Source organism: Neomonachus schauinslandi, chromosome X (genome assembly GCF_002201575.2).
Source record: "Neomonachus schauinslandi chromosome X, ASM220157v2, whole genome shotgun sequence".
Lineage (NCBI taxonomy): Eukaryota > Metazoa > Chordata > Mammalia > Carnivora > Phocidae > Neomonachus > Neomonachus schauinslandi.
This window is the reverse complement of record NC_058419.1, coordinates 110,181,029-110,325,207: the sequence shown is the minus strand read 5'-3', so window position 1 is coordinate 110,325,207 and position 144,179 is coordinate 110,181,029.

Here is a 144,179-nt window from a genome sequence, read left to right as displayed (position 1 = left end):
TCTGCTTGAGATTCTCTCTCTTGCCCTGCCCCTCCTGCCCCTCCAAATAAATAAATAAATAAAGTCTTCAAAATGTAAAGTATTTGTTTGGCACATGATATCACAAAAATGTTAAAAGCCATATGATGAACAATGGTAGGCATTCAAAACAGAATAGAAAGCCCAGAAATAAACCCATGATTATATGGTCAATTAATCTTCAACAAAGCAGGGAAGAATATACAATGGGGAAAAGATAGCCTCTTCAACAAATGGCACTGGGAAAACTGGACAGCTACATGCAAAAGAAGGAAACTGGACCACTTTCTTACACCACACTCAAAAATAAATTAAAAATGGATTAAGGACCTAAATGGGAGACCCGAAACCATAAAAATCCTGGAAGAGAGCACAGGCAGAAATTTTTCTGACATGGGCCGTAGCAACATCTTTCTAGATTTGTCTCCTGAAGCAAGGGAAACAAGAGCAAAAATAAACTACCGGGACTCCATCAAAATAAAAAGCTTCTGCACGGCAAAGGGAACAATCAACAAAACTAAAAGACAAACTACTGAATGGGAGAAGATATTTGCAAATGACATATCTGATAAAGGGTTAGTATCCAAAATATATAAATAACTTATACAACTCAACACCGAAAACCCCCAAATAATCCAATTAAAAATGGGCAAAAGACACGAACAGACATTTCTCCAAAGAAGACATCCAGATGGCCAACAGACACATGAAAGGATGCTCAACATCACTCATCATCAGGGAAATGCAAATCAAAACCATAATGAGATATTACCTCACACCTGTCAGAATGGCTAAAATAAAAAACACAAGAAATGACAAGTGTTGACAAGGATGTGGAGAAAGAGGAACCCTCGCACACTGTTGGTGGGAATGCAAACTGGTGCAGCCAGTTTGGAAACAGTATGGAGGTTCCACAAAAAATTAAAAATAGAACTACCATATGATCTAGTTGGGTATTTACCCAAAGAATATGAAAACACTAATTTGAAGGGAGATATATATATATATCACTTCTTCTTTACCTATTCATCTGTCAATGTATAACATATATATTATACCCATTCATCTGTCAATGTATTATATATATATATATATATATACATATTCCATATATAATGGAATATTACTCAGTCATAAAAAAGAATGAAATGGTGCCATTTGCAACAACATGGATGGATCTAGAGAGTATAATGCTAAGCGGAATAAGCCAGTCAGAGAAAGACAGATACCATATGACTTCACTCATATGTGGAATTTAAGAAACAAAGCAAATGAACAAAGGAAAAAAAAAAGGAGATGAGCCAAAAAAAGACTCTTGATTATAGAGAACAAACAGATGTTTACCAGAAGGAAGGTGGGTGGGGAAATGGGTGAAACAGGTGAAGGGGATTACGAGTGCACTTATCTTGGTGAGCACTGAGTAATATATGGAATCATTGAATCACTCTATTGTACACCCGAAATTAATAGAACTCTGCATGTGAACGACACTGGAATTAAAATTTAAAAAAGCAAAAGTGACAAAGGTTAGTACCCAGAATATACAAAGAGCTCTTATGAGTCAATAAGAAAAAGACAAATAATGCAATAATAATGAATAACAAATATGGCTAGGCAATTTACAGAGGAGAAAACACTGAGGACTACCACCCCCAGGGATGAAAAAGAACAAAAGGAAGAGGTTGGAGTATTAAAACTGAATGTTTTGGAGAAGAGACCCCGTGCAGCTTGGACTTATACTTCTGAGTCGGTGGGAGCTTATTATAGGCTGATACTGGTGTTTTTGAGCTCAAAGGGAGCCTGATACTCTCACTCTGGGAGTGTTGGAAAAATCGCAAGCTGGAATCCACTACCACTGGCATGTATCACCACCCTGGGGTGAAGAAGCACTGCATTAATGCTGACAGGCACAGGATGTAAATAGGAAGAAGCATTGACTTTTCCTTCTTCCTCAGACTTCTAGTTTTCTTCTAGAGTCCTCTACCGGCAGGGTCAATACAGGGAGCAGCTGGCCAAGGAGAAACTTGGTTTACAGTCTCAGCCTCCACATCATAAAGTGGTTCACAGGAGACAGGGCTTGAAGCAGAGAACAAAACAGCTTAATAACTGACACTCTCCAGCTTTGTGAGTTTTTTTGGAAGACGGGGTCTTGTGTCTGCAAGGGGGTCAGCTATATCCTCTCTCCTCAACCCTGACAGCTGGAGTGTGACCCAGGCCATTTGAACGGACTATGAATCTTGAGGGAGTGATATCAAGACTGAGGAAGAGTTGAATAATTACTCAGGGTTGAATCTGCCATAGGGGGAGTCCAGAGCTGGGGGTGCCTGATGGGCCGAAGTGGTAGGACGAGCGGCAGCACCGAGTAAGACTGTTTTTGTGCCATAACTTGGCTGTGTTCCCTACTGTCTGGTCGCCCTTGCTCTTGCCTATCTTATGAGACTGTCTCCAGACATTCTTTCTATACTTTAATGACCCAATTACCAAGATATTCTTTTTTTGCTTACTTGCATTCAAGTACTCAAACTTATAAAAACATCATGCACGTGAATTTTTTAACAAATGACTGGAAGCAAACGTAAAATATCAAGAGTCGTTCCTTCTGGGTGATGGGGCTATAGGAGTTTGTTATAGTTTTATTTGTATTTTTGTAACTTCTAAGTTTCTCAAAAATATACAAAATTAAAATTTGAAAATCATGTGAAAATTACTTTAAAAATTCATAGAGGGCAGAATCTGGCTAGTCACCCATATATTTTCCTATATTTTAAAAAAGATACATTTAACTCTCAAATGTATCTGAATATTAACTGGTAGATACAGGAATGAAGCCTATATCTGAAAATTTTTTTTCCAAATTGTCAGTTTTCCTAGTTCCTACTTTCCGAGGCCCATTTGCCAAGTAATATTAATTTGAGTTAGTTTTTTAAAATCTTAATACATTTTAGGGGTTATTTTCTGGTGTTCTAGAATTCTTTTAGTAATAAATTTGGACAAGCTGTATTAGTACCAGCCAGAGCTAATCACCATTTTAAACTCTGAATTCCAACTATTCATTTTTGTTCCCCATACTTTCCTGTTGTAGCTTGGGTTGTCCGGGAAGCAGGCTCTGAGACAGAGTTTAGTGGGCAGGATGTTTATTAAGTGTGTCCTTGGAGTGAACACCTGTGGAAGGGAAGGGAAGGAAGCAAGAGTGGACAGAGGGAGAAGCTGACCTGCGAAGCAGGCCCAGTGACAGTTTAGGGCAACCCAGCAGGTTGCTGTCTGACTAAAATGGCCCATCAAATTTGTCCTGTGTTGGGCTCAAATGGCCAGGCCTTTATACCCCCAGGCTTTCCAGGGTGTGGGCCTCTGCAGCCGAGGTACTCCCTGGGAGGGGGGTGCAACAGCACTCCCTGCAGTGGGGGCAACCGGCCCTTCACTGAAGGGGGCTCTGGGCAGTGCAGCTCCATGTCCACCACAGGCTTTGACATTCGAGAAGCACTTTCTACGCGTCGGGCCTGGGCTGGGGTGTATTTGCGTTTGTTATATCACACAATTCTTACAGCACTCTGAAGTACAGGTTGTGTTTTACATTTTACACATGAGGAAACTTGGCCTGTGTTTGTTTTTCCTGATGAAAACCCAGCATGGGGCAATGTTTTACAGGTGGCCAGCCACTCGGAGCAGCCTGCCTGCTTACAGAGAGAAAGCAAGCCAGCTCTTTACCGGGGAGTGTCCAAAGTTTGGACTTGACGTTCTGCTCTTAACTTCCTTTTATACTCTCAGGTAACCACTCTTCTCTCCTTGCTCTCATTCCCTCTTTCGTTTTAGTTTATAATTTTGTAAAGATGTGTAAGTTGAAACAAGACTGGTGAGAGCTAGACGCAATTCTCATTTCTCTTTTCCTGTTAAGGTGTTTGCAGCGGGGTGGGTTGTGTTGACCTGATTCTTCGGTACAAGCATGATTGTACCGAAGACTCGATGTCTGCTCCTCTGACTCGTTGCCCCGAATTGCTTCCCTGCCCTTCATTGAATTTCTCATTAGTCAGCAACTGGATGTCCCAGCCACATGGAACACAGAGGTGACTCAATTTGTTATCTGATGATCTGGAAAGTTAACACCAGCAGGGCGCAGGGCGGTGCTTTAGTATCATTAAGAGAAGCAAATCTGTACCTATGAGAACTTTGGAAGGCATTTCTGCTTGGGAAATGGTGAACACAGATTTCTATGTGAGCATGTGGACAGGGAGACAGAAGAAAGCCAGATTATCAGGAGAAAACCAGTGGGGATGGAGCAGGGGAGAGGACTGGTGCAAACTTCAGGACTGGCTCTCACATCGACTGGTGAGACCAAGGACAGCTCTTAGGGCTTTGGCAGCTTTCTCTGTCAAGGTTCCTCAAAGCTCTTTGTTTCTACAGAGAGTCACGTGGAAAGGGAAGCATGGTAATGATCAAGACACGAAATTTTATTTTTTTTTATTTTTTTAATTTATTTTTTAAAGATTTTATTTATTTATTTGAGAGAGAATGAGAGAGAGAGAAAGAGAGAGCACATGAGAGGGGGGAGGGTCAGAAGAAGAAGCAGACTCCCTGCTGAGCAGGGAGCCCGACGCGGGACTCGATCCCGGGACTCCAGGATCATGACCCGAGCCGAAGGCAGTCGCTTAACCAACTGAGCCACCCAGGCACCCCAAGACACGAAATTTTAAACATTGTCACGGGAATAAAGGGCCCAGCATCAGGAATACAGTCAGTGACAATGGCACGGTGTGGTGACAGGCGGTAGCTATCCTGGAACAACATAGAAACTTGTCGCAAAACTATGTCATATGCCTGAAACTAATGTCACACTGTGTGTCACCATACTCAAAAAATTAAAAAAAAATTTTAAAATTGTATAAAAGCATAAGAGATGAAGCAAAGGGATTGTATTAGATGTTCCTATCACTTTGATTCTTTTAATCAGATGAAACTGTTAAAACAGTCAGCTTCTTTCACAGTAAGATTTGATGATCACGTGAACTGACGGGGAGGCAGGATTGCTCAGTGCTTCAGAAAATGAAGACTCAGTCAATTTTCTTTTGGTGAGTTAAAAGTTCAGTCTCGGGATGACCATCTTGATACTTGGAAAGGGTAAAACCGATGCTTTTACAATGAGAGAAAGATTCTGAAGAACTTGGCATATCACAGAAAAAATTATAAATTCTTGGATCTAGCAAATTGTGGCTCATGTTTACTAAAAATACTTTGTTGGCCCAAATAAAATGATGAGGGAATAATAATTCAGATGAACAAAGGCACAAGAGGTGGAATTGATTTTAAAAGTATACAGAGGTAAAGCCTTAGTAGAGGCTCTGCTGCAACAATGTAAAGGAAATGCAGGCCTCTACCTTTTCTTTAGTAAAAGGAATGTCACTGAGCTCAAGGACACCCTTGCTTCAGGTTCCAGCTCCCAATTTATTAGCTTCATGTCTTTGGGAAATCGACTGAAACGTCTTTGAGCCTTAGTTTGTTCAGCTGTAAAATGGAGATGATATCAGTGCCTATCCTTGTTGAGGATTAAAGTTCCTGCACTACGTGACACAAAATAGAAGCTCAAAAATATTAGAAGAGTAGAAATCTGAAATGAATGTCTTCATTTTTACAAAGCTCTTCTGAAAATAGCACCATGGAACGGATAGAGATGCAAACTGAGGACTTCTGTCTAATGTAACTAAAGTCATCGACAAACTCAATCGTGGAGATTTTAGCACAGGGAGAAGCCAAGACTTGAAATTTTATATTCTAGTCATTATGCTGTTTTTGTGCCAGAACTCCAAGGCTTCATTACTATTTCCTGTCGCTTTAAATATTGCACTAATTACTATGTCCTCTGAGAATGAATTAACAAAATTACGTCTAGACTCATGAGTGTAGAAATCATCTTATTTTTTAGAAAGATTTTAAATGGTTACATTGTGAGTAGGTACATATGCAGCAGGATATTCATGTAATTGATTCTCTTAGCTTAGAAAAAAAGGTTAATCAAATGCTCTGTTTGAGAAAGAGATAGAAAACAGCCGGCTTGCGCTTCTTCAACATGCTTTCCTGGCGTTACCGGTTGGTTGCCTCAAAATGTGACCTTATGCTGTGGGCAATGAACCAATTCCTTTCTAGCTAACTTGAGAGCTAACTGTGTGTGTGTGTGTGTGTGTGTGTATGTAAGTTATACATATTAAAAATTCACATATGTATATAAAATATACACAATTTTCCCCTTAGGGACATTTTGGCTAGTTAACTCTGTACTGTTCTATGCTGTACCTGTTCTGAATTGTCCAGAATGGAATGTTGCTTTTGGCTCCCTCCTTTCTCCTTGTAGCTTGAGTAGTTTGTTGTGTGTAAATATGTATGTATGAGTATGTGTATGAACAAAATACTATGATAACACTTTACCTCAAATGAATGCAGTACTGTAGCAATGCGACCTTTCAGGAACTCGGTCGAGAATGAGTAAGTAAGTAAAACAGGACTCTGAGTGGCTCAACTAGGTATATCACTCAGTCCGTGCACAAAGGCTCATGCCTTTTAGTATAGCAAAGCTTCCCAGGTCCTTCTTCAGGGCATTTTTATTTGTACTTAACACACAGTTCTTATCCACATGATTATCTGCCCTCTCTCCTACCCCCCAAGAGTTCATAACAGATTCGAAGCAGCGAATCAGAAGTGTTGTTTTGGGAGAGCACGTTCACGGGGTGGGGGTGGGGGTGGGGTGGGAAAGGAATGAGGGTGGCAAGGTGTGTCACTGCTGATAACTCAGAGGAAGGGGAGGACAAGGAAAACCTATAAAAGCAGTCACAGGATTAAAAAGGCCCAGCAATCTGGGACCACTTAGAGTCAGGCTAATGGACTTTGAGGGCATCAATTTTCTACAGAAGAGAACAATTTTAAGAATTCACAATTCTTTTCAAGTCCCAAATCAATAAAGAAAGGTCAGCTTATGTTTAGAGGAAGAAAACGCAAGACAGTAGGTGGGAAGATTTCGAAGTATTTTAACCTGAATTGATGTAACAGAGTTTAGGCATAATTTCCCTATGGTTGAACTTACCTTTTTTAGGAGCGCAGGTCTAAGACTTCCGAGGAGTGTATACAGCTGTGTCACGCAGTACGTAGCCCTTCGAGTCTGGCTCCTTCTGCTTGTCAGAATGCTTGAGATGCATCTGTGCGGACCGATCAAAATTTAAAAAATGGTTTGTGCTTAAAACTGGAAGAACTTGCTCATCACCTAAGGTTTTCTGGTAACTGAGATTTGCTCTGCAGATAATTTAAAAATAGTGGGTTCTCAAAGAAAATCCAAGCTGTGGGAAAACAGGCAGTCGGCATTCACCGTTGGTGGGGAGAGTAAATTGATACAAACTTTCTTATTCTTTCCTAAGTTTTTCCTTCTCTCCTCTTCTTGTCAAACGAACACACCAGAAGATCTGTGGTAAGTGCCCAGCATACCATCTGGCACAGAACAGCTATTCAACAATTAGTCATCTCCTTCCCCTTACCTTTTCTATTTTTCTCTGTTTACATCCCACTTTCTCTTTCTTTCCCCCACAGCCGTCAATACTCTTGTCAAGTTGCTTTACAGGTCAGCCAGGGTGAGTAATTATGTTAAGAGTTGCTCATTATTTCCCCAATTTCCTTGACTTCGAAGAGGTGCTGTACGAATGTTAGTCTTTTTTTCCAAGTCTCTGGGACTTAGTCACCTGTTGAAAAGTTACCCAAAGAAATAGGGCTTACAGTTTTGGCCTTTCACTCTGTATTTATTTATGTGTAGGTGTCAGGCCCATTTTAGGATGCTAACTGAACTCACCCTTCTTTGCAATTGCCCTTGTGGAAGCGGAGGGTCCACACAGCCATGTTAGTACTGTGCAACCTTTGGCCTCAGCTGACTAGGCTGGGAGTAGACAACTGATTGGGGACAGCGAATCATAAGCTGGGCTGGCTTAATCAGACCATCTGTCTTGAGAATTGAAATAGAAGAATCCAGAGGGACACTCTGTGGTGGACTTTTGGATTGAAAAGCTATGTAGAGCTGGCTCTCAAATGTGGTGGCTGAGAGAAACTGCAGACATGCTGAGAGAACTTAGGGGCCCATGAGAGGCCCCAGAATTAGTCTCTGTCACTGACCTGCCAGTCGTTGCCTCCTCGTGGCCTGACAAAATTATACTTCCTTCTTCTTTTTTCCTTTTTAAAAATCTTTTTTTGTGTGTTTATTTACATATGGCTGAATAAAACATGGAATAATATAAACTTAGAGATCAATTTAAACAATAGAGCTGCAAATCACTTAGTAAGCATTTATATTCATGAAGCTCCGTCAGGTAAAATGCTTACTAAGTGAACACTGCCTTCTCCACACTTTTCCAGGAAAGCCTCACAAATGATTGGAAAAAACGTCTGATTTGTTTACAGATAAACGCTCAATGTATGTGGATTTTCAGAATTGTTTATTTGGAGAAGAAAGAGGAAGAATAAGATAGTTTAGAGATATTCACAATTAGAATGTTCTCACGTATGGGCATTTATTGGCTCTGGAACACATGACATTTAAATATGTTCATTATCCAAATGGGCGATATATTCTGAAAAAACCAAATATGATGGTAAACAAAATTACATTCCTGAATATGGAGCACTTTTTAGTTTGAAAAACTTCTGATGTCTAGGGATATATTAATTTTGGATAAAATGTTTAAGGGAATAATATATGCAAATAATTGCACATTTAGAACATTGCACTTTACCTCACATAAGAACTATCTTTATGAAAGCTGACAAAAAAGTAAAACTTGGTAAGTACAAATGCCAAATATGGGTTTTAGAGTTCACTTGTGGAAGGTGGCTGAAAATGAACTATTAAGTTACCAAAATCATGAGATGCTAATTAAGCAATAACAACACAGGCTTACAGTCCATATTGAAATTTGGAAAAGCCAAGGATTGCAGTATATAGTACCTGATAAATTATGTAGGCCTCTGTCATTTTTTGTCTCTCTCCTATATTAAAAATGAAAAAGTAATGTTGGTATTATTGCTAGTGCTATAAAATTTGGTTGTTGTAGGCAATCAAGGTAGATAAATGAATGAGGTCATTAGAATATCATAAAAACAGAAATATTAAATAATAAAAATTTGTAAAATGTTGAATTTATTTTCCTGAGGACACTGGTGTACTATATCTAATCCAGAATTGTTGAGTCATGTGGGTTCAAAACAGCATTAATAATCTTGTATATACTTCCTCCTTGAATGTCCCTAACAGTTGACACTTCTCTTATTCCTGCAAATGTGAATAGCTTCCAGTTCCCAGCAACCAAACAATGTCTATTAGAACAATCGCCTTGCAGTTAATATTTGGTTTTGGGTCTTCTGATAGAAATGTGCTTATACATGATAGAAGCTTCATGGAGTATTTCAAAATTGCAATGTAATGAGTATATTAGTTTCTGGTTGCTGTTGTAACAAATTACCACAAATTTAGTAGCTTAAGGCAACATAAGGTAATTTTCTTACAACTCTGGAGGTCAGATCCCTAATCAGTTTCACTGGGCTAAAGTCAAGGTGTTGGTAGGATTGCATTCCTTCTGGAGACTTCAGGAGAGAATCTTTGTCCTTGCCTTTTTCTGCCTTCTAGAGGTCGCCTGCATTTCTTGGCTGTGGCCTACTTCCTCACATCACTCTAACCTCTTGCTTCTGTCATGATATCTCCTCCCATCTCCTTTAACCTTCTTCCCTGTCTCTTATAAGGAGCCCTGTAATTATATTTAGGGCCCACTCAGATAATCCAGTATAATCTTCTCATCTCAAAATCCTTAGTTTAGGGGCGCCTGGGTGGCTCAGATGGTTAAGCGTCTGCCTTCAGCTCAGGTCATGATCCCAGGGTCCTGGGATCGAGCCCCACATCAGGCTTCTGGCTCAGCGGGGAGCCTGCTTCTCCCTCTCTGTCTGCCTCTGCTCATGCTCTCTCTTTCTTTCTGTATCTCTGTGTCTCAAATGAATAAATAAAATTAAAAAAAAATCCTTAGTTTAATCACGTCTGCAAAGTTCCTCATCATGTAAGGTAATATTCATACGTCCTAGGGATTACAGTGTGGATATCTGTGGGGACCATTATTCAGCCTACCACAGTCAGGATTTTTTAAGTCTCACAAAGTCAGAGTATATCAGGAGGAAGGGTGTATTACTGAGTGAAGAATGGAGTGTGTGAAGCTGAGTGAAGAATGGAGGAGGAATTAATGGACAAGCAGACACAGAGTCTTATAGATTCAGAGTCCCAAAGGCCACGTGGGGGGCAAAAGAAGTATATTCTTGTGAGGTTCTTATGTTATATGTGAAGTGGCGTATTACTTGAAGGCAGACTGTGGTAAGTTAAAGAGAAGTATATAAACCCTAAAGCAAATGCTGAAATAACACAGTGAAGAGTTTTAGCTAATGAGCAAGCACAAAAGATAGAAGGGAGTCATAAGAAAACTCAATCCAAAAGAAGGGAGAAAAGAGTGAGAAAGGAACGAAGAACAGATGGGACAAATAGAAAACAAAGAGCAAGATGATAGATTTAAAAACAATTGTAGCAATAATAAGATTAAATGCAAATGGTCTAAACAACCCATCGAAAGGCAGAAATGATCAGATTAGATAAAAAAAAGCAAGACCCAACCGTATCAGAAATATGAAGAGGCTGGTTAGTTATATTTATTTGATTTTTTGATTATTTATTTGGTTATTTTCATTCAAATATGGTTAAGCATACTAGATATAACTTGAAATGAACATCTTATGTGTGTTTCGTATTGAAATTTTACTCACCAGTGAAGTTTAGAAATCTATTTCTTATTACAAGACTATAAGATTTATTAGTTTTAAGTAAATGGTTAAGAACTCTAAGATAGCTAAAAAAGAAATAAATGTACAGATAATAAGAATATTAGAAGAGTGTCTTAGCTTAATAACTTTAGGAACTTCATCATCTCCTTTCTGAGTCAACAAATGTTTACAAAAATGTAAATAATAATATAAGGAGAAACTCCCAAGTCACATACAACAATATCAATTAGATTTCATCCTAATCCCTACATAATGAAGAATATAAAGAGCATGAAGATAAGAGGAAATTGCATTAGAAAAAAAATGAGTTACCTGAAAATATCTCACTTTTCCACTAGCCTCAGCTGAAAGAGAGCATTTATTGATTACCCCAAATTACCATGCCATGCCATAATGACAACTTTAAATTTTTGACTACTAAAATTTTTATAATAAAATTGTTATTACAATTAAATTTTGGATTAAAGTCCTGATTTATTCTTGTATTTCAGAAGTTCATTCTGTGATGGTGAGGTTCATTTTCAGCCAAATATCAGTTTTAATACTCAGCCATTTGACACTCAGCCAAAACTTGCATTCTGTGTGACTCTTCCGTGTGCATATGTCCATATCCTGTTTTATAAACTAAACATTATAATAGGAATACGAGAAGCCCTCCATCTCCAATGTTCTTTTATAAATGACTTAAAATAACTATAAAATGAAATCATTAGACTATATCAGAATTTAATTATTTATTCCCTTTTGTTGACCATTCAGTTTTTCCAAATTTATGAGTAATTAAAAATGTTCTCAATGTCTGGTACAATATATCTTTAACATCATCTCTGAATTTTTTCTCAGAAATCCTGTGCTGACTTCCACTCCTACATCTAATGTATAAGAGTGCCATTTTCCACGGGAAGAATGAAGCGGGGGAAATCGGAGGGGTAGACGAACCATGAGAGACGATGGACTCTGAAAAACAAACAGGGTTCTAGAGGGGAGGGGGGTGGGAGGATGGGTTAGCCTGGTGGTGGGTATTGAGGAGGGCACGTTCTGCATGGAGCACTGGGTGTTATGCACAAGCAATGAATCATGGAACACTTCATCTAAAACTAATGATGTAATGTATGGGGATTAACATGAGAATAAAAAAAAAATTCCAATGTGTGTGGTAGACCTAATACTACCATATTAGCCATGCCAATAAAATTATAAAATTTACTTTAAAATTTTCTGGCCACTTCTGGTGGCTTTTCTCCCTTCCCTATAGAATAAAAAATGTATGATTCCTTCAAAAAAAAAAAAAAAGAGTGCCATTTTCCTACAGCCTTGCCAATGTTGCCTATTACTTGTTTTATAAGTTCTGACAATGTGATGGGCAAAACTGGCATCTTATTAATTCAGCTTGTGGTCTCTTTGGTTGCTTGATGCACTTTCTTCTTTTGTGACATTCTTATTTATGTCCTTTCCCTTTTTTTCAATTGATGTTAGTATTTTTCATGTTTATTTACAAGAACTCCCTGTTTATATAGTAAGGATATTAACATTATTTTGTTGAAAATGAAAAATGTTGACTTAGGAATGCCTTCCATATTCTCATGTGTTCGCTACTTTGATAGGCTCGGATGGAGTGTGTGCGGAGGGAAGGCGAGGGTGTTTACCGGGCATATGATTGGTGGGGAGCATGTAAGCATGGGTGGAAATTCAGTTCATTCTCTATATGCCTCCAGACTGATTCTCCTAGAATAATACTGTCAACATGCCTTCTGCAGTTCAGAATCTCCCCAGTTATCTTCATCAGCCCCCTAGCAAAGCATAATTTCATCAGCCAGCCATGAACATTTCTCCATATTTTGGCTCTAAATATTTATTTTCAAATTGTGTCCAACCCAGCCCAACTCCATCAAGACTAGTGTAACGTGTAAGTGCTAGAGATAAAGAGATGACAAGGTGTCTATCTTCAAGGTGCTCACAGATGAGATGGAAGGGACAAATAAACAGAACGATTGCAAGTGGTGAGGCAGACCTCATGTGCAAAGTGCGGTATGGGGGAGTAGGGGATGGACGGCCTGATTGGCCGAGGTCAGGGAATCTTAGCTAAATAGGGGATGGCTAAAATGCATCTTGATAGATGGATAATTGTCAGTCCGCCAAAGAAACGTCATGGGGGAGGGAAGCATATTCTAAGACGAGGGGAAATCAGGTGAGACTCAATTCAGGTCCAGTAGAGGGAGGTAGGCAGAAGTGGTCAAAGCTGAAGTGGGCAAACTCCGGATAGTCCGTTTCGTCAAGGGGGTCGGATTTGAACCTTAGGGAAATGGAGAGCAATGGAAGAACTGTAGACAGAGGTCTTACCTGATCAGGGTTAGGCTTTAGAAAGACCACCCTGGCTGCATCCTAGAGAATCAATCAGAGGGGGAATACTTAGAACCACTCTAAGTGCCAGTTGGCTTGAGACAGCCTCGATTTACACCTGTTGTCCCGGAATTCTGCCCAGTTTAGCATTAGTCCTAGGTTTTTCATTTTTAAATTAACTATGACAATTACAAAGCATTAAAATAAGTCTGGGCGAGTTGAGTAGACCTCCCTCTTGTACTTCCAGATCTTTCATGGTCTTGTCTAGAGGTGAGATGCATACTCACCGAGCAGAGGTCTCCCTTTACCGTGCAGTTACATCTGGAATAAAACCAGTGAAAGCCTATCTCTCTTTCCTCACCCCTTTCCAGATGTAAGCTGGCTAACACCTGTCTTTCAATGAAGGGGAGCATGCAGGTGGCTCCCTGACAAAACCAAGTGGGTTCAGACATTAGCAGCTGGGGGGATCCAAGCCCTTCAGGTCTTAGGCGGTGGTGGAGGAAATAAGTGAAGCTTCTATCCCTGCCAAGCTCTCTGTGTGCCAGCCAGTTGCTGTGACTCACGCTGAGAAGCCACTTCTTGGCAGTGTCAGTGGGAAATGCGGGGCAGCACAGGTTAGATAGGTGTAGAGTATGTACAGGAAATAGGAAGCTGAGCCGGGCTGCTGCAGAATATGGAAAGAGTAGTCTCGGGGCTTTTGCTACAGGGGTTCTGTGGTTTATAGTACAGTGCGAACCTATGCCTATTCCCTTGGTCATTGGATTATTTGCTAATGCTTAATTTTTTTGTTTTGTTTTGTTTTTTTTTTTTTTGCAATAAACCCTTTTGATATCAGTGAGCTTAAGGAAATGTTAAACGAAATAGTAAGTACCGAATTTCCACCACTCCAGTCTATTGCTGTTGAGTGTATAACCTGCACGGGGTTTGTGCGCACGTTATCACGTGCCATGGAGGCCACAGAGATGTTACTGACCACGCGGGAAACAGAAGACCCAAAGACGCTGACGAAGCGTTACCATCGGCTTGGGAAGAGAATTGTCACCGTGAGGAGACGGCCTGGAGCTGGTGATTTCCCGCATGCAGCTGTAGTGTGTTCTGGCTGCTCCTGACATCTGTGGGCAAGAGGACAAGCGAAGGCCCACATTCCATTAGGTTTAAATATTTACAAGGTCTAAAGCAAGCTAGCAAAGTGTTAAATAAAATATGTCCTATGCTCTTACCTTGACAAAATACCTTCCTTATGATAAAAAATGTGTAAAGCTATGGTTTTTATATGGAGTTGGCAAAAACTCAAAGATGATGGAACTTAAATATTGAGCATGTCTGAATGTTGTCTTGATGGCCTAGTGAAGTTTAGATGAGTAATAAAAGTCAAGTAATCTGTAATTCATGAATTATTATATATTTATTCCACAAAGTTTTTCCTCCATTTCGGCGAAATCACTGTTTTTATATTTGAGATCTTCACATAATTTGTTTTCTATTTCTAAAGATCTAAAGGATTAAAAAAGAAAATCTAATTATACTAAAGATGTATAAAACTTGAATATATGTTCATCCAAATATGTAAATAAAAGTGAATTTAAAATATAAAAAATTGGGGTGCCTGGGTGGCTCAGTCAGTTAAACATCTGACTCTTGATTTTGGCTCAGGTCAAGATGTCAGGGTCGTGAGACCAAGCCCCTGTGTCAGGCTCTGTGCTAGGTGTGCTTAAGATTCTTTCTCTCCCTCTCCCTCTACCCTTTCCCCTTCTGCATATGCACGCACGTGTGTGCGCCCTCACTCTAAAATAAATAAATAAAAATTTAAAAGTAAAAAAAAAATCAAGTTACTTTTCATGTTTTCAAAAATGGTACCTCCTGAAATATTCAAAAGTATCAATTAAAATTAAAGGAAAAATATAATTAATGAATATCATCAACTTTTACAATCAAAATTAAATGAGGGTAAACGTTTCAATTTAAGTCTGAAATTGAAAGTGAAATCCAACTGTATTAAGGAATTTTATAAAAACAGAACTATTCACAATTCTAGGGTTCATTGTCCATCTAGCTGTAATTTAAAGACTCTGCAGCATGTTTCACTCATGTTATAGCTCGACTTATATTTACTTACACATAAATAGAGAAAACGAAAATAGATATGTGTATGTGAATGGATATGTGTACATACACACACCAATTTAAGAATAGTATGAATTGTTTAGGATTAGAAAACATTACAGATACATAGTAAATCACTAGTACTTTTGAAACCAAGAAGTGAGTGAAACAAAAAGAAAAGCAAGGCAATGGATGCTCAGCACTAATTGGAAATAATACTTGATTATGCATTAATACACTATATTCTTGTTATCTGCAGGGAGATAGTTGACAAGTCAATTGATCTTCCTTTTCTCTTATATAAATCTCTCTACCACTCAGCTCCTCCTTGCATTCTATAACTGCTTCTGTCTCTGATTTCAGCAACAGCATTTGGATACAGTTGCTTTCTGTTTCTGGAACACTGGGAAAGAGTTGTGGAGAAGAGATTCCTGAGCTGTGAAAGGTGTTAGTCTTGAGTGTGGATGGGCAGAGTTTTGCTCCCCAGTCTACCAGCACTGGGTTTTGGATCTTGAGTGAGAGAGCTGGCCACGAGTTTTTAAATGTACTTATTTTTTTGTGTTTGTGATGTGCAGGGCCCCTAAAATTCAGGGCCCAGGGCAGAGATCCTTCCTGTCTACATCTAAGGGTATTTATATCTCGCTTTGTGTTGAGCTTAATTCAGCTGAACTTAATTCCAAGTTTTCTTGTGCATATATAAAAATGAAGCCATTCTTGTCAATGTGTTGCTCCAGCAGATGCAGAAGTTCACCAAGAGTTAAATGATACATTTTATATTGGTGTCATCACCTGCCTCAAGTGAAAAATTAGTTCATTCCAATTACAGTTTGATATCTGCATTCAATTAACGGAATCAAATAAAGCTTTTGAAGATTCATTAAAAAGTAAAAGGTGAAATGTCTGCCATTATTGTTAGTAAAGTCATAGTAAATTAATTTAAAAAGTTCAGCATTTGCAGATAAAATTACTTGTTTTGAGGGTAATGGATAAAATACAAATTTGGGGCCAGCACATCATGGTGAAAACAATGTCTTTGCTAAAATTAAGAAATTCATGGAACTGAAATATACTTGGAACTAGTCCAGGCGCATGCGTAAGTTATAATCTGTGTATGAACAAGCTGCAATATTTTACCAATGAAAACAGAAGATGCGGTTGTCAAAATTTACAAATGTTTCTATTTATATGATGTTTCAGTAACTGAAATACACAATTTTTATGACAAAACTGATGTTGAATTAAAAACACTTAACATGACAGTATGTGTTTTCTCTTTTTCCTGGTGGTCGACGAGCAGATTTTCGAAATGTTTGAGGCTTTGAAGAACTACTTTGTAAATCAGTCTAAGTGCCCTACATTGTCATTGAACATTTTTGCGAGTGAGTCCTCTAAATTTTATTTCACTGTTTTCTCAAAACCATTTGGAAATCTTTAATCAAAGCATTCAAAGAATGTTCACATTTGAAGATTTTAGAAAAATAAAGTCATTGCAAACAAAGCTTGCAAAGAGAAAAACAGTGAGATTAAGCTATTCAAAACAAAAGAGGAACTAAACAAACGTGTGGAATTTAAGATGCCTGCTTACAACTCTTCCATGATTTCCCAACGGGCTTACCATTATCCTTAGAATTAAGACTGAAATCCTTCAAATCCCAAATAACTGACTTATAAACAGACTTGGAAGAAACCCATTCTCAAGTTAGGGCAAAGAGTTGGGTATTTACTTTTTAGGAGATGTTGATACGAGGCTGCGATGTAGTCACCAAGGAGGCATAAGCTAGGAATGTGGGTGCTGGGATTGGCTAGGAATGCCCGGCCGGCAGCAAAGTTCATTCAAGGTCGGCCAGCAAGTGACCCGGTGTTCTATTCGGGTGGTTCGGAGGGCCACCCTGGGAGTGAAGTGGGATGGGGGAATCAGGCAGATCAGGGGCTCCTGTCTACACTTGCACTTTTTCTGAATGCTGAAAACCAGGGCTGGGATCATGCAAGAGAGCTGTGAAGAGCACAAAATTCAAGGCGGCGTTCGCTTTCAGATGTGTGCAAGTACACCCGAGACCCCAGGAGTGAGAGTCTCTGGAAAAGTTACACTTTAGGTGCTTTTCTCTCCTCACTCTAGTCCAGGCCCTGCAGAAAACACTTTCTCTCTACACCCTATCAAGGGCTTTGAAATCTAATTCAATATCATAGTGCCCTAGGAAATTCTTCTTCTTTCTTTCTTCTTCTTCTTCTTCTTCTTCTTCTTCTTCTTCTTCTTCTTCTTCTTCTTTTAAATATTTATGTGTTTATTGGGGAGAGAGAGAAAGAGCGCGGCTGGGTAGGAGGGGCAGAGGGAGAGAGAATCTTAAGCAGACACTGCGTTGAGCCCAGAGCTGGATGCAAGGCTCAATCTCACCACCCTGAGATCACGACCTGGGCCGAAACCAAGAGTCCCACGCTTAGCCGATTACAACACCCAGGCATCCCCCCAGGGAGTTATTCTTGAGTAATTTTTGAATGTAGATTGTAAAATGCAGACTCCTTTATCTCCACTTCAAATATGCTGAATTGGAATCTCTGAGGGTAGAATTCAGGGACCTGTATTTTAAAAAAGTACTTAGGTGGTTCGGTTGCATGAGGTGTATAGGATCCACTGTGGCCATTAGCGCTTAGATGCTTTTCTTCATGTCTGACCTCACAGTTTGATCCTGGTAGGTAACTGGGTGGAGGATCTTAATTAAACATGCCCCTTTGTCATACCCATTCTGAATCAACTGAGAAATAGAGGCAAGATACATGTGCGAATTAAAGAATAGCATCACTGGTCAAAGAAGAAACCACAAAGCAAATGAGATGCTACTTAGAGTTGACTGTATCCAAAATTGTGGGATGCACATAACACAGTGCCTAGATGAAAATGTATAGCATTAAATGCTTATATTTGAAATAGATTCTCAAATCAATGGGACATGCTTCTACCTTATGAAACTAGTAAAAGAAGAGTAAATGAAACCCAAAGCAAATGGAAAGACATAATAAAAGAGCTGAAATCAATGAAATAGAAAATGGAAAAAATTAAAGAAAACCAAGCTAGAAGTTGGTTTTTTGAAACCATCAGTAAAATTCATAAACTTTAGTCAGACTGATGAGGAAAGAGAGATAAAATGCAAATTAATGCAATACCAAGAATGAAAGAGGAGATATCATTAAAGATCATACAGACATTAAGACTATAATAAGGGACTATTGTGGACAGTTTTATGCCAATAAGTTTGATAAACTAGAGTGAAAGTTTTGAAAGACACAAATTACCAAGAGCTCACTGAAGAAGTTACAGATAATCAAGATAACTTTATACTGGGGCGCCTGGGTGGCTCAGTTGGTTAAGCGACTGCCTTCGGCTCAGGTCATGATCCTGGAGTCCCGGGATCGAGTCCCGCATCGGGCTCCCTGCTCGGCAGGGAGTCTGCTTCTCCCTCTGACCCTCCTCCCTCTCATGCTCTCTGTCTCTCATTCTCTCTGTCTCAAATAAATAAATAAAATCTTAAAAAAAAAATAACTTTATACTATGAAGTACACCGCTTTCATAGTGAACACTCTCCCAAAAAACTACAGATGAATTCTACTAAGCATTCAAGGAAGCAATAATACCATTGCTACACAAACTTCTCAAATAAAAGAGGAGCAAAATTTTCTCAACACATTTTATGAAGCCAACTAAAACCTGACACTAAAACCACACAAAGATATAATAAGAAAACTATAGACTAATATCTTTCATAAACATAGATGCAAAATTCTTTAACAAAAAGTAGCACATCAAATCCAGTAACATGAAAATGATATTACATAATGAAGAAGTAAGATTTATCCCAGGAATGCAAGGCTGTTTTAATATTTGACAACCAATCAATGTAATTTACCTTATTAACAGATTTAAAAAGAAAAACTGATCATTTCAATAGTTGCAAACAATTTTTGACAAAATTCAACACCAATTGTTAATAAAATCTGTCAGAAAACTAGGAATAGAAGGGAATTTCCTTTACAGCTAAACTTAATGGAGAAAGACTGAATGGTTTCCCCCTCAGACCAAGAACAACACAAGTATATTTTCTCTGATTATTTCTAGTCAACATTGTGCTGGAGGTCCCAGCTTACAGCAGGAAGGCAAGAAAAATTAATAAAAGGCATACTGATTGGATAGGAAGAAACAAAACTGTCTTTATGAGGAGATGGAATGTTCATCTACGTAGAAAATCCAAAGAATCTACCAAAAAGCTACTAAAACTAAGTGAGTTTAGCAAGGTTGCGTGCTTGAAAAATGCAATACACTAGCAACGCAGAACTGGAAATTGAAGTAAATGATATTATTTACAGTATCACAAAATATGAAATACTTAGGTATAAATGTGACAATATGTGCCAAAGTTTAACACTGAAAATTACAAAACATTGCTAAGAAAAATTAAATAAGACCTACTAAATGGAGACATCTATCATATGTGTGGATTGGAAAACTCGATATTAAGGTGCCAGTTCTCTCTGACTTGATCTATAGATTCAGTGCAATCCCAATCAAAATCCCTGCAGGATTTTTGATAGAAGTTTGCATGTTGATTCTAACACTTGTATTTATGTGCAAAATATTACATCAGCTTTTTATTGCTAGAGAAAATGCTGGAAAACATTGATTGAATGTTCACCATATTCCAGGTATTGTTTCACATACTTTGAACGTATTAAGAAATCAAATTGTTCCAAAAACTCTCTAAGGGAGGTAGAATAACGTTATCCCCATTTTATGGATATGCAGACACAAAGCAGGAAAATAACTTGTCTGGGTTTATCAGCTTTTGGGTTGGAGAGTCTGCCATTGACTCCAGGCTACTGGAATCCAGAGTCTGGCTGTTTAATTACTTGGAATCACCAGTTTCTATACAAATTAGCTATTGCTACAAACAACCACAAAATCTCAGTGGCAAATAATAATAAGCATTTCGTTTCCACGTGTCTGCAGGTTGGCTGGCATTGGCTTTGCTGATTTGGGCTGGGCTCAGATGGGCAGCTCCAACTATAAGCAGGGTTCATGTCTGCTCCCCAGGTTTCCCATCCTCCCTGAATTATTGGTTTAGCCATGGCCTGTTCTTCACACGGCAATAACAGAAAGCAAGAAAGAGAGCCCCCCCCCGCTGGTTCCATTAGAACCAAGGCCCAGATCACTCTTCTACTCTTCTACTGTTTCTACCTTTTAATTGCCTAAGCAAAGGCGGAGCAAGGGGACAACTGCAGGTCTCTCCTAGAGGGCAAGGAAGCCCCACCCTGGTGCACTTACAATGGGGAAGAGACAGTAAGCCCTAGGGATTCCTCCCATAGGCAGGATGTCTCCAGAAAGTCAAATGCAAAAGGAGGGACCATTTGTGCCAGTGACGTTTATGCCACCTGATGCAAGATGAACGGAGGTCAGAGTTTTGTCTATTTTTGTAAGTGTCTCACGAAGAGAGGAGCAAAGGGTGAAAGCTTCTGTCCGCCATGTCTGTAAGGACACAGAGTGTGAGGAGAACTTTCTATTTAAGGGACGAGGAGGAAAGGAGAGAAGAGCTTTTCCTCTCACAGAAGGTTAGGACTGGGTTTCTACACTTCACAGCGTTCCTCTTCTAGCACCGAACACAGAACTATTAACAAAGAAGGGTCTCAAGAAATATTTGCAGTTGAACAGTAAAAGAAACTGTTGCATTTTCCCTCTTGAAGAAACTCCAAAATTTCCCTCTCTCGAACCTTACTCTTGGGGGTTCGTCTTGGCTTGGCAACACAAACAGTTGTTTGCCTTCCGAGGAGTATTTTGGCCAATTGTTTCAGTTGCCCTGAGTTCCCCCAATATGGCACAAAAGACGCTTGTCCTGCTGGAGTTTAGAACTGATTGCAAAACTAACCCTGGTTAGCAAAACTGGCAAATTCCACTTAGTGTGTGTGCATTGAATTTGCCTGTTGTATTTACATTTGTGATTTGTGTGTGTGTGTGTGTGTGTGTGTGTGTGCGTGCGTGCGTGCGCACCCACTCTGAACAGAGTTTCCATAGGAAAAAGAAAAGCAAGATGTTGCCCAGCTGCATTGTTCTGGCAAGACTTTTTCACATACTTCTCCATGGACGTTTCTGCAGTGCTCCCCTCTCTTCCTGGCTTCCTGTTTCTATAGAATAGCAAAGATCTGCAGAATCTCTCCAGCTGTAGCTTGAAGCCATCACTGAAACAACTTTGGACTGACCATTCTGAGGTGGCGGGGGGAGGATGGGAGGTAAGGAGCTTGTGCCCTTATTATATAAACCAGTCATTAGAGGAAGGAATTTGGGGTAGGCAACTAGTAGTGTCTGCTCCAGATGTTTTATTTCCAGCAATAGCTTCCAGCATGAGTTTTCTAAGAAATCATAGCAGAAATGCTAATGTTTTAAGGATGGAATGTAGCTCCCACCCGCCTCTGGGTTTTATTCAATGGGCTACAGAAGCTCATTGTGCCTCAGACCCGACTTCTCCTCTTCAGACTCTTTCAACCTCACTTGTCTCCTGGACCTTCTGAGCATTCCCCTCTGTCCCAGCATCCGCTGTTCTCTAGCCCCAAGACCACTGCCTTACATAAAGCCCTCACCATCTTTTGTCTGGATTCCTCTGCCTGACTCCAGTCTTGCTTCCTTCCAGTCATTTCTCTACTGGTAAGGATTATCTTTTGAAAACTGGAATCCTTTGTTTAGGTTCCTTTGAAGCTTCCCCATAGCCATTAGGATGTAATCCAAGCTCCTTACTTTGAAAACAAGGCCCCTTGTGTGGGACTGGAAGTAGGGTGAGGCAAGCAAGACACCTTGGGTGCAAAATTTAAGGAGACACTTATTCTCAAGGATCAGGCAAATGTACGGCTGGCACTTGAGAATGAATGCCACCTTAATTTTTTTTCTTTTTTTAAAAAATTTTTATTGTTATGTTAACCACCATGCATTACATCATTAGTTTTTGATGTAGTGTTCCATGATTCATTGTGTATAACACCCAGTGCTCCATACAGAACGTGCCCTCTTTAATAGCCATCACCAAAAGAAACAGTCAACAAAACCAAAAGACAACCGACAGAATGGGAGAAGATATTTGCAAATGACATATCAGATAAAGGGCTAGTATCCAAAATCTATAAAGAACTTCTTAAACTCAACACCAAAAGAACAAATGATCCAATCAAGAAATGGGCAGAAGACATGAACAGACATTTTTCCAAAGAAGACATCCAAATTTGCCACCTTAATTTTTACTCCCTTGGTGGCTCCCTGGCCCCGGCCTTGTTGCTGTGCCTTCGCACTGGCCCTGTTACTCTCTGGTCTCATCTTTCATCACACGCCCACTCAAGTCCTCATTTCTAACCCAGTGGGCTGCTTGCGGTCCCCTGAACTCACCTCATTCTTACCATTGCTACCGTAAAAGCTGTCTGAGCAGTGGATTCTTCCTGAGGCTTCAGGTAATGATAAAGGGACAGAAACTCAGAAAATATTGGTGTCATGATGAATCCCAAATAGCAAAAGGGCAGCAAATGTGATTATTTTTCAAAATTTTTTGTGATAAAATACACATGAGATAGAACTTACGATAAAGTGTATCCTTGAATACATTCATGTTGTATAATCATCACGACCATCCATTTCCAGAACTCTTTTCATCTTGCAAAGTCATATAAGTAGAGTCATAAGATTGTTGTCTTTTTGTGATTGACTTATTAAACTTAGCATAATGTCTTCAAGATTCAACCATATTATATTTTAGAATTTCCTTCTTTTGTTAAGGCTGAATAATATTCCATTGTATGTACATATCACATCTTTAAATCCATTCATCTGTCTATGGACACTTGGGTTGCTTCCATGTTTTAGCATTGTAAATAATACTGCTATGAACAAATATCTCTTTGAGACCTTTCTTTCAAGTCTTTTGAGTATATACCCTGAAGGAGAACTGCTGGATCATATGGCAATTCTAGCAAATATGTTTTAAGCCTAGCTCTAAGGCATTCATTTTGTCTAAAGCTTTTACATGTAAAACAAACAAAATATTGAAATCCATCTTTTATTACAGTCATTGCCATAACAACGTCGTATCTCATAGCATATGGTCACTGCAGTGCAATTTACTTTAAAATACTTCAGCAAAGATAGTATGATACATACTTCTGCATGTTAGTTTTAATCTCTACCCCAGGGCAGTGGTGAACATTCAAAGTTTTCTAATTGAGGATATTCATTCCGGGGATTATTCTTCCTTGAAAGACCCTAATCAGATACCAACATGCCCAAAGCAACTACTATAAGCCTGCAAATATCTTTATCTCAGATCAATATCATAGGATTTGTTAATTAGCCTAATGGATGTTAGAAATAATTTCTCATCGGTGAAATGTATGGTATTCAAACAGTGTGCATTAGCTAGAAATACTGTTTAAGAAGTCCCGTCCCTTGCATGATAGGGGTCTAAGAATCTGGTGAAGCCAATAGCCCACGGTTCTTTAGAATGGCACTCCAGGCTTAGGATTCCAGACTGGTCCCTTGTCTGGCCACTTATGGGGGGACTCAGTTGTCTGAATATTGCGTGAACCTTTCATGCAAGAGGTGGTAGGAGCAGCTCAAGGGTCACCAAACTGGGACTTCACTCAACTTCCAGGACAGATTGTACGGCCATCTGGGGGTCTCCATGCTATGAATGTTTGTATTAGAGTCAGAATTTGGTCTGACATTTGCTTTTATTATAACATACTACCTGACAGTGAGGTTGTTGGAAAGGAGACCTATTGCCCTCACTTACTTGTGACTAGTGAAGACTACTCCTACCCATCCAAAAAACATCCTAAAATCTGAGACTCACCAATCTGCTCAGGTCAATTTGTGGTAGGTGATTTACTGGAAGCAAATGGGAGGGTAAACCTGCCTATGCAATCTTCGTCCCAATTTGGATACACTTGCCTGCTTGTCAAGGAGATCTCACCTAGTAAACCTATCAGCCTTTGGCCCTTAGTATCTTGTAAATATAGCCCTTGCCCCAAAGAACTGGGAAGAAATTGTCTCCATGAACTAGGTATTCCAACACTTTGATAGCTTGTTCCCATATATTGCCTCCCCAACGTCCAGCAATAAAGCATGTGTAAATTTAAAAATTACATATAGATGAAAGGTAAAGGTAGAATGTTCAACTCCATTTTCCTTTTATGGCTCTGGCCCCAGGAAACACAAGATGTTAGATGTACTTGGCACAACTAAAGAGAAACACTGCATATTAAAAGTGTGTCTGAAAGAAAAAACAAAACCATTTCATGGTGCCACAGTCAAGGATCATTGAATTATTTAAATGTGAAATCATAGAATTTGTATAAACAATTAAATGGAGAAAAAGCAATATATGATTTGAGTAATAGTTAACATTTTCTTTAATTGTTTAAGCTGTGACCATATTTTATGAGCAGCAAATTACAAAGACTGAAAATTCATGATATAATTATAAAGTGTGAAGACTGATTTTCATATATTGCTTACGGAGTGAGTCTCATGGATTACTGTCATAATCAAATATAACTTGAAACCGTATCAACAGGACACATTTTAATGATATGCACATAATTGCTAGTGTGCTGAGTAGTGATTTAGCCTAAACGGTAAATAGATCACTTAAAGGATATAATTAGTATTATATTTACAGAGTTGAATTAATTTTTGTGCTTTTCTCTTCTTACTCTGATGCAGATTATAGATCTTGGAGAATTAAGGCTGACAGTTTGCTCTCATCTTTAAATGGTCTCATGCACACACAGAAAATGGCACACACTTAAAGCTGAGGCTGGCCTCAGACATATCAACACGTGGGGTTCTATTTGTTTGTCATTCATCAACCCTCTGGGCCCCAAGGTAGAGGCCCCTATGCTGCCACTCCCCCCCTTGGGGTCCTTGTATCAGCTGTCAGCCTGGGTTGTAGCATCACCCCAGTGAGTGTGGTGGTGTGGTGAGGAGGGTGTACCCCTGGGGTAGAGAAGGGAGAACCTGAAATGTGAGGAACAGTGGGCCCAAGAGTGACTCAAGTAGGCCCTCACTTCTCCCTCTCATTCTTTGTTCAGTCTCTCCCCAAACCACCTTGGAGCCCAGTGCAGGGAAAACACAAAATGAAACTGAACATTCCAGTGCACTTGTTCAGCATCAGACTGCTAGGAAAAGCTTTCAAAGTGAAATTTTTATGTCAGTCTGCTTTAACAGTTATCTGCGGGTAGCTTAAGTCTCTGATTAAGTTTTGGGGGATGTCGATTAATGAAAAAAAAAAAACAACCCAAAGCTTCCCTGGTGGCTCTCTTGGGACTTCTACTAGTGGCATCCTGACATGCCCTCCTTCTCCTTCTGGGATTCCCCATCTAGGCTTATCACCTTCAGCTCAGTGGCCCAGAATCCACAGCCTCAAGAACTCCTTGATGCTACTGCTTTGTCTGAAAGCTGATACAACTACCCCAAGATGAGGAACGGCAGCACAGTATTACCCTTGAGGAATATGGATGGCCTGAATCTTGGGCTATGAAGGGTTGGGGAATCAGGGACAAGGTAAGCCCAAGTATGCATGTGTTTGAGCCCAGCCTGAGCTGTTAAATGTGTGCTCTTGTGGGTGTAGCAGTGAGTGCCATTAAGTTTGTGCCTGGAGAACACCAGATGGGAATTACCTCTGGAATCTGAATTGTTGGAAGTCCTAGAGTAGATGATGATAATATTGGTGTAGAGGCTAAAGAGGAGAGAAGGGGAGATGAAAGCACGTCCTGTTTTGCAGCTCTACCAGGGACCACCCAGTGAATATGTTTCCAGGAACAGAACGTAACTGCATATTCCAAAGGTAGTATGATATCCTATTGTTAGTGGATCGAGCACTGCCTTCGGATTCAAACCTATCTGGGTAACTTTGAAATAGTTTCTTAACCTCTATAAGCCTCAGTTTCATTATCTACCAAAATGAGGATGCATCTGGAATTTTTTTAGCAAAAGAACATGCTAAAGTACCCAGGACTGTACTACAGGGGAGCTGTGGTCGTCCATTACAACCATAGCCCCCATGTCTCCCCATAGTCCTGCCCTTGTGTAGTTCCCGTCCCTTGAATTGGGCTGGCTTTGTGTCCTCTTTTTTTTTTTTTTTTTTTTTTGGCGTGACTCACTTTAAGTAATCGAGTGTGTCCAGTGCCTCAGCCTTAGGAAGACCCCATAGCGTCTGCATTTGTGCTCTTGGAAGTTCTGAGTCACTATGTAACAATCTGGCTATCTGAAATGTAGAGAGCATGTGGAGAGGCTATGTGGAGAGAGAGAGAGAGAGGGAGCTCCAAGCATCCTGGGGTCCCGGCTGAGCCCAGCCCTCAACCAACCTGCCCGCTGAATGCAGACACAGGAGTGATGGCCGGTAAGACCAGCAGAAGAATTGCCTAGGGGAGTCCAGCTCAGATTGTGGAACTGTGAGCCATGAAAATATCTGTTGCTTTCAGACATTAAGCTTTGGGGTAGTTTGTTATGTAAGAATAGATAACTGAAACAGGGATCATGAATATTATACAGATTTTTAAGATGCAGTAAGCCCACGTCATTGATAAGGTGTGTGCCTTAGGCTCTTCTTGAATACATTATGGCATTTAAACTCATTACATGCAGTCAACTAAGACTAAAATATTTGAGTAGCCCTTTCAGACTTAAGATGATTTTCGAACATGGTGTGTTTGCAATCTATTTAGAAAAGATCTCGTCACTTCTTCACTTCAGCACCGATATCCATAGTTGCCATTATCTGAGGGAAGCTTTCACTGAGGACAAAGTTTGCCTCTTATTAAAGCTTCCTGTGTAGATGCAGGAGAGAAGAACAAAGCCACTTGGAGATGAGGTTGTCAGGTGGTCAGCCGGACTTATTCGCTAGCTAAGCACCTTTTCACTGCTCTCTGGCTTGTAGCATGGGCGATGCAATTTTGTGCCTTAGTGACAAATTATTATTAAATTATTTATGTCATAGATATTCAGGGTGATTCAGGAATAGCTGGAATTATGAGTGTTAAATCCACAAATGGAAACTGTAATAAACTGGGGGTAGGTGTAGTTATTGTCTACCTAATATTCTGTCCTTCCCTCCCCAACTTTCTTCTTGTAGCAGAGTTTATTTTGCTTCTGGAAAATCCATTCTGTATGGACCGGGTCGAGATGACCCTTGCTCCTTGCCACAGGGTTGGGCACATGATCCAACCGGGCCATTCAGCATATGTTGGGTTCCCTTCGTAAATGTTGGGAGCCTCTGGTGGTTAGCTGTTGGTGGAAGTCAGGTATCTTCTCCCTTATAACCCAACTCCCAGATAGTATCCTACAGGGAAAACAAGTCTTAGACTAAACCTCACAAGAACTACAAGTATTTATTAGCAAGCAGCTCCAAACACGCTATTCGGTCTGTTCTATAGTTCAGGGAAGTTCTGTTCTTACCTGGACAAATAGCACCTAGCGTGACAGTCTTTTGTGGATGCCTCAATATTCCAACAGTAGGACAGGTCAACCCTGTAAGTGGGCCTGGAGACAGAGTTCTCCTTGAAATGGAGTGATGCAGGGTAGTGGGGTTCCATCCTTCCAGGGCTGCCCGTGATATGAGAATGCTGCTTTTGCCAGATTCTCATGCAAGAGTTGTGGGGCTTCTACAGTCTTCCTAACCATTTACTACTTTGGACATTATTCGTTTTCCCCATATCATTTTCCTAACCTTCTTTATGTTAATTAGGAAACATTCCATGTGTAGGTCTTGATAATATATGCTAAGTGCTATATCACCTAATCTTGTGCTGAATATTTTCCGTTTACCTGGCCGGATTGCTCTCTCCATGCTTTCTGTCCCCGCTTTCTGGCCTGGGAAACCGACCTGTATGGACTATATCAATGGGCTTCCTTAATGCTCTGACTTCCAGTTGGTTTTGACTAATTGTGAGCCAGCCCAGCAGGTGATTGGAAAGAGGGAGGAAAATGAGGCTAGGGTATTTATTCTCCCATTTCCATCCCTGCAGGGCTGCCCCAAGCTGGCTGTGACCCATCTTGAAGGTCATAGCTCCTGTCAAGGCAGCAGTCTATATGACTTTCTCCTTCCAGGTTCTGGTAACTGATTTTTTCTTGCATCCCTTTGGGTGGAGGGATGGAAGAGCCCTGTTGTTACTAGCTCCTTAATACTATACTACATCCTTTCCAGACCTTTGTAAATCATAGTTTTATTAAGCCCTCCTTGATTTATCCTAATTTGAGTGAGCTTTTTCCTGCTGGGAACTTGGGAAGGTACTGATTTGTGATTAGAGTACTTCTATGCTAGTCAGTCTCTCCTGGAGTGTTGATTCCTGATTAGAGGATTTCAAATGCTAACTACTCTTAGGATGGAGATCAGACTTGATTTATACACATATTTCATATTGTTCATACTGGAACATTTGAAAAATAAATTGTCACACAGACCATTTAGCACAAAACTTCTTGGCAACAGTGATTGATTCAAAAATGGATCTATAACCCTAGATGGACCAAATGGAGCTTTCCCAGGAATTTTTGCTAGGACATATAGTAAAGAGACGACTTTTTGTTGTTGTTATTGTTGCTGTGATTGCTAGATATAAGGGTAAGTTAGTCTTGAACTTCTAATGGCTGTATCTTCCACCCAGAGAAGAAAGCTTACCAGATACCAAAAGGCAACAAGAAGAAGACAGAACTGGGAGATGGATAGAAAGGGACAAATTTCTGGTTATATCATAGTGCTCCTTGATCCAGCTATGCCTGAGTCTGAAGCCTGCTCTTGGAACATCCCATTTATGAGAGGAAATAAATTTCTTTTTGGTTTGTGTATCTAAGCTAATTTGAGTTGGAGTTTATTTCACTTGCAACTGAGTAAGTCTCGACAAATGTATCAAGGGCCTATTTTCATAATGCTCTTCTATCTTTGTAAGAAAAGGCTGTACCTTGGGGCGCCTGGGTGGCTCAGTTGGTTAAGCGTCTGCCTTTGGCTCAGGTCATGATCCCAGGGTCCAGGGATCGAGCCCGCATCGGGCTCCCCTCCTCAGTGAGGATGGGAAAACTTTCCCTCTGCCTGCTGCTCGCCCTACTTGTGCGTGCTCTCTCTCAAATAAATAAGTAGAATCTTAAAAAAGAAAGAAAGAAAGAAAGAAAAGGCTGTACCTATACTGGTACCTGAAACGAGTTCAACCAATGCAGGCAACTGTCCTATTTTGACAGAGGAGATGGAGATGTTACCAAGGAAAGATGTCCGGCTGCCCAGGCTGGGGGTCAGTAGGCTGGTGACATCATCATAAACTTGCACACTGAGACTTCAACAGTGCGGGTCTAGAAAATTGATTCTGTTAGTGTGATGGAGCCTACCAAGTTTGGGGCAGTTGGCTTCCGCTAGCCAGTCTCACAGAGACTGAGGCAAAAATCTAAAGTAAATTCACAATAGAAAATCTAACTGCTGAGCAGACCAAAAAGTTTGTCTTTGGTTGGTGTGGTCTGTCTCTTCTGGCAAATCTAAGAAAAAAACACCAAATTATTATCCAGAAGGTAATTGGAGAACAAGGGATTAGAGCCAGACAGCAGACAGCGCAGGCCTGGGGGTAAGGGAAGAGAGGGTCCCTTGCGTGAGTGTAATAGTGAGTGTCTCCGAGCTGCTCATCTGAGGTAGGGGTTGTATTAGCTCCCTGTGGTCGCTGTAACAAATCACCACAAACTGGGTGGCTTAAAACAAGAGAACTCTCTCACAGTTATGGAAGCCAGAAGTCCACAGTCAGTTTCACTGGGCCAAAATCAAGATGTTGGCAGAGCCACACTCCCTCTGGAGGCTCTAGGGGAGAATCTATTCCTTGCCTTTCTCAGCCTCTAGTGGCTCCCATGTTCCTCGGCTGCTGGTCACATCACCCTAATCTCTATCTCCCCCTTCACACCACTTTCTCCTCTGTGTCAAATCCCCCTCTGCTTCCTTCTTATAAAAATACATGCGGTGGTGTTTAGGGCCCATCTCAGTAATCCAAGATAATCTCCCCATTTCAAGAGCCATAACTTAATCACATCTACAAAGTCAATTTGTCATATAAGGTAACATTCACAGGTTCCAGGGATTAGGACTTGGATATCTTTGGGGGGACGTTTTCCAGCCTACCACAGGGGTAGATCTGCTGAGTAAGCTGGAATGCCCATTTTGGCTATTCAGGGCTCCTTTACCCCTCGATGGTCAAATAGACCCCCACTGATTCTTTTCTGCTTTTTCATTTTCTAGCCCCAGTATGAGCATCCCTCTTCTGCCATTAAAATCTTAAAAAAAAAAAAAAGAGTCTAATCCAATCAGCTTTTTAAAGTTCCAGTCATATTCCTTGAGATCATTCCCAAAATCTTTTTGATGGTATGTGAACGTCCTCAAATATTTTCAGTCACAAGTTTACAGGGCGCATATAGATTGTTTTGATGAATGCTACTCATATCTGTTACTTAACCTCGTCCCTTTCTGGATGTACCTAAATGTCATCCCTCCTTAGATACGTGCGCGTGCGCGCACACACACACACACACACATGCACACACACACCCAGAGTTTCTTACATTTCTGGAACCTGCTGGATACTTCTCCCAATTCTGTAACTCTTTTGGCTTGTTTAGATTTAGACAGAAATGAATCTTTGCCTTTTATCAAATGTCAGTACAAGTAAGATTTAGCTTGCTTTACACTCCCAGTCAGCTCTGAATTAGGTAGGACTACAAGTATATGCAACAGGCACACTTGTTATGTTCTGACTTTTTCTTACTTAGCAGAGAACATTTAAAACACCTATGACGCTGGGCAGCTTTCAGAAAAATATAAACTCTTCCTTCAACTGTGGCTGGCATGATAGCCATGAGTAAACTGTGAGCATATGCTTGAAAATTTAAAGTTTAGAAGATGGAACCCATAATTTTGACAAGCTCTTTTTGCTCCATGTATAAAGGTTGATGATAAACAAATCTTGATTAAATGCTTATCTGTACTATTATTGGCTTTCAGAAGAAGAAAATATTTAATTCCGTTCTGATTGTGGGCTATGCTTCTTGGGACTCGTGCCTCCGTTTATCGACACAGGGTAGATTTGATTCAATATTTAATGTGCAAACACATGGCTCAGTCTCATGGGTGACCACTTTGGCCTCACCTGAGTGCAGCATGTCCATTCAACAGAGGTCTTTGTGTTAGTTTACAAAGGTTGAGGGACTTGTGCAAATTTTTTCCTCTCTTTTGCTACATACTATCTTCTCTATTAAGTAGATGACTCGAATCATTCAGGTCACCTTGTAATATATAGTATAATCGTGTTTTGCCTGTTGACAAAAAACAATTTCCAGAGAAAGCTTAGCTGATGCTACCTTCTTGCTTAAAATACTAATCTGTGATGCCTTGTGACTTACAGAATAGAGTGAACTCATTTTCATATGTTCCCATCTCTGTCTCCCCTGCCCCCATGTAAACCTCTCCCGTCTCATCACTAATCATTTGTTATTATGAAATGATCCCTGAATATTAATTTTTACCTCCCTCTTTCCTTTCTTTTCCCCCTCTCTCTTTCCTCTCCTTCAACCCCTCTTTCCTCTCTCCTTTCCCTTTTTCTCTCCCTCCCTCCTTCTCCCCCTTGCATCTTTCCAGAGCATACTCACAGGGCACCTCTATAGTATGATGGACTCTGTGCTCGGCTTGGTAGGAAAGACGTAATCATCAGTGCAGCTCCTAGCACCGTGGGACAGATGGACAGAAACAGCAGTACTTGGAATATTGACCCTGGTGGATGAATCCCCCAACTTTGCTTGAGGACATCAGCAAAATCCTGAGGGAAATGGTGACTTGTACTCTGAGTGTGAAGGGCTCACCAGGCAGACAAAGCCAAGGCATTTATTGTGGGTGGAGGCAAGAGCACAAATGGAAGACCAGGGGTAAGAAACATCTTCCCTCCCTCCTTCCTTCTTTCCACATATATTTACCAAGTGCCCGGGACGGGCCCACCCTGCTCGAGGCTCCAGAGATACAGCACAGAGTAAGAGAGAGAATCTCCCCGCCGTAGGGCAACTGATCAGCTAATGGTGGATGGCCTGTGATGTGCTGAGACCAGCATGTCTCAGATGTGTCCAGGGGCACCCTTGTCCCATGAGACACCCCAGGCAATGTTCGGGAGATGTTGCATCCTGAATACTCCCTCCTGCTGGAGATTCACAATGTACAATTTCACAGTCAAGGCCCTGGGAAGCCCGACATCAAGAAACCTGTTATCCTCATTTACTTAGCATTTCCCAAATGTGTTTAACCAGCAGAGCCTTCTTTTAAGTAGTACTTATTAATATCACACAAAGCTAGTTTTCTAAATGAGTCTCTGCAGGAAATGCTCAAGTGTTCCATTCTTCCAACCTCTTTACCTATTATATCAGTCACCTATTTTCATAATAATGCTGCATAAGGACAGCCACAAGACCACAGCGGTATCCAATAATAAGCACTTCATGCCAGTGTAGCTGGGGTGGTTGGCCAGGGGGCTCTGGTGATCCTGGCTGACCTGGCTCAGATGTCTGGGGTCTGGCTGGCTCTCGGCTGGGACAACTGGGGCAAATTGGCTTTGCCCTGCTTGCCTCTCAGTCTCCAGCAGGCTAGCCTGGGCGTGCACCCCGGGGGGTGACCGAAGAGTATAAAGCAAGTAGAACTATGTGGGTACATTTTCAGACCCCTGCTTTGTCAAGTCTTCTGATACCCCAGTGTCCAAAGCCAGCCTCACGGCTGAGGTCAGAATCAAAATGGCCAGGGGAGTGGGGGGGGGCCTACAAAGTTACACGCCAAAGGGTGAGGCTACAAAGAGGGGGAAGAATTGGGACCGCTTGGCAATAGACCACACATTCCTCGGGCCCCAGGTCAGGTATCAGCTCTTCCATGAATCCTTTCCTGACTTCCTCAGACCCATACCCGTTTCTACTTTCTGAGATTCTCCACTGCACATCTGGTCCTTACTTCACAGTTGAGTGTTCTCTGGAACTCTCATGAATTCTCAGCTGCTTCATTCTGGCTCCCCCGATGAAATGACAAATCCCTTGAGGGTAAACACCATATTTTAGACTTCGTTTGTATTTCCCAGACCACCTAGCATAGTGCTAGGCCCATAGGGGACATTTACTAAAGACTAATTAATTGAGGTCAAAAGTCTCATTAGATGCATGGGAACCAGGGCCCCAGGTCAGGCTGTCCCCGGGGGGCCACCCAGGTGCTACCATCTCGGTTTGTGCCCAACTATGGGGCCCAGAGCAGCTCCAGGAGGGTTGGCTCTTGTGTCAGAGAAATGCCAGAAAAGCTCCTGTGGGCGCGCTTCTTTTGCTCTTGTTGTGTTCTCAACCCTTGTGAGGACTCTAACCACTTCCCCTGAACTTCGGGCCGTACGCGAACCTCACCTCTCTTGTGGTAGTGATCCTCCTAAATTCAGGCCACTCAGCTCATTCCTTCCTGTCTCACTGTGGGCTTCCTGTCTTTTGTGACTGTGGGGGTCCGAGAGCCTGGTGTCGGTTTCCCTCCCTGGCCATGCTGTATTTCTGACCCCACAGTTGCACGGCCAGAGAGGAGAGTGGTGGTGTGAGCAAAGTACTCTGGATCCGTGCACCTCAAAGTGACAGTGGACCTGCAGCTGGGGGGCTACCCAATGACAGCCCGACCTGGGGGGCCCGCGTTCCCTAAGTGGTGGTTAACAATGCAGAGTCTCCCGAACCAGACTCTGCATTTTAACCAGAGCCCGGGAGGCAGAGCCAAGGCTGAGAAGCCAGCTGGAGCAGAGCCAGCATCTGGTCACAGTCCCCCAGCCCCCAGCTCTGTGGCTGGGGCAGATCACTTCACTTCCTTGCTTTCTCACCTACAAAGCGGGGGCATTGGACAAACTGGTCTCTCTGATGTCTCATCAGACGCATTTCATTATGCTTGCAGTAATTCAGGTTGCTTTGTTTCTTTGTCAGATAAGTACAAAGGTGTGGGGAGTGGCAGAAAATTATATTCTGCACAAAATCAAGAACTTTTAGAGCTAGAAGGAAACTTACTGAACATCTCCTCCAGCGCCCTCTTGTTTTACAGAAAAGGAAACAGGTTGCCCAGCCATGGAGGGTCAAGCCTTGCTCAGGAGAACGTCCATCTGCCGTCTGGACCCTCGCTGTCTCAAGTGTGGGCCCTGGACCAGCAGCATCGTTGTCATCTGGGCACGTGAGAGAAATGCAGATTCTTGGGCTCCAGCCCAAAACTTCTGAGGCAGAATCTGCATTTACCAAGCTCCCCCAGGTGATCTGTATGCACAGCCAAGTTTGGGAGCGCCGGGCTCATGGCCACGGCCACTGGGAATGCTTGAAGACAAATGAGGCCCAGAGCAGAAGGGTCATTTCACAAGCAGTTAAGAATGCTGGCCCCAGAAGCGAAGAAAACCGGGATTTGCGTATCAACATGCCGCTCCCAACCTTGGGGCTTTCAGGAAGTCACTTAAGCCTCCCTGAGCTTCAGCTTCCTCTGCTGTAAAATGTGTAAAGTGCCCAGCAGGCCGCCCAGTGCTCAGGAAGTGCTCCGTAAATGTTAGCGCAGCAGAGCTTAGGGATTAAAAGCCCAGATTCTGCATCCAGAGTGCCTGGCTTTATAATTCTTCCTAGCCCTGTGACCTTCAGCAAGTCACTTAACTTCACTGCCAGCTTCCTTAGCCGCAAAGTGGGAATAACAAGAGGGTTGTGGTGACAATTTCATGGGTCCCTATTTGTAAAGCGTTTAGACAGTGGCTGGCATACGGTAACAGCTAAGTGTCTGTTAAGAAGTTATCATGTTGCTATTTTATCAACTTGGTGCAAGGAAGAGATCCAGGCACACATAACATTTGAAGCGTCAGCAAGAGAGAAGTCCGTTTCTCTCTCACATAAGGGAGGTCGGGAAATATGCAGCCCCATGTTGGCCTTCGGGTACCATTAGGCCCCAGACACCCATTGTTTGGCTTTGCCCTCCTCATCGTGCAGATCCTGCCCTCACCGGGGAGGACGGCTCCTGCGGCTTTAGCTCACATCCCCCAGCGCCAGGGCAATGGAATGAAAAAGGGGCTCTGTATTAGCTACCCATCGCTGCATAACGAGCTGCCCCAAAGCTTGGGAGCTGGAGCCAATGAACATTTATTATCTCAGAATCTCTGTGGGCCATACTGGGGAGATGCTCAGCTGTGTGGTTGTGGCTCAGGGGCTCTCAGGCTGCAATGAAGGCCTCAGCTGGGGTGGCAGTCATCTCTAGGCTCAACTCAGGAGAACTTCCTTCCGAGCCCACTCACAGGGTTGTGGGCAGGGTTGAGAAGGTCCCCTGCCAAGCTCACTTACATGCGCTTCTCCACAGGGCTGCCTCATGCTCAGAAGCTGGCTTCTCCCGTTAGAAGCCTGGCTCACACTCAAGCAGGGGGACCTGCACGAGGGCCTACGTATCGGGAAGTAGGTCATCGCTGGGCCCTCTGAGAAGCTGCCTACTCCAGGCTCTTCCCAGGGACCCAGCTTCCTTCAAGCCACTTTCCTGGAGCTCCCACACACCACTTTTTCTTATTGCTCATAAGCTAAGGACTTGGTCATGGAGCCACATCAAGGTGCAAGAGAGACTAAGAAATACAATCTTTCAGCTAGATGCATTTCCACCCTGAATTAAAATCAGAGTTTCATTACTAAAGAAGAAAGAGGGAATGATTAGTTCATTTTCTACAGCCCTTCTACAGAGGGGCAGGTCTCAAAGTCTGGCCTCCTGACCATCAGCATCAGCATCAGCATCACCTGGGGAACTGGTTACAAAGGCAAACACTTGGGTCCCCCTCCAGACCTGTTGGTTCAGAGACTCTGGGGGTAGAGCTTGGTGATGTGTTTGAGCAAGCTCTCCAGGGGATTCTAATGCAGGTTCAAGTGTGAGAACCACTGCTACAGAGGACAGGTTACCTGACATTTATACGGATGTTTTAATAAAACCTAGTTTGTTTACAAGAACCAACAACTTGTTGTCTTTAGCATCAATCATGAAATAGGAGGCTTTTAAAAACAAGGTGGGTACTATCTAACTAACTACAGTTCACTTTGTTGTTTTCATCTTGAGATTGCTTGGAATTTTATCAGGTGATAAGCTCCATTGTACAAATAAAGCAAAGCAATCTGCTCCATTGTACAAATAAAGCAAAGCAGATCATGAATGAAGTTTCCTTTATGATGAGAAAAGAACTATAGAGTCTCGGTGGCTAGAAATTCTGTATCTAAATGCTAGAACCGTAGCAGAGATATGTAATGGACAACTTAAATAACCGAATCCAGCAAAGCTGAATGTTTTCATCAAAACTCAAGAAACAATGAGGGCAGGCAATAAAAAATGGGTGCTATGATCTGCATGTTTGTGCCTTTCCACCAAATTCATATGTTGAAACCTAACCCCCAAGGCGGTGGGGCCTTTGGGAGGTGATGAGGTTATGAAGGCAGAGCCGAATCCCATGAATGGGATTAATGCCCTTCTAGAACAAGCCTGAGAGAGCTTCCTTGCTCTTTACACCACGTGAGGCTACAGCTCGAAGGTGCCATCTACGAACCCGGAAGCTGGTTCTCACCAGACACCAAATCTGCTGGTGTCTTGATCTTGGACTTCCCAGAGGAATTGTGAAAAATAAATTTGTGTTGTTTATAAGCCACCAGGTCTCTGGTGTTTTGTTATAGTGGCCCAAACGTACCAAGACAAGGAGAGAGTTCAATAGTCCACAAGTGGGTTCTTGAGAGGGACCCACATGGTAGGGAAGACAGAACATGGAGCCTGTGGCCCAATTCCATTTGTCCACGCACCCAGATTTCAGTAAGATTCGGGACCGCTGAGCTCCATTTTTCTCCTAAAATGGGGACAGTCATATAGCTACAGGTTTATTTGACAGCAGAGAGAAAATTCTCTGATGTGCTCCATACAAAGCACTGAGCTCAATCCCTGGCATGCAGTGAGGGTCACACAATATGACGTGGTCTCTTCTTTCCCTTTATCTAAATAATGCGTAGCGAGATGATTCATAGTCATGATACTTTCAAGTAGTTTCAGAACTTATGAGGAAATATTCTAGTATTCTAGAGGAAGTATTCTAAACTTTGGTTCTGATCTCCTTATAAGTCTGTATTTTCTTTTGTTTTATTCCATTTCTCCTCTTTATGCCAGTTTACGGCAAGTTGCAGGATTCTTGCTCCATTTGGTGTTTATTGTTAATTGTTATTTTTTCTTTATTGTTGTTACACTCTGTTTTTGCAAATGGATTTTGCCATTTAAAAACTCTGGTTCTTCTTTGTTTTGTGTTGGTTTGGTGTTTTGGCTCTCCTTTTAACGAAATATTCCTGACAATGTCTTGCTTTTGAAGAGCTGAGGGGAGCAAGCCAAGTGTATCATTTCAGGGGTGGCTCTACCATAGGAGGGAACCGTGACCTCATGCTGAGGTGACACACTGCCCGAAACAACCCCGTGCCTTCTTGTCCCTGCGTGCGTGTGCGTGCGTGCGTGCGTGTGTGTGTGTCGGGGGGAGCACTCTCCGCCTTGCCCACCTCTGCTCCGGCATCATGTGCAGCCTCCCCCTTCAGCTCCTTGTGTGAAGTGTCTGCCATTGATGGGGGAGGCCCCCCAACTCCATCCCAAGAAGGGAGCTTTCCTTTTTGCTGAAGGCAGGGCCTCTTCTCTCAGAGTGGGACCCCACCTGGCACAGAGCTGCTGAGGAAGAAGCTCAACAGTGAAAACTAGTGGGCCCCGGTGGGGTGACAGCCCACAAGCCCCTGTCTTTGGCCCTCTTCTCTGCCCTGGTTTCTTGTTCGGCTTTCGCTTTGACACTTAGGCAGAGCAGGCACATCCTCTGGGGGAAGAAAGGGCCTTTCCTTGGGGGCCGTGGGGTGTGGTGTTCTTTTCAGGTTCTCCCTGTGGTGAGGAGGGTGGACTAGGAAGTTGTCTGGCTGCCCCTCTGGGAGCAGCCTGTCCCTGGACCGGTTCTGTGTGTCACCCTAGGCTCTGGTTTTAGGCAGGGCCCAGTCAGGGAGCAGAAGCCACACCAGTTACTTGAACCGTGAGGATTTCTTCCGAAGACACTGTTCACCAGGTATCAGGTTGTAATCTAGGTAACCGAAAGGGTAAAAGGGAGCGCTGAGGTGTCACGGGGGTAGCAACTGCAGGAAGCCGCTTCCACCCCGAGGCTGAAGGAACCCACGAAGACACTGGAAACAGGAAAGCCAGAGGAGGGCCCCCTGCGGCTGAAAGGCAGACCTCCGAGGAGGAGCACTGCTCGGCTGGGGCTGCCATCTCTAAGCTCGGGAGGGGCTGGAGGGGTTGGACACAGACCCCTGCGGGGGCAGCGGGGGAGCGGGGGCAGGGAGGAGGGCTGGCAGAGCCGCACAGCCAGCGACCGGCGAAGCAGAAATGCAGCTGGTGGCGGCCGGGCCCTGGCAGCGCCGAGCAGAGCACGGAAGGGCGGGTTTGGGACTGCGAGACAAGAAACGAATAACGGCACAGTGACTTCAGAACGGCCACCAGTCCTTTCCTACAGCTGCGCATGTCCTCACACAGCTTCTCTCCACTTCGATGTGCGCGCCGGTCACCCGGGGAGCTTTCAAGGGCGGTGGGTCTGGGGCGGGGCCTAAGACTCTGCATGTCCAACAAGCTCCCGGGGACTTGCGCGTCGGAGCAGCGTGCTCCCGGGAGGCCTCCTGTCAGGTGCGGGGAGCAGCCCCGAGCGGGGCTCCTTGGCGCCGGGTGGGCCTGGCCTGCGGCGTGCCCTCCTTCCTCGCCTTCCTTGCTCTGGGGCTTTTTCATGCCTCTCCGCCACATCAGGCATGTGTTCTCCAAACTTCTGTTTAGGAGGTAAGGAAGAAGCCCCAACACACACACGATCTCTACACAGCTTCTCAGTTCCATATCCGTGCTTTTCTAAGGAGATCGTGTTGCCAAATTAGTTTGAGGAGAAAGCAGATTGTCCTGGAACAGCTTGAATTACCACGCCATGCTTCATAAATCGAAGGTATGACAAACAGGGTGGTGGCCTCAGGCAAAACAAATGGGAATCTGGGAACATCCTGAGCAAACAGGAGCCAAACGATGAACTCAAAGCAGCCGGCCAACCCAGGGTCCTGGCAGCTTGCTATGGGATCCAGGGTTGGTGTTGAGTTAGTGGCTCCACAGGAGCACCTGGCTCCCGAATTCCCTCTGTGGCGCATATTTGAAGCTGGCCTTTGGCTTCCTTACCGCCAATGAGCTTCCACAGGAGAGTGGATACAAAGGTGAGCAAGCAGGGGAAGACAAACGCTGCGGTTCAGGTACCTCAAGCTGCAAAAGAGAAGCGATTTCTCACCGAGGTCATTTGTGCTCTTCAGGATGGTGTCCCCGGGAAAACCTTTGTCCTGGCATCTGAAGTTACAGGGCTTTGATACCTTTCCCCATTCATATATTAACAATATGATTTTACGGATGATCAGCTCCGCCTTGTGAAATAGGAGCAGAGGGACTGTGCGTGGGACTGATTTTGCAAATGAGAGAACTGGCAGAGAAATGACTTTGCAGGGTCCCAAGGTGGCAAAAAACTGTGATATAGTCCCCAGGCCTGCAGAGGTAAGTGCTCCACTCCGAAGACCCTAGAGATATGGCTGCTCGATTCTGGGGCCTATCCTTTATACCTGGGCTCAGCAAACTTGTTCTGTAAAGGGCCCAAGAGTAACTATTTTTGCCTTTGTGGGCCACACGGTTTCAGTTGCAACCACTCAACTCTGCCACCGTGGCAAGAGGGCAGCCATACACAGTGTGCAAACACATATATCTGGACATGTTCCATCAAAACTTTAATTATGAAAACAGGCAGAGGCTTAGATTGGGCCAGAAAGCTGTATGATTTCGACTTCTGCTTTAGGCTAATGGCAAAAGTGGAAAACACGATACCTGTACCTGATTTAACTCATAGGAATAGAGAAGGGTAAAGAATATGAAACAGAAAGGAAGGGGGAGGTGCCGGGGAGACAGGCAGGTGGGGCTGGGAGAGCCGGGTGCGAAGGAGGAATGGGAGCCAGATGGATAAAGTTGACGGAAGGACACAACAGATGAAAAGAAAGAGAAAAAGAAGGGATAGCTATTAGAACAACTTCAATTTTTGGAGACCGATACGATAAAAGAAAAGTGAGTTTTGAGCCTCACCCAGAGCTATGGGAAAGCCAATGAAATTTTATCATAATTTTTCCATGTAAGATGAATTTACTTCCCTCAAACCATTTTATTTTCGATCACCAAACTTAAGCAAAGCAGGCACGATAAAGTTTGCAATATTAAATCACTGTCAACTTATGCCTCCGTAAAAAGGATTGTCCAACTGACTGTTAGCTGGCTAACAACAATTTAGGAATACATAATTTATGACCAGGCATGATGAAATCTAGAAAATATTTCCTAGCAAAGAAATATGTTTTAGCTGCCCGATAGCAAAACAAGTCCTTTGTTATTAAAATGCTGATCTGATGTTATAATTCTTTACTATTTCATATAATAAAGGTTTTTTTTTTTTTTTTTTTTTTTTTTTTTGCACAGATGTCAAGTGCCCAGTATTGCTAAAGCTATCAGAAAGTCTTGGAGACAGTTCTTACTGTTTTGCAAACATATCCTTCTTGTACATAGTTTGAAAGCTGATTTCAGATCTCTTTAGAGAAGCTTTCTTCTTCATAGTTTCCTTATTGGCTTTATTGCTTTCCTGTGCCAGCAAGAAAGCTATCTGAGCCAGCAGCACAAAGACTCAAAAACATTTGAAGAAGCAATTCATGTTGTTACTTTAGAGAATGTGTTTTTCTAAAAACACAGGAACCTGGGGGCTGGGAAACTGCATGACTGTGGACAGTGAAGAAAATCAAAGAGGACTGATGATGGTTGCTCCGTTTTCCCTCCTCGGCGTTAGAATTCCAGAGTATGCCACGTGCCCAGAAGTCCTGTGGCTGTTGATGCCTCCTCTTCCCAGGGGCAGTGAGGCCCGGGGGTTACGGACACTGGCTTTGGAGACAGACCACCGTGGCTTGAGTCACAGCTCTGCCAACTTACAGGGTGGGCAATATTAAAACAGTTTGTGCCTCACCCTTCTCAACTGTAAAATGAACATGACGATATCAGTATCTACCTTAAAGAATCTTTTCAAAGACTGAATGAATTAAAATTATATGTGAACACTTTGGAAGATGCCTACAGAAAGCACACAATGTGCGTTACTACTGATGAGGGATAGAGAAAAACTGTAATGAATCGGATTTTCTTTTGAAAGTTCATCCCTATGGAATGGTGTACATGTGGTTTTCTTTTCTTTTTTTCAACCAGGTTGTTAAATATTGGCAATGTACAGCTTTATAATGTACAAATGTAATGCAAAATTGCCCTGACAATTTTTGTGCTGGGGCAATATTTCAGCTAATGAGATTTTAATCAAAGCACAATTACTGCTGATTGAAAGTTGCCATGACATTAACACATTGGTTAAAATGATTGTATTTAAATGTTGAACTTTAGCCCAGATATCTCCTCCCAGCTCTAGACCCCTTTTGAACATTAAAGGTACCTCAAACTCAACATATCCCAAACTCGTCTCAAACTTGGTCCAATTCCAGCACAACCCAACTCAGTGGACGCATCATTACCTGTCCAGTTTTGCAAACCAGAAACTTGGAGTCATCCTTGACACTTCCCTATCTCTCACCATATCCAACCCACCATCTTGCCAATTTTATTTAAATCTTTCTCGAATGTGGGCATTTCTTTCCATTACCATTCTAGAGAACCAAGTTACAAATCCAAGCTACAAATACCTCACATAGACTATTGTTAACCTCCTAATTGGCCTGCAACCATCTATTCTTTGCTCCGTTAAATCCATTCTTCATAAAATCCAGATTCATTTTATTCTTGTAACGGACATCCACGTAGTCAATTGGCTGGAGTGACCAGTGCTCCCCATTTATACAACCCATGCCCATGGCATACTGATTGCTCATTGCTAGTAGACTACTAACCAGGATGCTCACATATTTCTGCTCCTACCAGTTGAGCTGTATGTTTACTAAGAGTCTCTAACCTATTTTTGTCAGTTTTTGAAATAATGACCCAATTTAATGAAGTATTATGTAAGTTGATGAAACATGAACACATTTATATTTCAGAGGATGTTTTTCTCTGAAAACCAGGTTGAATGCTTTGGGAAGACTCACTAAAGGCAGATGGCTATAAAGAATGTTGTTCAATTAAGTATGAGTGAGAAATCTGCAAAAGACCTCGTAAAATAAAACTCTAGAAGGATCCGGCACTCAGAATGCTTTGCAAGTGTCTTTTAGTTCTTTCTTAGAAGAAACTGAAATGGAAAGCCATAGACAACGCCTTAAAGATAAGAAAGAGACCAAAGAAAGACACTCATCTAACCCATACTTAAAGACCAAGTCTTGAATCTTCATGGAGGGACTGGGGCATGAAGGCACATTTCAAATAAAATGTTAAAGGTATCCATGTGTCATTTTTAATGATTCTCATTTTCTGGAGCTTTTTCAACCAACTACCTAATTTTCTGTATGGATTACATACCATACTTTGAACTTAATATATGTGGATTCTTCTCTGTTGATCTTACATTATACACCAAAGTCCTTAAAATGGCCAGTGAGGTCTGATCAAGGTGAACTGGGCTGACCTCATCTTGAAACCTCAAGGTCATCTTGAAAGTCACCTCCCCCTCCCCGCACCTGATACTAGCCAGTGCCGTCTTTTCTCACGGGGTCTTCCCATGTGCTGTTCCCTCTGCTCTTCATCCCTCAGATCATTCCCTCCCTGACGAGGTCAAATTCCTGACGTGAGTGCTTTGGCTACATCACTTAATTTTTCATCATAGCTTTTAGCACAGTTGCAATTTTATATTTATTTTACGGTTACTTGACTAGAGTCCGCTGTATTAGTTTCCTAGGACTGATGAACAAATTACCACAATTTTGGTGGCTTAAAAGAGTGGAATTGTACGGAATTGTATTCTCTCACAGTTCCGGAGGCCAGAAGTCTCAAAGCAAGCTGTTGGCAGAACCATGCTCCCTCCAAAGGCTCTAAGTGAGAGCCTTTCCTTGCCTCTTCCAGCTTCTGGTGGCTCCTGGCCTTCATTGGCCTGTGGCTGCATCGTTCCAATCTCTGCCTCTGTCTTCACATGACCTTCTTCCCTGTGTCTCAAGAGTCTTCCTCTGGTCTCTCAGAAGGATACTGATTGGATTTAGGACATATTCACAAGTTTCAGGTGAACATAGCTTTTGGGGACCACTATTCAAGCCCCTGGCTCTACTTGCCACACTAGACTCTAAGTTTCACAACGGCAGAAAGTGTATCAGTCTTTGCCTATTGCAATGCCGGACTTACAGTGGGTCCGCAACAAATATTTATGCTTTGAAAGAATAAATGGATCTTCTGTGTAGTCTTTAATGGTAGTGTTGGATTACTGATAGGCTGATGTAGATAAGCTGATTACATTTTAAGTAAACAGAATTCATTCATCTCTATAAAAAATTCTATTGCGGGGCGCCTGGGTGGCTCAGTCGTTGAGCGTCTGCCTTCAGCTCGGTTTGTGAGCCCGGGGTCCTGGGATCGAGCTCCGCGTCGGGCTCCCTGCTCTGCGGGAAGCCTGCTTCTCCCTCTCCCGCTCCCCCTGCTTATGTTCCCTCTCTCGCTGTGTCTCTCTCTGTCAAATAAATAAATATCTTAAAAAAAAAATTCTTTTGCTCTGCAAAGTAAGTACCTGCTATTTTGTAAGTGTACCAAGCCCTTTTTTTTTAAATAAAAGATTTATTTATTTATTTGACAGAGAGAGAGAGAGCGAGCGAGAGAGCGCACAAGCAGGGGGAGCGGCAGGCAGAGGGAGAAGCAGGCTCCCCGCTGAGCAAGGAGCCCGATGCAGGACTCAATCCCAGGACCCTGGGATCATGACCTGAGCCGAAGGCAGCCGCTCAACTGATTGAGCCACCCAGGCACCCCCAAGCCCTCTTTTCAAATCAATTAGCCACCTACTTCATAATTCTTCTTAAAAATATTTATTTAAGTAATCTCTACACCCAACGTGAGGCTCGAACTCACCACCCTGAGATCAAGAGTCATGCACTCTTCCGAATGAGCCAGCCAGATGCCCCTATAATTTTTAAAATAAAGCTTTAAGATCTAAGATCGAATTTCTTCTGGCTTATTATAATTCATTTAAAATTTAAAACAGGGTCTGTTTACACTAGCCCAGTTAGCATTCAGTGTTGAAGAGAGAAGCATGGGGACAGCAAGAAGAGAAAAGGAGTGACAGGAGGTGATGCTAACAGCTAGGAACCACACTGTCTCACAAATGCAAATATCTTACAGCAAATGTCCTTTAAATACAGTATCTTAGACTTATCCATTTCTGGACAGTGATACAGCTTATTACGACCATTAGAGCTTCTAATAATACATGGAAGTTTCACTTAGGGACAGAGGGGAATAAATATCAGTGATCCCAAACGACACCTCCCTCCCAAAAATTTGAAGCTCAGGCCACCCATTTTATGAAATTTTTTGTCTTGAGTTAAATGTGGCACAGCCAGGGTGATTTCAGCAGTGGATTTATACATCCTACAATTATAGAAAAATGTATTTATACTATAAGTTACTGGGCAGAAGCTGTGCCTGGTTTTCCAGACGTTACTTGGCGCTGTGGGGTGGAAGAGAATGAGAGAGGCGGCACACATAATAGAGGTGTCATTAGTGACCCCGTTCCGTGAAGCAGGTCCCTGGCAGGTGAGGTGAAGGCTGACTACAAGTCAATCACTGGATCAAGGAGTCCTATCCTCTTCCTGATGAGAAGCAACAATCGATTTCTAGAAAGTTTTCTTTTGACTGATGCATATGGGAGTGGGCTATTAACTTCTCTTCATTCCCAAGAGCTACAGAGAGGAGGCACTTGGAAACCAACCAGGAAAGGCTGTAATTTCCATTAGCAGATAATGACACCAGCAATTTAGCATTTCTTAAGCATCTAGGCGGTGCCAAGCACTCAACCTATATTATAGCAAATCCTCATAACAACCTGGTATGTTAGAGATTCCTAGATTGAGTTTATAAACAGGGAAAGGCTCAGAGAAGTTAAGAAACTGGCTCTAAGTCACACAGCTAGCAGATGACGCTTAGGATGGGAATCCAGCGTGCCTGCCTCCAAGGCCATGTTCTCCACTTTGCCAAGCTGCCTCCCAAGGTTTGCTCTCTAAGGACAAGTGCTAGTGCTTTGGTGACCGACTGCTAAGATAGTTTCAGATAGCACCTGGGTTTCTTGCTTTTCAAACTGAGTTATTTGCACCACAAAGGCATACGTGGTCACACGCCAGGGTAAGCAGAACCACATGATAAACTCGATGCATCTTTAATGTCAAGTCATTCATGATGCATACTTTTATAAAAATAAAAATGTTAACATGAAGCAAGATACTGAAAATATATCTCCTCCTTTGGGAAACTGCTTGGGGCTAAACCATCAGATGCCAGGTACGCAGAAAAAAGAAATCACATTCGTCCTTCTCTACCTTTAGAAGGGCTTCTATAGGAAAGCTTAAGAAATACTGCCAGTGGGGCGCCTGGGTGGCTCAGTCGTTAAGCATCTGCCTTCGGCTCAGGTCATGATCCCAGGGTCCTGGGATCGAGCCCCGCATCGGGCTCCCTGCTCTGCGGGAAGCCTGCTTCTCCCTCTCCCACTCCCCCTGCTTGTGTTCCCTCTCTCGCTGTGTCTCTCTCTCTGTCAAATAAATAAATAGAATCTTTTTTTTTTTTTTTAAAGAAATACTGCAGGAGTGTGGGAAAGCTCAGTTGTGGGGGGTATCAGTCAGGACGGCAGAGCCACCCTAGGTCTTTCAGAGGGAATTGAATACAGGAAATGCTTTACAAGAGTGTTGGCCATGCTCAGGGAACACAAGGGGAAAGGAGGAGACCCCAAGAGTAGAAACGGCAGGAAGCTACCCTACCCAGAAACCATTGCTAGGACCAGAGGAGCCAAACGGAAGAGGTGCTGTTCCCACAGCCCAGGAGCATGCTCTTCACTGAAATTGTTCCCACACTGCTGGTGCTCTGAGAATCCTGTCACTCCCGAAAACAGCAAAGGCCACCCGAGCCTGCAGCTGTGCGTGACGTCAGAGCTGCTACTGTCACCCTCACTTGCAGGCAGCTACCAGCCACTGTCCATCATCACATGTGCTGGGAAGACAGAAGGCCATCTCTATGCCACAGACACCACCAGAAGCTGGAGAAAAATGTTTTCTCCCTTTCTTCCACCTTCCAATCTCCTCTCATTCTCTCCCATTGGCAGAACCCAACCAGAAGCCAACAGGCAAGGGAGTCTGGGAAAGGTAGTTTGCAGGTAGCCAGAGCCCTCCAACAAAGAGGAGTGAAGAAGGGTGGGAATGGTGCGATCAGGCGATCAAGGGGCCATAGCCTGTTACGTTATTATTAATATAAACTATTTCCATGCAGGTTTACCTTGTTATCTCTTTCCCTATGGAAGTCAGGGCATATGTGTCGCATTAGAGAAAAGTAAATACAAGTATTCCTTGCTTTCCCAAATCTATTTGGGTATTGAGTTCAGATAGTGAGAGTATGGATAACAAGTCCAGATAGTGAGGGCGATGAGGGGGATACCTATTTTTTTTTTTAATGACCAGCCTTTATTAAATGCTCCAGTATCAAGTTCCACACACAGAAGCATGGAAGCGCCAAAGACACCCATTGGATCCACTTCTAGGTCCAGCAAGCAATCCTATGATGACTCTCTTGATAATAATTTCCTTAGGGAAGTGTTTCACATACTGTACCCTACCGTTAATATGTACTATACAAAAAACAAGCTTTCCGTGAGCCAATCCTTTCTTTTTGGTAAATGACATATATCACAGCCTACTTGTTCTTGGAGTTTGCATTGATTCTGTGTTCTACAGTTTCCTGAGATATAATTGGTATATAACATTGTGTAAGTGTAAGGTATATATACAATGTGATGATGTGCTACGCATGCGTATCACAAACTGATTACCATGATAAAGTTAGTTAACATATCCATCACCTCACATAGTTACCATTTGTTTCTGTGGCGAGAAATTTTAAGATTTTTCTGTCTTAGCAACTTTCAAGTATACAATACAGTATCATTCATTGTAGCCACCATGCTATTTAGCCGCTGTTTTACAGCTTTGCAATGCACACATACATTAGAGTTTTTGGAAAAGTTCTGCAGCAGACAGCCCAGGTTCACCTAATCTTTTTTGATCCTGGAAGCCTCTTTTCACTAAGAGCTTGGGACCCTATGCTGCCATGGGAAGTCACCACGAGAGCCATCCCAGCCACGGTTTCCAGATTTTCTTTCACGGAAAGCATAATGTTAGCTCTGAACTTTATTCTTTGGCTCCAGCTTTCCTTGCTTTTTAACTTTGGCAAATTCTTTTTCACCCGCTAAGCCTTCATTTCTTCATCTATAAAATGGGGCAAATAATATTTACTTCACAGACTTATTCTAAAGACTAAATGAGATTGCATGCAAACTCTATGGCGAAGAGTAAAGTACCATACAAACATCACACTTCATCTCAGGTGAATCCTGACAGCCATAACTGATTTACCTGCCTCTCTTCTCTGTCCCCCTCCAGACCATCCTAGACACTGCTGCTACAGATATCATTCTAAAATAGATCTTTGATTTTTTTTCATTCCCATACTTAAAATAAAACTTGCATTAATTCCCCTTTGCTTACCACATCAAGTCCAATTTGATGTTCTTAGGTAGACATGCAAGAGTTTTTTCTAACCTCAGCTCCCCTTCACCTCCAGCACAAAAATACTAGTCATACAGCCCATCTTTTGCTCTCTACTAAAACTCTAAGAAGCCTAGGTTCAAATTCTGATAGAACCACTTTTTAGTTATGTGACCTTGGACACGTTACTTAACCTCACTGTGCCTCAGCTTTTCTCTTCTATAAAAGGGGACAATAATAATACTTATTTTATGGGATTGCTCTTTAGGATTACATGAGATAATGTATACTGAGCTCTTAGGACTGTGTCTGGCAGTATTAAGTGGTCAAGAAATGCCCGCTATTTACTATCAATATTTTTGTGACAATTCGTATCCTCTAATTTTCTTCCTCTTCTCTTGCTTCTTCTCCATCTGGGGATGCCTTTCATCTTAGTTCCACCATTTAAAATGTTACTCATTTGTTTTTAATATAACTTTGGCAAATTATGTTAGCTCTCTCGGCCTTCATTTCTTCATCTACAAATTGGAGAAAGTCATATATGCTTCACAGGATTGTTCTAGTTCTATAGGATACGTGAGATTATACGAAAGCTCTATGGCAAAGTATAAAGCATCTTGCAAACCTTCTCTGTAAGCTCTCTTTGACCATTCCCTGCCTATTCCTCTTTCCTTTGACATTCCCTGAATGCTAGCTTCTACTAGGAGTGTGGTCTTCATTTTTGGTATTCGTCATATCACAGTCTTGTTATAATTTGCCTTGGTATTTATGTACATGTAGAGATAGGAATCTTTTTTTTTAAAGATTTATTTATTTATTTGAGAGAGAGAGAATGAGAGACAGAGAGCATGAGAGGGAGGAGGGTCAGAGGGAGAAGCAGGCTCCCCGCCGAGCAGGGAGCCCGATGCGGGACTCGATCCCGGGACTCCAGGATCATGACCTGAGCCGAAGGCAGTCGCCCAACCAACTGAGCCACCCAGGCGCCCGAGATAGGAATCTTCTTAAGAGTAAAACTGTTGTCTTCAGCGAGCATAGTGCAAGACAGCAGAGTAAGTTTGCGGAATTGAACTGAAACCCCAAATAAGAACACAGCTTTCTTTAGTTGGTCACATGGGCTGGTATTTAATTTGCACATTTCTTTACCCCAGGAAAGGAATCTCCAAAGGTGAAATGCCAGCGTTCACTGAAGAGGCTACTGGTGTAGACAAGTGCTGGTCAAAGGGTGGTTGGTTCCCAGACCAGCAGCATCAGCACTAACTGGTGGCTTGTTAGAGTTCAAGCATCTTGGTCTCCACCCCAGACCTACTGAATCAGATTCTCTGGGGGGCTATAGGAATCTGCACTTTGATGAGCTGCTGAAGTCTTACACATGCTAAGGTCTAGGAAGCCCTGGTGTAGAAAGCTTGAAAGAGGAAACCTTCATTTTCTTCACTTGACATTTTACAGAGGAGTACCTATCCAGCGTGTTCAACCAAAGGCAATTTATTTCTAGCAAAGTGAACCATGTTTTCTTTTCTTTTTTTTTTTAAAATTTTTATTTATTTATTTGACAGAGAGAGAGACAGCGAGAGAGGGAACACAAGCAGGGGGAGTGGGAGAGGGAGAAGCAGGCTTCCCGCTGAGCAGGGAGCCCGATGCGGGACTCGATCCCAGGACCCCGGGATCATGACCTGAGCCGAAGGCAGACGCTCAACCGACTGAGCCACCCAGGCGCCCCCCATGTTTTCAAATAAGCAAATTTCTTAGAATCTGACAGAGTTTTCTCTAGTTCCCCAAGGTATGAGGAGCAGTAATTTTTATTGGTTTTTCTGTGGCAAACTTTAATTTAAAAAAGAAAAATAGTGTAAGAGAAAAAAAAAAACCCTGACACCTGCTGGTACGTTGTTAATCAAATCTATACAACTGCGACTTGTTTTTGCAAGCATGTGAGGCTGTTGACCATATCCTCCTTAAAAGGCTGATCCCAAACTGTTAAAGGAGACAAAATATCTTAGGTTTTCTCTTTTTATACTTTGAAGGCTTTATCCTCCCATATTGCAAACAGTAATGGTTCACGGCTGGAACCTCTTATAAATGTTGTTTTCTCGGCGGCGGGAGTAAACACTTAGAGCTGAGATAGTAATTACTGTCACATGAAAAGCAGGAGACATATTGTGACTTCTTGGGCTGTCAGAAAGCCCTTCTTGCAAATGGCAGCACTTCACAGGGACTTTTATAAGGTACAGTTTATAATTTCCATGGGTGATCTGTTATTTTAAAACACCAACGGGAAGATTAAGAATGTGTCCACACAAAAGCAGCACCAAGTGATGCCCTTCGGCCCTCCCAAACTTGAACCAGAAAGTTCCTTCGCCTTTTAAGGAAGATTATAATCTGCCAAGATAGAAAAGGGGGTTATGAAAGGATTATGTTCTATGATAAGTTTAGGACAATCCAGATTTTTCCTCAAGCAATTGCAGACTGTAGCATGATTTGTTTACATATTTGCTCTGACTGGGTAATTTGGGCATAGGTTGCTTCTAACACAAGAGTAAGAGAAAAAGCTCTGGAAAGATTTTTGTCCAGAAGTTTGATCTGTTCCTGAATTCTGGGCCATTTTGGGGTCTCATCCTTGAGTGGATATCCAGTAGAATAAATTATATGAGGCGTTTGTGAAACAGGTATGACCTAAGGACATTGGGCTTCACTAAGCAGACAGAACTAAGTGGGATTAAATGAATTAATATTTGTCAAGCATGTTGCATAATGCCTGGTGCAAAGCATGTGCTGTATCAGTGTTTGGTAAATAAATGAGAAGCTCTATTTTGAATTAAGGAAGGTTTCATTTGTGCTTCTAGGAAGATTTTGGATTAGAAAATGGGTGGATCTGGAAAGAAAGGGTATACAGGATGGAGATAGAATGTGAAACTCCACCGTTCTGTTGGCACCAATAACCTCTTGTGACTGCCATGTTGGCCGAATTTCTACCTGGAATTGCTAGTGGCAAAGCAAAACAGCAGAAAGCAATTGCATTTGTGGTCTCTTCCTAGATAGTACTGCCACTTATTAGCTAAGGACCTTGGGCAAATTGTTTCACCTCTCCCTGTTCCTCATTCTTCTCAGATGTAGAGGCTCACATGAGATAATATGTATCAAAGAGCTTTGTAAACTTGAGAGCCCTATTCGTATGGATGGTTTTATCCTTAGATACTCAATTCCAGTACAACTGTGAGGGGCAGCCCACATATTTGGTGAGTCACTGGGGAGGAATAGCTAAGAGTTGACATACTTCCCGGGGGGGGGGGGGGGATGCTATAGCAGGAATGTCAGGAAACTCCCTTTGGGCAAAATGGTATGGAGGGAGGGGAGGCAATTTACCTTTCAAATCTGTCAGAAGGGTTATCTAAAATATTCCAGAAGTGTATTCTTCACTTGCAATAAAATAAGTTAACGGGAAACATCTATTGTAATTGCCAGTGCTTCTTGCCTATCTTGCCTACCTAGCATCTAGTCTACTTTCTTTTCTAACAGAACCCTACATTTCTTCAGCCATGTGTCTCAGAGGGAGCTGATCCCATCTTCAGGGACAGCCTGGTTAAGATGATTCCCATTCCCCTTAAATGGCCATGTGACTTAATCTGGCCAGTGAGACTAGGACAATTTCTGGGAAGCTTCTGGAAAATGTTTTCTTACTCCCAAGAAGGAGCCACCAAAAGAGATAGGCTCTCTTCTTCCTTGGAGTTGCTGTGCCCAGAGGAGATACCTGGAACAGCTGCCGCCATCTTGCTGCTTGCCTGATGCTGAAGCCAACAGTGAAGAACAGAAATGTTAAGGGGCGGAGGTGGGTGGGGAGCTGGGGAGTGGAGTCGAAGACATTGTGAGCTGAAACCACCCCAACTGACACAGAACTTCCCATATGTTATCACAGAAATCATCATAGCCATCTTTGAGGTGGTGGCGTTGTCCCCATTATATGGGATGAGGAAACCAAGAGGTGAAATTGCTCAGGGTCACCCACCATGTACGTGGAGGATTTAGAGCTCGGACTGAGCTCTGTTTGACTTCAAAGGCTGTGCTCCAGTTGTTGCTTGGTCTCCTAAACCTTGCCTCAGATTAAAAAAACGGTCAAAAGGCAGTCTATTCACTGTGGCCGTGAGGCTCGCAGAGCCTGGGAGTTGGACAGCCTGAGTTTTTTGTTTTGTTTCGTTTTTATGTTGGCTTTGCTGCCCAACATTTGACCTTTCTGAACCTCCATTTCATCATGTGTAAGACAGTTGGACCAGATGTTTACTGAGGTTCTTTTTGGTTCTAAGATCTTTCGAAATGCTTGGTAAACCACAGGGAGGGATAAGAGAAAATAAATGACATACACTCGGTATCTTGAGAAAGGGCGCTGGGCAGGATTTCCCCTCTCAGCCTGAGGTTCAGGGTTACAATGCATCAGTGAAGTTGCTGAAGAACAACAGAAGGTTCCATGTGGCACTAAGCAGGATAAGCCAGAACCAGATAAGAGTTCTTGCTACGGTGAAAGGAAGAGAGCTAAGAGGAGGCCAGATGAGGGATATTTTCTGTAGTGTCCTCCTCAACAATCCAGCCAGCTTGGTCGCTGAGTTTCTGGTGAAGAGTTAGGTTCTGAAGGGCATTTGTGCTTTCAGTTCCTTTGAATTGTTAAGGTGCTTAAAACAGAGCAGGACACGGTGTACCAGGCACTTTAAAATTCTTGACTTCTGTTCCCTTCTGATTGCTAGGAAAGTTGTTTCTGTGATATTATCACCCAAGATAGCCATAGTGCTTAGATAGTCTTCAGCCACGAAGCAGCAGGGAGGGAATCCTGTGGAGGAGACCCTGGCAGGCCCTGGCCTGGGGCTAAGAAAGGGGGGTGGGTACAATTCTACAGACAGTTTGCAAGCCCCATCCACACCCTTGCCCATCTTAGTAGTTTCCTAGGGCTGCCGTAACCAAGTGCCACCAACTGGGTGGCTTAAAACAACAGAAGCCTTATTGTCTCACAGTTTTGGAGGCAACAAGTTCAAAGTCGAGGTGTTGGCGGGGCCATGCTCCCTCTGCAACCTGTGGGGGAGAATCCTCCCTTGCCTCTTCCAGCTTCTGATGGTTGTCAGCAGTCCTTAGCATTTCTTGGCTTGTAGATGCCTCCCTCCAATCTCTTCCACCATAGTGCCCTGGCCATCTTCTTCCTGAGTGTGGGACACCAATCATATTGGACTGAGGGCCCACTCCACTCCGCTGGGACCTCATCTTAACTAATTACATCTGCAAGGACCCTATGTCCACATATGATCACGTTCTGAGGTACTGGAGTGTTAGGACTTCAACATAACTTTTTGGGGGACACAATTCAACCCTCGAGAACCCCCATCTAGGCAAAGTCTTACCGCTACCTAATTGAGTTCTTGCTATATGAGGCAGTGTGTTGGTCTATTTGGGCCTGCTTTTCTTCTTCAAATCCACTTTCTGTGTTTCTTGAGAAATGATTCTGCTTGCAAGGAATCTGGGGAGGGGGAGGAGGATGGGGAGGAGCCGGTTGTTTCTAGAGCAACCACCAAGGGATGTGGTCCCCCAGACCAGCACTTTTCAAATGTTACTGTGCACACAAATCCCTTGAGGATCTCATTAAGCACCAGGTGCCAGTAGCTGTAGATCCAGGGTGGGGCCTGAGAGTCTGCATTTCTAGCGAAGTCCCCGGTGCTGCTGGTCCACGGAGTAGCAAGGCTCTAGGTCTAAGCTATATGATGGCCACATCTATTTACCCAGAACAACCAAAAATGACCATTCTTGGGATGTTTCAAAACTTGAACAGCCAGAAGAAAGTCCCAATAAACTAAGTCAGAGTTCCCAAGATGAGAAAGAGCAATTCAGTGACATTTTTCATGGGACAGTGAAGTCGGAAACATCTGTGCACATTCATCTGGATGAATACAGGGTTTTCTAGTTTCTGGGCTGTGGTGACTAGTGGGATGTGCATGTCAGAAGCCGTGACTCGTAGGGACAGACTGACTTTAAGGTTTAGGGAAACCAAGTAACTTCCTGTCTCGGTGTGCCAGAAAAACTGCATTTGCAGAAGCTTCTGGCCAAGTTTGACAGGGACTGCCCATTTCCTGCTGGGAGAAGTCAAGTAGCCAGATTTTCTTGGGTCTCATTCTTGTTGGCTGCTCAGTCCTAGGGCCCACCCAGATGATCTCCGAAGGCCACATCTGTGGCTTTTCTCCCACCCACACCTGTGACCCTCCTCACTTGCCAGCTCCCTCAGACCCTCAATGACTCCCAGACACTCTCTATTCGTGGTAGTCAGGGCCAAGACGGGCATGTAGAAGGACCAGGTGGATGACCCAGGGTGGATCCCTTGGAGGGTCCAGCCTCTGGATAAACTCGTGCGGAGCAGGTTCCAGAGAAGAGCAACCCTTTTGTGATGTCAGGGGCTGGCAATTTGGTTTTCCAAATTCAACAGTGACCTGATTATTTCCAGCTCGAAAACACCCATGCACTATTTTGGCTCTCTGACAATACTTAGTTGGAAGTTTCTAGGAAGATAGCTTTCTGAGTGTTTGGCACAGTGCATCTTTTGGGTCAGAATGTTAGTTTGCATGGTCATCACTGTGGCTACAGGATTTGTGATAAAAGCCAGCTCTGTCAGACTACACATCCCTGCAAAGTCTTCTTATAGTTGGGAGAAGGGGAGAAAAAGAACAGCATAGAGAGTTTTGGTTACCTAATGCTGAGTAAGAAACTACCCCAGAACTTAGTGGTTTGAAGCAATAGCTATTTTACTTGCTTATGATTTTGTGATTCAGGAATTTGGAGAGGCATAGTGGGGAGGGCTTGTCTGCTCCACAGTGTCTGGGTGCTTGGCTGGGTGGCCTGAAATGACTGGGAATATTGGTGGGGCTGGTCATTTGCGGTCATATGTCTGGGCCCTTAGTTCTTTGCTGGGTGGCTTCTCCACATGGCTAGCTGGGCCCTCGCATGGGAGTCTCAGAACAGTGAGACTTCTTCACTGCTAGCTGGCTTCCCCCTACATAGTGGAAGCTGCCAGGCTTCTTGAAGCCTTGGCCCAGAGCAAGCCCTCTGTCATTTCTGCCATGTTCTACTGGTCAAAGCAAGTCACAGGACATGCCTAGATTCAAGATGGGAAAGAGACTCCATTTCTTGATGGGAGCAACATCAAATAATTTGTGGCTATCTTTAATCTACCACAGAGAGAAGTGGAAAGAACATTTTTTTATTCATGTTCTATCCAGGTTCTGATCAGATTAAGTTAACCCCCGGAAGCCGACAGAATTCCCTGTGATTCCTGGCCTCTTCCTCCCACTGGCCAATTTTTAACTTTGGGGTAGAGAGTCCGCAAGTGGTCTTTGAACCTTCAGTCACACACAGCCGCTCAGTCTTTTTATTTTTCAGAACTTCCATTTTGCTTTTCTGCCTTCCGACACCCACTTCTTTCTAGATGAAGTGTTTCAAAAAATCTTTTATCGTGTATTTTTTGTTTTTATAAATCATTGAAGCAGTACATAATTGCATTTTCACTTGCAAAATTACGACAGTAAAACATAAAAACGTCCCTCTACTTTGACTCTCCATCTACTCACCTCCGGACAAGTAGCAACTGGAGTTCATTGTGCCTTTCTTTATACCCCTGTCCATACATATACATTCAAGTATATGTACATAGCTCATAGTGTTTTGTTCCTTAAATGAGGTCTAATACTATGTGTTATTCTGCAAGTCGCTCTTTTCATCTAACAATATGTCATGGTGATGGTTCCATATTCATATACTGACCCACTTCTTTCTTTGAACCTGCTGTGTATTAGTCCATTGGACCAACATGGCATAATTAACACAATGACTCCCCTGGTAATGGACCTTTAGCTGTTCGTAATTGTTTATTTAAATAAATTGTTTATTTATTACAATAAATGGTAACTGAGATAACTATTCTTGCATATGTATTTTTCTTTTTTTTTTAAAAGATTTTATTTATTTATTTGAGAGAGAGAATGAGATAGAGAGAGCATGAGAGGGGGGAGGGTCAGAGGGAGAAGCAGACTCCCCGCTGAGCAGGGAGCCCGATGCGGGACCCGATCCCGGGACTCCAGGATCATGACCTGAGCCAAAGGCAGTCGCTTAAGCAACTGAGCCACCCAGGCGCCCCGCATATGTATTTTTCTGCACATGTTTTTAGAAGGTAGATGCCTGGAGGTGAAAAAGCTGGGTCAGAGTATAGGCGCTTGCAATTTCAATAGATAAAAATGTAGGGTACACTCCTCCAATATTTTTCCGTAACCTTGATGACACTGGCTCTTACTGTTTTCCATTCTTCCAGGCTGATGGATGGATGAAAATGACATCTTACCACTGCACATCTTTCCTATAACTATTTATTCTTTTTATTTCTTCCTCTGAAACATCTTCTGTTAAAGTCATTTGCCAAGTAAAAAAGTATGCTCTTTATGTTTTTGCTAAATATTTGTGGGAGCTCTTCACATATCAATCTTGTGCTATTTCCTAAACCTAAATTCCCAGATGTGTAATTGCTAGGTCAAAGGATTTCTTGAGTCTTCCTGCAGATTGTACTCTTGGAACGGACTCATCTCACCACATTGATAAGTTGAGTCTCATTTTTCATCACTAGACGAGCTCCCTGTCCATACCCTGTACCCCTGTCCATACATATACATGTATGGACATATGCACAGAGGAAATAAAGCTGAGAACCGTACACTAATACATTCTAAGGCTACTGGTGCCCAGCTGTGCCAAGTTACTTTGCATATAATTAGCAAACTTTTTTAAAAAAAGATTTCATTTATTTGAGAGAGAGCACGAGCAGGGGGAGTGGGAGGAGGACAAGCAGACTCCCTGCTGAACAGGCCCAACGTGGGGTTCGATCCCAGGACCCTGAGATCATGACCTGAGCCGAAGGCAGATGCTTAGCCAACTGAGTCACCCAGGTGCCCCTAATTAGCAAACTTCTTCCTTAATGCAGCTGAGCTGATAGGTGGCTCACTGGCCAGGACAAGAGCTAAGATCTTTTACTCAATGACTTTACATTTTCTCTTTTTCCTGAAGATTTAGGTGGAAAACATAGAGCTCTGGCTCGTCACTGAGCCATTTGCTGAGTACCTACTATGAAAAAGGCACTGTTTTAGGCACTGCTGCTTATTACTATGATCTGGATTCTCTAAGGATGAGTTAAAATCCTGAATATGGCAGTACAGTCGAGGAGGCCATTTGCAGTTCCAGATTTCATGTGTGTGTGTGTGTGTGTGTGTGTGTGACTTGAACTGTGAGCTTCATGAGGGCTGGGTTACAGAACTTGTTGCTGAACAGCTAAGTTTAGCTGACTAGCCTCTGAAGCTCAGTGTGGTTCTTGTGTTCTCCACTTACAACAGGTACACAGGCAGTTAGAAATGTCGCTTTGTTACACATAGCCGTAAGCGAAAGAGAAAACATTAGCAAAAGTTGAAAAAGCAGATAATTTGTGTATGGACACGCACAGGAAATAAACTACTCTTAAAGGAAATATGATTTAGGAGATATCCAGGAGCTTGTACGAACACTTCTGTCATTTGAGAATTTAGAAATTGCCTGAGCATATAATACGTGTTTGACACATTTATTAAAAACCGTTCCTACAGAAACGGTTGTGCTTAGATGATTTGTGTTTCAGTTATCTGAAGCCTTTCAAAATTGAGAACACTAAATTCTGTACCACGAGTGACTGAATCGTTAATATTGGAGGTCGTTTTTGTTGTTGTTGGTTTGTTGGGTAGACTGGTGACTTGTTCAGGTGAAACCTTTGAAGCAAATGTGGGGACCCTGCCCATACACAGCATGGGTGTATTTGCTGTTGCTACTCATTAATCGGAGGGACACAGTTAATCCTAGTATGATGCAGGAACATAGGATTTGAAGTAGGGAGAATTGATTTGAGTCCTGACTTTCTTCCTAATTGATTGTCATCTTGGGGAAGTCACCTAAATCTTAGAGCCTCATTTTCTTATCTGTAAAATTGTTAATGCTGGCCACAGAATTTTGTGAACACCAAATAACCTCTGGATGGGAAGGTACTTTCTAAACACAGAAGTGCCTTTCCAATGTGAGTTTTATTATTTTGCCATAATAACAAAAAGAGGGGAACTGCATCCATCCATCCATCCATCCATCCATCCATCCATCAACAGTTTCTGATTACCTGCCATGAGCCAGGCATTGAGCTAAGTGCCAGAATAATGAAATAAACAGGACCTGGTTCCTGCATTGTGGTTTACAGACCAGTGGAGATGGTGGTCAAGATAATGTCCAGTCCAGTCCAGTCAAGGCTGTGTTGAAGCTGGCTCATTCAGGCTCACAAGAGCTGATTGCTAAATTTTCAGGAATTCTGTGAGTAGACTGTTAAACACAGTCATTGCTAAAAATTATGTATATAGTTGACTCCCATTATTCACGGATTCCATATTTGTGAATTCACTTACTCGCTAAAATTTATTTGTAAGCCTCAAATCAATAGTTGGGGCACTTTTGTGGTCACTTGCAAACATGTGCACGTGCAGAGTTGGAAAAATTCAAGTTGCCCAATGTGCAGTCTCCCAGCTGAGGTCAAACAAGACCTTCTTGTTCCAGCTCTCATACTGTAAATGAGTTTCTTTCTCGTGGTATGTTTAGTGCCAGGTTTTTCACATTTTTGTGCTTTTTGTGAGTAATTTCGCTGTTGAAAATGGCGCCTAAGTGTAGTGTTCAAGTGCTGACTCGTGTTCCTAAGCACAAAAAGGCTGTGATGTGCTTTATGCAGAAAATACATGTGTTAAATAAGCTTTGTTCAGACATGAGTTATAGTGCTGTTGGTCATGAGTTCAACGCTAATGAATCAGCAACATATATTAAATAAGTTGTCTTTAAACAGAAACATGCATAAAACAAGGTCATGCATTGATTAGTTGGCAAAATATTTTGACCAAAAGCTTGCAGGAAACTAACCCTGTATTTCCTGTAGAAGCAATAATTTAATATTTGCTAATTGAGTGTTTGCAGCAACTTTACAGAACATTAGTATCGTGAGTAATGAGAATTGACTATATACACTTATAATAATAAAAATGAATTATATTACACAAAAGGCAGTAAAGACTCAAAACTCCTTACTTCCTAATTCTTTTTCTACATATTACTATCATCTATGCTCTTGAGGTTATTTATGTGTATTGTAACTGTATAGTAGAAATACGATACAGTGGAGGGTCTGTGCATCTCTTTCCAAGACCCCGTGGTCAGTGATGACAAGCTGGTAGTTGGACACTGGCCACAGTGGGAGTATTTACACGACAGAAGTCAGCAAATGCTACAAATCACCTCAGCCCCCTCACCTCAGCCCCTAACCAGTTGTTAAACATTTACTAGAACACAACTACCTTCAACTTTCTTTAGGGACCTATCTTTGTGCTGCTGGTGGAGCCAACTCTCAGACACCAGGAGGGAAGCAAGTTGTTAGGAGTTTATCTCCTCCTACCTCCACCCTAGGGCCATTAGCCGATGATTGACTGGTGCTCTTATGCCTCGAAGTAGCATTTATATTCCAGAGCTCCCCATGGGATCCACATGGCGGAAATCCCCAGATCCCTGCGGTCATACCTGTTAGGCTTCCTCCCCTGCCCTGTTCTGCTTTCCTTTTACTGGTTTCTCTTGGGAGCTCTTCCTTGATAAATCACATGTACACACACCTGAGTCTCAGGGCCTGCTCTTAAAGCATGCCGTCAAAGACAGCACTCCAGGAAACCCAAGAAGAAAGTCGTGGGGTCAGCAATGAGTGTGTGGGTCCTGAAGATCTACTGGTAGGTCTTGATTTTCTGACTCTAACTCCTCCTTAAGAAGGCAATCCTTTCCAGTTTTAATCTTCCATTTATATGTTCTCAGAACGTGTAAACAGGTGTGAATGACAAGTTCTTTAGATTTTACAACTTAGGTGTTGAATGCATTCACGTTTTGATAAAATCGACAGGATTACTGGAGTGTCCTTTACTCAGTCTAGCTTGTCGGTGGGTTTGCCTCTGCTGAGCTTGGCTAGTGGCCCTGAACTCTGACATGCAATAATAAATCAAGCTTTCATCAAGTTCTTCTTAGCCTGTTGGGAAACAAAAACCCTATAAGCAATGCTGCAACAACTTCCTTTGAAATTCTAATTCATTTTACCATGATAAAAAAATGTGATAAGTAGTCAAGAAGTCCACTGTGCTGTTGTCTACAACTGGAATATGATTTTCTAAAGAGTTTCTTTATTTTCAAATTATTCTTGCTCTGGAGTTAGCAAGTGCCAGTTCAGATGCAGGGTCTAGTAATTGTGCAGTAATTAAATGCTTGCTTGGGAAAACAATTTCAGGTCACTGAATTGCTTTATTGCATTCTGAAAAGCTGAAAGGGCCATTCAATCAGGTAGAGCCTGTGTGTTTGTCTTCTAAACCAGACTTGTCATAAATTATTCACACGGGCAAAGACTGAATTTGAAAAGGAAGAAACTTGGGGCATAGGGCAGTTATTGTTCCAACAGTCATTGGAGAGTTCAGTAGGCCGCATGAAAGGAGGCCTGTCTCGAAGATTCCTGGCAAGGTTTTGGGGATAAGGATGAAGTGCCTCCCTTAGCAAATCTGCTTTTAAACTGAGACCACTCACTGACTGGAGGGCTTTTGCTTACTCTCTTGGATGCTGCTCTGGCTCAAACAGCCCCAGAGAAGAAAGGGCTCCCATCAACTTGTGCTCAATTACATAATTTAGAGGAAAGCATAATAATATGATTTCACAAAGTATGACATAGGTGAGAGAAATATTAGTATAAACATTGGGCATCACACGTATTACTGCATACAAGAGAAATTCTTCCCTGAGACTTCTAAATACAACATTTTGCATTTGCCCTAGGAGTTTTTTATTGAGGAATAATTTACTTACGGTAAATACACAAATCTTAAGTGTATCACTTGACAAATTTTGTTTTAAAGAATTTATTTATTTGACAGAGAGAGAGAGAGACAGTGAGAGAGGGAACACAAGCAGGGGGAGTGGGAGAGGGCGAAGCAGGCTTCCCGCTGAGCAGGGAGCCCGTCTGACTCGGGGCTCCATCCCAGGACCCTGGGATCATGACCTGAGCCGAAGGCAGATGCTTAACAACTGAGCCACCCAGGCGCCCCTCATTTGACAAATTTTTTTAAAAGATTTATTTATTTATTTCAGAGAGATAGAGAGAGTGCACGTGCGTGCACACATGGGGGGAGGGTCAGAGGGAGAGGGAGAGAGAATCTCAAGCAGACTTCCTTCTGAGCGTGGAGCAGGGCTCGATCCCATGACCTAGAAATCATGACCTGAGCCAAAACCAAGAGTCAGATGCTCAACCTAGGTGCTCCCGTGAATTTTTATCTATATACTCATATAACTACCACCCAAATAAAGATATAGAACAATTCCATCACCCTGGAAAATCCCCTCATACTCCCACACAAAGACACCCTCTCCCAGAGGTAACCACTGCTCTGAATTCCTACACCACACATTAGTTTCACCTGTTCCTGAAATTCATCTAATTAGACCCATTCTTTTTTTCTGGTCTGGCTTCTCTCACTACGCACAGTACATTTGAGATGGTGGTAGTATACATCAACACTTCATTCCTTTGTATTGCTAGGGTGTACCACAGTTTGTTTACTCAATCTCTTCTGGGTGAGTTTTTCTGCACTTTTTGCCTACTATGAGAAAAGCTGATATAAGCATTCTTGTATAGGTATTTTTGTGGACAACGTACAAAAAAGTGCTATTTTGGGCACTTACTTCTTTTGGATATATACCCAAGAGTAGCACTGCTGGGTCTGTCTTCAAAATTAACCAAAAAAAATTTACACACACACACACACACACACACACACACAGAAAGTGACTATTTCCCTAATATCTGTTCTTGGCAAAGCGAGGACACAACCTTGTACTGCCTGATGGCATTATTTTAGCAATTAGGCTTGGAATACTTCAAGTGATTGCTTAGCCATAGGGAACTGGAGATAGAGAACTCGGATTCTTTCTTGGTGAGATGAATACAGGTCCTGTGGGTCTGAATAGATGGAAGTGTTCAGGAGCCTTTGCAAAGGAAATTGGGTTAAGTTGGGACTCATTGCCTGGAAACAGGACAGTTTGGTTCACCTTGGGATCACCCATGGCTGTAGATAATCAAACTGTGTTGGGGGAAGGAATCTAAACAGGATGGATTATGAGACCTCGGTACAGACAAAGGGCTATGGGGCTACCAGAATTGTCCTGGTTGCTCCCCATGGGATCACATTTGAGAGTTATTCTTTGCTACCAATCCTCTGATAATGGAACTGAACCCGTTGCAGACCAGCCTCACCACCTAAGAGAGGGCTGGTAGGCCTGCGAAGGGGTTATGGCGCCCCCTGAGGGACACTGAAATGTTCCTCCTTACAGGACATAACTTCCTCGTCTGAGATCAAGTTCAAGTTGTGTTGAATAAGGTCTCAGACATCACTACTTCAATAATCCTCTTTGAAAGTTTCAGAATAAATTTAAAGTATATTGGAGATTTATTGGGAACAACCCAATTCAGAGAAGGCTTAAGAGGAACATATATAATGTTTAAGCTCTCACAAAGGGGAGGATGAATCCTTTCTGGTTTCTTTCTTGTTTCTGGTAGAAGGGAGTCACACGATTGGATGAGTTCTAATTTTTGTTTTGTTAATGAAGGTGGTAAGGTAAGATGACAACTTCATCTTCAAAATTCTGTAGGCAAAATGCCTCTACAAGATGGCTGTGAGCCTTTTGCGTCTTGCTGGCTCAGGGTGTAAAATGAGCGATTCTGAACCCACGCCAGTACCACGCTTCCAACGAGCGTTTGGAAGTGTGTGGGAGCATTTTTGATTGTCACAATGACTGGGGGGCGTGCTACTTCCATTTGCTGAAGTGGGGGAGAGAGCGAAAATGTCTAGCACGAGGAAGAGTTGTCCCATCCAAAATGCCAGTAGGGCCCCTGTTGAGAAATACTTTTTCTTTCCCCCCTCAGGCGATCTGGAGACATTTATATGCAATTTATATTCAGAAGGTTTAACAACACAAACAAAATATGTCAAGTAAGTTAAAGTTAGCCGACTTAAGGAGCTTATTGAGACAGAAGGACTGGAGCTGTCTTGGACATTTTGAGTGAATGACCACTTTATCCAAAGCAGAAGTGGGGCAGTACTTAGCAATGACCTTAAGTGGGATATGGAGGTGGAGAGATTTGTTTTCCAGGCTCCCCAACATTTTTTCTTTATTCTCCTCCAGACTTTCACTGATCCTTTCCTTCTTCTTCCATGCTTCTTGGGATCAAGGAAGCAGCTGATAAATTCATTAAGTTGAAAAAAAATTCATTAAGTTGTGAGAGTTTTCTCTTGCTCCTCCTAGCAGGCTATCAGGAAGGGAAGAATCTCAGATGCTGGAATTTCAGATGTGGGGGAGGTAGGTAGGTGTTTTTGGCTGTGAGGTATTTCTAGAACTTCTTAAATTATTCCTGGGCAAGTAATAACTTATTTTCCTCTGAGGCTGGCTTTAGATGTGGAAACCAAAGTGTTAGAATTTGCTGTAACCATGGCAAAGAGAGTGAAGGGGGGACTGGATACCTTTGTGAGTTCACTGGCATATGATTGGGCTGAACAAGACTCTTTTGAAGTATCAAGTTTAGAACGCACCATGTGCATTGTCAACTTTAACGTTCTACGCAATTTTGACGTATTATTATTATTACACAGAACCTTCCTAGTATTTTTCATAGAACGTATTTCAGAACCTTACACAAAATGTCCATTCAGTAAACGTGTCCCAATTGAAACAAATGATTAGACATGGGCGTTGCAGTGGGGATTACGGAATCAGATCTCGGGCTGCCGTATGTATTGATAGACAGGCGTGCCTCAAGTTGGACTGAGAAGGAAATCCTGCTGCAGTATTCTTTTTGTTTCCATTCAGCATTTCCTGGGAGGGAATTCTTTTCCTTTGTGAACAGGATTGATGAGCTCTCTCTCCCAGGCTTCCAAATGACATGGAATTATCCTGTAGCTATTCAATTTCGGAAGGAAGGGTTTGGGGGAGCACCACTAGTATCATTCTTATCCAGGGCCTGACCCAACCGGTGATCATGGGAATCTAATTACAAGAGCCTCTGGGATTACTGCACCAAGATTCTAGGATCAGAATGTTAGGGATATCCTGATCACTTCCTTCCTTAGTTGGGAGAGAATCTGAAATGACAAGATCTTAAATACCTACCTACATGTATTGAGCAACTCTTGTGCCAGCCACTATGCTATGCACCCGGGACATGAGAGTGAGGAGGACACAGTCACTGCCTTCATGATGTTCACAGTCGAGGGAGGGTGCTGGCCAGAGGGGCCGAACCTCCGTTGCAGATGACGGTCACCCGAAGGGCTTTAAAAAATGCCCAAGTTGCACCAAGTTCAGTAAAATCAAAATGTCTGGGGGGTAGAACCCAGACTTCAGGATCTTTTAAAGCTCCCCAGGTGATCCCAAAGTGCAGCTGAGGCTGAGAAACACTAGGGAAGGGGGGAGGGGAGAGGCAAATCTGTAAAGAACATTTTAGATGAAAACATGACAAGTGCTCTCTAGAGGTAAAAACAAAGCGCAGCTGGAGGAACACAGAGGCAAAGAAGCTACTTCTCACACCCAAGAGCTGCTTTTCACAGTCAGAGCTAGAAGAGCACCGACAGACGGGGAACTCTGGAAATAAGAACGAGGGTGGCATCTGAATCGTTTTCTGATGGAACAAATTCCCCTCTGCAGGTGACTCTGTATTGGTGACTCGGGGTTTGAGAATGAGAGTTGACCATTTGTGCAGTACACTCCCCACTCCGTCTTCTGGCCTCCCTGTCCTTTCTTTATACACATACAGAGTATGCTGAACGCTACGGACAGGTTAGCGGTTGCTAACTTACTAAAATAAAAAAGGAAAACGAAAGCTTGCTGTTTCTCTCTGCTTGTGAGAAACCAAACCAAACCCTTATTACAGTATGTGGTGTGGTCTTGTGGCTAAGTCTAGACCTGAAAATAACAATATAAAGGAACCACTTAATGTATTAAATTTCTAGCTCTAAATACATTAACCATGATCCTTGTTACACCCTCTAAATACATTAACCATGATCCTTGTTACACCTTCTAAGAAAGTATGATTATCGCTGGTTCAGAGATGAGGAAACCGGCTCAGAGAGTAGGACTAACTTGTCAAAGCCATGTGGCTTTCTGGCGGCAGAGGTGGGATCCAAATCCATGTCCGTCTGAGTGGAACGTGCTGCTTTCCATGTTGCATTCGAGCTTGCTCTATCTGCCAAATGACTTCGTTGAGGTGGGAATGTTGATGTATTTATGGGATTCATCTCAGCATCACGCTGACACGGTGGCGCTGGCAATGATTCAGTACTTTTACTGGAACTGCTACCACCACCGCCATGACTGAGCAAAAGGATCTGGTGGATGAACTCCTGAGGAAACCGCAGTGGAAGGGAGAGATATCTTGTAGGGAGAAGTAATTTGAGGGTTCATTGGGCTGTGAGATTATAAAAATAATGAGAACTATAAAGTATCTAACTGGATTTTTAATTAAAAAAGAAAACACAGGACAGGATTTAATTGTGCATTCTAGAGGCTCAAGCTTCCAGAATGTGCAACGATGTGGCTACAGAGTAACTGTTCTCACCTCCATGCAGAGCCCCATTGCCACACCACTGCTAAGGTGATCTGAGCTTCTGGGAGAAAAAAAAAAAGTATGAAGAACAATCTAAGCTCTAAAAAACAAACCGACAGCCGCCACTCCCACCACCAGTACTAACAACAACAACAGAAGCCAAGGGCTATGGGCTGGATGTTTACATCACCCCCCCACCCCCGCCGTATTCCTCTGTTGGAATCCTAACACCTAAAGTCATGGTATTAGGAGGTGGGGCCTTTGGGAAGTGCTTGGGTCATGACGGTGGCATCCTTATGAATCCTTATGAATGGGATTTATGCCCTTATGAAAGAGACCCAGAGAGCTCCCTCAGGAAATGGGCCCTCACCAGACACAGAATCTACTGGGGCCTTGATCTTGGACTTCCCGGTCTCCAGAGCTGTGAGAAATAAGTGTCTGTTGTTTATAACCCCCCCCCCCCCGCCCAGTCTGTGGTATTCTGTTATAGAAGCCTGAACTGACACACTTAGGCGTTACCCCATTTCCCCCTTTCTCTTGAAGAAAACTAGTGAATCTGGTTTTTAAGGCTTTGTTTTCTATCCTTGTAGCAGAGAGCAATTTAGATGGTAACCTCTGAGTTATTCATCCACAGGAACGCACACTTCCCTCTCTGTATCTCGCACCATTCAGACAGCGGTGAAACCTTTCCATACAGACCGCCACAAAGGAGGGTGGTTACAGCAGGAAGACAGAGAGAAAGACATGCATCTCAGAGCTTTTGAGTTTCTAAACAGATTCAGAGAAAAGGCTTTGAGATTGACCAGCATAGCTTTCAACACTAGCAAAGCCAAAACTTACGCGGCAAACTAGTAGTTCTCAAACTCCTCCTTGTATCACCATCACCTTGGGGTGTTTTAAAACCTACCAGTGTCTGGACTTTACCTGTGAAGACTCGGTTTTAGTTGATTTTTGGTGGACATTCATTTATTATATATATATACCCACATACATATGTCTATTTACACACAAACTTCCAATAACACTAACGTGCAACCAGGTGGAGAACCACAGCCTTAAAATAGTTGTTCCCAAACTTTTCTGCATGTTAGTATTACCTAGGGAGCTTTTAAAATCCCCAATGCCGAGGGTGCACTCATACCCATGAAATTAGAATGTGTGGAGGTGGGAATTAGGTGCCTTTAACAGCAGATCTGGGAAGAATTCCTGTTGGGAGTTCCAGTGCATTATACTTAGGAGTTTACACAGATTGGCAAGTGAGAAGGGAGGTGAAGAGGAGAGAGAGAGGAGCTGGGCCGTCAGTGTGTCCTTGAGAAAGGGCTCTGTGACATGTGTGCCCTACACCCCCATCCCCATCAAGGTGTGAAGTGTAATGGGCAGTGATGTGCTGCTAAATGTTTAACAGATGGCTATCCATGAAAAAAAGTCCTGATCTGTAGTGTCTGCCACTTTCTGTGGTATCAATACTCCCACCATCCATGGCCAAGTTCAAGTTACCAACACACACAGCATCGCTGCTGGTGGAGCTGGAAAGAGATATATACACCTGGCTCTAGCAGGTGCATATGAGCTGGCTCTAGCCTGTTAGCTAAGAGGTGAGGAGCAGGAGAAATCCTTCACACAAGCTTGAGGATCTGAGGGCAGAGAGTCATGCGCTTTATTTCTAGACTTGAACCAGAAAAGAGAAGAAAGAGCTTAAGGTTTCCTCATAATGTGTCATCTAGAGTGGAAATGGGAGCATATCCAGGAGGGTCTAGGTAGCCAGGGCAGAAGACCACCTCCCATGTCTCCTCTCGCTTCCTGGTGGTTTGAGAGAGCCAGACTTCCGCATGCCTCTGAGAGCTTTGTGGAAGTGGCTGGACATAGGCTGGAAGAGCTCAAGGGGCCTTGAGGTTATGATGAGAAAGCCATGGAGAGCTTTGAGTGACTGATTATTGATGGGAACAGAGAAATAGGCTACAGATGCAAATGTGGAGGGTGCCAACAAGGACAAAAGCCCGTAACAACTGACAATCAGTTACCTGCTCTTAAAGCCACGAGGCTACTAACCTCTAGGACCCATAGTCAGAGAACTAACAGAAACACCTGAGGCAACTGAAAAGGTGGCGGTTGTTAATCACTGCGGTAATTAAAGGTTATTACAGGGAATACAGCCAGGATCTCTCTCTCCCTTTTTTATTTCTTGGCGCAAGACAAAAAGGAAAACAAAACCCGATTTTAGATTCATCTTGTTAGAGCTACTGAAATGATGCAGTAGGGTATTTTTCTTCTTTCTTGCTTCTGGAAGATATGACTGGCAGTATTTTGCAAATTTCCTCTGACAAAGAACAGCATGCCCCAAGTTCACTGCAGTGACCTTACTGAAGGTTGATGTAAGTAGGACAAGATGGAACACCGTAGAAAAGTCCGCAAGCAAACATACCACTTAGAGCAGGGATATAACGTGAGCCTCTGTCCCCTCCCTGGGATGTGTGTTGCTGAACCTCTCCTCCGCCATTTGCAGATGCCCTGTGGATCACACTCACTGAGCGCCTGGTGGCATTTAAGCTAGTGCTGGCCTCACATACTGTCAACAGTAGGAGAAATTTTATTAGGAGAGGCCAAACAGCAAGAGGAACACCAGAGTGAGGTCAGTGGACCTCAATTCTCATCCTGGCTCCCTATCAGCTATGCGATCATGAGCAAATCCGGTTTTCTAAAGAAAGTTTTATAGGAACACAGGCATGCCCCATTCATTTACTTATTATCGATAGCTGCTTTCACATGCCAACTGCAGACATGAGTGGTTTTAAGAGATTGTGTGGCCTGTAAAGGTGAAGATATTTACCATTTGGCCCTTTACATAAAAAGTTTGCTGGCCCCTGATCTCTGTTAATGGGACTATAGTCCACTCAATTAATTCAGGCCCCAAACCAGAGCCATCCCTCACTCCCTCCCCACCACTGCCATCCTTGTGGCTCTCTCCTTGAGAAAAATTCTGATGTCTCATCATCACCACTGGTCCAAGTCAACGTAAGCTCTTGTTTCCACCTTCGTCCCTTGCCTGGATCAGTAGGCCAGCTTTTAGTCTTGTCTTGTTTCCAGTCTGTTCTCAACATAGCAGGTGGAGTGATCCTTTAAAAATGCCAGATCCTGTCACTGTCTTGTCCAAAACCTAAGATGGTTTCCCGCTGCATTCAGAATGAGATGGAGAATTCATAGCGTGGCCTCCGACATTATTTGCCTGGCCCCCAGCCTGCCCCCATCATGTGACTCATGTCCTTCCACTCTTCCCTTCCTTTTCTCTGTTCAGCCACCCTGGTCAGGCCTCCCTGATGCCGACCTCTGCTAGCCTCCTCAGAGGGTTCCTCCTCAGAGGATTCCTGCCTCAGAGCCTTGGCACTTGCGGCCCCCTCTAACTGGAATATACTTGCCTCCGCATATCCATGAGCTAACTCCTTCCCTGCCTCCTGGGCTCTGCTGAAGGCATCCTAGACATGTCTTCCCGGACTGCTATCTCTCAAACTGCACCCCTGTCCCCCCCGTCCCCTTCCCCTGCTTTTTCTTCAGAGCAGTTATGTGGTTATTGTCTACTTCCTCATTAGAATGCAACTCTCGATACTGTAATGCAAGCACAGTGTTCAATAAATATTTGAGGGAAGGGACTCAGTTTCCTCATGTGTAAAATGAATGAGAGGGCCATCTGGCCGGAGCATCTGTTACTGAACTGGTTGCCAGGATTGTTTCCACTGATCTGACTGACTAAGTGGGAGTCCCTTTCCTCCTTATGTCAGTCCCTCCCAAAGCCTATGGCGTCTTCCTTTTCTTTGGTCAACAGTATCTGAATCCTGACGCATGCTTGCTGGAACCTCAAAGCCAGCTCTCTTTCACAAGGGGCCACCACAGGAATGCCTTTTCTGCCCACCTCTTGTAAGTCTGGTGCAAATCAAATACAATAATAGACTTGACACTCTAAAGCTCTACGTAAGTGGAAGGAAATAAAGAAAAAGCAACACAGGTGAGGACTGAGTCTCTTATCACACAGGATCCCCCGCTCTGCCCTCACCATGACTGCTTTCACGGGCTACCTGAGACACAAAGCAGGGATTGAAAACAAAATAGAGAAGTGGTAGGAACTTGAGGTTAATAAGATATTTGTTAAAATGGTAAAAAAAAATAAAGAAAGGAAAACCCAAGTATTTCCATCTTCGAGTTCTGACTAACCCCCCCTACCTTACTGGGCACTAGCACAGGAAGCAGAAACTCCCTGCCTCCCCTAAAAGAAACCACTTGACTCATTTTGGGATTTTAGAAAATAAGTCAACCGGTTAGACACTCAAATAGCAATAATTCAAACGCCGAAAATTCTCCTAAGATACCGAGACTCCTGAAACACTCAATTCACATCCAAGTTGTTAAGCACTCAGAGTTAACTTTGACCTGTTCCTTGGCCGTCCCCTGATGGACTGTGAGGGGGACATACGATGAGGGTTTGTCTCTGGGTTTTGCAGGAGATCCAAAGAGACAATTGAGTAAAACTACAGGTGGCTAATGACCATTTAACTCAGGCATTTTTCACCTGGGCAAAAGTACTATATGCTTTGGATCATATTTTTTGGCGTTATCTCTGTCTTCATAAGGATAAAAGACTGAGTATTTTGAGTATCTAATGGGATATAGCCGACCTCAAGCTATTTTATGTTCTCCTGGGACGTGAGCTGCATTTGGAGACAATGAAGACACCAGTGAGTTGTGGCCTTCCAAGTGGCCCCAGGTCCCCAGGTTTCTAGGGCCCCGGCTTCTGCTGCCTTCTGGCTGGGAAATGATACAAATCCATGTGAGCAGTGACAGTGGGACATGCACCAGTGAGAAATCCTGGTCAAAATATGATGCTACTTTCATCCTGAACTTCATAGCACAGACACTAAGTGCATGGAATCAGACAGATGCATTCAATCCCACCCTGCTACTTACTAACTTGATAATTTATACAAGGTACTTGATATCGCTAAACTTCAGTTTTTGATCTGTAGGATGGGGGAATGAAGTTATCTAATTTAGAGGATTGTTTTAGGACTGGATTAGGCAATTGCATGTAAAGTACTCAGTCCAGTGCCTTGCACATAATAAACACTCAATAAATGTGAACTAGTAATCATCATAATGTACTCCTTTTGAATTTAGGATGGGAGGGCAGCCCAGTAGAGTAGTTTCCCAGGACTGTTATAACAAAGCTCCACAAACTTGGTGGCTTAAAACAATAAACACTTCTTCTTGCACATTTCTGGAGGCTAAAACGCTGAAATCAAGGCGTTGGTGAGGCTCTGAAGGCTCTAGGGGCGGATCCCTCCTTGTCTCTTCCTAGCTTCCGGGGGTCACTGGCAGTCCTTAGCATTCCTCGGCTTGTAGACACCTCACTCCAATCTCTGCCTTGGTCTTCACAGGGTCTTCTCCCCGTGTGCAGGTCTGTGTCCACAATTCTCTCACCTTACAAGGACACCAGTCCTAATGGCTTTGGGCTCACCCTATTCCAGCATGACTTCATCTTAACCCGACTGCATCCGCAAAGACCCTATTTCTAAATAAGGTTGGATTTTGAGGTTCTGGGTGGACATGAACTTTGGAGGGACACTATTTACACCAGTACACCCGGTATGGGCAGGTACAAAGTCCTGCAAAAGATTAAGAGCAGACTTGCAGAGCTCACTCTGAATGAAGCAGAATCTGGGCAGGAAGGGATGAGACTGGGATGAGTCACAGGGGGCATTATCCCTCTTCCTCCCCTCCAGGAGAACTGTGCATATTTAGCAGGTGACTGCTTCACCCCACTGTGTACAACAGCACTTCTTCTGACCAGACTCCCCTGCTCAACTCTGGAGTTGAAAACTGGGAGCAGCCAGGAGCAGTTAGAAGAGGAGAATGATGAAGGCAGATGGGTTAACTAGAGGCTGAATCCTGTGGGCTCAGGGGCTAAGTCTCAATCCTTTTTGGGGTGCAATCAGGCACACAGGGAGCTGGAGACAGAAGCAACTGACAACTTTTTTACAACATTCTTCAGTGTTTCCTTATGTAGCAAGATCCGGCCCTACAACCCTGCTTCTCAAACTGTATGTGCAGAGGAATCCCAAGGGGATCTTGTGGACATGCACACTGTGATTCAGTAGGTCTGGGGTGATGACTGAGTCTGCATTTCTAACACGTTCCCAGATGATGCTGACAGTGTTGCTGGTCCACGGATCACACTTCGTTCTAGGCTTGGCTTCTGCTGCACACCACTCAAAAGGAGCTACTAAATACGCACCTTTAAAAAATACCTTTGGCAAAATAACATTATCACACTTGAAGTTATGATTATGCTTATTTAAAATAAGATCTAATATCCAGTTGATATTCATATTTCCCCAATTGTTTCCAAAATGCCCCTTAACGAACCAGAATGTGCTCTAAGACCATCCACTGCAGGTGGGTTAGTTCCCTTAAGTCTCTTTTATTCCGAAAGAGTGTCTTTTTCATGATCCTGACTTACTGATGGGCAAATTGTCCATAAAAAAATTATTTCACTCTCTAAAAGCTTGATGGGTACTCATTAAATCTTTGCCATTATAATTGGTCACAGATGTTGGGTACATTATAATGCATTACAACAGGTGACATGTGATACCTGCTTGTTCTACCATTAGTGATGCAAAGATTGAGCCCTGGATTAGGGTGATAACAGCTTGACCCCTCTGCCATACACTTGAGTTTGAGTCTTTGAGACCAGAGTTCTAAGACTGATTGGTTTTTCTTTGGACCCACTGTGAATGCCTCATTCCTCATCTACCATTCCCCTAGTAGTTGTTTTCTCTTTCTTTCTTTCTTTCTTTCTCTCTTTCTTTCTTTCTCTCTTTCTTTCTTTCTTTCTTTTTTTCTTTCTTTCTTTCTTTCTTTCTTTCTTTCTTTCTTTCTTTCTTTCTTTCTTTCTTTCTTTCTTTCTTTCTTTCCTTCTTTCTTTCTTTCACACCAACTGATAATCCTGGCCTGAATCAATAATTTCTCTGCGGGCTGCAAAATGATGATTGTATAATTCTACCATTCCTTTTACATTTACTAACTAGCATTGTTCTGGAATGAAGAGCTATTTGGTTACCTTCCCAGGATAAATGTTTAACTCTTTTCCTTTAATCACCAACTTGCAAAGGAATGAGTCACTTTAAGAGCTGCCCTGAATAGTGCCAAGTGAGTTTTCCCCCGGCTCTCCCTTTTTTGATTTATAAATTTTCAGAGATTTGATACATTTCAAACAACTACGTTGTTCTTTTTGATGCTCGTTTGTCACAACTTTGGCCAGTAGGAGGGGCACTTTCAATCTGGCTCCTGTGTCCTTTTGACATGACCCAATTAATCTTGAAAAGCTCCCTTTTTTTCTTGCCCACAAGGTATCTCAGACTGTAATTGTACCTTCTCTGCCCCAGGCCTGGAATCCACCATTTCTCCAAGGAACCCTGGTTCCTTGGAATGAGAAGTATCAGAGGAAAAAAATAATCAAGGTTATGTATTATGATTGGGATTGCTTCTAGGGCATTTTAAATCAGAGCTAGAAAAAAAAAAAGTATATATATATATGCTTATATATATATATTTCTTTTTACAAATGACTTCATATTGATATTGTCAATTAACTTTAACATCACTATTTTTACTTAATTTCTTTGGTTTTATAATTCTCTTTTATTCTCAAAGTCTTGACTCTTAATATCATTACTTGTTTTATCTTACAATATTTAAAAAATGGTTTCTGAATAAGGATACTTCTATTAAGTGTAACAATATTACTGATTTAAAATTTCTTTATCACTTAAGATAAAAATTTCTCCTTTAGACTGAGCTCAAGACTAAAAACCACGTCTTGGTTAGGTATTATAAACTCTGTAAATGTTGCTTGAAAGAATAGCTTGTTGAGTAAAAAAAAGTTTCAATTCCTAAATATTCCATACAACAGAACAAAAATGTGGGGACACGGGTGAGTTATCAAGTGGACTTTTTAAAGTCAAGTTCATTTGGTAAGTAATCAGTAGCTATTTGAAATCCACGAGCCTGTTTGCATAAAATTTTCATTTCCCATTTCAAATACATGGATGGAATTTAAGAAGATGGTTTATATAGAGTCCTGAATTTGGACCGAATCCTCATTAACAGGATTTTTTTTTCTTCCTCTTTTCTGTTACCATTAAAAGGCAGGAGGAAAAGAGCAGGGAATCATGGGAGGTTGTGAAAGACTACAGCGGGGTTTGCCCCGTCAAAGTATTAGTGTTGTGAATGATGCCCAGCCTACATATGCTTCAGTTATCCATCTGTAACTTCAGAAATGAGTTCATTCTCATCTTAACCCTCCTCTCAAATGGATCTCAAGCATTTCATCAGTAACCTTACATTGAAATATTAGCTTTCATGTGGTAGAAGAGAAGCAGAGAGAAATGGCCCTACGAGAAAAGAATCTCCAGGAGCTCTTCTGATATTGCTGGGTTGTTAGGGATTTTTCTTCCTATCCTAGAAGGAGGGGTCAATAATCTGAAATTGTTTTTTATTTTACTCTGTTCTGAGTCAGGGAAGACTTTCATAGTCATATCACACATGCTTCATTTGGCGATGAAGTTTGAGAAAGGAATGCCAATCTAAACATGTAATTTAACTCTGTTCCTGACAATAACCAATGGGTGCAATTTATTCATCACACATCAGTACTCCTAACTTACAAAAACAGGAAGGCTACCGAAGACAGTCATTTGGGAATTAAAGGAGTCTATACATGCTGACAGGACAAGTGGCTTGAAGCATTTTTTGTCAATTTATTATTGACCCGATGGTTCTTTTGAAAATCCTCCACACAGCAAAAGAAAATAGGGAGATGCGAAAAACAAATTGTTCACGGAGTCAATACAGAGGCTCTTTCACACTGGCATGTTTTTTGTGGATTTGCTGGCTTGAAGCATCCATCCCTCTGCAACTTTCGACTCTCTTCACCTCCTTTATAAGCATAACCTTGGGTCAGGAGCCATGTGGCAAATTGGAGAATAAGAATTCATGTTATGTATCCTGGAATAAATGTCAGAGCCTGACAAGGATAAAAATACCCGTTCCTTTTTTTTTTTTTTTTTAACAATGTCTTTATTGTGTCCCAGGGTTGTTGCTCTTTGATTAAGGACATTGCTTGTCAAAGGCAGGAACTCTGTCCTTGTGCTTTCTGAGCCCTTAGCATGATGACGGGTGATGTAGTCCACTTTCACAGGCCCAAAGGCTCAAAAGTGAGAGGCACCTGTCAAAATGTTAGGGTAGAAAGACTGAGTGCTCCCTTGCTACCTTCTTTCCATGAGACAATTGTTCACTCAAGGTGGAGTTCCCGATCTCTAAGACTTTCTTCAGGAAACCCGTCCTGCAGGGAGACTTAACATAACCTACTGCTGAGACTCCATCCAGCACATCACTACGTGTTGTGACCATATTGCCTCAATGAAAAATCAGCACCGGATCTGGCAAGATGATAAAAAAAATTTGAAATTGGGACTACTCTAGAAATCATCCACATATGGCTGCCATACCTTGATGTCTTCAGAAAAATCCACACTTGATTTGTGTTTGATGTCATCTGGATATCATATGATATCATATTCTTTGAATCACCCAAAAGGAAGTTGGGCTTTTTATGATTTGAGGGTTAACCACCATCACACAGAATTTGCAGTAAGGGGAATATGAACATCAGTAGTGTCCTTAAATTATTTAGTTTTGATGTGTGTTTTATATTTGTCTTATGTTTTCAGTTAGATCTTAAACTCCTTGAAGGCAGGTCATTTTGGACCTGCCATGGAACCTAGAATGGTAGACTTACTGTCTACTGATATAATATATGTATTTTTCAGTCTCTACCCTCCATCCCCAAACCCTCCGTGAGTGAAATTTCCAGTCAGATCTGTGTTTTAGGCAATCATTGCCTCCTGATGGGACTTCGTGAGGACATAGGCAAGCACTGCACCAGGCTCATCAGGGTAAGGTGGCTATTAAGTGCAGGCTGAAACGTTACTCCTTTTATAGAAAAGAATCTCTGTGCAGAAAATTAGGCCTTTGGGGCAGGTGGTCTTTGAATAAATGTCCTTGTCATCCCCGGTGAATGTATTGCTCTCATAATAATGCGGAGATGGGAGAAATGGGTGAACGCTCTTAGTCATCCATTTAATGCTTTAGGCGTTTTAGAAATGGCAACAAATTGCATCCTGCTAGTGCACAGTTTTTCTATTAGGTGTTTGAAAATGTCAGACATGAGCTGGAAGGCAAGGTGCAGTCCACCTGCCTCCTTTTATGCGTGACACTGTTCACTGCTTGCTTTCTTCACAAGAAGCTGAACAATGAAGCAAGACAGCAGCATAATATACCTTTGTGCTGATGCTTTCAGCCTGGATGGGGCAGGAGATGAGAGACAGGAGTCAAATGTCTGAAAAACCCAAGTGTCTGTGATGTAAGAAAGAAGGTTCTGCATGTATAGGGAGAATTCACTTGAGCACAAATGCCAACTTAACGTTTCTATTAAACCTTCACTGAAAGAGATGTGACTTGGGCTTACTTTGCCTTCTATTCCTTGTGTCTTGGAGTATGCAGGGAATTTGCTGGGGGTGGGGGAGGGTAGAGATGGAGCTTGGTGATTTAAATGAATCTGTTCAAATTCTGCTCTATAGTGAAAAAGCGAAAATTAAAAGACTTTTCTGGCTATTACATCGAAAGGGAAGAAATTCATGCTTTTTAAACGTTGAGGAGGCATGAAAATACTCATCATCTTAACCTGTCATTAGCCTTTGAAACACGAAGTCCTGTCCCTTCACAGAGGTGGCACTTTTGCTTTGCTTTGCCTCGAGCTGGGTGATGTTTCCATGGAGAACACTGATTGATCTTTGTGTGATCTTGAGAAAGCAGCGTGGGTTTTATTTGCCCCATAGAAAGTACCAAATGTGGAAAATGTACTTAGCATATGCGGATGAGCATGCAGTCTTGCAGCGCCTTGGTTTTCAAGTCAGAGCAACCGTATCTGGTTCGTAGCTTCCTGTGGTGATCAGCAGCTTCCTGTGTGAAGTCAAGAAGCCCAGCCAGACCCCAGCCACATCACACATGTGTTAGAAAAAAACCTCTGATGAGTAAAAGTTATTTCAGGCAAAGGTGGTATGTAAATTAAGTAATGGAAAAAATTCAAGTATTATTAGAACATTTGGAACAGGGTTTTTCAATCCTGGCACTTCTGACATTTGGGGCCGGGTAATTCTTTGTTGTGGGGGCTGTTCTGTGCGATGCAGGGTGTTCAGCAGCAGCCCGGCCTCCACACAATCCCCCCCGCCCCCCATTGCTAGTAGCATCCTCTCCTGAGTTGTGACAACCAAAACTGTCTCCAGTGTCGTATGGAGGGCATAACTGTCCCTGGTGGAGAACCACCGATTCAGAATTAGATATGGAATAAATGTGTGCTCCCCAAGGCAATGAGTCACCTGATAGACGTGAAGTTTGGAAGGCTTGTTAACTGATGATTACTCGTCTTTGCCAAAACCAGCTTCTTGCCAAAGCGTCAGTAAATAGACAATTTTCTTTCAAGGGCTGAGAATTGACAAGACGCTGTACAGTTTGCAAGGGCAGGACGGCATTTGGTTAAGCAGGTGATTGAGATGCTCCCTTTGAAAGAGAGTGCAAACTCCCCTCCCCACCCCCACCCCACGCTCCAGGGGGAAAGCTGAGTTCCCGAGGTCCCAGTGGAAGTACTTAGGGGAACAAAGTCTCTTTTCCGTTTGTTCATCTCCCCCACCTCCCCGTTTTAAAAGCCACCTCTGTCTTCTCTTCAACCTCTATCTCTTAAAGAACAAAAATCGGGGGCTGTGCAGTCAGCTTTAGAAGGTCTTACCTCCCCTGCTCAGCTTTTGGAATTGGTGCTGTTATGGGTTTGAGTCCTAGAGATGTTCTATGGTTCCCTAGACTCCATGTTCTTTGTCCTTTACCCTTCCTTCTTCACCCACTCCTTTCCTTCGCCGCCCGTTACATCCTCTGCAAATTCACCATCAGGTGCCCCAAATGCCTTCTTAATCTCCTTCCTTCTCACCCTATATAAATCAGATTTTGGGGGAGGGGGAGAAGGAGATTACCTTCCACATTGTAGCTAAGTATACATCTCTGTTTTTCATTTTGAGACTGGCATACATGGTTTTCAATTTTTTTTTTCTAATCGACAGACTGTAAATTTATTTGATACACAGTTCTTTGAGTTTTAATATGTGTATAGGTTTGTGTAACCACCACTGCAATCAGGATATAGAACAGGTCCATCACTTAAAAAACAAAAACCAACAACAACAACAACAACACAACAACAAAAACCATCTCTGGGCTACTCCTTTGCAAAACTCTGCCCTCACTCCTGAACCCTGGCAATCACAGATCTGTTATCCATCACTACACTTTTGCCTTTTCCAGAAGGTCACGTAAATGGAATTATACACAATGTGACCTTTGAGGGCGGCTTCTTTCACTCAGCATAATGCCTTTGAGATTCATCCATGCTGTTGTTTGCATTGTTAGTCATTTCTTTTTCTTGCTGGGTAGTATTCCGTGGGGTAGATGTACTACAGCGTGTTTACCCATTCACCTGTTGGAGGAAATTTGGGTTGTTTGGGCTCTTGGCAGTTATGAGTAGAGCTGCTATAAACATTCCTGCATAGGCCTTTGTGGGAATGTAAGTTTTCAGTTCTCTAGGAATGGCATTGCTGGATCATACAGTAAATAGGGCTTTTTATTTTCTGGTGGAATTTTTACTTTAATTGGGTCCAGGAATGAATTCAACATTTAAACTGTAATAATTTTTTAAAAATATTTTTATTTATTTGAGAGAGAGAGAGAGTGAGAACAAGCGAGAGAGATCACAGAGGGCGAGGGAGAAGCAGACTTGCTGCTGAGCTGGGAGGCCAATGCGGGGCCCTGATCCCAGGACTCTGGGATCATGACCTGAGTCAAAGGCAGAAGCTTAACCGACTGAGCCACTCAGGTGCCCCGTAATAATTCTTTAAGTGTGGGATTTCAGGCTGTGATTTTGAGATTTAGAGTAAGACTGTGTACGTGAATGAGTGAGTGTGTATGAGTGTGTGAGTGCACATGCTGGGCGTGTAAAAGGTTGGGAGCCCCCAAATCACGTTAGCTCAAATGGGTAGCCTATTCTTGCCCACATTGTGCTTGTGGGTCGACATGCCAATTTTGCTCCCAAGTGCTTTAATCCTGACCTATGGTATCATACAGGAAGAGCTATTTAAATTGGATGACTGACAAACAACCGTCTGTTCCTGATGAGTGGATTTCCTTGCATCTCTAAATCCCATGACTATGACTGCAACTCTTATGCTTGAATCATTCTCTAGCTACATCAATTTCATGGTTGTCAGCAATGCCTAATCCATCTTCCATAGTCTGGAGCTACTCAGGCGGCAGACTCCCTGGAGGTGGGAGTGCTCCTTGCGTTCACTAATGTACCTGCCATCCTTGGGGGGCCTACAGTTTGTATATCCTCGAGAATTATTTAATTTTAATTTTTGCTGCAAGAAATCTTTGCCAAAAGAAAACACGAGCAATGCATCAACAATTCTATTGATATCATTTTTCTTTTTTTAAAAATAGCTTTCCCTGCCAGCAGTTTTGTTGTAAAGTTCTAAAATTCAGATTTTGCTTACACAACTATTCTTCATCTTAAATATCATTGCCATGTGTGACTTATGTTATGTGTTCCGTACTATGTGTTGAATGAGTGAGAAAATAATTTGATGGGCAACAATAAGGTCTATATAATGATAATTTTCTTCCTTCTTTTATCACTATACTATATCAAGCCTTTTTTTTTTCTGAGCAAGAATTGGCTTCAGATGCCAAAAAATGTTTATTAACTATGTTTTTATATTGGAAACTTCAGAACTCATTTGTCTTAGGAAACAGTGACCCCTCTGAATTTTGAAAGATGGATTCACCAATTATTCTATAAACTGGGATATTAATTAACTACTCCAGTTACCAGACAATGCATACTCATTCTTTCGACTCCAAATAAAATGCCACTTTCTCAATGACATTATCCCATACCACCCCTTGCAAAATTGTTCTGTTAGCCACATCCCACAGATCCATTGTCATTTATCTGAATACAGATCCATCTCTGCCAATGGTCTGTGAGCAACTCGAGAGCGGGACCCATGTCTCATTCTCCTTTGCAATCTTAGCATTTAGCACAGTGTCTGGCATATTTGTGTTAAATAAGTATTTGTCACATTGAATAAGATACCTGAGGTATAATGATAACCATGGCCACCATTTCAGTTTTTTGCATGTACTTATATATGTGTGTATGTATATGTGTGTAATATATATATATATGTGAGAAACTCATAGGTGGTAAAATTGAATGAAAGCAGAGATCTTCCCTGGAGTTGTATAGACTGGGCGGGTGGATTTCTTTTTTTTTTTTTTAATGGGGCTGATAAATCATCAGCAAGGGAAAAAGTTTTGGAATATTTTATTACAGAGGGGAAGCAGGTCTTTGATCAGTTTGTCAAGACAAGAGCCCCAATTCACTCTGTTAATTCGATTTCAAGAGCTCTCTGACCATGCCTTGAGCCAAAATGTCTTCATGAAATAGCTTTTCAAATTGCAAAAATAATCCTGTTGCCATAACTTGAAACCACTCGGTAAAGTGACGGATAACCTCACTACATGGGAAACCCTGTATGAAAACTGTGAACCCCAGTGAGGCTAGCAGTGCAAATCACACTGCCTTCAGTTTTATTTTGCAGAACACGTTCACAAAATTCCTAATGAGATAAAAGTGCTAAGGGCTACGTCAGATTATTTCAGCTGAAATGAAGTGGGAACAGTAACCTTTTAGGCTGACACTGCATGTTACTGCTTTCTATTCTAGGTGGAGATTTAGCTTTTGGCACAGTCTTTCCGGGATGGCTTGCTATGATGCAGACGTCAGTATGATAATGACCTAAGACCGTCGATGAGGCTTCATGGGTAGCTATGCCAGGCAGGTGGCCAAACCGTCTTGGAGAGAAGTGGTCTGGTTGGATTCCTTCTGAAGGAGAAGGCCACACACAGAAAAGCAGACTTTCTTACTGGAGGATGAGTCCAGGTAGCACACTGTGACAGGCTGTTGGTGCTCCACTCAGACGCTTTTTACTGGGCTGGGGCAGTATACTGTGAGAACTCACTGCTTACGGCTCCTAGTTGTACTCTTCTTTGAAGAATTATCCTTGGTCAGTTGGAGCTGCTTTCCTGGGAACTGCCTGGGAGATTATGCCCTTCTCCTGAGGGCTTACACAGCCTGCTTTAGGGGGAGGGTACAAAGTTCTGTCCCCCCCACTTGCCTCAAGCTGGGACAACTATGGTGGGACAACTATATGGTGCCATTTTCAAGTGGAGGCCAGACTTCAGCTGAACCTATATCTCTGCTTGGCTTTTTCTTTTCTTTTCTTTTCTTTCTTTTTTTTTTTTTAAGATTTTATTTGACACAGAGAGAGATACAGTGAGAGAGGGAACACAAGCAGGGGGAATGGGAGAGGGAGAAGCAGGCTTCCCGCGGAGCAGGGAGCCCGATGCGGGGCTCGATCCCATGACCCTGGGATCATGACCTGAGCCGAAGGCAGTCGCTTAACGACTGAGCCACCCAGGCGCCCCTCTGCTTGGCTTTTTCTGTCCTTTCCTGTTTCCCTCTCTTCCTTACTCATGAGAGTCCTTCTTCAATAAATCACTTGCACAAAAATCTCCGTTTCGTGTTCTGTTTCTAGAGAAACCAACCTAAGCCCCACGCTTCTGACTAAATGAGCTGGCACAACAGGGTGCTAGAACCATCATCCACGTGGATACTGAAATTTCCAAGAATTATGACAGCAGTAACATTGGAGGGAAAGACAGTTACCTGGGTATTACAATCACTGAGGCTGAGGCCAAGAGACCTGGGATTCAAAACAGGACTCTGTTTACTGCACATCTGCACTGAGAAGCTGAACACAGTTGGAAAGAAACCCATCATCACCCAATGATGTGCACTTTGAAAGAGTGATCGCAAAAGTCCTGTCAGTTCTGCATGCAGCCTGGTCATCTCACTACATTGCCCAGCGCACTTGCTATCTGAATTGACTATCCTCATTTATGTTATTTTACCTGTTGAAAAGATGAACTCCCAACATCACTGGCTTAATCTGTTAACAGTTTCTTTCTTTCTTCTGACATAAATCCCAAACAAGTATTCCTGATCGGCAGGTGGCTCTAACGCTACATGATGATTCAGGGATCCCAGGCTCTTACCCTCTTGTTGCCTTGCCATCTTTGTCTCTTGGTTGTCAAGGTTGCGGCTTGGGGAAGGAGCATGGAGGATCATGTGTGGGAGGACATCATTATCACATTTCATTGGGTCTATGATGACTGTACACCTGATCTTCCACGGACCACATGATAGCATGTAAGTCCCCCATGCTTTTGACACAACTGTGGGGAAGGGGCAGTGCAGAACTGACAGGGATTTTCTACCACTGACTGAATGGGGTCCTAAAAAAGGAAATTAAGTTTAGCTATAGAAAATAAGTTAAATGCTTTTCAACTTGGGATTGTGTGCTGAGATCCATACATACCGCATGTGTTTGAAATGCTATCTGGAGGACGTAGTTTTGGAGTAGAACGGGCAACCAAAGGGGAAGAGCATGGAATTGAAAAACCTGATGAGAAAGTTTAAAATTGCATCCAGTGGGAGGACAGTGATACAGTTTTTGAAGCCTTTAATGGTGAATTGCAAACAGGGCTCCACTAACCCATGCAGCACTTTTGTTAGAAAAGGGCCACAGCCCCACGCCAGGGAGCATGGCTATGGGCAGTGCAGTGTGGGCTGGTTTCTAGCCCCTACCAAGCCTTTTGCTGCATACTGTTGTGCATGATACATCCGCACATCGATATGTGGCAGTCCTGATATCAAAGCAACTATATATGCTCCTTCCCTGTGGGAGACTGAATTCACGACCCTGGTTTGTTGTTGTTGTTGTTTTGTTTTTTTACTTCTTCCTGTACCCACACCCTTTGCCATATGACTTTTTAGTTCTTCCCACTAAAGAGGTGGACTTTATTTCTCTGATGCTTGACTTTGAGTTTGGCTCTGTAATGACCTTTGGCCAATGGAATGTTAAAAAATGATGTGAGATGACCCGAAAGTAGAAGCACTTGCATGACTCGGCTTGCCGCTTATATTTCTGGCAACACCTTGAGAAGCATGTGCCCAGGCTAGCCCACTGGTCCCAAAAAGAGGATAAGAAACATGTGGAGCAGAGCCAAGTCACTCAAGTCAAGCCCAGCCTAGATCCATTGATCTTCAGTGAACCCTACAGATGCATGAGTAAGCCCAGCAGAGATCAGCAGAACCACTCAGCCAAAGCCCTGCCTCTATCAGCTGGGCTCTTGTTGACTCATAGACTCATGGGCTAAATAAATGCTTATTGATGTTTACCGCTGGGATTTTGTGGTTGGTTGTTACGCAGCATTATTGCAGCTATAATTAATTGGTAACATCCTCTTTCTTCCCAAGAGGCACTAGGAGTATGGAGCATATAGATTGTTGCTTCTGCCATGACTGCCCCATCCCATCAGAAATTTGTATTCCTTTTCAGAATCAATGCCTTCCCACCTTTTCATTAGAATCAGTTTAAAACATACTTAGAAAAGACTCAGGGATGCTCGATTTAAATGGTTCTGTTGAGAAATCATCAAAGCTGGTCCTGGATCCTAGACCCAGAGGAGGAAAGCAATCAGAACTTAGCATCAGAGAATTCTGATAAAAGAAGTGTGGATGGTGCAGAGCAGATGGAGGGGAAACTTCTTTGTGAGAAAGACTCAGCGCAACAGCATTTCAATTCATAACTTTCCTTCTATTTATAATTCCTTTCATGTAGAATTTGGATATATAGTGTAATTTTAGCAGGCCATAATTTTCTATTTATAGATAGGAGAGATGTCATTTTTCACCTTGATAGAATATGGGAAATGAATATATCTGAAGTCCCTCTACACGATGAGAAAAAAAATAAAGGGACTCAAAAATTCTTGACATGTGATGCATTACAATGTTTTTATTTCCTTTCTATATTCTTTGTTTGCCTCTCCTTGCAAATGAAACCATTGATGACACTTTTCATGTCACTATTCACATTAAAATGTATCTCTATCATTATATCTAGTGAGTTGAATAATTTTAGCAGCTAAATAAACATTTTAGTCACCAGTAAAACTCTTCTAGCAGCCAGTCAGCTAGATTAGATTGTTAGGTCAAAAGACAGCACAGTGTGATAGCTGTCACCACTATGGAAAATTTCAAATAATGACAATTTTTTCTTTTTTAGTCTTGAATGCTTTGGGGACCAAGTCGCAAGTCCACCCAGAGCTATTGTCAAGCATATTTCTTTTTTCATCAGTAATGAGGAGTGATCCTTACTTTGCCTAAATTTATTATCCTGGAAAAAGATCTAGAGATTTGTGTTGCAATGATGAATTCCTGGTGTCTTATTCTCTTCTTCTTTTTGACGTCTGCCAGTTTCTAATTTAGTCAGAACCTCTAATCTTAATATTAAATGAGAAGGTCTAGATTTTCTAAACCTAAATATATCTACTACATTGAACATCCTTTCCTATAAGATTTGATTGTTAGGATTTTATGTTTTTTTGTTTTTTAAATCCAGTTTTCCCATCTTTTCTGGTTATCAGCCAGCGTAGCTCATGAGAAGAGATGGGTATAGTCATAAAGGCCATTGTGCTCTTCTTGGCTAGTGGGTGTTTTGGGTTAAATCTCCTTGAGCCTAAGGTCTGACCATACTCAGATGAAATCATACTTAAGCTGAATGGGCACAAACAGTTTTATTTCCTTATGCGAAGTGCTATAGTGCATAGCACCACTGTTGCAGGTTGGGATTCGCAGGAAGCAGATCCTGAGATGGAGTTTCGGGGGCAAGATATTTATTAAGTAGTGTCCTCGGGATAATCACATTACCACTCAACTTTTCTCTGCCTAATTCTGCTTCCGTCCCTCCCTAGTAATCACGTTTAATTAGTTTGCATAATATGTAAAATTAACTAACATACCTACAATTACAACTGGAATAAATATATTTGAGAACAAAAACCCAAATGATCTTTTTAAAACATCCAACTTAAAAGATGGAAGCTGAGTTGTGTGGGTAAACTGGAAGGGAGCCTGGTATCTGTTGGTATCCCAACTGTCATGAGGTTTGGTCACCTTGTTTTACAGGTCACCTTGTTTTACCCTTGTTTTATAGGGTCTGTTCCTCAGTTAAGCAGAAGACTGTAAGGGAACTTCTAGTCTATCTTCACTTCAGAGGCAAACTGTGCCCTTAGCTGTATTCATGCTTGGATATAATATAAAGCACTTGTGATACCATTCGACATGTTTTAAAGCACTAATTCAACACATTAAGAAATTAAAGACGACACAAAAGAATGGAAAGACATTCTGTCCTCATGGAAATAAAGAATTAATATTGTTAAAATATCCATACTACCCAAAGCAATACACAGTTTCAATGCAATCCCTATCAAAATTCCAAAGGCATTTTTTACAGAAACAGAACCACAAAAGACTCTGAATAGCTAAAGCATTCTTAAGAAAGAAGAACAAAGTTGGAAGTATCATGCTCCCTGATTTCAAACTATATTACAAAGCTATTGTAATCAAAACAGTATGGTATTGGCATAAAAAGAGATGTGTAGGCCGATGAAACAGAATAGAGATCCCAGAAATAAACCCACACATATATGGTCAAATAATTTATGACAAAGGATCCATGAGTATACAATGTAGGGGAAGGGCGGTCTTTTCAATAAATGGTATTGGGAAAACTGGACAGCCACATGCGGAAGAATGAAAATGGACAACCCTCTAATACCACACACACAAATTAACTCAGAAAGGATTAAAGACTTGAATGTAAGACCTGAAATCATAAAACTCCCAAAACAAATCATACACAGCTCCTTGACATCAGTCTTGGTGATCATTTTTTTTGGATAGGACACCAAAAGCAAAGGCAACAAAAGCAAAACAAACAGATGGCACTATATCAAACTAAAAAGCTTTTGCACAGCAAAGGAAACGATGAATAAAATGAAAATGCAACCTACTGAGTGGGAGAAAATATTTGTAGACTATGTATCTGATAAGGTGTTAATATCCAAAATATATAAAGAACTCATACAACTCAATAGCAAGAAAAAAATCCAATTAAAAATGGGTAAATCTGAGTAGACATTTTTCCAAAGAGGTCATATAGATGGCCAACAGGTCTATTACAAGATGCTCAACATCACAAACCAGGGAAATGCAAACCAAAACCACCATGAGATATCACCTCACACCCATTAGAACGGCTATTATTAAAAAGGCAAGAAATAACAAGGATTGGCGAGGATGTGGAGGAAAGGGAACCCTCGTGCACTTCTGGTGGGAATGTACATTGGTGCAGCCACTAGAAAACAGTATGGAGGTTTCTAAAAAAAAATTAAAAATAGAACTACTCTATGACCCAGCAATTCTACTTTTCGGTATTTGAAGAAAGAGAAAACACTAACTGGAACAGATATCCATGCCCCCATGCCCCCATGTTCACTGCAGCATTATCTACAAGAGCCAAGATGTGGAAGCCACCTAAGGGCTGGAAAGACCCTGGCGAGGATGTTTGTGGCTGTGACTGGGGAAGTGGTTTGGGGTAGGGGTAACTTTAATTTTTTTTTATTAAGACAGCTTTTAAGAGCAGTTTTTGGTTCATAGCAAAATTGAGGGACAAGTATCAAGATTTCCCATTTACCCCGTCCCCACACATGCACAGCCTCCTCCATTACCAACAGCCCCTATCAGAGTGGTATGTTTGTTACAACTGATGAACCTATATTGCCACATTGTCAACCAGACTTCAGAGTTTATAATGGGGTTGGGTTCACTCTTGGTGTTGTACATACTATGGATTCAGACAAGTAAATAGTGACATGTATCCATCGTTATGGTATCCTACAGAGAATTTTCACTGCCCTAAAAATCCTGTCTGTTCCACCTAGTCACCCCTCTGCAACGCCTCCCACCCCAACTGCAGCCCCTGGCAACCACTGACCTTTTTATCGTCTTCTGAGTTTTGCCTTTTCCATACTGTCATATAGTTGGAACCATACATTGTGTAGCCTTTTCACATTGTCTTCTTTCACTTAGTAGTGTACACTTAAGGTTCCTCCATGTCTTTTTATGGCTTGCTAGCTCCTTTCTTTTGAGTGCTGAAGAATATTCCGTTGTCTGGATGAACCACTGTTTATTTATCCATTCACCTACATATCTTCCAAGTCCTGACAATTATGCTTCCAAGTCCTGACAATTATAAATAAAGCTGCTATAAACATACATGTGCAGGGTTAGTTGTGGACCTCAGTTTTCAGCCCTTCTGGATAGATACCAAGGAGTAGACAACTTTAATTTTTAATTTCATTTACTTCTAAATTGTTTGAGACTTAACAATAATGATCTACATTAATCGTATAATGAAAGTTAACTAAACACTTAGTATCCCTATTTAATTAAATTGACTGAAAGATATATAAGAACTTGTGAACCCACCAAGACCCGAGTGTGGGACAGAATGATTGCACTGGGTTTAGCATGACACCGTTGGCTTAGGCAATTGCTCACAAAGCACAGATTGTGCGTTACCATAGAAAATAAGGCACCATGAGTGCACTGATTTGATTTGTTAAATGTAGTCTCTCAAACACACATTTAAATTAAATGATTGTGAGCAGAATCATTCTGGTGCTGAGCTATCTTACCGATCAGTTTTCACAGGAAACAAAATGCCCAAGAAAGCATAAACCTCCACTAAAAGAATTTCCCAAGATCATGGAGATCTTCACATCAAATAGACAAGCAAATAGTTTTCCAAAGAAGAATTCGAAATAACACAGATATCAAATGGTCCCCTGAAAGTGCAGCATGGTTCAGGCAATGATGCTCGTCAGCGAGATGTGGAGGGAATATGGCAAGGTGGCCCCATAGATGGACGAGCACTCACTGCTCCGTTTGGCTGCATTTTTTTTATATTCTGAGAGAGTTGCTTTCAAACAGCGCTGCCCCTCAGCGCTTTCCTTTTCATTTACTACCCACTTTGAGTCATCTTTTTTTTTTTCCAGGTGGCAAAGCTTTTCCAGGTGGCAAAGCATAGAGAAAAGGCAATCAGCATTGCCTTTTCTCTATGCTTAGTGAAGGTATATTTTTGAGGAGTTTGTTTATCCTTCTCTTCAGCAGAGCGAAGCAGTAGATTCACCAAAGGCAAAATACCAAAGGTGCAAAGAGCAGGGGCAGAGGCGGGGTGAGGGGAACTGAGGCCGGGGCAGGTAGCCATGGAGGGGAAGTAAGACTACTATGTGCTCAACCACAGACACCGGGCATTGCATTTGCTTCACCCAGTTTAGCCTTCCCAAGACCCCGGCACCTAAGTATTATCTACACTTTACAGATGAGGAAAATGAGTCTCAGAGCACTTCAACAACTTGTCTAGGTCACATAGGAAGCATCATGAGAATCTGCTGCGGATTCAAAATTCTAACCAAGGTGGATCTGGTCTCCGGTATGTCCTCTTCCATTATGGCAGGCTGCTCTGGGGAAGCAGCTGAAGGCAGAGAGCAGGGTAACGAGTCTCTGGGGCTGGGCGTGGGCCAATGCCTCACCCAAAGGCATCTAAAGTCTGATGCTTTAAGAACGTCACAGAGGTGAAACTGAACCGATCTGCAGAGCTGAACTGGCACCAAGAATGAGCATGCCACGTCTGCAAATAAGGGCAGAAGAAAACCCCCCCACACAGGTATATGCTACGTCCAATACTTCTTTCTTCAATTCTTTAAGCAACCAGATAGGGGCTGGTGGTGGTTTAAGAAAAATACCCAGGCAATTGAGAGAAGACAGTTTTCACTTCTCACAAGTTAGTTAGTGCAGAAAGACGTGTCCTATTTTGAACACACCTTAGATGATATTGTACAAGTTAATGGAAAAGGGGTGGTGACTTCTAAGTCACTGCCAATGGCTCTCTGATTTCAAGGAACATTGGCCACAAAATTTAAATAAAAAATAATTTTGCCTATGGCATGTGCAGTGAATGTGACTTAGACCAACCAAGGTTACTCATTGTGTGGCCCCTGGGCCAGCCCCAGTCCACAAGCTGTTACCAGTCTATGTTAAGGACAGGGATTGAGAATAAGCATGTAGAAACGTCTATAGAAATTTGACACTGCTGTAACATCATGTGATCAGTGGGCTTGCATTTTGGATGCTTTTAAATTTTTTTCTATTAATTATTTTCATTGTGTTTTATAAAGGTATTGGTCTGTGGCAATAATAGCTTGACAAGCAATGATCTAGGTAACATGGGAATTAAGAGGATATTAAGTTCAATCCTAGTGCCTGTTAAACCATAGGAACATGCATGGTTTCTGTCTCTGATTTTTTATTCTTTTATTTTTTATTTATTTATTTATTTATTTTTTAGATTTTATTTATTTATTTGAGACAGAGAGAATGAGAGAGAGCACATGAGAGGGGGGGGGTCAGAGGGAGAAGCAGACTCCCCGCTGAGCAGGGAGCCCGATGCGGGACTCAATCCCGGGACTGCAGGATCATGACCTGAGCCGAAGGCAGTCGCTTAACCAACTGAGCACCCTCTTTTATTTTGTCTTTATACTAATTTTACTTTATTCTTTAAAGAAAAATGAGGGATCTTATACACCTTTTCGTTGTGTCTTCCTTTTGATTGATTCCGTTTCAGTGATAATGCAAGTACCGCCACGATGGCACACTGCAAGCCAATCTGATGGGTAAATTGGTACTCTATGGGTGGCTCAGTGTGTTTCAGAAAAGAGAAATAACAGCTCTGTCATATTCTAACAAATATAATCGTGAGAGCTTTAATTTAAGAAATATAATAACACTTGCAAGGGAAACAAAATAAAAAATAAACTGTTGGGACTTCATCAAGATAAAAAGCTTCTACACAGCAAAGAAAACCATCAACACAACTTAAAGGCATCCCACGGAATGGGAGAAGATATTTGCAAATGACGTATCTAATAAAGGGCTAGTATCCAAAATCTATAAAAAACTTATCAAACGCAACCCCCCCAAAAACAAATAACCCAGTTAAGAAATGGGCAGAAGACACAAAGAGACATTTTTCCAAAGAAGACATCCAGATGCCTAACAGAGGACGTGTAAAGATGCTCAACATCACTCACCATCAGGGAAATGCAAATCAAAACTACAATGAGCTATCACCTCGCACCTGTCAGAATGGGTAAAATTAACAACACAGGAAACGACAGATGTTGGCGAGGATGCAGAGAGAGGGGAACCTTCCTACACTGTTGGTGGGAATGCAAGCTGGTGCAGCCACCCTGGAAAACGGTATGGAGGTTCCTCAAAAAGTTAAAAATAAAGCTACCCTACGACCCAGCAATCGCACTACTAGGTATTTACCCGAAGGATACAAAAATACAGATCAGGGGGCGCCTGGGTGGCTCAGTCGTTAAGCGTCTGCCTTCGGCTCAGGTCATGATCCCAGGGTCCTGGGATCGAGTCCCACATCGGGCTCCCTGCTCGGCGGGAAGCCCGCTTCTCCCTCTCCCGCTCCCCCTGCTTGTGTTCCTGCTCTTGCTGTCTCTCTCTGTCAAATAAATAAATAAAATCTTAAAAAAAAAAATACAGATCAGAAGGGGCACATGCACCCTGATGTTTACAGCAGCGTTATCAACAATAGCCAAACTATGGAAAGAGCCCCAAGTGTCCATTGACTAGTGAATGGATAAAGAAGAAGTGGTGTGTGTACACACACACACACACACACACACACTGGAATATTGCTCAGCCATCAAAAAGAATGAAATCTTGCCATTTGCAATGACATGGATGGAGCTAGAGTGTATTATGCTAAGTGAAGTAAGTCAGTCAGAGAAAGACAAATACCATACGATTTCAGTCATATGTGGAATTTAGGAAACAAAACAGATGAACATATGGGAAGGGAAAAAAAAAAGGAGAGAGGAGAGCAAACCACAAGAGACTCTTAACTATAGGCAACAAAGTGAGGGTTGCTGGAGTGGAGGTTGGGGGGGGAATGGGCTAAATGGGTGACTGGATTAAAGCGGGCACTTGCTGGGATGAGTACTGGGTATTATATGTAAGTGATAAAATGCTAAATTCTACTCCTGAAACAAATATTATACTATATATTAACTAACTAGAATTTAAATAAAAACTTGAAACAAAAAAACCCAACCCAACCAAACCAACCAACCAACCAAACAAACAAGAAAACAAAGCTAAACTTTCAACCCAGAAAACTCACAAGTTCTAAAAAGTTTTATTGTGGTGTAATGTGTAGAGATGAATTCAACTGTTTTAAGGTTATAAAAAATAGAAAATAAAAACACTTTACAAAAGTGGGAAAAAAAGAAATATAATAATACTCGAATATTCTCTTAAACAGCTCTTCGTTAAATGTCTTGATGTGTTAGTTGCGTTTCCCTTAAATTTGTAAAATGAATTTTATTTTTATCTTAAGTCTGCCTATACACACTTCATATTTACTTCTCTAATTTCTCATTTACCAATGAACGATCTCAGTATCCACAAATGAAGCACTTTGCTGCTCAACTGTAACATAGAATTTGATTTCAAATGTTTATTTCAACCCATAGCCAAGTGGTCCCTAATTAGGTCAAAAATTTCAGATGTTGTTCTAAATGTCTGCACCATCGAAGGGCCTAGTGTCAACCATTTCTCTTTCCATAAAATTCTAGAATTCTTGGCTGCTGTGCCATTCTGGCAGTGAGAGGGCCAATCCAGGGCAGGGGCTGAGGAAGATGGATCACCCCCAGGCCATCTCAGGTCACAGCAAGCCCTGTGGTGGTTCTCCTCCAATTACGAAGATGCCTAGCAAGGCCACAGATCAATAGATAGTTCTACATCTGGGCCACTTCTAAGGCACACGGTGCGTCACCCCACTTCTTCTTTTTAAGGCCTTTCTTTTATAAAGCTAGCAGCCTCTTGAGGGGGTCTCTCCCAAACTAGCTGAGGGGTTGAATGGGGTCTCCCTGGCTTCCTCTTTATTATTATTGAAAGTAAGCAGTCAGGTTTTTTTGCATGGAGGAGTATTTCTTTTTTTTTAAAGATTTTATTTATTTATTTGAGAGAGGTAGAGAGCATGCGTGAGAAGGGGGAGGGGCAGAGGGAGAGAGAGAATCTCAGGCCAACTCCACACTGAGTGCAGAGTCCAACAGGGAGCTCAATCTCACGACCCTGAGGTCATGACCTGAGCAGAAATCATGAGTTGGACACTTAACTGACTGAGACACCTAGGCACCCCCATAGGGGTATTTCTTGACCTGGAACCCATTGCAGGGCATTACCCAGAAGCTACAACCACCCCTTCTTAAATCCCCACTCACCTTCAATACTTGCCCCTTCTGGTCTGAGGGGAGTGATCCCTTCCTTTGTAAACCTCTTAGTGCCTTCAGTGTTTTCTAACTAAACATGTAGGTTTTTTAACTAAAAAAATTGATGTTCAATTGACATGGAATCAGTTTTGATCAGTGATAATAGCATTATTTCAAAATAGACATTTTTCTGAAAGTAGTGTACTATTTATTTTGTTTCTTATGAGTGATAACAGTATAATTTTGCAGGGCGTGTTTTCATAGTAATCCTTTCTAACCAGCTTTCTAGTCCTTATTAACCTTTTAATGATGTGATCATGGTAAATTTACAGGACATGAGCAAATTAACAAATACTATGGTACCTGCAGTGTTTTATTAACAGCTCTAACCGCTAAGAGTCCATGGACATATTTTTAAAAATTCTCTGGACGGGACCATATGAAACGTGATTATAACAATGAACTCTGGTGACTCATCAGAATAAAGGACACAATTGAATAGAAGATGTATGTCAATCACGGGTCCTACTTTTAGTAGTCAGAGCCCCCTAGTAAAACAGTTTCTGACCTTCAGATTGTCATGTTTTATTTACAAGATCAGAGTGTGGCGTACTTAGCTAATATTGCTTCAGGGACTCTGGGATCTGAACACACGAAGCCACAATACAAAGAATCTTTTCTTTTAACCAATGATCTCTGTACTCTCAGTAAGTTTGCCTGATGCTCAAAGCCATTGCAATTTCTATGGAATTTGTAAAACAAATCAATTCCATAATTTAATTCAGCAAAGAGGAAAAATGTGTGTTTAACATGTGGGGATTCAAGTCAGATTAGAACATTCGTCTTTGTGGAAAAGCCCAGAGTCATGTTCCTTTCTTCTCACAATGAAAGGTCCAGCATATTAAAATCTAAATTCCTGAATTTCCTTGAACAATCCTTATATATAGTGTAAATAACTGATTTCAAGGATTTACACAGATGACATATTCTTTGAGTTCAACCAATGTGCATATTTCTAATAGTTCAGAGGTCTGAAAAACACTCAACATATGATATGAAAATCATGTTTTTTTAAAGAACATAAAATATCAATGTCACCAAAGTATTTGTTAGCAGAAGTAATTGATCATAAGGAGACTTTTTATCATGGCCTTTTTGAGGAACTGCATTCTGTGATCACTCTTAAAAGCTTCTACTGTGAGCATTGTTACTTTAAATGGGCTGCTTGCTATGTTTAGCTACAAGATGCCTGACAAAGAACAGTGCACACACTTCATAAACTCTTCATAAATTTATTATAAGCAATATCTACTTGTCAGTCCTTGAGCCATCACTTTCAACATCAAGCTAAGATTCAAATGGAAGGTGAACATAGAGCTTCTGCAATTATTTTAAATGACTAATATATATCATGAGGAGCAGTTAATGAGAGTAAATGAAATAAACATTTGCTGGCAATATGATGGCTGCTTTTATCAAACCAAGAAGTGGTTAAAATTTGAAGTTGATTGGGATCTCCTAAACCAGAGGTGAGCAAGTGATGTCAAAATAAATCCAGATTAAAAACAACTTTTACTGAATATTTTGTATGTATTATACATCTTTTATACCAAATGTTATCAAGTTTCTCTTTTGCAGTTGCTGTTAAAATGACGTTCAAATGATGTTCATTGACTACCCTTGTGCTAGGTACCACTGAGGATATGATCTAATGCTTCACCAAGAGAATCTTAAACACATAGCTATGATCACAGGTTTAGCGATCTAGGGAAGGGACTGAGTTCCTATTAAAATTCAACTCCCATTAAGATTAATTTGGTGGTTCCAATAAATCACTTTACATATTATTGAGCTGATGTGGTCACAAATCACAGATCATCTACCTCCACTGGTCTCTGCCCTCCAGGATCTTAAATATAATTGGGAAGACAAGATATACAGACATGAAAAGTTAAATAATTGTCCTAGACAGTGATCTAAGAGCTATCAAAAGGAAATACACGATTCAATATCAAATCATGCCTCCTGTCTCTGAACTAGTGACATTTATTGCTGCATACAGAAGAGATCACGCCAAGAAGTGCACAGGCGTTCAGAGGGGAGAGAGGGGGGAATGTGGCCTGAGGGGCATAGAGACAATGTCATGAAGGAGGCTAGGACTAGAGATGGCCCGTTAGGGTGGGTGGACTTTGCAAAGATGGATAGAAGGGCTAAGTATGTCCAGTAGCTCTATGCTACTGGGTTCTCAATTCTATTTCTGCTTGATTTTATTCTGGTTATTATTCTGTCTATTCCTGTGGAATGGTCTGTTGACTGCTTAGCAAAATCCATGTTCTCCTCTTCTTGGTGGGCTAGACTACATTTCCCAGCTTCCTTTGCACGTGGCTGATGTCTAACTAATGAGTGGAAATGTATTCCTAATCTGTTGTTGCTTAACAAATGACCCTGAAACTTAGCAGCTATAAACAAGAGACATTTGTTATCTCCAGAGTTCTTGAGGTCAGGCCGTCAGGGGTGTATTAATTAGGTGGTTTGACTCAGGCTCTCTTGCGAGGCTGCAGTGAAGATGTGGGCTGGGACTACAGCCATCTGAAGCCTTGCTCAGGGCTGGTTTCCATTTCCAAGCTGGCTCACTCACATGGCTGTTGGTGGGAGGCCCATGGGCCCCTCCATGGGGATATACGAATGGCCTCTTACTATGGCAGCTAGCTTCCTTCAGAGTGAGTGAGTCAACAGAGTAAGACTCAGCCTTGTAAGTCACACACTGTTATTTCTGCAGTATCTTATTTGTTACATAGATCAACCCCATTCGGTGTGGGAGGGGGCTACACATGATCATGAATACCAGGAGGCAGGGCTTGTCGGGGCTATCCTGAAGGCTGGCTACCATAGAAACTGCTACCTGCTAGTTTCACGCTTGGTACAGGACGGACTCCCAAGTGCCCCCCCTTCAGTCTCGTTCCCCTTCTGGTTGGCTGAAATGAAATGACTCCCAGGGCAACCTGGGACCCACATGTTGAAGGTAGTAACGCCTCCATCAGCCTGCATCCTGAATGACTGCATGGAGGAGAACGCCCTGTTGATCTGTCGACCTGCTGAGTACTAGTCAGTGAGCAAGAAATACAATGCCACTGTATTTGAGCCACTGTCCAGTCTCACATCTATCTGGTTCAGCAGTTAGTCCATCCTAACTAGTGTAATTCCCATGGAGCGCATCTTTACGGTGCCCTCTACCGAGGCAAGGTCAAGTACCACAGCACGGTGAGCCAGTGAGTCACCATCTGTATTCCATCCGTTTGTCCTGTGGCACTTTTCCTTAGGCTTTTTAAAAAATTTCAGCCAGTATCTAATGAGTGCCTACCACGTGTCAGGGCTGGGGGCACAGGTGTAATAAGATGTGTCTTTGCTTCGTGGAGCTCTCATTCTAATGGATTATCTAGTGAATGTCTCATGGTGAATGCACCAAACAAGTTTGCTAATGTTCCTATTCAGGTGTTCAAAAACTATAAAGGCGTTTGCTGAATCTTCTGATTGGATGGGGGGGCCTGCATCCTAGGGTTTGCGAGAATAAAGTGGGATAATGACCATAAAGCAACTATCAATTTGCTGGTACTCAACCAATGTTAGCTACTGGGAACCCAGCTGGATTTAAGAGAAAATGACTCAGTGAATTTTCCCCCCAGATGGGTGAGACCTGGCATGTTGAGAATAGAAGTGAAGAAATAGCCCTGGGAAGTTAGTGAAGGTCACTGACGGAGGCTGCAGGAGGGAGTCCGGGGTGACGGAAGGAACCAGGTTTTCCACATCCCATCTTAAAGCTAGCATCCTGAGCGCACTATGAAAAAGATGATTCCCGAAGGAATAGCCCACCTTAACTAAATAGCAGTTGTTTACCAAGAAGAAACAGTTATTCTTAAAACGTATGTGTTCACATTATTATGTAATAAAATTTGTCAATTCCTGACAGTTCAAACTTCCAGGTAAAGATTGCAATTGTCAAATATTAACCATTTTCTGGTTTTGTACCTAAAAGAAACTGCTCAATTAATATCGAGACATTATGTTTGGTAATGATTATTATATAGCAGTTGGTTTATCTACTATAACTTAAACTCCCAGGCAAAGATTCAGTTTCAGTTTTGAAGTACTGACTTTATTTTCATGCTTGTGTATCTCAGCATCCCTGACCGGTCAGCAAAGAGAGAAAAAAGGATCTAATAAGGAGTTCTCAAGGATGCATCCTTGTGGTACAAAAAGCTATCTGGGTGCTGATGGTGGTGGAGTTAGCCCGACTGTGTGTGTGTGTGTGTGTGAAAAAGCAAAGAACTGTACATGGAGAAAGGGTGAATTTTACTCTGTGAAAATGATACCTCCATAAACCTGATTTAAACAAAAGCCAAAACAAAGAATCTCCCCTCGAACACAAAGTCTGAAGACGGCACATAAGCAAATTAAAAAAAACCCCTCATTTTATGAGTGAACCAGGAAAGAAAAACTCCAGCGTTGTAATCCAAATTCCCACAAAGGAGACTCCCCCAGCCCACCACACTTCAGCCGGTGGGATGGGCCACAGCTCTGTGCACACTTGGCCCCGACTGGCTAGGCGAAGCACAATGCCAGGGCCCTCGACTAGAACCTTCTGGGCGAGACGAGACACAGAAGGAATACCTCCCTTAACCACTGGGGCCATGGTAGGTCTGCTCAAACACAGTCCCACGAAACCCGATGTTTTCAAAATAGTCATTAGGATTTCAAGACTCTTTTGGTTGTGACTGACAGAAATTCTACTCCTTGCCTGGGTCCTCGCCCCGCCCACACCCTCACTTCATTCAGGTCTCGGCTCAGAGGTCCCCCTGCAGAAAGGCCTCCCTTGTCAGTCCTATTATTACAAATATCTCCTCATTCTTCGCTCTGCTTACTCAGATTTGCTTTTTTTCACCTTAGCACTTGTCCTTTTGGGACACTGCATTATTTTTAGATGTATATTAAAAAATGGAGCTTATAGTCTGGGGAGGGGTGAGATAACGAATTCACAAATATAGTTGGCTGTCTGCCCCCTGAGATTGTAAGCTCCATAAGGGCAGAGGGCTTTATTCACTTCCATAGCCTCAGCCCTTGAGCAGGGCTTGGTATAGGTGCTCAGTAAATGTAGAATAAAGCCAAAAGGAAAATCAACTGGTGTCTGAATCTAAAATCATAGCAAAACAGAGGAATAACTAGAATGAGGGACTCGAATACACTCAGGGCTCACTTTGACCGTTTGTCTGACATTCTATCTGGTGTGCCCTTCGTTTTCTCCATGTTGCCCATCATGGCTGCCTTTGACGCTTCAGCCTACTTTATCTCAACTGCACATTCAGAGGGCGAAGGGTCTCTCTCTCTCTCTGCCCCAGGCCGCAGCTGCAGTGCATCTCATTTGTCACTCTCTGCCCTGCTTGCTCCATCGATTGTGGAGATGTTGCCCCAGTTTCAGTAATGATGCTTCTGGGCTCTGCAGCAGATGCTGTCAGAGCTGGGCCTCTTACCCCACTGGGTCACCTCAGCATTGCTGCACACACCTGCCCCCAGCGTGCATGCTCTCAACAACAGCACCTGCGTCTCCTTGCGGGAGGACCCCCAGCCTGCTGGCACCTACTTTGCTTGCGCAGAGAGAGAGTTGGAGGTACCCTCACGGGTAGCCCTTGACCAATGACCGACAGTCCAGGAGTAGCAAACACTCCAGTCCCTGTGCTCTGGATGGGGACAACTCTGAGGTGTGACCTGCACAACCCCCAGAGCACCTCAGGAGCGAGGCCAAGTTATCCTCCCTGGGGCTTTGCTGGCTGCCGCACCCCTGCTTGGTCTTCTTCCCTTCCCAGGCCTCCTTCCGACCGGCCTACTTGGGAATACCTCCTCATGAACCACTTTCATGTGAATTCTCATCTCAGGGTTTACATCTGGGAAACCCAATCTACAGCAAGCTCCATCTGGGCCCTTAGCTCCCCACCCATTTGTCATAAATTGGTTTTTCATTCTTTTTTTTTTTTGAGAGTAGGCATCTTTTCACAGATTTGTGTCTCTCCTCCACACACGTGCACTACAGAAATGTTTACTTATTTGCTTCTAATATGTTCCTATTCATAGAGTTCCTTCCCATCTTCCCTGTTTTAACTTGGGATCCTTTCAGTGTTTCTCAGATATGCTGCTAATTTGCCCATTTTGTTTATTGCTGGTGGCTTGTCTAGCCAATTCTCTCTAATTCAACATGTTAAAGAAACATCACTTGTTTTTTTCTTCCCATACCTTTTGTCTCTATCTCTTCTATATAAGGTGCTTGCTCAAGCTATCTCAAGGTCATGCTTGACTTGACCTTAATTTAACAGTCAAGTCATTATTAATCATACCACCTTTCCCTAGTTTACAGCTCCAAAATATAGAAATGTAAAGGAGGGAATACAATGAAGCCATAAGAACACCCCGTGGCGTCTTCTTAATTATTTCCCCAAACATTATTTAATTCAGTTCAATTCAGCGAAACTTCTAGTAATCATTGGATGAATTTATATATACACCATGGTAGACAATAAAACAAGTCATGAGTATCTTTGATTCAGCCTCAGTTAACATAAACATTGAAACCAGAAGCTCCAAGTTGCAAATAGCAGTACGTGGAAAAACCTGGGGAAAGAGTTTCCGACGCTGACACAAGCATTTTGACAATGCATTTCGCTGGATTAACCATAGCCCTTTGCTTAGACAGATAAGGAAGAAATTCAGCAAATATTTACATATCAGTTTTCACAACCTTTAAGCTAAATCTTGACTTCTATGTATTGTTAGTATAAAGGTTAACTTCTAAGGCTATTGACTAAGAAAGAGCAAAGAGCATTTCTATACTATTGCAATGTTTGTTTTCCTACCTCTAAAGACTGTTGACTTGTAACTCTGAGACTGAATGTTTACAGGAAACTGCCTGTTAGAACGTTTGGGGTAGAAAATTGTGCTTGTTTGCTTCAACTTGTAAACTACATTTGTCCTAGATGGTTGCTTTTACTCCTCAAACCTTTGATAATTGATCGGCCATTTTTGACCTCACTGATCCAGCTCTAATTAAGTCGACGAGTGAAAAAGAGAATGTGCAATTAGCTTGGAATTAAGGCCTTAGCTGAAGGCATTCCTTGGGGAAAGTGATTCCACCAACAAAATAAGTGCCTTAACAGAAGAACTTTAAAATACAAATACAAATCACAGCACTCTGTAAAAGCCCCAAACCAGAAACTATCCAAATAGTGCATGATGATAGTAGTTTGGATATACTGTGGTGTATTTGCATAATGGAATACTATACGGAAATGAGAACGAACAAACTACAGTGGCAGCATAGTTGGAGCCCATAAATGAAATGTTGAGTGAAAGAAGCCAGACACAAAGACAGCGTATGGTTTGCTCTCCTTCATTTGAAGTTCAAAACCAGGCAAAACGAATTTATCGTGCTTATCTTGAGGCAGTAATGCCTGAGAGGGGGCACACCAAGGCTCTTCTGGGGAGCTGATATTTTTCTATTTCTTGAGTTTTAGGTGTGTTTGAGTGGTTTTCTACACACTACCCTAAAATCGATATTTTTAACCCCCTGCGTAATATGAGATCTCTATTTTCAATAGCACTTTCTCTACTTCCCAAATAAATTTGATTAGTCATTCAGATCCAGGAAGGATGCTAGACACTAGGAACATTAAGGTGAGAAAGAGACTCTGTCCCCAAGATCTCGAGCTATGATGAGGGAGTGGCTCTGACACAGGGTGAATGACGTAAGCAGAGGGTTCTTGGATGGTACATAGGTGGGAACCTCTCTCATTCTGGAGATGGGAGGGGTCATGGAAGGCTTCCAGTAAGAGGTGATGCTTGAGCCACCTCTTAAAGATTGTATAGTCATTAGCCAAGCAGGGAAGGGAGCAAAGAAGGATCTCAGCGGGAGGAATTCTCAGTGGGGCAAATCATAAAAGAACATGCCCATAATTGGTATGGTGTGAGTGCAACACACAATAAAGTAGTAAAGAATAAGCAAGGGCCTGATCCCTGTGCTCATGAGCTAAGGGGGTTTGGACTTTATTCTGGGATCAACGGGAAGTCATTGAAAGGTTTTAAGCGGGGGGGATGCTATGACTGTTGTGGTCCTATTGGTATTTGTTTCAGTTTTACTGCGATACAATTGACAGATAAAGTTGTAATACATTTAGTGTACAATGTAGTGATTTGATGTATGTATAGTATGTATACATTGTGAAAGTATTCCCACAATTGAGTTAACTAACACATCCATCACCTCACATATTTACTTTTTTTTTTTTTTTTTTTGGTGAGAACACTTAATATCTCTCTTAGCATATTTCAGTATATACTTCAAAATTGCTAAGAAACTAGATCTTAAATGTTCTTTCCACAAAAAGAAAAAAAAAGATAATTATGTGACATGATAGAGGTGTTAGCTAATGCTTTGGTGGTAATCTTATCGCAACACATAAATGTGTCACATCAACGCACTGTACACCTTAAACTTACACAATGTTATGTGTCCATTACATCTCAATAAAAACCCCCCCATACAATATGATATTATCAACTATAGTCACCATGCTGTACATTAAACACTCAGACCTTTTCCATCTTATAACCGAAAGTTTGTACCCTTTTTCCAACCTCGCCCCATTGCTCCCCCAGCCCCCAGCCTCTGGCAACCACCATTCTACTCTCTGTTTCTACGAGTTTGACATTTTATTTTTAATTTTCTTTTAGATTTCACATATAAGTGATACTATGCAGTATTTGTCTTTTCTCTGACTGGCTTATTTCACTTCACATGATGCCCTCCAGTTTCACCCATGTTGTTGCAAAGAGCAAGATATATGTATCATCTTCTTTATCCATTCATCCATCGACAGACAAGCTTTTTCCATACCTTGGCTATTATAAATAACACTTCAATGAACATGGGAGTGCAGATATCTCTTCAAGATAATGATTTACTTTTCTTTGAATATATACCCAAAAGTGGGCTTGCTGGATCATGTGGTAGTTCTATTTTTTTTTTTTTAAGATTTTATTTATTTATTTGACAGCGAGAGAGAGAGCACAAGCAGGGGGAGTGGGAGAGGGAGAAGCAGGCTCCAGGCCGAGCAGAGAGCCCGATGCGGGGCTCGATCCCAGGACCCTGGGATCATGACCTGAGCCGAAGGCAGACGCTTAACGACTGAGCCACCCAGGCGCCCCGTGGTAGTTCTATTTTGAATTTCTTGAGGCATCTCCACAGTGGCTGCACCAACTTCCATTCCCACCAACAGCGCACAAGGATTCCTTTTTCTCCGCCGCCTTGCCAACACTCACCTCTTGTCATTTTGATAATAGCCATCCTAACAGCTGTGAGGTGATAGCTCATGGTTTTGATTTGCATTTCCCTAATGATTAGTGATGTTGAATACCTTTTCATATACCCGTTGCCATCTGCATATCTTTTTTAGAAAAATGGCTATTCAGGTCCTTTGCCCATTTTTATATTTGGGTTATTTGTTTGCTTGTGGTTATTGTTGTTTTGCTTTTGAGTTGTACGAGTTTCTTGTATATTTTTTATATTAACCCTTTGTTGGATATGTGGTTTGCAAATATTTTCTCCCATTCCATAGGTTGCCTTTTTATTTTGTTGATGGTTTCCTTTGCTGTGCAGAGGCTTTTTAGTTTGATGTGGTCCAACTTATTTTTTGCTTTTGTTGCCTTTGTTGTCAGATCCAAAAAATCATTGCCAAGACCAATGTCAAGGAGCTTTTCCCCTATGTTTTCTTTTTTTTTTTTTAAGATTTTATTTATTTATTTGACAGAGAAAGACACAACGAGAGAGGGAACACAAACGGGGAGTGGGAGAGGGAGAAGCAGACTCCCCGCTGAGCAGGGAGCCCGATGCGGGACTCGATCCCGGGACTCCAGGATCATGACCTGAGCCGAAGGCAGTTGCTTAACCAACTGAGCCACCCAGGCGCCCTCCCCTATGTTTTCTTATAGGAGTTTTATGGTTTTAGGTCTTATGTTCAAGTCTGTAATCAATTTTGAGTTGATTTTTGTGTATGGTATAAGATAGGGGCCTAGTTTTTCCAGCACCATTTATGGAAGACACAATCCTTCCCATACTGTATATTCTTGGCACTTTTGTTGAAAATTAATTGACCATATGTGGGTATATGACTCTGTGGGTTAAGTGTCTGACTCTTGATTTCAGCTCCAGTCATGATCTCAGGATCATGAGATTGAGCCCTGCATCAGGCTCCCTGCTCAGCAGGGCGGGGGGGGGGGTCCTGCTTCTCTCCTTCTCCCTCTCTCTCTGCCCCTCTCCCTGCACGTGCTCCCCCACCCTAAAATAAATAAATAAATAAATAAATAAATAAATAAATAAATAAATCTTAAAAAATTTTATGCATGGGTGTATTTCTGGGCTCACAATCCTGTTCCACTGATCTATGTGCCTGTTTTTAGGCCAATACCATACTGTTTTAATTATTATAGCTTTGTAATACAGTTTGAAATCAGGAAGTGTTATGTATGCCTCCAGTTTTGTTCTTCTAAGATTGCATTAGTTACTTGTGATCTTTTGTGGTTCTATACAAATTTTCTATTTCTGTGAAAAATGCCATTGGAACTTTGATAGTGATTGCATTGACTCTATAGATGGCTTTGGAGAGTATGGACATTTTAATAGTATCAATTCTTCCAGTTCATGAACCCAGAATAGCTTTCCATTTATTTGTTTCCTCTTCAATTTCTTTCATCATTGTCTTATAGTTTTCAATGTATAGATCTTTCATCTTGGTTAAATTTATCCCTAAATATTTTATTCTTTTTGATGAACTGTAAATGGGATTGTTTTCTTAATTTCTCTTTTCAACAGTTCATTATTAGTGTATAGGGATGCGACACATTCATCTATGTTGATTTTGTATCCTTCAACTTTACTGAATTCATTTATTAGTTCTAACAGGTTTTTTTGGTGTGGAATTTTTAGGATTTTCTATATATATAAGATCATGTCATCTGCAAACAGAGACAATTTTACTTCTTCCTTTCCAATTTGGATGCTTTTTCTTTTTCTTGTCTAATTGTTCTTGTTTGGACTTGCAGTACTATGTTAAATAAAAATGGTGAGAATGGGCATGCTTGTTTTGTTCCTGATCTTAGCGGAAAAGCTTTCATGTTTTCACCATTGAGTATGATGTTAGCTGTGGGCTTGTCCATGTCTGGCTTTTATTATGTTGAGTTATGTTCCCTCTAAACCTAATTTGTTGAGGGTTTTTTTTTTTTTTAACAAGAAAAGGTGCTGAATTTTGTCAAATGCTTTTTCTGCATCTGTTGAGGCAGTCATATGATTTTTACCTTTCATTTTGTTAATGTGGCATATCATGTTTACTGGCATGTATATTGAACCGTCCTTGCATCCCAGGAATAAGTCTCATTTGACCATGGTGTATGAGCCTTGTAATGTACTGTTGCATTCAGTTTGCTAATATTTTGTTGAGGATTTTTATATCAATGTTCAAAAGGGATAGTGACCTGTAATTTTCTTTTCTTGTAGTGGCCTTGTCAGACTTTGGTATCAGGGTACTGCTAACCTGGTAAAATGAGTTTGGAAGTGTTTCATTATCTTCAATTTCCTGTTGGTATTTTTGAACGATCATTCTGGCTGCTGTGGGGAACCAGGTGGGTTCTCCTAGGTGGGTGGGTGGGTGAACCTAGGCAGATACAACAATAACAACAATGGCAAACATTCCAACAAAAATAAAAACACAAGATCTGGGATGTAACAGGGTATCTAGAGTGAGGCAGGGAAAGATTGGAAACAATTATTTAGAGTCTTGTATGATAGGAAAGCACCACTCCTGGACCCTATCAAAGATATTAGCAGTCCAAATAAGCCCACTGGTGGCCACTCAATACCACAGTGTTGCAACAGTCCTTTTGCTTTGCCTTAAACCCATAATCATTTACTGAAATACATCCATGGGAGCTTTCATTGCACAATTCTCCCATAGATGCATCCAAAAATTCTGACCATTGGAACTGTGAATAATTTTAATTGTCTTCAGTGTCTTCAGTTGTTTCAGGTTCCCAGCCCACGAACCTGTGATTCAGTAGAGAGATGTGTTGAGCACCTCAGGAGCCAGCAAAAGCATGTCATCAAGTACTTGCCTGCCTTCCAGTTCAGTGGGTGAAATATCAACCCATGAAGCCTGGGCTGTGAGTCCAGAAGGCTTGGAATCAGTCTAATTATCTTTGTTTCAACCGTACTTACTAAGTTGTTATCTGTCAATAAATGTCTAGATGAAGGGGATTCCTGCTTTAAATAGGACAGGAAGGGCAGAATAGGGAACAATTTCTTACCCAAAAGCAATGTTGGAATTCACAGTTGGGTGCTCTCCTCATCACATTGATCAAAGTGTGTGTGTGTGTGTGTGTGTGTGTGTGTGTGTGTTTGTGTTTAACAGCAAAACAAAAACTAACCCACAGGGTTTTAGCTAGGCACGATAAAGCAAAACAGAAATTATGGTTTTGAAATCCAAGGCAAATGATGTTTTGACTTTAATGCTTTTGCTTACTTCTACAGAAAAAAGAAGCGCTGAAAAATTAGAGGGGAAAGAAGCATTCCCTAGGTGTTAGAGGAGGCATAAAATAGCCCTTCTAAGATGCTTTGTTCCTCCAAAACCCAGACACTCCATATGCTTTATAAACGAAGAACTTCTGCTCATTTTTAGTATACCAAAAGTGAAACCTGCATGGAGAAGTGTGGCATGAATCAATGTCTGAGAAGATAGCCCAGGCAGCCATTTTTAACCAAGTTTTGAATGTAGCCAGTGTTTAGCATGCAGGATGAGAAACGCTCCATGACTTAAAGAAGTTGATTCACAGTGTGGAATTCTGGAGCTAGATATTTATTGACAGATAACAGCTGGCTAAGTACTGTTGGAATGAAGAATTAGACTGATTCCAAGCCTCCTGGGCTCACAACCCAGGCTTGGTGGGCTGACACTTGACCCACTGGACCGGAAGGCCGGCAAGTACTTGATGCCATGACATTAGGATGTCACCTTTCCCCACCCCTTTCCTCCACATGTGTGCCCAACCTGGATATATCCTGCCAGTTTTGGGGTTAGAGCTTCCATTGGTAACGCTGCTTGGCAAAGTGCTAACTATGTAACGGGAATTGCAACATCTCTGCAATTGTTTTGTCTTTCCCAAACTCATTTGCTAAATTAGTTTATCCTTGCAAAATGGAATATTTAATATTTCTGAAGTCTTCAAAAGATGATGCTGAAGATTTAAAGTTGACATTTTCTACAATCCCCTCATTGCAACAAATTTTCTTCTTGATCCTTATAAAATAAAGGCATCGGTGATCCAGACTGAGCAGAATCATGTTTCCCACGGACACACAGGGACTAGAATTTAGGATTGCGCCATCTGGCACATAGTAGGCACAAAAAAATGTAAGGTATCCCAGACTTGCTAACACCCAAATGAGCATAGCAGTGCCTCGCGAAAGAAGTTCAGGCTCCTGGGTTCATAGACCCACACGAGGCCGTGATACTGTTGGTCGGTTGGCGTGGCGCACACCTGTGCGTAAGCTAGCCAACAGGCCTGCCTCCAGAGGGATTAGGATGGCAAAGTTTTGTCCCCTCCTTCCAGGTTGTCATCCCATCTATGACAAATAGAGTTGAAAAAGGAAGCAATCCGAGTGTTTAGAAGTAACAGAGGAGATTTTTTTTCCCCCCACCAGGATGAAGGGTGTGCAAAGGGCAATAAGCAGTGATTTTCTGGGCATTTAAAGAAGCCAAGGGAACCACTTAAGCTTGGAGTCATAAGTTTGGAGCCAAAAGATGGTGGTTCAAGGCAGAGGAACGCTGCAGGCCCGAAACTAGGGTGAGGGTGGGAGTGGGGGAGGGGGTGTACAACAGATGGGAAAGCTGTAAGAGGTGGAGGTATTTACGAGGCTGGGGGTGAAGGGATGTGATCCTTAGACAACTTGCAGATTTAAAGTTTATGATATTTTTGTCTGTGAATTAACTCTCTCGGTAGCTTGGAACTGAAGAGGCATTTTCTAGGAGTTGGGCACCTGCCTGAAGAAAGCAAAGCATAAGCTAGACTCCTTCTCCCACAAAAATAACCCAGACCTCTGGGTGCCAGAGGATCGGCAAAGTCAAGGGTTACACTGGTAAGCAGTTTCAGCCCTTGAAAATGAGTTCTGAATTTCAGTGCTTTTCTTAAAACAGATGCACTATTTCTAAGTCATTTGCCCCAGCTTTACTATTTGACCTAAATCAATCTTCTGGCTTTTGGGGATCTCAGCCATTCTCTTTATCTATAGAACAGACTTACTGGCTCATCTTGAAGAGATTCAGACGGGATGAATAATTGCCTTGAAAAAAACAGAAGCAATGACTCATCATTCTAAAAATCCATACTGCTTGGCATTTACAGCACTCCTACTCTGTATCATAGGAGATGAAACAAGAATTTGCTGTTGGTGCCCTCTGAAGAATGAATCTTCTTCCCATCTCTGGAAGAGGAGGTGCATTATCAATGGAGCAGGTCATTTCAGACAAAACCTCCAGTCCTTTCAAGGACATTGGGAGCAGGAAGTACACATCCCTACAGGCTTGAGGTCTTGGGCCCATGGGAATCTGTGCCTTGGGCTCTTCCCGGAAACCAGAGAGACTGGCAGAATTAAAAAAGCAAGAGAAAAGGCAAAGAGGTTAGAACTTGGGTCTTAAAGGGATCCACCAGGGACACATTGCCCCAACCAGGTCACAAGGGCTTCTCCATACCTTAGTTGTGGTGGAGAAAGGTCAATGGAGAAGAGGAAAAGAGGTGGACCTCAAATGGCACTTGTGGCAGAAACTGACTAGCTGTTTAGGCGACCTTTTTCTTTTCCTCCGGGCCCCTTACTAGACTACATTTCCCAGCCTCCTCTGTAGTTAGGTCGTGCCACGTGACTGAGTTCTGGCCAATGCAATGTGGGTAGAAAAGCCACATATGCCACTTCCAGGCCTGGGCTTTTGGAAACCTCCTGTGTAAGCAATTTCTGTTACTCTCTTTTTCTCTCCTTCTATCTTACCCCTCCCTACCATCTGCTGATCGAATTGGTGCTCGGGGTAATCTTGGAAGCCACATTTTGAAGATTTTTAGAACCTTTTCTGCCTGAGGTCCTGAATGTGAGAACAGAGGTCCCCCACCCCAACTTCCTGTACTGACTGTACTTTTTATGATTAAGAAATAAACTTCTATTTTTTAAAGCCACCAAGATTATGGGGCTGATCTATTATTACAACTAGCTTCATCTTAACTAGGGCAGCATTCAACATAATAGAAGAAACACTTCAGTATGGTTGTTGAAATTATTATTCACATCTCCTTGCATACCTGTTTAGATTTTTTCCCCCTAGTTTTCCACTGTGATGACATCGTTTTAAAGACTTATGACTTCCCAGGAAGAAGGGATTTCAGACACAGGCTAGGCCCAGAGCCTAAGCACCTGAAGAATGGGCAGAGTTCCTCTGAGCACAGAAACATGCCCAAAGAAAGAAGACAAAAGGTGACCTCATTTCTCCTGATTACAGAGATGTGGGAAGAAAGGGTGGTAACCTCTTAAATTTTTTTAAAAAGATCATTCCCAACTGAAGTGGCCTATGTTTAGAAAATTTGAAAAACATATATTTTTAAAAAGGGCTTTTAAAAGGTACATAATTAGAAACATATGATCTTAACTGATCTTCTCCAAAATTAGGCTGATATTTAGCACTGAGGCTTTGTATTGAATTCCCAGAGAGTTTTTGGTATATAGTATATTTCTCCATCTCACGCCATCCATGACAAGCTGGAGTCCGCAGCTCTGAATCGTCGGATTCAGCCTCACTTGTCCATCCTGCTTCAGGGTGCTAGGATGTCGAAGCCAGCCGGTACGACCTGCATCAGCAGCCACCCGAGGCGTCTATAACCCCTTTGGAACTTCTCCAGGCCACCGAGATTGGGCTATCATACATCCTCATCCGCTTGCTTGGTTTCTTGATCACTTTTAAATTTAATTTTTCAGTTCCACTCTCTGCCTAGCCCTCTTGGGTCAGTCATCGAATATGTTCCTGGCCTCTGGCATGATCCTAAAAGAGTGCTCAATTGTCAACTAATATTCAGTTGTCCAAGCCAGAACATGGACCAGCCAGTGGGAATGTTTCCATGTGGACACAGCAGGACTTGTGGCAGCAATTCTGGTTACCATGGGCTTGAAGAGCATGGTCAGGCTGTGCGACCTGAGGCACATTGCTGTGTACGGGACACTTGTCATTTACAGATAGGCCCGGGTCTCAGTTTTGGCCCCTAACTTTCACCAGCAGCCATGAGCTGCCTTTACCAATGCTATTACAGAGGAGCAGGGCCAGAGTTTGAGTGTCCCGTGCTAAGCCTTTCCCTGCATTGCTGTAGCAGATGCTCCTGGTGCCTTGCCCGTATGTCCTTGGCACTGCGGCTCTTCACTGCGAACACCCATGACTCTCTGTCTGAGGGCACGTCTTACGGTCGCAAGGCAAAGTCAGTCTGAAGTGCTGAAGAGTCGGTGCACCCCAAAGTAGCCCTCAACCCACAACTATTGGGGAAGTGGTGGGGAAGTGCCCCAGCTTCCTTAAGCCTCAAGGGGACTGACTCTGAAGCATATTTTACATGGTCTCCTAGAGTTTCCCAGTAGGACTGAACTCTGGTTGCTCACAGTGGCACCTGGCTTGTTAACACACCATTAGCCGGCTTTCTTCCCTTCTTTCTCTCACTTCCCCATCGCAGGAAGTGATGCTTCTTGCGATCACCTTCCAAAAAACCCCTCACACCCAAATCTTTGTTTCAGGGTCTGCTTACAGAAGTACCCAAGCTAAGAAATCTATTCTTCTCTAATTATACAATGAAGCGGAGAAATTACCCTGAAATAGTTAACAAAAGAAGGAAAAAGCAATGACAGAGGTCTATGTCTTCCATGGAATAAACAGTGGAGCTCCATGCTAGAGACGATTTATTATTCTAGACTTGTGCTGTCCAGTATGGCGGCCGTTAGCCGCATGTGGCCACTGGGCACTGGAAACCTTGCTAGAGCAACAGGTTATGGAACACTTTCATCATTGCAGAAAGTTCTACTGGGCAGCACTGGTGTGGAGCAAGGATAGCAAAGAAAAACAAAGATTTTTCTGTAAAGGGCCAGATAGCATTTTAGACGTTGTGAGTTATACGATCTCTGATACAACTACTCAGCTCTGCTCTTGTAGTGTGAAAGTAGCCACAGACAACACGTAAATGAATGAGCACGGCTGTGTCCCAATAAAACTTTATGGACATTGAAATTTGAATTTCATGTAGTTTTCACACGTCCCAGTACATATTATTCTTCCTTTGATTCCCCCCGCCCCCCGCCCCCAACCGCTTGAAAGTATAAAGCCATTCTTAGCTGATGGCACTGTGCAAAGGGGTGGTGGGCCATTGTTTTCTCGCCCTTGTTCTAGATAACAGGATTGTTAACCATTACAGAGGGAACTATTATTAAGATGCCCCAACAATACAATGCAGATGTGACATCATTGACCAAAATATCAAATGAGCCGATCACTCTAAATTAAATCAGCCTTTGAAGACAAAGCTTAGTCCACAGTGTGTATTACTGTCAACTGAAGTCAGCGAAGAGAAATTTTTTTCTAATGTTTCCAAGGTTCCTTCCATGGTGGTCACAGAGTCATCGGGGCTGCTCTTGAGAAAACCGTGGAAGCCCAGGGTGTTCCTGTATCACTCCCCTCACCCATTTTGCTCCTCACAACAGCACTCTCTTCACACAGAGGAATGCGGCGGTGTTCTCTGACCTCTTGGTTCCCATTCACTTGCCCTGTCTGCTACATTTCTTTCTCTACCTCCTGCCCTTGCCACAAAGATCAATACTTAAACCTGGCAAAAGATTTCCTCAAAGCTTTCAAATGGCTCCCAGCATGATAAAAGGTTACTTTTCAAAAACACAGTGTTCTCAGAATATGAGGCCATCAAAATAGCTAATTTAATCTTGAGGCACCAGGATTTAAAGAAGTGTTATCTGCACGCCACAGACAATTCTTTATTTTGGAGACCTGTTTCAGAGCCAGCTGAAAGCAAGCTGGGGAGGCGATGGGTAGTGGGACCGGGAGTGTTTCCAGCTGGACAATTTAACACAACAGTTCTTCACTGTAACTCAGCAGAGAATTGGCCACATCAAGCTAAAGGATCAAAAATGAGGTACCTGGCAGGGATCAATAAAGCAGTAGGGGAGACCCGTTTCTGGAAAAGACCGAGCTATCTGCTCAGTCAGCTCTCAAGAGCTCCCAGAAGAAATGATGGGCATGGACATTTTGTCAGCTCTGCCAACAGAGCCCAGAAACCCAGCTGATACCTCTGATGGTAGCTCTTGCTGCACAGTCAAAGGTCTTGAGGCAAGAGAAGCAGGCTTTTTGGCTTCCTTTTTAAAAAATGATGCAAAAAAAAAAAAAAAAGGAATATCCTCTTCAGCTGGGGTTTAAAACAGCCACTGAAAGCTCTTTGTAATCAATAATATAGATCTCATTCTGGGGCCTGCATTAAAGAGGTAGGAGCTATGTTAACCTGACAACTTCCTTGTGTGAAGAACAAGCAGAGTTTGGCCAAGGGTGCTTTTGTCTCTGTCTCACCGAATGCACACACTCCAGCAGCAGAAGCGTGGAGCCCCTGTAGAGAACTTGACCCATCATGATGCTGCCACTCACCTCTCACAAAGAGGGCTGTGCTTCTTTGAGAGGTGGGGAAACGGAGCCTCAGAGAGGCCGATTTGGCTGAGTCTCTCGGTGAATGGATGGGAGAGGCAGGCTGCGATACTAGTCTTATTCCCGACACCACGCCCGCCGCAGCCTGCTCTTCTACGCTGGGGGAGAGATTCTACCCTGGGCAGTGCTGCACACCGGGTCTGACTCCGGTGTGGGCGCTGCTGAAGGCCACCGGCGGACCCAGAGAGCCCAGTCTGCCTGCTCCTCAGCTCAACCCTCAAAACGTTACGGAGAATCCATAAACAAAAGATGTTGCTTTCTTTGAAGCCCTTACCAAGGCCAGATGCCCCGAGTGGCTGTTCTGTTAGCTGCCAGCCAATGGGTTTACGCCATACATGTGCAAACGAGATCCCTTAGTCCCAGACTAGCCACAGGTTTCCCCTCCTCTCCCTCCAATCTCTTATACATCCTGTCGAGGACTTCTTTGGCTCAGTCCACCAACACATTTCCTAACACGTAAGAAAATAATCCGCGTGCAAAAGAATTAAATATCTCTGGGTTTTTCTTCAATATAGGTAAACCATGCCATAGACAGTGGGACTCTACATACTCTAGAAGTTGGCAGTGTTTAATTTTTTTTTACACTGAGCATGTATTTTTTTTTTAAATTGAACCTGTTATTTCGAGATAATTGCAGATTCACATGCATTGCAAGAAATAATACAGAAATCCCATGTGCCCTTTACCTGATTTCCCCGATGGTGCGTCTTGCAAAACTACAGTACAATTGTATTTACTTTTTAAAAAGTTTTTTTTTTTTTCTTTTTTCACACTGCGGTGATTTGATATACCTGAACATTGTGGAAGGATTCCCTCCATCTGTTAAGTAACACATCCATCACCTCACGTATTTATCTTTTTTCTTTATTGGTGAGGACCTTTAAGTTCCACTCTCTTGGCTAATCGCAGTTATACGATACAGTGTTATCAATGACAGCTAACCATGTTTCACATTAGATCCTCAGACCTTATTTATCTTATAGCTGGAAGTTTGTATCCTTTGACCAACCCCAGCCCCTGGAAACCACTTTTCTATTCCGTTCCTGTTCCTATGAGTTTGACATTTTTTAGATTGTACATATAAGTGATGTCAAGAAGTATTTGTCTCTCTCTGCCTGACTTCGCGTAGCATAATACACTTGAGGTCCAGCCATGTTGTCATAAATGACAGGAATTCCTTCTTTCTGTATTAACTTTTATAGTAAACGAAAAATTGTTTCATTGCCAGGGGAGGAAAGAGACAAGGGGGCAGCTGGGGATGAGGCCAAGAGAGCCCGGAAGTAAGGAGAGGTGAGAGAAGACGGAGACCCTGGGCCAGGCACTGTGCTCTGCCCCACGGCTTCCTGCCACTGTGCACCGTGCATCTGCTCTGCTCCAGGAGCAGAGAAGGGAGGGGTATTTTATTTCATTCCTGTTTGGGAAAAGAGTCTTCCTGGTGGGGGCCCTGTAAAAGGATTCCCCACCGGACAGAAACATGAATGGGATCGTACTTCCGGTGTGCTACCTTCGCCATCTCTCTTTTCTGGTCTTCGCTCCACATTCTAGCTCATGGGTGAGTTCATGTAACCACATCAAGCCCAACTGGGGGATGCGTGGCTGACCAACTTTATGCCACTGAGCTGTTCATTACTCCCAGCTATCTCCTAAACTATATCTCAAAAAAGAAAAAAAAAAAGAAAGAAAGAAGGAAAAGCCTACTTTCTGTAATTTCCTTTTCTCCTTCATCTTCACACAGAATATTTCATTAACTTCCTTTATCATTTGTGATATAAGAGGAACCAAAGATAATGCGGCAGCAATTTCTATTTTAATTTTCAAAGGAGACATGCTTCTGTGTATCATTTGCTCATCTTTAGTCCTAAAGCAAGAAAACATTTTAAAAGACCATAACGGACAACTTTACTTTTAGATGTTACTTGAAGTATTACTCATCTCTGATAGCATTTTCTTAGAATAAGGCATGTAAATATCCCCTCTTGGTATATAAATATGCTGAATAAATATTCCCTCTTACAGGAGGTCACACGGGATAAGAGTCAGTCAAGAAGCTTTATTCTGATCTATTTTTGTGGATTTATTCTACATTCGTCTTAATGTGATAATTCCCCTGTGGTTGAAAATAGGATATGCTTCTCTTCCTAGAATTGAGGGACACTAAAATAAATTTGACTTAAATAGATCCACCTGAAAAAAATGCACTAAGCTATCCAGGGATAGCACCATAAGAATGAGATTTTGAAGCAAATCATACTACATACCTTTTTTTACCCAAATCCAGTATAGATGACATAATAGAAGACATCAGGGCATTCCACCCCAGGCCCTGGAAATATCACCCTTGCTCGGTAATCACGAGTACAGGAACCCACCCCTCTCTCTTCCCTCATCCCAGTTTGCCTTTCCCCAGTTCAGGCACATGGTCACCCACAGCACTGGTGTGGTGGGAGACACAAGTTAATTTGGGTTGAGGGGGTAGAGGGAAAGCACAAGACCCAGGGCAACTATCTTGATTTATAATATCCTGTGAACAACTCTGATGTGAATTCCCAAATTAAGGCTTTGAATCCACTCTTTTTATTATTATTATTATGTTCAGTTAGCCAACGAATCCACTCTTCTTAACCATGGCCTGAAGCTTATAGACAAATTAAAGGAAAATAAGGAGAAAATAGTTGTATCAGTTAGGACTACATTGGACTGTATACAATAGTAACTTTTTATAATGTAAGAAAAATAGTAACTCTGGAAGTAGCAGAGCAAGATGCCCCCAGGGACACAGGTTTCTTTTATCTTTCCATTCTGCCATCCTTGGTCTATAGCTGTCATCTTGAAGGTTGCAAGATGGCTGCTCCATCTGCAGATATCATGCCCCCATTCCAGGGAGGAAGAAGGTGAAGGGTGAAGGGAAAGGTACAGAGTTTGCCCCTTTCTATCAGGAGAGCAATAGCTTTTGGAGAAGCCTCACTCAGTTGACATCTGCTTACATTTTGCTGGACAAAACTGGGTCACATGGACACTAGCTATAAAGGAGTCTAAGGAGGCATTTTTAATGGGACACATTATAGCCCTGAACAATAACAGCCTCCTATCAGTAGAAAAGCACAGAGAATGGAACGACAGCCATCAGTATCTGGCAAAAAAGTTTAAGACAGTATCTGTCCTATGTCTACAAATTTGGAGGGTCAAAAGAGAGACCTTGGACTCATTCTCTACAACTTCGGGGAGACATGCAGAGCAGTATAATGCATAGTGTCTAGAACTAAGGCTTTAGACTATGCAACATGTGTATTTGAATCTTAGCTTGGCTTGTTATCAACTGTGACCTTGAATAGATCATTTTGTTTCTGTTTTCTCTTGAGTACATTTCTCATGCCTGCATAGAGGGCTATTGAAGGATCAAATGAAATCATGTTTGCACAATGCCTTTCCTCCATTCCCCTACATTACAAATCCCAGCACACAGACCCCAGCAGGCACACTCTCATGTGTTCAAAGTGGAGAGCAAAATTATCAGCAGCCCATAAATGAGACAATTTCGATAAAGCAAAGCAATTCACCTCTTAGTTTACATTCTCCTGCCGTGTGAAGTCAATTAAGTAATGAGACATGATGAAATGGCAACAGCATCTACCCCGCAATGTCTGGTCTCTGTGGGTTTTGATGACATGTAGAAAATGTTCACCTGAAGATGATGAATGTGCTGGCCCCCAGATGGGCTCAGATACTGTGAAGTTCAGAACTTTCCAGCAAATGATATAGACCTCAGTTTCTAACAAAACTGGGTCTAACAAATATGACATAATATAGTGCCCAAGTTAAGGGAACAAACAATCCCCAGCAGCTTCTATGCAATTTTTGAGAATGATGATGAGTGGATTGACAGAAGAACACTGTCTAGGGAAACCAAAAAATTAACATGATCTTTGAAATGGCCCCAACGTCTTTGATCCTCAGCAATGTGTTCTGTACTCAAATACACATGAAACCTTACTTAGACCGCTTAGATATTTGACCATTTCTAAGTTCCATATATTTTTACATTTCTATTTAATTCTATTAAAGTAATCTTTTAAAAAAGATTTTATTTATTCATTTGAGAGAGAGAGAGAGAGCACAAGCAAGGGGGAGGGGCAGAGGAAGAGGGAGAAGCAGGCTCCCTGCTCAGCAGGGACCCTGACGTGGGGCTCGATCCCAGGACCCCGGGATCATGACCTGAGCCAAAGGCAGATGCTTAACCGACTCACCCAGGCACCTCATTATTAAAATAATCTTATTCTATATCACAGTTCAGGAGATAAGCTTACTATGCATTTTAAGGAACAAACATTCTCTGATGGTATTGTTGTTAAATGATTAAAATAGTTTTATAATTTTGAATAGTCTTGACAAAATTTCCCATGGCTAAAGAATTGCATCTCTGGGCTATGAACTCCATAATCCTTCCACAGTAAAGAACAGTTATGCCAGAGCAGCTATCCGTGCTCAGCCACAAGCTAAACTCTGTTAAGCTTCTCTAATGGAAGTGTCGTTCTAACGACAGTGTGTGTTCTGTGTGTCTGTCACGCCAATAAATTACACTGTGTTCAAGGGCTGGATGGGTCATTTTGAATGTATCCAGAGCAGGATCCAAAAACTGCATATCAAGGAGCAGTGATTGAAGAAAGCAGGGATGTTTAAACTAGGGAAACAGAAACTAATGGGAAATATGATCACTGTCTTCAGAGAGTTAAATTGCTCTCAGACTCAAAAGAAACAGTTTTACTCTATGTTGTTTCAAAGGTCAGAAGTAAGACCAATGAATACAAGTTGCCCAGGGAGGGCATTCAGTTCAGAGTAAGAAGAAACTGTTCCAACAAGGAAATGAGCAGCCTCATAAGAAAGGAGTTCCTGTGTATTAAATATCCATCTAGGGGCAGGGTGATCATCTGTCAGGGATATTGCATTAGGTGGGAGGATAGAATAGATTAATCTGAACATCTCTTCCAGCGCTGAGTTGATTCTAACACTCACAGTGCTTGGTGAGTCTGACTTTCCAAATTCAGAAAGAAAACATCTCTAAATTCAGAAAGAAAACATCTTCAGAGATGTTTTTAGAGAAAAAGATGTTTTTTTTTAGAGAAAACATCTCTAAATCTAAATCTGAGCTAGAAGCCATAATGATATTCCTTTGTTTTTAGTACATTTTAGGCTTTGAGGATTTTAGAGGATTACTGTCAGGGTTATTTTATTCTAGTAGCACAAATAAGCTCTCTTACAGAAGTACCCAGAGTCCTTTAAGAAGGGCTACTCTGTTTTGATGAGTTTTGGGTAAGTGTTCCTCTTTATTATGTGATCCAGAGACATCAAGGTCAAAGTCACAGTTCCAAAGGTGTGCGCACCAAGAAACAAAGGATTTCTTCCATCCACTGCTCACTTTGCCATGTGCACTTTTCTGTCTGCTGCTCTGTGCTCTGAGGAGGGTCCCATATCTTACCCCCTGGCTTGTAGCTCCCTGTCACAGATGTATGGCATTCCCTTCTGATCTAGAACTTGATCTACAATGGGCCAGAAAGGACTGGATGAAACAGAGGCTAGAGGCTGTCAGCTCAGGATCCAGACCAAGGCCCGACTCTCCCTTCTCCTCCAGGCTCAAACGGTTTTTTTGCAGAAACAGAAAGGATACATCTTACCCGTAACATTAACATAGAATGCCAAGCACAACACGTCTTATATGTGTATTTATTTCATGTGAGTATATGGAATCAGCACAATATAAAAGGCCTAAGTAACCTCGTCTCCTGCCACCAAAGAAGTGAAGAAGGCTAAAAATCCTTTAGTGGTCTGAGACAGATCAATACTGAACTCTCAGGCAGGAAATTGTGGTGCTCTCACACAGCAAGCTCCTCATCACCCGCACCAGACTTGGAGCCAGACAGCCTGACACAGGCCAACATAATGGCTCATAAGCGGTGAATGGCTCCTTAAATTGCAGCCTAAATTCTCCCACAATATCTCCAACTCAGAAGCCCCTTTGCAGAAGAGGCCTGAGATGAAAGAACACTCAATATTTCCAAACAAGTTTTAAATTTCCTGATTTGGGTGAATTACATTCCGGAGAACTAAGAGCATGCAAATGAGATGACAGAATCATTGTTTATTTCTTTGGGGAATTGGCAACATAAAAAGTCACAGAAAACTGAGACAGGAACAAAGACTTTTCAAAGGATGGAAGAGGATAGCTTTCACATAGTATGGTTGGGTGAACTTGATATTGATTGGCAGAAACGTTCTAGAACACATTATTAGAAGGATAATTTGCATGTACTTAGAAAATGATGTAGCAATCTCTAGGACCCAGCAGGAGTTCATGAAGAAGTCGAATTTGACCAAGTCCTCATGATAAACCAGGGAATGAGATAAACAAAATATATATTTTTAAAAACCCATCTCTATGGAGATGTTATTTACATAAAATAAGCCACACCCATTTCAAGTATATAGCCCGTTAAATTCCACATATGAGTGAAATTATATGGTATTTGTCTTTCTCTGACTGACTTATTTTGCTAAGCATTATATTCTCTAGCTCCATCCATGTCATTGCAGATATTAAGATTTCATTCTTTTTGATGGCTGAGTGATATTCCAGTGTGTGTGTGTGTGTGTGTGTGTGTGTGTACCACAGCTTCTTTATCCATTCATTAATTGATGGATGCTTGGGCTGCTTCCATATCTTGGCTATTGTAAATAATGTTCCTATAAACATAAAGGTGCATGACAAACAAGCAAAGGGAAAAAATAAGGGGGGAGGAGGGACAGAGAAACCAAGAAACAGACTCTGAACTCTAGAGAACAAACTGCTGGTTACCAGATGGGAGGTGGGTGGGGGATGGGTGAAACAGGTGATGGGGATTAAGGAGGGCACTTGTCAGATGAGCACTGGGTGATGTATGGAAGTGTTGATTCCCTATAGTGCATACCTGAAACTAATACTGTATATTAACTAACTGTAATTAAAATAAAAACTTAAAAAATAATAAAGTATATAGTCTGATGAGTTTTGACAAACGTGTATCCCCATGTAGCCATCACCATGATCAAGATATAGAACATTCTATTCCCCAAAGTTTCCTTCATGTCCCTTTGCAGCCAAACCTCCCCCAACTCTTGGTCTCAGGCAAGCATTAATCTGCTTTTCGTCACTACAGATTGGTTTCATTTTTCTAGAATTACATATAAACATAACTACATGGTATATAAATTTTTGTGTCAGGCTTCTATTACTCACCCTATTGTTTTTTAAATTTGTCCACGCTTTTGGATGTTACTTTTATTTCAAGTCATGGTCCATTGTGTGGATATACCACATTTTGTTTACCTATTCACCTGTTGATGGACATTTGGGATTGTTTTTCATTTTGAGGTATTATGAATAAAACTACCAAGAACATTTGTGTGTAAGTTTTGCGTGGATGTATGTTTTAATTTCTCTTAGTAAGCAGTGATCTCAATGCCAAAGACATTTTAACAGGTCTTATATGCAACTGTGAACAAGACAGAGATATATGAGCCAAGTACAAGAATTTTGTGTGTGTGTGTGTCTGTGTGTGTGTATACTCACTTTGTGAGTGACTATACTTAGAGAGTGCTAATTAATGGATCAATGCCAACACAGTGAGAGGTTTCTGCTATGGCACAGGGTTCTATCCTCAGGATTCTTGTATTCAGTATTCTCATCATGACTTACAGGTCCAGGATCATAAAATTTATATAATTCTGTGAAGCTAGAAGGATTAGCTCATCAATAGCAGATTCAGGCACCAGAAAAATCTTATGATGAGTAAGTAATGCTTTTAAACAACTAAAATTAAATTTGACAGGGATAAATGGGAGGTATTGGTTATGATTGCCAAGAAACAACTGTCCAAATTCAGAGTGAAGGAAACGTGACTCAGTAGCATATGTGTAAAAAAAAATTGAAGTTTTCGGTGGATACTAGCTTCAATATCAGTTGACAGTCATACTACCAAAGAAACCAAGCTGACTGAGGACTGCAGTAATAAATTCTGAAACAACACAAACTGAAGAACATACAGAGGAAAGGGGCTGCAACTCTGGTTATTCAGGTCTGTGTTGTATGAAAACACTTTGAAAGAATTGGAGATTCTTGTCTGGGTAAAATGACTTATGGTGGGGGCGAGCAGGATATGGTTACGGCAGTTTTCAAAACTCCGAGGGACTATCTCACGTAAAAGGAATCAGATTCACTGTATGGCTCTGAGGGCTAGAATTATGGCTTGGGAGAAGCTATTAGAAGACATAAGAAACAGCACTCCAGCTATCAAACTTGTCCAAAGAGAAATGTTTATGTTTTTTAAAAAAGATTTTATTTATTTATTTATTTGAGAGAGAGAGAGAGAGAGAATGCATGAGAGAGAGCACGAGCTGGTGGGGCGGAGAGGGAGAAGCAGACTCTGGGGCTCATTCCCAGGACCCTGAGATCATGACTTGAGTCCAAAGCAGATGCTTAACCCACTGAGCAACCCAGGCACCCAGCATCTGACTCTTGATCTCAGCTCAGGTCTTGATCTCAGGGTCATGAGTTCAAGCCCTGCACTGGGCCCCATGCTGGGCGTGGAGCCTACCTAAAAAAACAAACAAAAGAAAAAACAAGCAAAAAAAATGTATTCTTGCCATATGGCTTTACTGCTGAGTTCTTTCTATCTAGCAAGAAACAGATCATTTTTATGCTACATAAACTGTTCAGGAATAGAAAAAAAACCTTTCCCATTTATTATCATTACTACATTTATTTTATGAAATTAACATTAAACTGATACTAAATCCTGACAAAACCTCAAAAACAAAAATTATAGTCTCACCCCAGTATGAGTATAATGCAACAAAATAATAAAGTAATAAATCAAATTTAATAGCATATTAAAAGAATAACTCACCAGGTAACATTATCTCAGGGATATAAGGGTAATACCATATTAGCAAATATATTAATATAATGCATCATATCAGGATGACAAATAAGAAAATCACTTGATTATTATAATAGATGCCGAAAAAAGGAGTTGGTAATTCAATAGCCATCCCCGATTTAAAAAAAAAAAAAAAACTTGAAAAAGGAAAGAAAAATTAGCATAGTGTTCACGACAATATTAATCTCAGAATAGCATTAAATATCCAGTTAATTGTGGTACCAAAAGAATTATTATTTAACATTGTTTTAGTAATTTGGAAAACCAAAACCAAAACCCCAAACAACAAATATAAAAGAGAGGTAGTAGAGATTGATATGAAAGAAAGGAAGAAACTCAAATGAATCAACTAAAAATTATTATAATTGGCATAATGGCTAGATAAAAGCACAAATGTACAAAAATAAATAGATCCACTCTCTAACAGAAATAACTAGTCAGAAGAGATTTTGGAATAAAAGAATCCACTTGAAATAGGAAGAAGAACATAAATACTAGCATAAACGTAATAAGAAAAGTTTAGGAGCTTTTGTAAGACATAGAAGAAGAGATTAATAAATTGAGAGACCATCATCTTAATGGATGGAAACACTCTATACTTTAAATATATCCTTTCTTCTCTAATTAATATTTAAATTTGATATAAACACAATAAACCCACATTGAAATTTTTTGTAACCTGATAAGATGATTCTAAAGCTCATACGGAATAACAAGTGATGAGAATAGCTGAGAAAATATTTGGGGGGAGGATTATAGTACCATTCCCATGACAGATGTTAAAACCTATTGCAAAGCTTCAATTACTTAAAACATTGTGATCCGTTACAAATGAAACTTCATATGACAATGGGGACAGGAACTCAATAAATAAAAAGTTGGCTAATAGGGACTGCATTTGGGGAAGTGGGGACATCAGTTTCGTATCATACTTTACTGGATTTAAAAGAAATGTAATGCAGAAATACAAACCATAAGATACTAGAAGAAAATTTAAGGATTTTATTTTTTTATTTATTTGCCATAGAAGAAAATTTAGATGGGGAATTACCTAATCCCTAGATGGGAGAAGACTTTCAAAGCTCATATGTAACAGGAATAATCTCCAAGAGAGAAAGGTTAGGTTTGATTTCAGAAAACATGGAAATTTTTTTTTCTTTTTTCGTTTTTTTAAAACCCTTATGTGGAGGGCTGACATTCAACAGATCACAGCAAGGGCGCTGCCCTGCTTCATCATTTAAACTGTTTTAGGTCAAAAATTGAAAGGAAAAATGGCAAGATGAGAATTTTCCCCATAAATATAATAAAGGACTTAGTAATTTGTAAAAGTGGTAAGAAATAGCACAAGAACCAGAAGAAAAAGTGGTAAATGGTATGGACACTTTACAAAAAGGCGAGACAAGTGGTCAGCAAAGAGGCAGAAGAAAGTTAACCTCACTGGAAACTGAGGTAATGAAAATGGAACCAGTAAGTGCAATTTTCTCTTAGGGATTTAACAAGTTTCTAAAAGGATGAAAATACTCATTGTCAGCAAGGGTGTAGTGGAAGACACTCTTGCATTCTCCTGCTATGAGTATGTACAGCCTTTCTGGAAGCAAGAGATGTTAAAACCCTAAAAATGTTGTCGTCCTTTAAAAAAGTGATTCCTTATTATGCAGCCATCAAAAAGAATGAGATCTTGCCATTTGCAACGACGTGGATGGAACTGGAGGGTATTATGTTGAGCGAAATAAGTCAAACAGAGAAAGACATGTATCATATGATCTCACTGATATGAGGAATTCTTAATTGTAGGAAACAAACTGAGGGTTGCTGGAGTGGGGGGTGGGGTGGGAGGGATGGGGTGACTGGGTGATAGACACTGGGGAGGTTATGTGCTCTGGTAAGCGCTGTGAATTGTGCAAGACTGTTGAATCTCAGATCTGTACCTCTGAAACAAATAATGCAATATATGTTAAGAAAAAAAAAAGAAGAAGAAGAAGGTAGCGGGAGGGGAAGAATGAAGCGGGGGAAATCGGAGGGGGAGACGAACCATGAGAGATGATGGACTCTGAAAAACAAACTGAGGGTTCTAGAGGGGAGGGGGGTGGGAGGATGGGTTAGCCTGGTGGTGGGTATTGAGGAGGGCACGTTCTGCATGGAGCACTGGGTGTTATGCACAAACAATGAATCATGGAACACTTCATCTAAAACTAATGATGTAATGTATGGGGATTAACATAAGAATAAAAAAAAAGTGATTCCTCTTCTAGAAATAATCCAAAATGCAGATAAAGACTTAGGTACAGAAGTATTTTTTTTTAAAGATTTTATTTATTTATTTGAGAGAGAGAAAAAGAGAACAACTGAGAGAGCACAAGCAGGGAGAGGGGCAGAGGTAGAGGGAGAAGCAGACTCCCCACTGAGCAGGGAGCCCCCGACTTGGGGCTCGATCCCAGGACCCTGAGATCATGACCTGAGCCAAAGGCAGAAGCTTAGCCTACTGAGCCACCCAGGAGACCCAGACTTAGGTACAGAAGTATTGATTTCAGCATCTGTTCTAAGGGTATAGAAAGGAAGCAATGCAAATGTTCAATAACAAGGGAAGAGTTAAGCAAATTTTGGTACGTCCATATGTCAGGAACATTATGTAGCCTTTAAAATGTGTTTATAAAGATATTTTTAATGGTGTGGGGAAATGCTTATAATGTAAAAAAAAGCGAGATGGAAATATATATACACACAGAGTATATTTTCAAACATCTTAAAATGACACAGACAATTGGGCAAAAGAAGATGCCCACAGTGTCAACTCTGTGTGGCAAAATTAGGGAGTAGTTTGTTGCAATCTTTATACTTCCCCATTTTTTCCAAAATCCTTATAATGCATATATGTTTCTCTTATTATCAGAAAAAAATCTTTTACGATAAAAATTAGTTTTCAATGAAGCTTTAAAAAGCTGTCAAAAGGAAAAAGGTAAGAATCATAATGTAGCAAGGTTTTTTCACACTTTCTGACAGGTTCATTTTGAACATGTTGCATTTGCGATGCCAGTAGAATCCTGGCGAGCACAGCCAGTTGGCAAATAGAAATGCTAGTTAGAGCTTGGAGGAGCAATACGGGTTGTAAGTAAGGGCAGAGACATCAGCATACACACGTAACCTTAAACAATTTAGCTCCTCTGATTCTGTTCCCTCCTCAATAAAATGTGGATGATAATGGTCATAAATGTTCGCTATTATCATTGCTAATTTTATTCTCACGGACGCGAGTAACCCCGAGATAATGGTTAAAGTGAGGCAAGAAGACAGCAGCCCTTCACATCCTGCACATACCAGCCTGACTTCCAGCTCTTGGCACCGGCAGCTCTCTGCTGGCGGGCAGGTGAGAAGTGCCAGGGAAGGAATACAGCCCTCAACCAATAACTGGTGGGATCGGTAGCTAGAGCTTTAGCTCTCTCACTCTACAAACAGGGCAATTCTGAGGCATGTGTTCCACAGTGGGATTATGCCCCAGTTGCCCATGGTGGTAACTGGCTTGATAGGACACTCTTTGTTGGCAGCTTTCCCTTACCTGTTCATCTCACCTCCCTACTCCCCTACGGGGATCATCTCCCTAATGAATCATTTGCATGTAAATCCTTGTCTCAGGGTCTGCTTCTGGGAGAACTAAAATCAGGACAGCCAAGGATGAAACCTGGTCTACAATAACATTCAAGGGATGATCAGCGGAAGAGAAGCCCGTGATGAAACTAGAGAAGGAATAGATTGGGAGAGGCACTGGAAAACTTTGGAAAGTATGGTCTAAAAACCCAAAGTAAAGGAGTCCCCCAAGCAAGGTAGGAGGAAAGCATCAAATGCTATGGAGATGAGATGTAAAAAGAACTGGAAACTGTCCATCTGAGTTGGCATCTATGAGGTGCTAGGTGACCTCTGCCAGGAGATTTTTGGTATAGTGGTGGAAGAAACCAGATGGCAGTGGGTTGAGGAAGTGAATGGGAGGTGAAAAGCAGAGGCAGCAAGTGTAGGCTATTCATTTAGGTTGCGAAGGGGGGTGGGGGAGAAAGAGACGGGGGTAGATAACTAGAGGCACACAAGGAAATCTTTAATCTCCCATCTTTAAGATGGAGAACTTGGGTATACTCTAGTTTGATGGTGAGAGAAAAAGAATCAACTGAAATGTAGTTGAAAAACCATATTATTCTTGGTATAATGCTTTAGCCATCACCATATTCCGAGAGTTTCCCAATATTCTCATCTTCGGGGCGCCTGGATGGCTCAGTCGGTTAAGCGTCTGCCTTTGGTTCAGGTCAGATCCTAGGATCCTGGGATCGAGCTCTGCATCGGGCTCCTGCTCAGTGAGGAGCTTCTCCCTTTCCCTCTCCCTCTGCCATACCCTCTGCTTGTATGTTCTCTCTCTGTCAAATAATTAAGTAAAATCTTAAAAAAAATTCTCATCTTCATCAGCACCCTTTTTATTGAGCACCTACTGTCTGAACAGCTCTGCTCAATATTGAAAACAAGGAAGTATAAGATACAATTGTTGACCTCAAAGAGATTGGACTCTAGTAGGGAAAGTGACATATCAACATATGAAAAGGTTATTAAAAATGTAAGATAAGACATGATGATGATAATACGAGAGGTGTAGTTAATTACTTTAGTGATTCAGAGGAAGATAGGACAGGCGGAGAAAGCTTCTTGGATTTGCCGTGTAGGATGATTGGGCAGAAAAACTCACTGGGGAGAAGGGTTCAAAGGGGGCAACTTAAGCGAGAGGTAGAGATTGGTAACAACAGATGCGGAAGGGGTTTGAATGCTAAACTAAATTTAAGAACCTGGAGTTCACTTAGTATGCAAAAAAAGGAGCCATTTTGAGTTTGTGAACAGAGTAAAAAGCAGTATTTTGGATAAAGTAATTTGAAAAAGGTGTGCAGCATGGTTTGGAAAAGAAACCAAAGGGAGGAGGGCTAGCCTAGTAGGGATGAGAATCAAGCTCGGACTAGGTTAGGGGAGAATGGAGGGAAAGGACAGACAAGGGACTTTTTATATTTTGGGTGTTAGGTTTGCCTTATTCCATCCTTTAGATTATGGGCTTCCTGTACTGTGCCTTGGTCATCACTGGAGCCCATATCATGCCTCAAAAAAGCCCTATTATGTACATGTGCCTGAATAATTGACTAAATGAAGTAATAGATGAATAAATCAATGCACATCAAATGAATGAGCATTGTAAGAGATGAACTACCAAGTGGATTTTGGAGGAAAAAGAAATCAAAGAAGCACTGAGGTTTTCCAAAAGTGCTAGATGCGGGGGATGGGGGGGCGCGCGGGGGGTGGAGCGGAGAAACAATAGCATCATTGATTAAGTTGACTGACACCTACTGAACGTCAGTGAGGATAACCTTATATATTTAAATACTGTAGTCCTTTCTATTTATGATATATATCATGTTTATCTATTTATATCCATTATATAGTTAAGATATTTATCTTATATATGTATAATATTGAAAGGAGACAAATCTGGAAGGCACTTCACCTTTTTGGTAGTTTAGCAGAGAGCTAGTCTGGCACGTCTGAGTCAACAAATGTTAGTTGCTAAGTTCCAGAGGCTCTGCCTTTCTAACGAGGCCACTTCCTCAGGCTCAACCTTCTGTTTTACATAGTTCCTGAGAATTCCCTACTCCCCATGTTTTACAAATGCATAGGGTATAATGGGAGATGGAATCTCTCTTTTGGAATCCTGTCTGTCCAACCCTGCAATGACCAACCTGTGTATATCTCTCCACCGGGTAATGAGAGCTTCAGGGATTGTGTGCACTCTCTACTTCTCTGATGTAAGTTTTCCTTCAAAAACCCTTATGATATATTTATGTCATATGGTCTTAGTGTGTGTGGGACTGAACGATCTAACATATCATGAATAATACATAACAAACACATCTAGTTGAGATTTTAGAGGGAAAACGTTTTTGAGGGAGATTTTAATTTTAGACATGATCCAGAGAGCTATCATTTGCAAAAATAAACATCAACCCAACAGAAATAATGAAATCCTATTTAAATCCATTTGTAAATACTTACATTTTTTTTAAAGATTTTATTTATTTATTTGAGAGAGAGAGTGAGAGAGAGAAAGAGCACAAGAAGGGGGAGCGGGAGAGGGAGAAGCAGACTCCCTGCTGAGCAGGTAGCCCGATGCGGGACTCGATCCCAGGACTCCAGGATCATGACCTGAGCCGAAGGCAGTCGCTTAACCAACTGAGCCACCCAGGCGCCCCAATACTTACATTTTTTAACAGAGAAATTCCATAAAATTTTTGATGAAAAAATTAAATATGAACTCCAGATCAAATCAGCTACCTCTTTATTGAGTGCAAGCTTATGCTTGGCACTGTTTCAGAGCTGATAAATGCAGGAAGAATAGAATGAGAAAATTGCCAATTTTCAAATTCAAATGGAATAATAGGTCTAGAAAAAATGACAAGCGATGGATGCTGAAATCTTTAGGTCTGAGGTTCTCAACTTTGTTTGCTCATTGGAATCACTTAGAAGATTAAAAAAACTGAAAGCCCATATCATACTCCCAGTGATTCTGATTTAAATGTGATGGATGTGGGTGTGGCACCATGATTTTGTAAATCTCCACAGGTGATTCTTTTTTTTTTTTTTTAGAGTAATCTCTACACCCAATGTGGGGCTCAAACTCACAATCCTGAGATGGAGTCACATGCTCTACCAACTGAGCTAGCCAGGCGCCCCATCCACATGTGATTCTAATGTGTAGCCAAGGTTAGGTAAATAGGTTATACGTTAGGTTATATGTCTCACAAAGTGGTGCAGTGGGATGTTTCCAGCACCACTTAGGAAGTCTTGATGAAAAATTATTGAACCTAAATCTAATCAAGTCTCTAGACAGAACTCCCATTTTATCAGAAATAGCAGTCTAATAGAAATCACAAATAGCATTTAAAAGCATCTATAGATATGTGAATCATTGTTATACAGAAATTATATAGGAGGTAAAGGAACAACTCAAATGGCACCAAAACAATCAACCAAATCCCAAATGTGGGACATTCTACAAGACCCAAAACTGAATTTCTCCATTAATGTCATGTTGAAACATACAAATAAAAGAAAGGTGGGGACTGTTATAGAATCAAAGAGCCTTAAGAAACATAACAACCAAATCCAATATGTAGACCTTGTTGGATCCTAGGCCAGAGATCTTTTCTTTTCTCCTCCAGATGGCTCTACCCCTTCTTTCTGGCCTGGGAATTGACCTGTATGGACTGTGCCTTTAGGCTCCCTGGGGCTCTGGCTTCTGGTTGGGTTTGGCCAATGGGAAGCCCCAGTAGGAGATCAGAGTGGGGAAAGAAAGGGCGTCTGGGGCTGTATTCCATTGGCTTTCTGTCTGTGAGGCCACCTGGGCTGGCTGGATCCCTCCACAGAAGGACACTGTTGCTCTCAAGGAGGCCTTCTCTACAGACTCTTTCCTTCCAGGTTCAGGCACCTTACCTTGTCCCCCTTACTCCTTCACACCTAGCAGTGGTAACAGCTTTGCCATTGCAAAGACTGCTGCACCATCCTCTGTGATCCCCTCACACCCCACAGGGCTTTTATAAATAAACCCTCCTGAATCATCCTAATCTGAGAGTGCTGTTTCTTGATGGGATCCATACAGATCCTCACTGGACCAAATCAATTATCCTTGGAGACAATGGAGAAATTTTTAATATGAAGTAAACATTAAAAGCTATTAACGAATTATTGTTAATTTTTAAATCTTTTAAAGATTTTATTTATTTACTTGACAGAGAGAGAGTGAGCACAAGCAGGGGGAGCGGTAGGCAGAGGGAGAGGGAGAAACAGGCTCTCTGCCAAGTGCGGAGCCCGATGCGGGGCTCGATCCCAGGGCCCTGGGATCATGACCTGAGCTGAAGGCAGATGCTTAATGGCTGAGCCACCCAGGCGCCCCAAATTATTGTTAATTTTATGAGGTGCAATAATGGCATAGTGGTTATGTAAAAAATAAAAAGAACCTTACTACTTAGAGATACATACTGAAGTATTTATTAATGAAATAATATGCCTGGGAATTGTTTTAAACATACTGCACTGGAGGGCTGCTCAGTGGGGAGGGAGGAAGGGAAGAAAAAAGTGGAGGTGAGTAGATGAAACAAGGTCATCAAAATGTTGATGACTGGAGCAGGGTGATGGGTACATGAGGGTTCATTATACTATTCTCTTAATTGTGTGAACAACTGCAAATTTCTATAATAGATTGTTAAAACAGAACAACCAATCTCTCTTATTTTTTTCTTAGATGAGATCTAGTTTGTGATTTTTCATTAGAGAGACAGGTGCACAAAATCTGAATTTACAGCAAATGAGGACTTGAAGGGTGTGTTGAAAGCATGCACCTTTAAGGGTGTGTTGAAAGCATGGCAACATGAAGATATTCCTACATTTTATTCTTTTTCTGCAGAGAAGAATTGATGAGAAAGCTGCATACATTTATTGGATGTAATTTTTTTTTTCTCTTTAGATGTTCAGAGAGTCACCACATTCTGTCAATCTGCCTGTGAGCATCTGCAGAGGGAGGGACAGTGCAGAGGGTCTGGGGAGGGAGGAGGAGCCCTGAGGGGCCACACGTGCTAGGCCTGAGTTCCTGCTGCCTGCGTCTTGTGTGCTATCCAGAGTCCATCTGCAATCTCAGGGACAGAATCTGTTACGGCTTGGAGCTTCCTCTTTGTTTTGTTTTGACTTTCTCTGGTAATAAATATTAGTAATGGAGCAAATTTATGTATAAAAATGGTCATTATTTATAATCCTTTCAGGGGACTTAGTCGCTCCAGGGGTAGCTCAGGAAGCAAACATAATTTCTTCTGCAACAGATTTTGCCCTAACCAAAGGAAGAAAAGTGCCTGATTGGTTCTACTTCAGTAGCCTTTCTGCTTCTCAAACACCACAGATAAGAGAATTTCACAGATATTTGAGAAGAATGAATGAATACAAATTGAAAGACATAAATATCTCACCACTAAAATAAACTTCCTTTTATATGAACCAAGCAGCACACAACAATAAGGAAAAACCAAGTACAAAGAATGCTACTGCATGCTCAAAAGTAAAACAAAAATAGAAGCCAAAGTATAATGTCTGTTGGGTTAATAAAGTCACTTTGTTTTCTTATAATAATAAAAGTTGGCAGGACTCCACTTGCATTAAAGTATTTCCTGGCATAATGTTCTTCATTCTGCTTCCCCCCACCCTCACTTTGCTAAGCTTATTTTATTGACATTACTGTTAATTGATGGTTACTATATATAACCATGAGGCAGACAGATTAGGAAGGAAAAGTTGAAGCTTGTTTATAAAACAGGAAAATGCTGCTTTTAAATTGTAGTGTTAATATAGGGACCTCAATTCTCCAAAGTAAATATAGTATTAACACAAGAACCTCAATTCACCAAGGATAAAAGCATACTTACTACAATTACAGTGTAAGTTGTAGTAAATATTGACAATAAGGATCATTACTGGGGAAAATAAGTTGATTCAAAGGTGTTTGAAAAGACCGACCCTTCTAGAACATATCTGAAAGAAAGCCTCTATCTCCATATTATTTCTCTCCTAGGTATCATTTGCAAATGTTGACTAGGATATGGGACTGGATAATTTGGATTGAGGCATCTGGTGAAGTTAGTAGTGTAAAGGTTCTAAGAGCAAGGACTTTGGAGTCAGTCTGCCTGTGTTCAAATCCTGGCTCCACGACTTTATAACTATATCACAGTTGTTGAGTTACTGGATCTCTCTGAATGCTGACTTAAATTCCTCATATGAGAAATAGGGAGGGTGAGAGGAGGGTGTTGCAAAAATTAAATGAAATAAATAACTTAGCTGATGTGACTTTAGATCTTTATGAAGGGACAAAATCCAGGAAGGAAAGAGCTAAAACAAATTACTTTAAAGAGCTGGCCAGTTTGTTGTTCACAGGATAAAACTATTATTTTGTCAGCTGAGATAATTTATGGAACAAGTTGAGGAGTAGGCAAATAGCTGACAAACTAGCAGGACAAGAGAGATCAATCAGAACAATCAATACGTCAAAACTAGCAGTAACTCTAGAGGCTGATCCCATGAGAAGGTCTGCTCCTCTCTCCAAAAGAAAATGGTCAATAGGACTGATTTTGAAGTCGTTTTGGCAAGATTTATGGAATCTCATCAATTCAGTTAGTCATTATTTGGGATCAGTAGCTAATTTGAAATTAATGTTCGGTATAAAAAATGCTGGACATTCAGGCTGATTCTGAATCAGGAATGAAATCATCAGAGCAACTTTGAATGTCCTGCCATCATTATTTCATTAAATTCAAAGGGGGTTAACATTGAGTCAAATTACACTAATATTTAAGTACAGATCCCAAATGAATCCTAATTCACATTAATTTTCAAGTGCTGCATTCACTCTGCCTTTCCACATCACGACCAAGCCATGATTCAGAGGCAGTCCACTGATGAGTCATCCTCTGCTGATATTTGGATGGGCCAGAACGTCCTGCATGGGTTGATAAGGAGGAGGCAGAGAGGTCAAGGGCTTCCTTTGGTGCAACAGGGCAGTGCCTAGGGGCCAGGATCTGCAACCCAGGACCCAGGAGAAGGACCCAGCAAGCAACATCCCTGGTTCTCAGAGAACTCAACTTCCATTTGTCCCCTGAATGAGGTTTCCATGTGTCCAAAGGATGTATGAGTCTTTTGACAAACATGAAGGCTTCGTGGGCAGAAAAAGATATCACTTCCAATCTAGAGGAGCAGTGTTCTCCCCAAATGGCTCTGGTGCTTGATGTCAGAGAAGGGGAACTGCAGAATGAAGAACACCTAAGACGCCAGAGCTGAAAGTCCCCACAAGATAACGTCTCACACTTGGGAGCTAAAATACATCCAAACAAACAAATATAAAGGTCCTGTGAGAAAGAGTCCAGCTGTTGTCTCAATTCCAGCTTGGCATTCCACCTTTCCTCCTCCTTCCCCCTTGATCTCCTCTTTGTCACATCTGCCCAGGGTCCCTGTTCTCTGGGATTATACCTCTGTCCATTCTAAAGGTGAGTGCTTGCTTCCAAGTTCTACTTCCAGCCCACCATCTGACTACACGCTAGGCCAGTCTCTCTCTCACATTTATATGTACTGAGAGGCTTATGGCCGGTGGGAGTTTCCCAATTCCTCCATGCGTCACACATCGGGGTTAAACAAGTTAACTCCATAGTAATCAGGACAAGAGGTACTTCCTGGACTTCTAGTGAGTCAGGCAAGAGACAGCGCTTGCCACATCAGGTTCAGTGTTCAAACAAAGGCCCGGATGTTACGATACCTGGCTATAGGAAAGTGAGCCCTGAAAAGAGAAAGTTTTATAGCCTCCAGTTTGAATGGCCTTTGGAGTTGTGGTTCTGGTTTTGCAGTTACTAGAAGGCATATACCAATGTCTGGGATGTAGGGGACTATGTTTGTGTATTCTGTCCCACGTACCAGCATCCAGCAGAGTATTGAGCCCACCACAGAGAGTTGGTGAAATTATTTTTTGACATATCATGGAGAAATAATCTATCATTGAGGTAATAGTTGGATAAGAACTTCCTTATTATAAAAACTAGACCAGCTCTACCTTCTGTGTATTTACAGATGACAGCCCAGAGCAGCTTAAGTCAGTAGCTTGTTACGGTATTATGTGACTTAACTACTGCTGTATCGCAGGCCACCCCAAATGTCGGTGGTTTAAACAACAAGTATTTATTATTGCTCGCAAATCCGCAGCTGCCTGGGGCTGGCTGACTGGGGCTGGGTTCTGCTTGGGACGCTCAGCTCCAAAAGTGTCTCATCCTCAGGCACGTTCTTATGGAATGGCAGACCCACAAGAGGGCAAGTGGAAACATGCAAGTCTCTTAAAGCTGAGGTTTTGACTGCTACACTGACACTTCTGCCCACATCCTTTGACCAAAGGATGTTACATGGCTCAAAGACAAGGGGAGGCAATATATATACTTCACCTTTATGAAGGAACTCCAAAGTCACATGACAAAAGTTATGCTACAAGGAGGAATGAAAACTTAGAGCTAATAATGCACTTCATCAGAATTACAATTTCTGAGAACGTGGAAAATTTGACCACAGAGAAATAACTTTGTTGATGTTCAAGTAGGAATGACTTTTTGAATGATATCAATTGCAACATACTCATTTTCTCCAAATGCTCATTCATTAAGTTCTTACAACTTCTGGGAGGATCCCAATGGTCGACACTAAAATTTGCTATGTTCAAGTAAATGCATCTTATGAGAGAGCAAAGAGGGACCTGGTTTTGTATTGCATTCCTCCCCTCCCCACCCCACACACTGGGTAATGCAAAAGAAATTAACTTATTGTCCAGAGAAATGGGTATAGCTTGAAATCCCAAACCTTGTAAAAGTTCCAACTGGTCAATTCACTGGACTAGCTTTTCTCAGACTTCAGAATTTGTTCAATCAGAAACACATGACAACCAAAACCTGTGAAATGTTTTAACTGATCTTTGCCTTGTTTAATTAAGCCAATTTCCCTCATGGTCATTCAAATTAACAAGTTTATGTTTCTCAAATCAACAATTGTATCGAATCTGTAATTTTGATTTACAAGAATCTTTACCAAAGCATGTAACAAAACAGGAAGAAAGCTTATCCATAGAGCGTTTTCAAGGTTGGTATTTTCACTTTCATAAGAAACATTGTGAAACAAACTGTAATTAACACACCCTCAGAAACATCTTGCTTTGGCCCTGGCAATTATAGAGCTACCTTGCTTCTGGTGGCAATTAGAATTTTTACATATACAAAGGAAAAATTTTTTTCCTACTGCTCAAATTTGAAAGCTCTGTGTTCTACATGAAACAAGTGAAAGATGGCCTACAGCGATTAATGAGGGGTTAGGATATTTAGAAATGCTACAAGACAAATTGCGAGGGCAACATTTCTGTGAGAAGGAAGTTTATAAACCTCTTGTCTCATTCTTACAGGTAACAAAACCAGGGCTTTAGCTCTGGCAGCACCCAGGTTCTTCCCTTGAGAACACTGTCTGCAACAGCACGTGGATTTCAAGTAATAGTAAAAGAACATCAAAGTCGGCCTTTAACAGAAAAACAAGCCAAATGCCCACCCACTCAACTCTTCCCAGAGCTCTTTAATTCAGGAAGATACACACAACTGCAGTAAGAAATTGATGCACTAAAGATCCTACTTATGTTACATTTCCAGCCAAACCCAGGGAGACAGATAATGGTGCACTAAAAATGGTCATTTTGTCAGAGCTTTGGTGTCGATTACTGATTACACACAGGAAACAGTGACATCAAAAACCCAGTGACAACACAGAAGCACCTGGCCAGGGCCTATGCGCGAGCACGGATGTTTGGTACACAGTTATATTTGGTTCCTGTGATTAAAACTCCAGGCAGCATCAGCCAGCAGGGAGAATTAGAACTAGGCAGCTCTCTAATTTTTTTTTTCCAGTTCAATATCTAAAAGTCTATTCCCGTGAGTGTAGCTATGAGGGATGAGACAAACAATGATTAAAATTCACAAGAGGTTTATACAACCTGGCAGAGATATGAAAAGAATGCTGATCTGAGAGTCAGAGCATAGTTAATAACAATAGCTAGAATATAATTAATCCTGTTGAATATTTACTGTGTGCCAAGTGCTTTCTGGACAGCATCTCATTTGATTCTCTCAACAGTAGTTGAAGATCTCATTACAAAAATGAGGAATACCCAATTTCATGGAGGAAAAACTGAGGTTCAAGAAGTTTGGCAACGTGCCTCGATTGTAAAGGTTGTAGGTGGCAGATAGATCTGGGCTCAGGCATTTCTGACCACCAATCCTGAGCTTTGGGTCCTGGACTTTTATTGGTTGGGGACTGCTCTCCCTGTTTCTAGGCTCATCCCCTTCTCATCTATCCTTCCCATTGTTTTGTAAATGCTCTACTCCTACCTTGCAATCTGACATGATGTCTTCAGAGCCTTCTGGATATTTTGATCACTCCACTGCACCAGGCACTTCAGGATCTGGTTAGTTCTCTGGTCTCATTTCCTGCCAGTGACCCACCCCCCTACTTTGTTCAGGCAAAGTGTGTCATATGGTTCCTCACATCTGTGTCTTTACATATGTTGTTTCTTCTCAGAACGTCCTTTTCCTCTTTTATTTTTCTTCTCCTGGCTTAATTCCTACTCCTCCTAAGCTCAGTTCAAGCACCTCCTCTTTCTCGAAGTCTCCTCTGGCCACAGTGGGGACGGAGTTAGGCCACCCTTGTTTGGCCCCACGGCACCCAGGGCTCTCTTTAAGGTAGTTGATTTGGAAGGTCACTTCCTTCTGAAGCATCCTCTAACCCTTCAATATGTAATTGACCTGTGTGCCTGACAGAAGCAGAAGAGGGAGTGGGAAAGGTAGCAGGACCAGTGATTTGCCCAGGGCTCACCGCCTCTGCCTAACATAGGCTGGTCCCAGCCTCATCAGCTTACCTCTAGATCACAGCAATCACCTCCTGACTGCTCCCTCTGCTGCCATTCGACAGGCCCTTCCCAACACACAGGCCAAGGTGATACTTTTAAACATAAGGTAGATCATGTGACTCCTCTGCTCAAAACCCAGTAATGACTCCCATCTCCCTCGCAGTCAAAATCCAGGGGCCCATAAGGGCCCTTAAAGCTTGACCTCAGGACTTCTCAAACTTTCGTGTGCACGTCAATTACCTGGAGATCTTGTAAAAATGCAGACCAGGAACCAATGGCTTGGGGACCGGGACTGAGATTTTCCATTTCTACCCAATGTGCAAGTGAGGCTGATGCTGTTGGTCCTTGCGCCCCTCTCTGAGTAGTGAGGTTCTCCTTGGCCTGGCTTCCCACCACCTCTCTCCCTGCCAGTCCTGTTCCTGTTCTTCTCCTTGCTTTTCCACTCCAGCCCTACTGGCCTCCCCTTTGTTCAAAGAACATACCAGAAATGTTCTCTTGCCTTAGGGCCTGTGCATTAGCTATTCCTTTTGCCTGGAATGCTCTTGCCCTAGATATCCATGTGTCTGACTCCCACTTTCTTCACATCTTCCCTCCAATCCCACCTTTTCAGTGAGCTTCACCCTGAAGGCCAGATTTAATATCGCAGCCTGCCCTCTGTTGTTCCCAACCCTGGGTCCTGCACTCCTGAAAGCTTTATCTTGCTCTTCTGTCCTTTGCATAGATTTTATGACATTTTAACATACTTTAAAAATTTACTTACATATTGTAGTCATTATTTTATTATTTAGCTTCCCCCTAATCCCCTAAAGCCAGTTCTTAAGGGGCTCCCTCTTTGTGCGTTGTGTTTACTGATGTTCCCCAAGAGTCTAAAACAGCCACCAACAAATATTATTTGAATTTTGAATTTGAAGGTGGTGGCGAGTGAGAAGAAGAAATTAAGATAATGTGGCGTGACTGCGTATCCCCCACTTTTCCCCAAGTGCATTGTGCTTAGTGTGTGGCGTACACATGTGAGATATCGCTTGGCACATTCCAAAGGCTTTTCTTGGTCAAGATGCAGCAAAGCATGTTAGGCTTAAGACATTTCATGTTTCCCTTTATTTCCAGATGAATTGAAATAAAATGTTATCTTTTTCTAATAAACTTGCCATTGTCTTCAGAGACAAGTTTCAGGAAGGAAATAAAAAATAGTATTTGCAATTACTGTCTTCCATCTCACCCATGACTCAGACAGGTAAGTGCTTCTTCTGTACTTCATTGTCTTCAAATTTAGTAAAGCAGTTAGGTGTGTCTTTTATGATGGCAGTTGATTCCTTTTTAATTCTATCAGTCACTTTATCCTCCTTCTCCCTTCATTTTTCTCAATCCTCCTACGTTACCAACTTTAACCAGGCATTGTTTGACTGACATTATAGTCAGCATTTTTATATAACTAGGATTATATCATTGAATAATGACACAAGCTAACTTCTCCACTGATTTAGCTTTTGAATTGATCTTGGCCAATATGCACAAAGATCAATAGATTGCCTTGGTTCTTTATAGGATTTTCTACTCCTCTATCCTCAAAAAATTAATCTCTTTCTTAAATATTAAGCCAAATATTCATTCAACCAGTTTGACTTATAAAAATAGCCATTTCTTTTTTTGTTAGTAAATTGAATATTTCTTTTTTATTGTTTATTGTTTTTTATTATGCTTCATATTCAAATTAAATATAATTAGAGGAGTTTCTTCCTCCCTTCAGAAAACAATCAATTCCTTAAAAAAGAAGCAAGACTTGTGGGTTCCAAAACAAACGTATTTCTGTAAATAGGGCACTTAGCCTTGGTGAAGGGAGCTCACTCTTGTTCTTGTCCCCATGCATAGTCTCTATCCTGACCATTATGGGCCCTCTGAGCAAACTGTGGGCTGGGAATGAAGTACAGTGGACAACAATGATTGAGTAAGGCTGTGGGGGCCTTCCAGTGACCATTCACACTGGATAGAAAGATTCTCAATCTCTTAGCTCACTCAGAGAAATTCATCCATATATCCTTTCCCCAAACCTTGTCACCAATCTTCTGATTTTAATTTCCTTTAGGTCATGTTTACCCAATCAGATCTTTAGCCACTGCCAAAGAATTTGGGTAGATGCTGACCTCAGGCCATCTCCCTTTCCAGACAAAGTAGACAAAGAGAGGATGCTTGAAATTCTATTGTGAGAAGATTTCTCTTTTTCACCACCTTTTTGAGCTGTACTTGAGTGGGGCAATGTTCTGGTTATCTACCGATGTGTAACAAATTATCCCAAACAGTGGTGTCAAACAACTATTTTATCCTGCTTATGGGTTTTGTGGGTCAGGAATTTCAGATGGGGACAGCAGAGATGGCACCACAATATCTGGGGCCTCAGCTGGAATACTCAAAGGCTGGAGTTGACTCCATAGCTGGGGTCTGTAATCTTTTGAGGCCATCTTCATTTACGTGCCCTGTGGTTTCTGGCGGCTGTTGGTGGGATCACATCCAGGCTATTGGCTAGAACATTTACATATGACCTCTCCATGTGGTCTGAGTACGGTGGTCTGTTTCCTCACAGCATGAGCAACTCAAGAGAACTAGGTAGAAGCTCTATCACCTTTTACGACCTAGCCTCAGAGGTCACAAAGTATCACTTCAGCTGTAGTAACAAGCCAGCCCACATTCAAGGGAAGTAACACAGATTCCCCATTTCTCAATGAGAGGAGTGTCAAAGGCACATCATAAAAGGAGTATGTGGGATGGGCAATATTATTGTTACTCATAAACACTAGCTGTATTTATTTATTTATTTATTTATTTATTTAGATTTTATTTATTTATTTGACATAGACACAGCGAGAGAGGGAACACAAGCAGGAGAGTGGGAGAGGGAGAAGCAGGCTTCCTGGAGCAGGGAGCCCGATGCGGGACTCGATCTCAGGACCCTGGGATCATGATCTGAGCTGAAGGCAGCCGCTTAACGACTGAGCCACCCAGGCACCCCATCACTAGCTGTATTTAATAGGAAGTCCTAGACTGTTCTGTGGAATACGAAGTGTTGAAATATTTATTCCCAGTGATTGATTTTTCACTTATTGAACATTTTTAAGACTATGGGATGATTTTTTTCAACTTTTATATGCCTTTAAGCATTTTTGTTCACTTTCCAGAATTAGAGTGATTTTTACTCTATTATTTTTAAAATTTCTTTTTTTTTTTAAGATTTTATTTATTTATTTGACAGAGAGAGACACAGCGAGAGAAGGAACACAAGCAGGGGGAGTGGGAGAGGGAGAAGCAGACTCCCCACGGAGCAGGGAGCCCGATGCAGGGCTCGATCCCAGGACCCTGGGACCATGACCTGAGCTGAAGGCAGACGCTTAATGACTGAGCCACCCAGGCGCCCCTATTTTGAAAATTTCTAATTATTTGAGGGTCACATATGTGACTGGTATCAGCTGTCAGGTAAAAAAATGGTTTTCTATCAAAGAAAATTAAGGTTTATTTTTCATTGAACTCAAAATACAACTAGCTACATTGATTACTGGTGGCCCAAAGCCCATGAAAATTATATGAGGATCAATGTTTAGATACAGTTTTTTTTTTTTCAATCTTTCTTCAAATCCGGGAAGAGATTTCTGTCTTCTGTGCAACAGCAAGGCAAATGTCACATCAATCTGCCTTCAGGCCAGCAGTGTAAGCAACCTTAAGCTTGTCCTTGCATTCACATTGTGGTTGCACATGCTTTGTATTAACAGCTTCCATCCTGACAGCAAACACTGTACAAATGCTGGTCACATAATGTCAAATACAATGAAGAAAACTTGAAATATAAAATAAATGTTTATGCAAAGATAGTAAAAACATATTAAGTCAATTGAGTGAACAGTGATGGTTGAAAATGGAAAGGATGAAAAGGCAAAAGAGAAGGCAGACAAAATTACTTTTATAAGTATGTTTAAGATTTGTGAAATTATAGTAGGTGGCACAGAAATTATAAAAACATGAACTGGATATTGCAAATATTAACTCTCACATGAATTTGCTTTTAGACAATTCACCTAGAGCTAGAGGCAAACATAACAATTTATTAAAGTATTTGCAAACTAGCAGAGCAGGAATAAGTGGATGAGAATGATTTGTAAATAAAAAACAAAAAGAGTAGTGTTTGTATGAGGATTCAAACTTCTGGAGAGGAAATGGATAAATATACTTTAAAACACTTAAAGGGCTGTAACCCATCTCACGTTGTCTTGTTCAACATTCTGTCTCAATGCTATAAGTATTTCTGTAATTATTAACGGTGTATCTAAATATTATCAGTATTTAAAACAACAAACTTGGACTATTCAGTTTAATTTTTAATCAACTTGTTTCTTTGACTAATTGTGTTCAATCCAAACATTTTCAACCAATTTACTTTCTGCCAATTAACCTGGAGCCATGCTAGGCAAAATAGTACCATAAATAAGAAGGACTTTGAGATACAATTCCTAGCTTCATTTTTTGTAATTTATTTTAGGAGAAAATGTATGAAGAAATTTCTTAAGATTTAAATAATAGGTCAAGACACCAATAGGGGACTTGCGACAAGGCTCTCTATGATTAATTATTGAATCATTTGTAAACTTCTGTTTCTTATGTGATGTACAGGTATTAGTACCATGATGATACAAAATACTAAGAAATAATGGGTAAAACATAATAAATATCTTTTTTTTTAATGCTAGCTGAGGTAACAGGAAACTAAGAGAATTCTCCCCAAGAACCAAAACTGAAGAGGAAAACTGAAAAAGGAAAGTTATACAGGGGCTTGAAGCTCTTGCTGCTCAGGGTTTGGAGGGTGGTTTGCTGGTTTCTGCAACTAGGGGGATCTGGTAGGTTTTAACTACCAGGTGGGAACAAACAGCTACGCTTCAGGCTAGAACAAACCAGAAAGGAATGACCACATAAAGCTATAACCCTCAAAGGGCTATGCCACAATGAAAGGATAGAACAGAAGCAAAATCTATGCACTGCCAGCAAGACAACCACCACGTTCTCCAGGTCCCCTCACCCCCCAAAAGGTGGGACCTTAGGTTTGCTCTCAGTTGAATTTCTGGTTCAAATACATATTTCCTTCGTAATTCAGTAAACCCAAACCCATAAAATTAATGGAAAAAGTGGTGCCCATCCAGTCATTCCCTGGTAGAAGTAAATGCCAATCGTGTCTGGAGAGTCACACCCTCCACCCGGACCACAAAAGACTCCTGAAGATAGAGCCCCACTAAACATGAGCTCACCTCCAAAGGAAAAAAAAAAAAGGCACTGAGATACATTGGCAGCCAACACAACCAACACTTTGATTAGACCCTCAAGTCCTTCAAATGATGAGATTATTAAATATGTGCTTTGAGGTATGACTAAACATATTTAAAAAATGAGAAAAATATAATAAAATATCAAGATAATACCAAAATGACCAGGAAGACTTAAAAATAAATCCAAAGATCTGTTTTGAAATGAAAAATGTAGTCATTAAAATACACAGTGGATAGATTAAATTACAGATTAGACAGAACTAAGGAATAAATTAGTGAAATGAAAGATAGAGCTGAAGAATTTACTCAGAATATAACACATTCTGGGAGTGTGGGAGCAATCACTTTAGATTGGCATAATCAGAGGAAGCATTGTGAAGGAGATAGAATTTTAGCTGAATCTCAAAGGCTGTGTAGGGATAGGCAAATGAAGGTATTTCACAGGGAGTGGCATGGCATGAGCCGCATTTCAGAGACTACATTCAAAACTTATTTAGGTCACAGTGAGTTGGCCACTTTGGCTGAAAGGGAGAGTTTGAATAGGGAGGTAGAAAGAGACAAAGGCTGACTAGGAAAGTTAGGGCCTATGCTTAAAACAACATAGAAACTATGGCAATAATTACATAAAATTAATTTGTTTAAGACTAAAGCAGACATATAATATCTGCTATGCTGACATCATGGTCCTTCTGACATGAAACACACCAGCTTGGCTAGCTTCCCTCCACTGAGCATGTACTGTGCCTATCTACTTAAAATGGAGGGGTCTTGAACTCACCTTCCTCCTTGCCTTCCCTCACTCCACACAGAGGTACATTTCAAAAGCTTTCAGGTTGAAATCTGAATGAAAAAAGAAAGCCCATGAAACTTGTAGTTGTGCCAGGCTGAGAATGGTGCTAAGCAGTCTATAACACCTTTTCTCTTAAAAAAAAAGAAAAGAAAAGAAAAGGCTTTATGTTATCTCCTTAAATTAATCCCCTGAAGTATAGAAGGCTTTGTTATCTTTAAATCCCTTTCAAATATGATGGTAAAATGGATCCCAACCCTGGCAATTTAATAAGGCCTCAGAGGAAAAAGCAGATTTCAGATTCCCTAGCAAAGGATGAACTCTGCTCCAGGTGAATTATCTCCATTGCCCTCTTCACCTGACTTCCACCTATACGACAGAAGGCAACACCTAGCCCTGCAATGGGGAGAAAGAGGTTCACCCTGCATAAAGTGGGTAACATGTCAATTAAAATTTACCCACACAACTTCTGAGCAGACAGATTTGCAAAAAGCTGCTCTCATTCAGCATTAGCAAGATGAAATTAAATGTCAGGGAAATAATGCAGTCATGTTGTAGCTAAATAAGTGGCTTGATAAATAAATAAATAATAGAAGGTAGCTAGAAACAAAGCAACACAGTAGTAAATGAATAAATAGATGAATGAATGAATAAAAGGCAGAAGACCCCCTAAATCCGGAAGAATAAGAAAGATATTTCTCAAGTGTCCTGAAAGTTATAAAAGACTAAAGAATATAAATTCAACAAAACAAGTAGTAGACAAGATGATAAGACAACAGAGTGAGAAGGGAGATTGTAGAGGTTAAGAAATTTGCTTACCCTTGTACTTTTAAAAAAATCAATTTGAGACAGCAAAGAGAAAAATATTTAGGCCTGAAAATAAGCATAGAAAAATATTCCAGAGAGTCTCAGAATATGCAGAGGTGAAAAGATGAATAAGAGAGATGATAGATATGGAAGACAGACAAGGTAATTAGACATACTAGACAATTGTGTTCCTGAAATGTAGAAAGACAGAGTTAGAATAAGGGAAAATGTATTTTAAAATGAAGGTAAAAGGAAATATTAAGATCAAGAGGGATTCCTTTGTACTAGGGAGGAAAAGACACAGAACTAACATCCAATATTAAATTTCAAGTTTAAAGAAAAAATTTCAGGTATGCAGATTTTTTTTTTTTTAAAAGCCAGTCTTCTACAAGGTGAGGAGAGGGGAGAGTAATCAGATTTTCCTTCAACTTTTCTATAGCTTCATTAGGGTTGCCCAAATGCAGCAAATAACAATACAGAATGCCCAGTTTAATTTTAAAATTTAGATGCAACATTTGGAACAGACTTCTAAAAAATTCATTGTTCATTGAAAATTCAAATTTACCTGGGCATCCTGTATTTTATCTGATAGTCATAAGCCATGTTTAATGTCAGAAAGTAAAGAAACAATGTCTGCAAAGTTCTGCAGGAAAGAAAATGGTACTCAAGACTATTATACCCAGCTAACTGATCATTCAATTAAATAGGCAACAGGCAGATTTGAGACTATCAGGGAATAGAACTACTCAATGAGGAAATTCTGTTAACCATGTGGATGATTAAAATAAAGAGCTTAGGAATGGAGAAGCCACAGTAAAAAGGATGCTGAATCTGGAAAGTTCTAAGGCAGTTTGATTTAGCGGATCATACATTGCCATCCACTTTCAAAGTCTCTTCCTCTGTCTACCTTCCACTGGTAGCATCGATCTTAGGACACTCTCTTCACATTGTGGCCTCCAGAAGCTCTAGACTGACCTTCTACCAGCTTGGCAACCTCTGTGGAAAGAGGGTGCTTTTTCTTCAAAGCATTTCAGAAAAACTCCTGGCCTGATCCTCATTTGCTTTTGTTGGCTGGACTAAGGAATGAGCCCATCCATCGCTGGATCATTAATCATCACCATATAAATAGGCTACTATTCTTACTGGTTAGAGTGTATGAAATGGCACCAGGGGTGGGGTTAGCCCCACACAGATCCCTGAGAGTGGGGGAGAAGTGGTCCCCTCAAAGAAATTCAGGGTGCTAGGACCAAAAGAAGGGGAATGGGTCCTGAGCAGACCAGTAGAGCAGCTATTTATTATTTCCCCAACTAAAGTGTAAACATCTTGAGAATAAGAGCTCTGTGTTCTACTTCTTTTTATCTCACACAACGACTACCTCAGTTCCTTACTATAGTGAAGGCGCTCAAAAATATTGATTAATTTCCCTTGACATAACTTCCTTCATTTGTGAAATGAGGAGGCAGAATACTTGAATTTCAAGAATTGTCCAGCTTTAATAATATTCTATGAAAAATTCCATGGAAACATATCATGTGGGGCCCCACATTGTTTGTTTTTTTTTTTTTTGTATAGTCTATAGTAAAAAATTTGAATAGTTATGTATAGGTATAGCTCACAATAGATGCTTTCAATTTCAGAAATGTCAGAAGTTTTACAAAGTCATATCAGATGACTATATTCTTGTATGTTTTCTTCAAGTCAGTGATTCACAATATGAAGGAATAGTTTTCCTAATCATGCACAGGTCTTTTCCTAATGTTCACATTTTTGTTGTTGTTGAACTATGTTTGCTTCATGTCACTTCTAAGGCTCTAAATAAGAAATGAGAGTCTTGATCACTTCTCCCACTTATGTCTGCTGCAAAATTCAATTTTCATTAATTACTATCTCCCATTTGGCTCAGCCAGAAACTCTACTATCTTCCTTCCTTCTCTCCTCCCCATCCAATTGTCCACCACATCCATTAGTTCTACTCCCTAGGTACATTTTATTTTTTTTAAAGATTTTATTTATTTATTTGACAGAGAGAGAGAGAGAGACAGCGAGAGAGGGAACGCAAGCAGGGGGAGTGGGAGAGGGAGAAGCAGGCTTCCTGCTGAGCAGGGAGCCCAATGGGGGCTTGATCCCAGGACTCTGGGATTATGACCTGAGCTGAAGGCAGACGCTTAATGACTGAGCTGCCCAGGCGCCCCCTCCCTAGATACATTTTAGATTTCTCTCCTGCTCTAGAGTCTTCCTCCCATCCTCAGTGCTGTGGCTCAATTCCTATTGTTACCAACTGTATCTCTCTTCTATTGTGCTTGTCATATGAATATATGGTGATAAGAGAAGTGGCTCCAGCCAGTTGGCCTCATTCAAAACCTGGCTCACACACTTACTCTGTGTGACTCTGCGGGAGTTACATAACCTCTCTGAGCCTCAGCTGCCTCTTCTATAGAATGAGGCTAAAAATAGTACCTCATAGGGTTATTGAGAACATTAGGTGAGATAAAACATGTAAAGCACTTAGATCAACATCCAGTAGTGAGCAACTAGAAAACATTTTAAACTATTACTATTATTA